Consider the following 144,179-nt stretch of genomic DNA (forward strand, 5'->3'; position numbering starts at 1 on the left):
GTCGGTGAGGAAGGGAAATGCAATGTTAGCATTCATTTCAAGAGGACTAGAATACAAGAACAGGGATGTGAAGCTGAGGCTTTATAAGGCACTGGTGAGGCCTTGCCTTGAGTACTGTGAACAGTTTTGGGCTCATCTTAGAAGAGATGTGCTGGCATTGGAGTGGGTCCAGAGGAGCTTCACAAGATGAGTCCAGGAATGAAAGGGTTATCATACAAGGAAAGTTTGATAGCTCTGTGTCTGTACTCGCTGGAATTCAAAAGGATGAGGGGGGATCTCATTGAAACCTTTCGAATGTTGAAAGGCCCAGACAGAGTAGATGTGGAAAAGATGTTTCTTGTGGTGGTGGAGTCTAGGACAAGAGGACACAGCCTCAGGACAGAGATGTGGAGAAATTTATTAGCCTGAGTGTGGTGAATCTGTGGAATTTGTTACCACAGGCAGCTGAGGAGGGCAGGTCGTTGGGTGTATTTAAGGCAGAGCTTGATAGGTTCTTGATCGGACATCAAAGGTCACAGGAAGAACATACAAACTCTTTATAGACAGAAGTGGGAATTGAACTCTGATCATTGATGCTGAAAAGTGTTATGCCAACCGTTACATTACCACTGTTCCCCCCCTGAGAATAGGAGAACCACTCTCCCAGGAATCATCCCAGTGCACAATTCCCACTGGAAGAGTCTCCACCTTTCAGTAAGAAGACTAAATTTGCACACCAGTTTCGGCCACATTGGCCAACTTTACGGGACATCAGGATGCTCTTCACTGACTACAGCTCAGCATTCAACACTATCATCCCGTCAAATCTTATCCCTAAGCTTCAAGATCCGGACCATGGTACCTCCCTGTGCAACTTACTTAACTACTGCACATTGTGCCACTGGCGTTTCGGGCAGCAATGAAGGCCCTCTGTCTCTGCCTGTCCTTGGCCATCTTTTCTGTTGTGCCCCAGGTGTGGCTTCTTGGTCTAGGCAGTGTTCAGGCTTCCTTCATTATGCCAGTAGCTTCCTCTCAGTTTTCACCACTGTCAGCCATGCAAGGACAGGTAGAGGCTCAGGAATACCATCAAACTCAGATGTAGAAGGGTTCTTCATTGCTGCTTCCACAACAGTTTTGTTTGACCAGTCACGGTTGTTAGCCCTGAGCTGAATCTACAAACCTGGAAGACTCTTACCTTGGCCTCTACCCTTGGATCTGTTTGGCATGGGTGACCCTACCAAGAGCCGAATTCATATTCTTCACAGACCTCCCCCATACAAGAGACTCCATAGAATGAATAATGAATAATGAACATCGAAGCCCCTCTCCCCCAACCCTCTACTCAAGCAGCAGCAAAAGCATCAACCCCCCCCCCCACGACATGCAAGAGAAAGCCCCCAAAAAGACCTCGACCTAGAATCCATCAAAACGACAGTCCATAATCCACACGTCAGACCGGCTCTCCGTCCAGCGAGGGAGAGAGAGGTCACTCCTGCAACAATGAGAGCGGAGATCAGCAACTTATTATTCTGGTGTTATAACCTTCTACATCACTTCTTCATCCCCACCCCCCTCCTTGTCTTGAGGGCCAACAGGCTCTCACTCTTCATCCAAACAGAGCGACAGGGATCGCTCAAGTACAGGAACCTTCTTCCGACAGCAAGAAACATAGAAAACCTACAGCACAGTAGGCCCACAAAGCTGTGCCGAACATGTCCCTACCTTTGAACTACCTAGGGTTACCCATAGCCCTCTATTTTTCTGAGCTCCATGTACCTGTCCAGGAGTCTCTTAAAAGACTCTATCGTCTCCACCTTTACCACTGTTACCGGCAGCCCATTCCATGCACTCACCACTCTCTGCGTAAAAAACTTACCCCTGACATCTCTGTATCTACTTCCAAGAACCTTAAAAAACTGTGCCCTCTTGATAGCAAACGCATTGCCTGCTGTCTCGATGTTTCAGTCTTCCATGACGCTTCAGTCAGCGAGGAACCGGGCCATTCCCTTGAGGACGCACATCTTCCAGTCTGTTCCTGGAGACAGCCAAACGCAAGGCCACACAGCTGGCTCAAAAGCTCACCACTTGTGAAGAACGTTAGTTTGAACTGTAGATCACGGGCTCCGACTGAACCCCAACCACCTTGAAAACACATAGGAGGAGAAGAATAAGCTGTTTCATAGATGATCTGGAAGAAATCGCCTGGGTCTGCAAAAACCTCGGGCACCATCATGCAAGTGTCCAAACCCCACGGCAAAGTTATCATCCTCTTGTGGGCCTTGGTGCAGCTGGAACCTCGATTTTCTCACTGGCAGACCCCAGCTAGTATGGATTGACAACTGAATCTCCTCCACACTTCTTACTTCCAGCACAGGGATGTGTGTATAGCCCCCCTACCCCGCTCTAACTCACTTTATATTTATGATAACGTGGCTAATTTCAGCTCCAATGTCATACTCAACTTTTTTCCTTTAGTGTTAATCGTAAACCCTGGGAATAAGGTGCTGGCTGACAACTCTACATGTGCCTCTTTTCACCTTATGCACTTCTATCAAGTCACCTTTTACCCTCCTTTGCTCCAAAGAGAAAAGGCTCCACAACGGGCAGTCAAAACTGCCCACTGCATCACCGGCACCAGCCTACCTGTCATCAGGGACAGAGATACAGAAAGATGAGTTAGGTAAAGGCCAATAACATCATGAAGGATCCCACCCACCCTGCTCATGTCCCACTCCCATCAGGGAGGAGGCTGCATCGCATCCACCAGACTCAAGAACAAGCAACACACACAACATGCTGGTGGAACGCAGCAGGCCAGGCAGCATCTATAGGGAGAAGCACTGTCGACGTTTCCGGCCGAGACCCTTCGTCAGGACTAACCAAAAGGAAGGATAGTAAGAGATTTGAAAGTAGGAGGGGGAGGGGGGAAATGCGAAATGATAGAAGAAGACCGGAGGGGGTGGGGTGAAGCCAAGAGCTGGAAAGGTGATTGGCAAAAGGGATGCAGAGATGGAGAAGGGAAAGGATCATGGGACGGGAGGCCTAGGGAGAAAGTGGGAGGGGGGCACCAGAGGAAGATGGAGAACAGGCAAAGAGTGATGGGCAGAGAGAGAAAAAAAAGAGCGGGGGAAATAAATAAATCAGGGATGGGGTAAAAAGGGGAGGAGGGGCATTAACGGAAGTTAGAGAAATCAATGTTCACAACAGCTCCACCCACTAACTCCATCAGTATAATAAATAATACTTCATTATTTCCTGTCAGTCACCTTATGTACAGTCTAGAATCACTTTAAGGACATGCAATCATTCTATGTATAGAAGGTGTCTTATGTATTCATATTTACTGTGTTTGTTATTATTATGTTCTTTATCCTATTACTCTTTCATATTGTGCTGCCCCACATCAGGAGTAACAATTATTTTGTTCTCCTTTACACTTGTGTACTCGAAATTACATTAAGCAGTCTTGAATCTGGAAAAGTCCTAGCCTGCTTAACCTTTCAAAGGCGACACAGGGTTCGCGATCTCTTTCCCGTACTCTGTTGGCAGATTCAAAAGCGGTGACCACAAGATGGAAGTGGTAAATCTGGGGTTGAACTAAGCCATAACTCACTCAACATCAGCCGGTTATCGACTGCAGGAGGATGTCCATGAGCCAGTCCTCATTAGGAGACGGGGAGTGGAGAAGGTCAGTAGTTATAAATTCCTTAAAGGATCTGATCTGGAACAAGCACATAGGTCTCATCACAAAGAACACACGACAGTGCTTCTTAGAAGTTTGTGTAGATTGGACATATCATCAAAAAATTTGACAAAGTTCTATAGATACTCAGGGGAGTGTATCCTCATTGATTACATCACAGTCTGGTATGGAAACATCAATGGCCAGGAATGGAAAAGGCTACAGAACATGGTGGACACAGCCCAGTCCATCACAGACAAAGTCCTCCCCACCACTGAGCACATCTACATGAAATGCTGGCACAAGAAAGCAACATCCATCATCAAAGATCCCCATCATCCAGGCCACGAAATCTCACAGCTCCCATCGGGCAGAAGGTACAGACGCCTGAAGTCCCACACCACCAGGTTCAGGAACAGCGACCACCCTTCCTGAACCGACCCTGATCACTCCAGCTTAATGGCACCATGAACCCTTGGCACTGAAATAGGCTTCAGGTTTTAATGTTCCTCGTAAAAGTTGTGCATAATTTATAGAACATAGTACAGACCCCGATGCTGTGCCAAACCTTTAACCAACTCCAAGATCAATCTAACCTTTCCCCTCCCTTTACCATAACTCTCCATTTTTCTTTCATCCATACTCCAGTAAATCATTTTCAATTTATATTTTTCCTGTGAATTCTGCTGCTCTGTGATGCAGCTACAAGTAGGTTTTTCACAGTACCCGGGCTCAGATGTGAGCTCCATGATGATGGGGGGGGGGGGGGAAGAATCGGGGGTCAGGAAGGAGTTTGTTTGGCATGTTGCTGTGCTGGCTGAACGTTATTCTGGTGAACGTTGTGGGCACGCTGTGTTGGTGTCGGAAGTGTGCCCACACTTGCGGGCGGGGGGGAAGAATCGGGGGTCAGGAAGGAGTTTGTTTGACATGTTGCTGTGCTGGCTGAACGTTATTCTGGTGAACGTTGTGGGCACGCTGCGTTGGTGTCGGAAGTGTGCCCACACTTGCGGGCGGGGGGGAAGAATCGGGGGTCAGGAAGGAGTTTGTTTGGCATGTTGCTGTGCTGGCTGAACGTTATTCTGGTGAACGTTGTGGGCACGCTGCGTTGGTGTCGGAAGTGTGCCCACACTTGCGGGCGGGGGGGAAGAATCGGGGGTCAGGAAGGAGTTTGTTTGGCATGTTGCTGTGCTGGCTGAACGTCATTCTGGTGAACGTTGTGGGCACGCTGAGTTGGTGTCGGAAGTGAGCTTGCCACACTTGCGGGCGGGGGGGAAGAATCGGGGGTCAGGAAGGAGTTTGTTTGGCATGTTGCTGTGCTGGCTGAACGTTATTCTGGTGAACGTTGTGGGCACGCTGAGTTGGTGTCGGAAGTGTGCCCACACTTGCGGGCGGGGGGGAAGAATCGGGGGTCAGGAAGGAGTTTCTTTGGCATGTTGCTGTGCTGGCTGAACGTTATTCTGGTGAACGTTGTGGGCACGCTGCGTTGGTGTCGGAAGTGTGCCCACACTTGCGGGCGGGGGGGAAGAATCGGGGGTCAGGAAGGAGTTTGTTTGGCATGTTGCTGTGCTGGCTGAACGTTATTCTGGTGAACGTTGTGGGCACGCTGCGTTGGTGTCGGAAGTGAGCTTGCCACACTTGCGGGCGGGGGGGAAGAATCGGGGGTCAGGAAGGAGTTTGTTTGGCATGTTGCTGTGCTGGCTGAACGTTATTCTGGTGAACGTTGTGGGCACGCTGCGTTGGTGTCGGAAGTGTGACCACACTTGCGGGCGGGGGGGAAGAATCGGGGGTCAGGAAGGAGTTTGTTTGGCATGTTGCTGTGCTGGCTGAACGTTATTCTGGTGAACGTTGTGGGCACGCTGCGTTGGTGTCGGAAGTGTGCCCACACTTGCGGGCGGGGGGGAAGAATCGGGGGTCAGGAAGGAGTTTGTTTGGCATGTTGCTGTGCTGGCTGAACGTTATTCTGGTGAACGTTGTGGGCACGCTGCGTTGGTGTCGGAAGTGTGACCACACTTGCGGGCTGCCCCCAGCACATCCTCGGTCATTGACACAAATGACCCATTTCATTTTACATTCTGATGTTCCAGTGACTAATGAATCAAATCTAATGTAACCTGTGTGAATATGACAACAGTCATCTTTGAGTTTTACTGTATTGTCATGGGAGGAACACATCCATAATGATTTTGGTGTTTAACTGGTTAAATTACGAGAGTAATTTACCCACAGTGAGTCTTATCCATTTTAATATACTCAGTGGCCACTTTATTAGGTACAGCTGTACACCTGCTCATTAATGCAAATTTCTAATCAGCCAATCATGTGGCAGCAACTCAATACATAAAAGCATGCAGACATGGTCAAGAGGTTCAGTTGTTGTTCAGGTAAAACATCAGAATGGGAAAGAAATGTGATCTAAGTAATTTTGGCCATGGTGGCACCAGACGGGGTGGTTTGAGTATCTCAGAAACTGCCAATCCCCTGGGATTTTCACACACAACAGTCTCCAGAGTTTACAGAGAATGGTGTGAGAAACAAAAAAGCATCCAGTGAGCAGCAGTTCTGTGGGTGAAAATGCCTGGTTAATGAGAGAGGTCAGAGGGGAATGGCCAGACTGGTTCAAGCTGACGGGAAGGTGACAGTTACTCAGATAACCACACATTACAATGGTGATGTGAAGAAAAGCATCTCTGAACACTCAACACATTGAATCAGCTACAGCAGCAGAAGACCATGAACATACACTCAGTGGCCACTTAATTAGGAATGGTGGAACATGGCATAGCAACGTCCAGGCCCTTTGGTTGTGCTGACTGACCCTTTAACCCACCCCAAGATCAGTCTAGCCCTTCCCTCCCACATGGCCCTCCATTTTCCTTTCATCCACACGCCTAGGAGTCTCTTAAATGTTCATAATGTATCTGTCTCTGACTGTGTGGCCCACACACCATTATTCTGTGTAAAAAAACCTCCCTCTGACATCCCCCTACACTTCCCTCCAATCACTGTAAAATTATTCCCTCTTTTATTAGCCATTTCCACCCTGGGAAAGTATCTAGCTATCCACTCAATCTACGCCTCTTATCATCTTATACACCTCTATCAAGTCACCTCTCATCTTCCTTCACTCCAAAGAGAATGCCCCTAGCTCTCTCAAGCTATCCTCATAAGGCATGCTCTCTAATCCAGGCAGCATCTTAGCAAGTTCCCTCTGCACCCTCTCTAAAGCATCCACATCCATCCTATAATGAGGCGACCAGCACAGAACACATACTCTAAGATGGCCTAAACAGAGTTTTATAGAGCTGCAACATTACCTGGTGGCTCTCGATTTCAGTCCCCAGACTAACAAACACACCTTACACCTTCTTAACCATCACGTAAACTTGTGCAGAAACTTTGAGGGATCTGTGGACATGGACTCCCAAGAGCCCTCTGCTTCTCCACTCTGCTGTTAACATTGCACCCTACCTTTGGATTTAGTTCCAATGTGCATCAGGAGCTGTTCCAAGATGAGGAGGAATTTCTTCAGCCAGAGGGTGGTGAATCTGTGGAATTCATTGTCACAGGCAGCTGTGGAGGCCGAGTCACTGGATATATTTGAAGCAGAGGTCCTTGACTGGTAAAGGCATCAAAGGTTACAGGGAGAAGGCAGGTGAATGGCATTTCAAGAGTCAGGATTCAAGACTCAAGATTGTTTAATGTCACTTCCTGTACACAGGTGTAAAGGAGAATGAAGTAATTATAACTCCTGATGCAATACAGGACAAAGAAAATGAACAATAAGTTAAAAATAAGAAAAAAACACAGTAAATATGAATACATGATACCTTCTATACACAGATTGATTACATGTCCATAAAATGACGCTAGACACTGGATTGTCTGTACATAAGGCACTCTGACACAAATGATAAGGTAGTGGTTGGCCGGGGGCGGGGGCGTGTTGGGGGTGGGTTGAGGTGCTCAGGGGAAGTAACTGTTTTTGAGTCTGGTGGTCCTGGGTGGGTGCTATGTAGCCTCCTCCCTGATGGGAGTGGGAGGAACGGTCCATGAGCAGGGTGGGTGGGATCCTCCATGGTGTTATTGGTCCTTTTCTTCAACTTTCTGTATTTACTGTATGTCCTTGATGGTGCTGATGGGCAGTTTTGACTATCAGTTGTAGCCTGCACGTCCACTGCGGTGCGGTTTCTGCAGTGATGCAGCTTGTCAGGATGCTGGTAGGTCGTGAGCATGGAGATGCATGCTCCAGCTCTTCTCAGCCTCCTCGGAAAGCAGAGGCACCGGTGAGCTTTCCTGATTGTGTAGGATGTACCCTGGGCTCATGAGAGGTTGAGTGAGATGTGCTCTCCTGGGGGTTTGAAACTGCTCACGGTTTCCACTGCTGTGCTGCCGATGTGAAGAGAGGGTGCCAGTGGTTTCCGTTCTTCTGAAATTGATAACCATCTCGTTTGCCTTGTTGGCATTAAGGAAGAGGTTATTGGTCTGGCTTCGAGCTCTTCCACCTCCACAGGCTCATCGTTGCTGGTGATGAGTCCCACCACTGTCATGTCATTGGTGAACTTGACAATGTGATTACTTGGGTGTTTGGCCGTACAATCCTGTGTGAGCAGAGCGTACAGAAATGGGCTCAGCGCACAGCCCTGGGGGCATCCATGTCGAGGATGATGGAGAGGGAGGAGTGGTCGTGCAACCCGACCGTCTGAGGTTTGTTGGTTGGGAAGTCCAACGCCCAGTTGTCCTGTTGTGGAGTATGAATTTTTTCCAACAAGGCCTGTGGGACAATAGTGTTGACTGCTGAACAGAAATCCTGAAACGGCATTCTGACATAAATGTCCTTGTTTTCTAGGTGTGTCAGGGCCAGGTACATGACACATGCTATGGCATTTGTGGTACAGTGGTTCTGTCGGTAAGTGTATAGGCGAGTGTCCGATGCCGCAGGAATAGAGAGGGTAAAATATCCTTAGAAGAGTAGACTCAATGGGCTGAATGGCCTAATTCTGCTCCTATGTCTTAAGGTCTTCTTAACTCGACAGAGGCGGAACGAAGTTAAGATATTGCTCATCAGTGACTCCTTTGCTTGCATCTTCTGAACCAGCTCTATTTCTATCTTTAATATCTCTATTTTTCCCTTTCAGGGTTTTTTTGAAGACTCTGATCTGGAGCTACACGCTGACTTTGGTTCTTTGCGGGAATGGGACCCGTTTTCAGGGTTTCAGGACTGGCCGTTGTTCGGCACGCCAAGGGTTCGGCCTGAGAGTCCGGCTCGAATTCAGAAGCCTAGGATCTCGGGGCTCTGGAGACTGGCGGATTGAGGGTCGGTGTCACGGCAGGAGATCCGTGTGTTGTCATGGAATTGGAAAATCTACTGCTGTGTGCCTAAAGACCCGGGATCTTTGAGACCTTTGGGAACAGAGCTTGGAGAAAGCGACATAATGGACTTTTAACAACAGCGAGTTGTTTGTTATGCCTCCCTGCTCGCTGGGAAAATGGACACCTTTTTCTCCCTTGTTAGGGGGAGAGAGAGCCTGTGGTATGTCGAATACCGGGTGAAACGCGGTCTTTGGGGTAACTGCAAGTCTGTGTCTTTGCTCACACTCGAGTGTTTGGTGGTGGGTGCCAATGCTTTTTCTTTTGCTGGTGGGGGAGGAGGGATCTTACATGCGGGAGGGAGAGCTGGGGTGACTTTGGGGTTCTCACATTTAACTGTTCTTCATTCTTTGTGGAACTTCTCTGTTTTCGTGGATGTTTGAGAAGAAAAATCATTTTGGGGTGTAAATTGTATACGCTTCTCTGACAGTAAATTGGACCTTTGAACCAATGAACCTTAAGTACTGCACGTGGCTAGGAAAAGTTTGGAGGGTTGTGGGCTAAATGCGGCAAATGGGACTAAGTTTTGGTAGGAATGGTGGTCAGCCTGGAGCAGTTAGGCCACAGTTGGACCTGTTTCGATGCAGTATGACTCTGAAATGGCAGGTTGGATCCAGACCTCTGGTTTTTCTTTACAAAAACCATGGTTTAGATCACACTTAGAATATTGTGTTCGGTTCTGGTCGCCTCATGATGTGGAAGCTTTAGAGAGGGTGTAGAGCACATTTACCAGGATGCTGCCTGGATTAGAGAGCATGCCCTATGTGGATGGATTGAGCAAGCTGGAGTGAAGGAGGATGAGAGGTGACTTGATAGAGGAATACAGGATGTAAAGAGGGATAGATCGAATGCATGTCCAAAGAGTTTTCCCCAGGGCAGAAATGCCTAATACTGGGGGGGGGGAATCATTTTAAGGTGATTGGAGCATACAGGGGGAGACGTCAGAGGTAAGTTTTACACAGAGAGAGGTGAGTGCATGGAACAGCCTGCAAGGGATAGTAGTCGAGGCAGCAACATTAGAGGTGTTTTCACATTCTTAGATGGACGCATGGAAGATAGCAAATGGAGGGCTACGTAGGAGGAAAGGGTTAGTTTGATCTTAGAGTAAGTTAAAAGGTCAGCACAGCATTGTGGGCCAAAGGGCCTGTACTCCATTCTATGCTCACACATTTTCCCCATGGCTTGGCAGATTTACCCCCAATGCTCCCACATCCCATAAAACGGCACTGACAGGTTACCTAGCCACTCACTCTAAATTACCCCAAATGGCAAAAACACAATTAAACCAGAATCAAAAGGCTATTGCCTTGTGAGATCTTGCTGTTCCTGCCATATCTGCTATCCAACAACAATATTTCGCCAGGGTATAAAGGTGTAACTGCACTCGTTTCAGATTATTGTCATTTAGAAACCACAAATGCAATGCAGTTAAAAAATGAGACAACGTTCCCCCAGAATGATATCACAAAAGCATATGACAAAACAGACTACACCAGAAAATCCAAGTAACGTTTGGCAATCCCCAATCCAGAGTCCGGAGAGGCTGCTGAGTATTAATATCACGCTACCATCTAGCGCGTTTCCCGGAAAGGAGCTCCAAATCCACCAGACAAACAAGACCAAAAACTAAAGCTACAAGACCTGCACAAAACCACATAGTTACAATATATAGTTACAACAGTGCAAACAATAGCATAATTGATAAAAAAAAAAACAGACTATGGGTACAGTAAAAATAGTCCAAGATGTTAAAGGACTGCAAGTTCAAAAGAAATCACCACAGTTTCCACAAGTCCCCAGGGTCCAGACAGACTCGCCATCCCACGCTGGCGGCAGAAGGGAATACCCCCGCAATGGACTTCCAAGGTGCTGCCTGACTCAGCGTCGCAGACAATGAAAGCTCCATCGAAACCAGGCCTCGCAGACACAGCACACACCAAAAGCGACCTGAGTCCATCGAACCTCCGAGCCGACGACCATCCCCTCCGGCACAGCTTCTCCGACCACCATCCTCTGCCGAGCGTATTATAAGATGGCCCCGCCAACGCGACCCTGAGGACTGGGGGCCTGTTCTTCCCAGCAGTCCCAGACCTCGCAGCAGCAGTAGCAATGAAGAAGGTCTTCCTGGAATTTCCTGATGTTTCTCCGTGCTTCCACGTCCGTTTTCAATCGATTATGATTGAGCACGTCACCCCACTTCACAAATAACAGATAATCAGCTCCGGAGTGGCCGCTGCAAGCTGCGTCGCACCGCCATCTTGGATCTAGGTTTAACATACAGCCTGGAACTCTCCCTATTTTGATGCAATCTGCCTCTTTTTTAATTTTGATTTTGAGAACTTCCCTTAACCCCCCCCCCACCCTCGTCCACCCCCACCTTACTCTTTAAGGAGTCTTGGTGCATTAAAGTTGTGTAAGCAACTGTAGCATGCAACAGCTGACAGAGAATGTTCCAGAAAATGTCTCACTTTGTGCTCCCCCAACCCCTTTCCATGTACAACTTATCCCTCCATTAATATCGTCCAATGCCCTGTCGATTCCCCAACCCTTTCCATGTACAATTCATCCCCCCATTAATATCGTCCAATGCCCTGTCGATTTCCCCCAACCCCTTTCCATGTACAATTCATCCCCCCATTAATATCATCCAATGCCCTGTCGATTCCCCCAACCCCTTTCCATGTACAATTCATCCCCCCATTAATATCGTCCAATGCCCTGTCGATTTCCCCAACCCCTTTCCATGTACAATTCATCCCCCCCATTAATATCATCCAATGCCCTGTCGATTCCCCAACCCCTTTCCATGTACAATTCATCCCCCCATTAATATCGTCCAATGCCCTGTCGATTTCCCCAACCCCTTTCCATGTACAATTCATCCCCCCCATTAATATCGTCCAATGCCCTGTCGATTTCCCCAACCCCTTTCCATGTACAATTCATCCCCCCCATTAATATCGTCCAATGCCCTGTCGATTTCCCCCAACCCCTTTCCATGTACAATTCATCCCCCCCATTAATATCATCCAATGCCCTGTCGATTCCCCAACCCCTTTCCATGTACAATTCATCCCCCCATTAATATCGTCCAATGCCCTGTCGATTTCCCCCAACCCCTTTCCATGTACAATTCATCCCCCCATTAATATCATCCAATGCCCTGTCGATTCCCCAACCCCTTTCCATGTACAATTCATCCCCCATTAATATCATCCATTGCCCTGTCGATTTCACCCCAACCCTCTCCTCCTCTTCCATTGCTCATTGGGCACCAGTGTGCCTAGTGCAACACTGTTAGAGTTCTGGACAGTTCCGGCATGTTCTTTTAAGGAGTTACTGTACGTCCTCCCTGTGGAATGAATGGGTTTTCCCCACGTGCTCTGGTTTCCTCCCACAGTCCAAAGATGTACCAGCTAGGTTAATTTGTTATTGCAAATTGTCCTGCGATTTGAGTTAATCAGGTTTGTCAGGGTTACTGGGGTTGCGTGGCTCGAAGGGCCAACTCCATGCTGTGTCACTAAATGAAATTATTTTCAACCCTCCACCCCCATCCTATCAGTTTCACCCTACCACCCTCTGCCTGTTGATTTCACCCCTACACCCCCCTAAAAATTTCACTCTACCCCCTCTCCCTGTGAATTTCACCCCATCAAGTTCCTCGGCATCCACATCACCGAGGACCTCACATGGTCTGTACACCAGCTGTGTGGTAAAAAAGGCACCTCAGACAGTTGAGGAAGTTTGGTATGGGTCCCCAAATCCTAAGAACTTTCTATAGGGGCACAATTGAGAGCATCCTGACTGGCTGCATCACTGCCTGGTATGGGAAATGTACTTCCCTCAATCGCAGGACTCTGCAGAGAGTGGTGCAGACAGTCCAGCACACCTGTAGTTGTGAACTTCCCATCATTCAGGACATTTACAAGGACAGGTGTGAAAAAAGGATCATTGGGGACCCGAGTCATCCCAACCACAAACTGTTCCAGCTGCTACCATCCAGGAAGTGGTACTGCAGCATAAAAGCCAGGACCAACAGGCTACGGGACAGCTTCTTTCATCAGGCCATTAGACTGATTAATTCACATTGATTTGAGTGTACTCTATATTACACTGACTGTTCTATTTATTATAAATTATAATTATAAATCACTATGATTGCACATGGCACATTTAGATGGAGACCAAACGCAAAGATTTTTACTCCTCGTATATGTGAAGAATGTAAGAAATAAAGTCAATTAAATTCAATTGATTTCACCCCTACACCCTCCCTCACAATTTCGCTCTACCCCCTCCCTGTGAAATTCACCCATCTCCTATTGATTTCACACCACCCTCCTCTTAGTTTCAATTTGCCCCATCGTTGATTTCACTCCATCACCCCCCTTGTCAATTACACCACCACCACCCCCATCGATTTCATTCTCCCTGTCATTTTTTCATCCACATTCCTATTAATTTCACTCCAACCCCCTCTCCCCCATTTATTTCACCCCCACCCCCCTCTCTCCCTGTTGACTTCACCCCCAACCCCGTCATCCTCCAGTACGACAAGATGCTGAACTGGGCTGAGAAGTGGCAGACGGAGTTCAACCCGGAAAAAGTGTGAAGCAACACTCGTTTGGAAGGTCGAAATTGATGGCAGAATACAGGGTTAATGGCATTGTGGAGGAACACAGGAATCTCGGGATCCTCGACCACAGATTCCTCAAAATTGATGGGCTTCTTGAGGTGTATGATGTGTTGGTCTTCATTAGTCAGGGGAATTGAGTTCAAGAGCCACAAAGTAAAGCTGCAGCTCAATAAAACTCTGGTCAGACCACACTTGGGGTAATGAGTTCAGTCCTGGTCACCTCATCATAGGTAGGGTGTGGATGATTTAGAGAGGGTGCAGAGGAAATTTACCAGGATGCTCCCTGGATTATAGAACAATCCTTATGGGGAAAGATTGGGCAAGCTAGGGTTTTTCTCCTTTGAGAAGAGGAGGGTGAGAGGTGACGAAAGAGGTGTGTGAGATGATAGGGAGCACAGACAGAGTGGACAGCCTGCGCATTTTTCCCAGGGAAGCAACTGCTAATACCAGGGCACATGAGAGTACAGGGAGTATTCAGAGGTAAGTGTACATGCGTGGAATGCCCGGCCAGGGGCAGGGAAGAGACACATACATTAGGGACAGGGCACATGGGTGATAGAACAATGGAGGGAAGGAATACTGAAGTAGGTTAAAACGTCGGCACGATATTGTGTACTGAGCAGTGATATTCTATGTTCTGTGGATAATACCCACATCCTCCCCCACTCTCATCTCCTTCCCATTGATTTCACCCCCTTTGGTTTCAATCTCCTATCGATTTCACCCCATTGATTTTGCCGACAACTTCAACCCTCTGAAGATTTCACCCCTGTTGATTTCAACTTCCTGACAATTTCACTCCCTTTTTCGATTTAGCACCCCCTCTGTTCATTACACTCCATATCGACTTAATCCCTATGTCAATTTCAACCCCTCTATCAATTCACCCGTTGATTTAACCACCTCTGTTGATTTCACTTCCCTGTCGATTTCACCCCGACAATTTCATCTCCCTGTCGATTCCTCCTCTACTGTCGATTTCACCCCATTCCCACACCCCCTCAATTTCACTCCTCTGTTGATTTCAATCCCTCTATCAATTTTACCCTCTGTCAATTTCACCTCTCTGTTGACTTTACCCCTCAGACCTGTTGATTTCAGCCCTCTCTCCATTGATTTCACCTCTGTTGATTTCACCACTCCGCTACTGATTTAAACCCCGATGTCAATTTTACTGCTCTGTTGATTTCACTTGTGCTGTCAATTTCACCCCCCCCACTGTCAACTTCACCTCCCTGATTTCACCCCGTCAATTTCACCACACTGTTGATTTCACCCCTGACAGTTTCACACAGTTGATTCCTCCCCATATCAATGTCACCCCATCGATTTCAACTCCCAGTCAATTTCAACCTCTGTGTTGGCTTAGCATTTCAGTCGATTTAACTCCCTCTGTCAATTTCACCCTCCCCCCATCAATTTTATCCCCTATGACAATTTCATCCTCTTTGTCAATTTCACCCTGACGATTTCACCCCATGTCAGTTTAATCCTCCTAGTCAATGATTTCATGTCTATCAGTTTCACCCCATCAATTTCACCCCCACATCGGTTTAAGCTCCTGATGGTATCACCCCTGCCAATTTACTTGCCTGTCGATTCCTCACTGTATCGATTTTGCCCCCTGTTGATTTCATCTCTCAGTCAATTTCAACCCCTCTAGTTTCACTTCTCTGTTGAATTAGGTCTGTAGATTTCACCCCTCCCATTGATTTAATCCAATATGTTGATTTTAACCCCCTGTCGATTCTACCCCCTTTTTAATTTCACCCCCCTTTGTCGATTTCTTCCTTGTTGATTTCACCCCCATGTTGGGCTAACCCCATGATGATTTCATGCCTCCCTCAATCGATTTCACCCCCTGCAGATTTGAACAAACCCAATCTATTTCAACCCTCAATCCCAATGACTTCACCCACCCTATAAATTTCAATTGTATCAATTTCACCCCACTCCGTTGATTTCATTCCATTGATTTCACCCACTGTCCATTTCACCCCTCCATTGATAACACCGTTGATTTCATGCCCTAATCAATTCAACCCTGTTGATTTCACCTCCCTGTCGATTTTACCAGTTATCTTCACCCCTGTCAATTTCACTGTTCTGATTATTTCAGCCCCGCTATCAATTTCACCCCATGGATTTTACCCTCACAATCAAGTTCACCCCTTCCCCCATCAATTTCAACTCCTCTGCCAATTTCACCTCTCTGACGATTTCAATCCCATGTTGGTTTAACCCCCCCCCCCCCACCCAATGATTTCATTCCTCCCTCGGTCAATTTCATCTGCTTTTGATTCAACTCCTTGTTGATTCAAAGCTGTTGATTTCACCTCTCTGTTGATTTTACCCATTTACATTCACCCATCGATTTCACAACCTCTGTTGATTTCACCCTGTCAATTTCATCAGCCCTGTTGATTTCACCCTCCACTTGTCAATTTCACCAGCCCCCATCGATTTCATTCCCCTCCTCCCCCATTGATTTCACTCCATTGGTTTGACCCTTCCCCCCACTGATTTCATCCTCCTCTATCAATTTCACCCCTTCCCTGACAATTTCACTCCCCATTGATTTAATTCCCCATGTTAATTTTATCCTGTCGATTTCACTCCCCCATCAATTTGCTCACCCCCCACACCCCCATTGGCTTCATCCCTCCCTCTGTTAATTTCATCTGTGTTCAATCAATTTCATAAATTCAATCTACTGTGTTGATTTAATCCGCCATGTCGATTTGAAACCCTCTATCGCTTTCACCTCCCTGTCAAATTCACCACGTGTCACTTACAGTCCCTTGTTGATTCCCCCTTCCCTGATGATTTAACTCTCACTCCATTAATTTCACCTCCTCATCTCAGTGGACTTCAACCCCTCTAGTTTCACTTCAGTCGATTTAACTCCCTCTGTCAATTTCACCCCACCCCGTCAATTTAATTCCCTAAAACAATTTCACCCCGACAATTTAATCCATATGTCAGTTTAACCTCCATCCAATGATTTCATGCCTCCTGCTCTCGATTACACCCCTAATGATTTCACCTCCATGTTGTTTTAACCCCCAATATCATGCGTCCCATCAATATCTCCCCTTTGTTGATTTCACCATCTCATCCTGCAGATTTCAACCCCACTGATTTCAGCCCCATATCAATTTCACCTGCTGTTTTCATGTCCTCTGTCTGTTGCACCCTTTGTTGATTTCTCCCCATCGATTTCAGCTCCATCAATTTCACCTCCTGTCGATTCCTCAACGTATCCATTTCCCCCCCGTTGATTTCATCCTTCAATTTCAACCCCTCTGGTTTCACTTCTCTGTCAAATTAAATCCCTCTGTCAATTTCACCCCTCACATCGATTTAATCCGATATGTTTTCACACCGCATTGATTTCAGCTCTGTTGATTTCATGCCCCTGTCAATTTCAAACCCTCTCAATATCAACACTTCCATTAATTTCACCTGATTTCCACTCCAAATCAATTTAACCCCCCATGATTTCACTCCTCCTTCTATCAATATCACCTCTATTGATTTTACACCATTGATTTCACCCCTTCTCAATTCAACCCCATTGATTTCACCTCCCTGCTGATTTTACCCGGTCTTCACCCCATCGATTTCTTCCACCTTTGATTTCACCTGTTAATTTCACGCTGTCAATTTCATCTCCACTGATTTCACCTGATGATTTAATTCCCTCTCGATTTCAGCTGTCAATTTTAACCCCTCCCATCGATTTTAAACCCTCCGTTGATTTCATCCCTCTGACGATTTCACCTCTGATTTTAATCTGGTTTTACTTCTCTATTGAATTAAGTCCCTCTATCGATTTCACCCCTCACATTGATTTAATCCAATATGTTGATTTCACCCCCGTCGATTTCACCATTCTCGTGTCCCGTCAATTTTACCCCAATTTCATCCCTGTCAATTTCAACCCCTCTCGATGTCAGCACCTGTCGATTTCACCTCTCTGATGATTTCCACCCCATGTCAGTTTAACCCCCCCAATGATTTCACTCCTCCCTCTACCAATATCACCTCCATTGATTACACCCCCTTCTCAATTCAACCCCTCATTTCACCTCTGTTGACTTTACCCATTGCCATCAACCATGTCGATTTCACCCACATTCAATTTCTCCTGCCTGTCAATTTTACCCGTCGATTTCACACCCCTGCTGATTTCACCTCCTTATCGATTTCATGCCCATTGATTTCAGCTCAACCAATTTCACTCTTTTGATGATTTCATCCCCACTGTCGATTTCATCCGTCGATTTTACCCCCTCCCATCGATTTCATCCATCAATTTCACCCTGTCGATTTCACTGTTCTGATGATTTCAACCCTAAAGTCGATTTTACCCCCCAGTCAATTTCACCTCCCAGTGATTCCACTCCTCCCTCTATTGATTTTCTACTGTTCTGTTGATTTCACCCCTTTGACGATTTTAACTCCGTCGGTTTAACACCCCTAAAAATTTCAATCCTTCCTCTATCAATTGTCACCCCCTCTATTAATTTCACCCCACCCCATCCATTTCACCTCACCATTGATTTCACTCTGTCAATTTCACCCCCCCCCCCCCATTGAATTTATCCACTGCTGATTTCATCCCCTTGTTGATTTCACCTCTCTCACAATTTCAATCACATGCTGGGTAACCCCAACCTCCCAAGTGAATTCACTCCTCCCTCTGTCAAATTCACCATGTGTCATTATAAATCCCATGTCGATTTGAACCTGATTTCAACCCAATTATATCACCTCCCTGTCGATTTCACCACCCCTCCGACAATTTCACCTCTTGTCAATTCCTTCCCGTAGCAATCTAAACCCCTGTTGATTTCACTTCTGTTGATTTCCACGCCTCAGCTATCACTTCTCAATCAATTTAATTCCCTGTCGATTTAATGCCTCCCATCGATTTAGTGCCCTATGTAGATTTCACCCCCTCTGATTTCACCCTTGTTGATTTCACTCTGTTATCAATTTCACCTCCCTATTGATTTCACTCCACTGTCGATTTCATTCCTCAACCTTGTCAATTTCACTCCCTGTTGATTTCACATCCTCTCACTATTTCACCCCCCCCCCATCAACTTCACAACACTGTCAATTCCACCCTGCCATTGATTTAATCCCTGATGTCAATTTTACCATTCAGTTGAGTTCACTTTTGGTGTCGATTCCCCCCTCCCCACCAATTTCCCATCCCTGTTGATTTCAATCCCTCTGGTTTTACTTCTCTGTTGATTTAACTCCCCCTTTCGATTTAAACCCTTCCACCAATTTAATCCTGTATGTTGATTTCAACCCCCCTTTTGTCAATTGATTGTAGACCCATTTTGATTTCACCCCCTTTGTCAATTTTTTCCTTGTTGATTTCACCCTCCTGATGATTTCACCCCCATGTTGGGTTAACCCCATGATGATTTCATGCCTCCCTCTATTGATTTCACCAATTTCAACCCTCCATTGATTTCAAACGCCTCCCCATCGATACCACTCACCGCTGATTTCACCTCCCTTGTCGATTTCACCCACCATTGATTTCACCTTGATTTCAGCCCCTTTTGATTTCACTCCCTTGTCAATTCAACCCCATTGACTTCACCTTCCTGTCGATTTCACCCCCCTTGATCTCACCCACCCTGTAAAAATTTTAATCATGTCGATTTCACCCACCATCGATTTCAAGCCATTGATTTTACCCACCATCAAATTCACCTCCCTGTTTTCACCCCGTTCATTTTACCCCAGTCATTTTCACCCCATCAATTTCAACCCTCCTGACGACTTCATCTAATGATTTCAACCCCATGTTGGTCCCCCCCAATAATTTCATTACTTCCACTATCGACTTCACCTATCAATTTCAGTTTTATTGATTTCACCCTTCTGATGATTACAGCCTTGCTGTCAATTTCACCCACTGTCGATTTCACCTCTCAAATGATTTCAACCCCGTGTCAGTTTAACTCCCCAATGACTTCACTCCTCCATCAATTTTCACTCCGTCAATTTCAAGCCCCATCTATTTCACCCCACCATTGATTTCACTGTCAATTTCAGACCCCCTTCGAATTCATCCGCTGTTGACTTTATTCATTATCTTCACCCATCGATTTCACCCCATCAATTTCACAACCTCTGTCGATTCCACTTCCCGATTGATTTCACCGTTCTGATGATTTCAACCCCAAAGCCAATTTACCCTGTCAATTGCAACCCCCAGTGATTTCACTCCTCCCTCTATTGATTTTCTACCCCTCTGTTGATTTAACCCCCTTTGATGATTTTAACTCCATCAATTTAACTCCCCAAGGATTTCAATCTTCCCTCTATCAATTTTCACCCCGTCAATTTTACCCCCACCATTGATTTCACTCTGTCAGTTTTTGTTGATTTCACTTCCCTGTTGTTTTTATCCATTATCTTCACTCATCGATTTCACCCTTGTCTATTTCACCCCCTGTTGATTGCACCAGCCCCCATCGATTTCACCCCATCCATTTGACAACCTGTCAGCTTCATCCCTGTCGATTTCATCTTCCTCGTTCAACTTCACCCTGCCATTTTCACCCCTCCCCCTGTCAATTTCACTCACTATTGATTTAATTCCCCATGTTGATTTCAGCCCGTGTTGATTTCACCCTCTGTCAATTCTAGCCGTCTCTGTGGATGTCACTCCCCTGTCAATTTCAAATCCCCTCTGTCAATTTCATTCCTCTGTTGATTTTACCCTGCTGACGATTTCACCCCATTGATTTCATCCTTCCCTTTGTCAATTTCATCCGTGCTGATTTAATCCACTATGTTGATTTGAACCCTTCTATCGATTTCGATTTCACCCCATTTTTGGTTTAACCCAGCAATGATTTCACACCTCCCTCTGTCAATTTCACCCCCAATTGATTCCATCCCCTTTTTGATTTCACCCCCTTGTCCATTCAACCCCTGGCGATTTTACCCGTTTTCATCCCGTCAATTTCAACCCACGTCGGTATCAACCCCTCCGACAATTTCAACCCCATGTCAATTTCACCCCCTCCATCAATTTCACCCTGCTGTCAATTTCACTTCCCTGTTAATTTTACCCCCGTCAATTTCACCTGTCGATTCAAATCTTTTAATTTCACCTCCCGGTCGATTTCACCTGTTTTCACCCCCTGTCGACTTCGCCTCCCCGTCAAGTTCACCACGTCACTTTCAACTCCTTGTCAAATTCACCCCCCCCCCGGAAGATTTCACCTCCTTATCGATTTCAACCCGCGCTGATTTCACCTCTCAGTCCCTGGTGTCACTTCTCTGCCAGTTTTACCCCTCCCATCGACTTAATCCCCTCTTGTCGATTTCACCCCCCCCCCTTCGCCGTCACCCCTGCTCCTGCCGGTTTCACTCGCCGTGGTGACTTCAATCTCTTTATCCATTCCCCCCACTCCGCCCCACCCCCTGCCCGCCGCCCCGCCCGCCGGCCGCTCTCCCCTCGGCGATACCCGGCTCCCCTCGGCGGAGGGCAGCGTCCCTCGCCATTTCGGTCCGCGGAGCCGGATCACTTCCGGGTTGTGTTCTCAGTGCGGGTGTCGCTTTAAGAATCCGCGGTTCCGCTCTCTCTCTCTCCCTCTCTCCCCCCTCTCTCTCTCTTTTTCCCTTTTTCTCCGATCTCACGGGTTTTTGGTCGCGATCAGGATGGACGCCGGGCCCCTGGGCTCGCTGCTGTCGCCATTTTGGGGGTTCTGAAGAAGTTTTTGTGTGTGTGTGTGTGTTTTATTTTTTTTTTGGGGGGGGAGCGAGGAGGGGGAAGGGAAATCTTATTTTGTTTTTTTCTTTCTCTGTGTGTGTGTGTGCGTGCGTGCGAGGGCCCCGGAGATCCTGGTGCATCGAGTTCCGTTCAGTCTAGGCGTAGGGCAACTTGGACCTTTCTCTCTCTAATCTCCCCCCTCCCTTTCTCTCACCCTCTTTTCTCTCTCTCTAATTTCACTGTCTCAACGCCTCTCGTCCCCCCCCCCCTTCCTTCCTTTATCCCCCGCCTCCCCCCACCACCTCCCCGCAGTTCGAGTTTACCCTCCCTGGTCTTCATTCCGTGCTTTGTGTCTGAATTTTTAAATGAGAGAGAGGGGCGGTTGGGAAAGCAGTTTTTAAAATAAATATATTATTGGATTTTTTTTGGGAGGGTTTAGGATTTTTTTTAACCTTTCGGCCGTCGGAAATGGTGAGAAAATGTCGGGCTCTGCGCTGAAACAAGAGCTCAAATTACTCGAGTCGATCTTCCATCAGAAACACGAGAGATTCCGCATTGTTTCTGGGTCCCTGGACGAAATCAGCTGTCAGTTTGTTACCCAGGAGCAGGTTCTGGTGATCCACTGCAATATCACGGTAAGCAAACTGACGCGAAACTAACTAGCGAGTCAGCCGACGCGCGGCGGCAGCGGCGTGAAACTAACGAGAGGTCTGGCTAATTACCACCCCAGAGCGCAGGGCAGCCCCACGCACGCAGTCGGCAGCAGAACGGCGGCGTTAGGGTAGCCAGTGGTCAGCCCGAGCCACACTGCAACACTGTAGCAGAAACACCACGGTGGCAATATGTGTTCAGTGACACCCTCCCTGCGCCTCCGAATAACAACTCGGGGCACCTCCTCTATTTTATTTCCTTGAGGTTCGTTCTCTTCCTCTCCCTTGTAACCCGACAGGCAAAGCAAGAAGGTTTGCTACAGTCGGGGTCGTGTGTGTGTGTGTTTTTAACAGGGAGGCCAATCTGACCTCCTCTGAATACTGATGTGCAAACCTTCCACAAGTATCTGTAAAGAGAGCTGTTGTGTGTCGAAGCCAGAAGTGACATTAACCGGGGCAAGGCCTAAAAGTTGCAGCTGAAAGAAGCCAAAAAAAAAAAATCATTGGGCGAAGGGAGATTGGTTCCTAGAGAGGCGGAAGGGGGAGGGCTTGTTGTTAATCAGGCCGCAATGGCTGCTGATCTGCCTCCGAAGAGTTTTTTTCGCTTTAACTCTCTTGTAGCACGACAAATCGACGCGAGGCCTAGGGTTAGTTCGGGTCCAGTTCCCATTTGAGGTAAATAGACCCGAACTAGCCTGACGCTTGTGTGTATTAACACAGTCCTAAGCTGTTACTTAAAACATACATTTATTAATAAGTCTGAGATTTCATGCGCCGTGGCTTGGAGTCAAGTCCGTAGTTAGGTATTAGAGCAGATGAGGTGAAACTCGTACAGGCCTGTTGTAGAGTTGGTGTTCCCCCCCCCCCCCCCCCAAGAACCCGCAGCCAAAAGTCAATACATCACAAACAGGCCCTTCGGCCCGACCAGTCCACGCCAGCCACTTGCCTATTTAAGTTAGCCCCAATTGCCAATGTTTGGCCGGTACCCCCTCAAGAGCACACTTGCTCTATAACACTTGCCTCACACATCTCCTCTGAGATTCCACCCCTCCCCCTACACCTTAAATACATGCCTGTGGTATCAGACATCTTGCCCACCAGTGAAAGATACTGGTTGTCTAGCTGCCTCTCATAATTTTGTAAACTTCCATCACTCTCTGCCACTCGAAAGAGAGGTTTAGCGAAGGGTGCAGAGGAGATTTACCAGGATGCTGCCTGGATTACAGAGCATGTCTTGTGAGGAAAGGCTGAGCAAGCTTAGGGCTTTTCTCTTTGGAGTGAAGGAGAGGTCAACTTGATAGAGGTGTGCAAGCTGATCACAGAGGCAGGTTTAATATCACTGGGATATGTTGTTAACAGTGACAGCAGCACAATGCAATAGATGATGAATATAGAAAAAACTGAATTATAGTAAATATGTATATTAAATAGTTAAATTAAGATAAGTGGTTCGAAAACAAATTTTAAAAAAATAGTGAGGTAGTGTTCATGGGTTCAATGTCCATTTAGGAATCAGATAGCAGAGGGGAAGAAGCTGTTCCTGAATCGCTGAGTGTGTGCCTTCAGGCTCCTGTACCTCCTCCCTGATGGTAACAGTGAGAAAAGGGCATGTCCTGGGTGCTGGAGGTCTTTAATAATGGATGCTGCCTTTTTGAGACACCGCTCCCTAACGATGTCTTGGGTACTATGGAGGCTAGTGCCCACGATGGAGCTGACTAATTTTACAACTTTGATCGTGTGCAGTAGCCCCCTGCCCCTGCCCCATGCCAGATGCTTGACGCAGCCAGTCAGAATGCTCTCCATGGTACACCTGTGAAGTGTTCAAGTGTTTTAGGTGCCAAACCAAATCTCCTCAAATCCCTAGTAAAATACAGCCGCCGTCTTGCCTTCTTTATAGCTGAATCAATGTGTTGGGACCAGGTTAGATCCTGAGTGATATTGACACCCAGGAATTTGGAATTCCTCACTCTCTTTGAGGGTTGGTTTGTGTTAGAGTGGAAATGGCTAGTATGAGGAGTCCTAATGAGGATAGTATAGGGGAATGTCAGAGGGAGGGTTTTGTTTTACACAGAATGGAGAGTGTGTGTAAAGCCCTGCTAGGACTGATGGTAGAGGCAGATATGTTTGGGAGATTTAAGAGGCAAATGGATGATAGAAAAGTGTGTAGGAAGGAAGGGTTAAATTAGGTTAAAGGGTTGGCACAACATTGTGGGCCGAACGACCTGTTCTGTGTTCTACTTTGGTATCGTGGCCCTAGAGCCGTACAGCACAGACCAGGCCTTTCAGCCCAACTGGACCTTGCCAACCAAAGGCAGCGCGGTAGTGTAGCGGTGAGCACAACGCTTTGCAGTACAGGCGACCCGGGTTCAATTCCTGCCACTGTCTGTCTTTCCCCGTGACCGCGTGCGTTTCCTCCCACGGTCCAAAGGGGTACCGGTTGGTAAGTTGATTGTTGTAAATTGTCCCGTGATTAGGCTAGCGTTAAACTGGGGGTTGTTGAGCGGCGCGGCTCGAAGGACTGGAAGGGTCTGCTCCGCAATCTATCTCAATCAATAAATGCCTGTCCAAGCCAATCCCATTTGGCCCACAGCCTAAACCTTTCCTATCCACGTACCTCTCTGAGTGTCCTTTAAATGTCGAGATGTACCTGCCTCAACCACTTCCTCTGGCAGCTGGTTCCACAGACTGACCACCTCTGGGTGGTTAAAAGAAGTTACCCCTCGGGTTCCTATTAACCCCCCCCCCCCCACCCTTCAACCTGTGCCCTCTTGTTCTTGAAGCTCCAGCCCTGCGTCGCAGCTCCCAAATAAAGGTCAGCCATTTGGGAATGGAGTTGGAGGTGGTGATCAGGGAGTTGTCCAGCCACGAGTGCCTGAGTCCTCTACCCGACAGAACCCTGGGGGGGGGGGGGGGGGGGGTCAGTCACTGACTATGTTCAAGGCTGAGTCTTTAGGTGTGGAGGTGGGGTGTTTCCGTAGGGAAGTGGTTCTGGGTGAAAGGTGCTGTCGACTGATGGAACGGCAGAACAGGTGCAATGGGCTGAATAGCCTCCTTGCTGGAGTGCTTGGGTGTGCTAGTCTGAATGTGGCCGTGCAGTGGGGCAGACAGGTGGAGCTGGTTGTCAGCTGTGTGCTTTGAGTGCCGATGGCATTAGACGCCGGGTACACTCCTGCCCCACCTTGTCCCCAGCAGCACCCTGCGCCCCCCCAGTACCTGGTCACACATCCAATGTCGCTTTGCTCTTTAACAACACCAGCCTGTGTTTTTTTAAAACAATTCTTGGCCTCCTGGCCCTTGTCCACCTCTGTCTGCTCTCCTCAGAAACTTGCCCCTTCTAAACCCCAAACCCCAGAGCCCTCTTCCTGAATCCAGCCTTTCTTCAGTCGCTCTTAATATCCGCCATGTAGCCTATGTATTATGAAAACACAGCATGTATCGTTGGATATACCCTTCCTCCTGTATCTGTGTTTTGAAAAGTGTTACTAGGAATTGTATGTGTTGTGTGCACTGGTCTTGTGCGTATATTATAAAACATAATATCACACCATGTGAGAAGTTTCTGAATTACTGGATATAACAGCACTGTATGTATTTTGTGACTGTGTAACATGGAATTGCTATATATTGTGTGTAATATATATAGTTACGGGGGAAATATTCTGAGTTTTACACTTCTGTGTCGATAATACAATGTATGTGACAATATTTCATGTACTCCTGCTCTCTCATACAAGTGTATTGCTGGATATACTTACTGGCTGTTGTGCTGTTGGCATTTAGAACGACAGTGCAGGTCCTCCATCTCTGGTGGTGTTCGAGGCTTCCTTCATCGTGTCAGTAGCTTCCTCTCAGTTTTCACTGCTGTCGGTCATACGAGTCCTAGGTGGGACTGGGGAATACCGTCACACTCAGATGTAGAAGGATTCTTCATTGCTGTTTCCGTAACAATTTTGTTTGACCAGTCAGGGTTGTCAGCCCTGAGCTGAACCCCCCGACTTGGTCTGTCCTCTACCCTTTGACCTGTTTGGCATGGTGACCCTAGCAAGAGTCAAAGCACAAAGCCCTGATATAGCTGTCTGGGTCATTGAGCCCCCAAACCCAACGCCACAGTTGGAGAATTATTGCATATACCTTTGCTTTATCAGAATCAGGCTTATTATCGCTGACATTTATTGTTTTGTGGTGGCAGTACAGTCTAATTCGTAAAATATATCATAAATTATAAAAGGAAATATATAAAAATTATATAGTTCAAAAGAGAGCAAAAAAATACTGAGGCTCATTGTCCATTCAGAAATCAGACAGTAGAGGGGAAGCTTAGAACAGAGATGGGAAGGATTTCTTTAGCCAGAGCATGGTGAATCTGTGGAATTCATTGCCAAGTCATTGGGTATATTTAAATTGGAGGTTGATAGGTTCTTGATTAGTCAGGTGCCAAAGGTTACAAGGCGAAGGCTGGAGATGAAGCTGATAATGCAGCCATGATTGAGTGGCTTAACAGACCTGATGGGCCGAATGGCCTAATTCTGCTCCTTTGTCTTGTGTCTAAGCTGTTCTTAAAACATTGAGCATGGGTCGTCAGGCTCCAGGACCCTCTCTGATGGTAGTGTGAGCAGAGAGCATGTCCTTGGTGGTAGGGGTCCTTTCTGAGGCATCGCCTTTTGAAGATGTCGTTGATGGTGGAGAGGCTAGTGGATAACAAGCACTTGTTTAGTCCTGGGTCAAAAGCTTTTTAGTCGCAGAGTGATTCAGTGTGGACCACAGGCCGCTCGACCTAATGCGAGTGATCCAGTGTGGACCACAGGCCGCTCGACCTAATGCGAGTGATCCAGTGTGGACCACAGGCCGCTCGACCTAATGCGAGTGATCCAGTGTGGACCACAGGCCGCTCGACCTAATGCGAGTGATCCAGTGTGGACCACAGGCCGCTCGACCTAATGCGAGTGATCCAGTGTGGACCACAGGCCGCTCGACCTAATGCGAGTGATCCAGTGTGGACCACAGGCCGCTCGACCTAATGCGAGTGATCCAGTGTGGACCACAGGCCGCTCGACCTAATGCGAGTGATCCAGTGTGGACCACAGGCCGCTCGACCTAATGCGAGTGATCCAGTGTGGACCACAGGCCGCTCGACCTAATGCGAGTGATCCAGTGTGGACCACAGGCCGCTCGACCTAATGCGAGTGATCCAGTGTGGACCACAGGCCGCTCGACCTAATGCGAGTGATCCAGTGTGGACCACAGGCCGCTCGACCTAATACTGTCCAAGTTGCCTGCCTGACAGTGACTCTTGTGACCTGAGCTAGTCGCGTTTGTGTGGGTTTGGCTTCTAAATCTTTCCATTTACCTGTCTGACTGTCATCTTAAACATTATAAATGTAGCAGCCTCTATCACGTCTTCTGCCAGCTGATTTCATAAACCCATTACCCTCTGTGTGAAAGCTACCCCTCAGGCTCCTGGTAAATCTCTCCCCTTTCACCGTAAACTGTGCTGCCTCGTTTTGTTTTGGGGTGGGGGATGTCTGACCATTTGTAACCTGTAGGGTTACCCCCTCAGCAACCAACATTCCAGGGAAATCAGCCCAGTTAGGAAGGATGCTGTTGGTTAGAATCTGACTGTGTGGAATTTGTTGCCACAGACGACTGTGGGGGCAGGTCACAGGTCAAAGTGGAGGTTGATAGGTTCTTGATTAGTCAGGGCATCAGAGGGTATTGGGAGAACACAGGAGAATGGGGTTGAGAGGGATAATAAATCAGCCATGATTGGACTTGATAGGCCAAATGGCCTCATCCTGCTCCCGTGTCTTGTGATCTCACTGAAGGAAGATGCAGCTGTAATTCTGGTTGGGGCAAGAGCTGTTACGGGAAAGACACCCTGGCTTCCCCTATCACCTTGCAGCTGGCCCCCCCTCCCCTTCCTCCTCCCAACTTTTTATTCTGGTGTCTTTCCCCCTTCCTTTCCAGTTCCAAAGAAGGGTCTCGGCCCAAAACGTCAACTACTTATTCCCCTCTATAGATGCTGCCTGACCTGCTGAGTTCCTCCAGCATTTTGTGTGTGGCTCTGTATTTCCAGCATCTGCAGAATCTCTTGTGTTTAGGAAAGACTAGTAGTATGTCAGTCACCCGGTCCAGTTGAGATGCATTTGAGGTTACTGGGCTGTTGGAATTGGTTTATTATTGTCACATCTACTGAGATACAGTGAAAAGCTCGTCTTGCAATCTGCTCATACAGATCAGATCGTTACACGTACGTCACACACAAAATGCTGGAGGAACTCGGCAGGTCAGGCATCATCCATTGAGGGGGAGAAACAGTCAATGTTTTGGGCTGACTGGAAAGGAAGGGGGAAGAAGCCAGAATAAGAAGGGGGGGGAGTGAAGAGGAGGTGATGTGTGTGGGGAGGGGTTGGTGAAGTGATTAGTGATAACTGGAAAGGGCAAAGAAGGAGGAATTTGATAGAGGAGAGTGGACCATGGGAGAAGGGGGTACCGGGGTCAGTTGATAAGCAGATGAGAAGAGATGGGAGGGGGGAACTGGAATGGGGACTGGAAGAAGAGGGAAGGGGGAGTGGTAGTGCATTGAGCTAGAAATTGAGAACTGTATGGGAGGGGAGCGGACGATTATATTACTCCTAGAGAAGGTTTAAAGGTCAGCAGAATATCATGGGCTAAAGGGCCCATTCTGTTCCATGTTCTAGAATGAGTAAAACTGTAACGATGCAGGATAAAGTGTCACAGCTACAAGGAAAGTGCAGGATGATAATAAAGTACGTAGATTGTGAGGCTGAGAGGCCATCGTATTGTTCAATGTCCATTCCAGTTTCTGATAACAGTGGGATATAAACTGCCCACGAGCCTGGTGGCTCGTGTTTTTGTATCTTCTGACAATGGGGAGGGGAGGAGTTTGTCCGGGGTGGGAGGGGTCTTTGGGTATGCTGGCTGCTTCACTGAGGGAGCAGGAAGGGTAGATGAAGTCCATCTGTGATTTGCTGCGCTGTGTCCCCAGCCCTGTGCAGCTCCTTGTGATCACTGGCAGAGGGAAATGGCAAAGATTCTGGCCACAGTCAGCTGGACACCTGCAGGTCCTTGAGCGGTGTCTGATGACTGGAAAGTTACAAACTTTTGCATCTTTTGTTCAGACAAAAGTGGTGTCACAGGCTGATAGGTCACAAAGAGCTTCTGCACATTAACCTTCGTAAATCAAGAGTATTGAATACAGGAGCTGGGATGTTATGTTGAGGTTGTATAAAATGTTGGTGAGATCAAACTTGGATTTGGGCTGAAACCCTGAACCAGGACTCAGTGGAGAGAGTCATAGTCGGAGAGTACTGCAGCATAATAACAGGCCCTTCAGCCCATCTAGTCCATGCAGAAGTTTTATTCTACCAGCTCCTATTGGCCTACACCTGGACCTTTGCCCTCCATACCCCTCCCCTCCACAAACTCATTGAGATGTTGAAATTGAACCCACATCCTCCACTTCCGACAGCAGCTTGTTCCACACCCGTACCACCCTCGGAGTGAAGAAGTTCCCTTAAATATTTCACCATTCAATGGTTCTGTTTAACTTCAGAGAATGTATAAAATATACAGACTGAAATCCTTGCTCTCCACAGATATCATCAAAACGGAAGAAAATAAACCCAAAGAATGACAGGAAAAGAGATGCAAGAACCCCTGCCCCCTCCCCCTGCCACACACTGGCAGCATCAATCCTCCCCCTCCCCCCACTTATTCCAGTAGAAAGCATCAACATTCCCACCACCCACCATTCAGCAAAGGCAAAGCCTCCAAAGAGCGACCATGGTCTACAACAGTCCAACATCCCTCAGGCTGTCTCTGTCTCTGTGTATCTCTCTCTCTCTCACAGAGAGACAGATATCACTCCTTCCACAGTGACAGGGGAGATAACAGTCCCTATTTCAAGTTTACAGTCAGTCTGAAGCGTTTTTTTTATTTCTTCAACTCGAGAATCGGCAAATCGGCTCCTCCGACAGCCGCTCTCGTTCTCTTTGATGTTCCAGCTCCCGCTACGCTTCAGTACGCACCATCGGTGAGAACTCGCGTCTGCAGGCCCCGAAATCGGCCGACTTCAGGCCAAACCTGGACATATGGAAACGCGGCCAATGGGTGAGCTCCAAGAGCGGGAACACACTGTTGTGCCGATCCACTGTCACCGTAGATCAAAGACCCCGATAGGACTCCGACCGCCCTGGAAAGGAAGACAGAGTCAATAGAATAGGAGAATTTAACTGCTTCACTGGTAAGCTGGGAGAAGCCGCCTGCTGACACCATCTTTAGCTCCACCTTAAACATAGTTGTAGTCTCACCCAACCTGGGGCAGGGGGTAACTGCGTCACCCTATCCATACCACGCATAATTTTATACATCTCCATGAGATCTCGTCTCATTCTCCTATACTCCTAACCTTTTCAACCTTTCCCTGGTAATGATCCTCAAGTCTTGGCAACATCCTTGTAAATCTTCTCAGTGCTCTTTTGGTCTTATTGGTGTCTTTGCTGTAGTTAGGTGCACATGATTCTCCAGATTTGTCCTCACCAATGGCTACACGTAGCACAAAGTAAGGGAGTCGTACACCAAACCTTCATAAAACGCTAGTGGGCCACAGCTGGAGCACCGAGCCACATTCTGATGTTGGCCGCTGCGGCAGGATGCGAAGGTCTTCGGAGGGGGTGTGGAGCAGATTTCATATCACGATCCCTGGGATGGGGGACTTGGCACGAATAGAGAGGCGCTGGGCTATTTCTTCCTGGGGCAGACGGTCACCAGTAAAGTGATTTTTAAAATCAGTAAAGGTTGACACAGGAGAGAGGGGATGTTCACACTGGTGGAGGAATGGGGAAACCAGTGGGTGAGGAAGGGAAGTGATTGGCAAATGTGACAGGAGCAAAATTCCCAACTCTTACTGCTTACCGTGCGTTACCAGGGAGTGTACTGGAGGAAAATTCAAAAGGGAGCTGGGGTAAGTATTTAAGGGGGGGGGATGGGAATCCAGGTGAGGGGCAGTGAGTAAGTCTAACAGATTGTCCATGCATAGGGCTAGTATAGACAGAATGGGCCAAACAGCCTCATTCCTAATTTGACAATTGAGTGTGCATTATATCAAGCATGGTATGGTTTTGGAGATATCACATTAATGTGCTGTAACAGACCTGTGCCCCTTTTATGAACTGCACCGTACAGATATTAATCATACAGCACAGAAACAGGCCCTTTGGCCCAACTTGTCCATGCTAACCAAGATCCCAATCCAAGCTAGTCCCATTTGCCTCTGAATTTTTCCTATCCGTGTCCCTGTCCATATCGCTCTAAACCTATCCTATCCGTGTACCTGTCCATATCCCTCTAAACCTTTCCTATCCGTGTACCTGTCCGTATCCCTCTAAACCTTTCCTATCTGTCTACCTGTCCATATCCTTCTAAACCTTTCCTATCCACGTCCCTGTCCAAGTGTGTTTTAAATGCTGTTAATGTACCTGCCTCGACCACTTCCTCTGGCAGCTCGTTCCATATACTGACCAGTCTCTGAGTGGGGGGGGAAGGGGGGGAAGGGCTATTCCTAATGAACCTTTCTCCTCTTGCCTTAAGCCTGTGCTCTCTAGCTGTCAATTCCCGAGCCCTGGGAAAGACTCTGCATTCACCTTAACTATGCCTATCATGATTTGAACACCTTTGTAAGGTCTCCTACCCCTCATAGAAAAAACATTCCTCGCCTGTTCACCCTCTCCCCATGACTAAATCCCAATTCGTGTGTCTGTGGGAAGGAACTGGGACAGCACGTGGTCACGGGGAGAACGTACAGTCTCCTTACAGGCAGTGGTGGGAATCGAACCTGGATCACCTGCACTGTGAGGCGTTGTGCTCTATGGTAGTGTCGCCTAACACGTCAACAATGCCTTCCCTCTCAGACGCTGCTCGACCTGCTGAGTTCCTCCAGCAGATCGTTTGTTAATTCAAGTGTGGCCTTGCCATTGTCTTGCACATTGCGATGGCGTCTGATGCAGGCTTCAACACTCGTCTGTTTTATACACAGAAGTGCACGGCACATTGAGCAACATATAAATTGGTTTATTATTGTCACATGTAGATACTTTATTGATCCCTGAGGAAATTACAGTAAAACAGTAGCATTACGACTGCACAGATATAAATTTTAGAAGAGAAGTAGAAAGAAGAAAACCTGATTTGCCACAAACAGTCTAACAGGAGGGGTCACCTTTTCCCCGGCTATAGGCGGCCTCTGGCCTCATTATGGAGCCTGATGGCCCAGGATAAGAATGACCACATATAGTGCTCTTCGGAGCAGCGCAGTTGTCTAAAAATGCTCCTCTGTTCAGCCAAGGTGGCATGCAGAGGGTGAGAAACATTGTCCGGAATTGCCAGGGTTTTCCGTAGGGTCCTTTGTTCTACCGCAGCCTCCAGTGTGTCCAGTTTGACTCCTATAACAGAGCCAGCCTTTCTAATGAGTTTATTGAGCCTGTTGGCATTACCCGTGTTGATGCCATTGCCCTAGCTCACCACCACAAAGAAGAGGTGCAGTGGAAAAAGTTTGTTTTGTATGTTGTCACACAGATCACATCAGCAGAACCATGTGCTGAGGGTGGGTGTTGCAGCAAGAACTGATGTGGAGTGTTGTGTGCTGTTCTGGTCACCTACATACGGGAAAATTATCAATACAATTAAAAGAGTGCAGAGGAAAAATTACAAAGGATGTTGCCAGCACTTGAAGATCTGAGTTGCAGGGAAAGATTTTACTCCCTGAAGCATAGGAGAATGAGGGGAGATTTGATAGAGGTATACAACATTGAGGGGTATAGATTAGATTAATGCAAGCAGGCTTTCTCCAGTGAGGTTAGGAGAGACCAGAACCAGAGGTTGTAGCTTAAGAGTGAAAGGTGAAATATTTGAGGGGAACATATGAGCGTAATGTCTTCACTCAATGCGGAATGAGCTGTCGGAGGAAGTGGTGGATGTGGGTTAGATTGCGATATTTAAAAGAAGTTTTGATAGATAAAGGGATGGAAGGGGTTTGGAGGTCTACGGTCCAGCTGCGGAGGTGAGATGCGAGAATGTCCGGTATGGGTGAGATCTTTGATTATCCTGACTGTTCCACCCAGGCAGCGAGAAGTGTACAGTGAGCGTAGTGTGCTATGTACAATAAAGAGCTGATTGTGTCTGTCACCCATTCTCATGATGGTTGTAATGCTGAGGGTTTACAAGGCCCTGGTGAGGCCTCCCGGAGTACTGTGAGCAGCTGTGGACCACTTTCCTAAGAAAGGATGTGTTGACGTTGGAGAAGGTTCAGAGGAAGTTCACAAGAATGATTTTGGTGAAAGAAAGGGTTAATATATAAGGCGTGTTTGATGTCTCTGGGTCTTTACTCGCTGGAATTTAGAAGAATGGATGTTGGGGGGGGGGGGAATCTCATTGAAACCTATTGAATATTGGAAGGCCCAGATTGAGTGGATGTGGAGTGGATGTTTCCTATGGTGGGTAAGTCTAGGACCAGAGGACATAGCCTCAGAATAGAGGGACTTCCATCTCGAATGGAGATGCGAAGGGATTTCTTTAACCAGAGGGTGGTGAGGCTGTGGAATTCGTTTCCGCAGGTGCTAGTGGAGGCCAAGTCATTGGGAGATTTAAGGCAGAAGTTAATATGTTTTTGATTAGTCAGGGTGTGTAAGGCAGGAGAATGGAATTGAGAGGGAAATGGTGGAGCAGACTTGATGGGCCAACCAGCCTAGTTCTGCTTCTATATCTAATGATTGTACATCAGGTATCACAGTCTCTCTTTTGTTACCAGACATGGAATTCCTGTGATTTATACACTCTCTATAATTTCATATGAGGCTGATCTGTCAAACCGTGTGTGTCTTTTTGAGAAGTCTTGTTTGGTTCGAGGGCAGAAATCAGTAAGAGCTCAGCTCGCTCCCCAGCCATGCCAGTAGCCGCATCACGAGGTGACATTTATTATTTGTTAATCTCCACTGTTGCTGACATGCCGATTTCCTTTTTAAAAAGAATTTGTTGGCCTCAGCAGCTGCCAATCTCAGCTTCCTCCTAAATGGCCTCCCAGGCCTGATTGGGCCAGGACGTGTCTTAGCTCGGGTTCCGATTTTAAACTCGAGAGACTGTAGATACTGTAAACCTTGAGGAATGCATGCAGAACACGAGAGGAACTCATCTGTGGAGAGGAATAAACGGTCAATGTTTTGGGCTGAAAGGGAACAGAATACGAAGGTCGGGGAGCGAGGGAGGAATACAAGCAGGGAGGTGATGGGTAAGACCAGGTGAGGGAGAAGGTAGGTGGGTGGGGGGAGAGATGAAGTGAGAAGCTGGACGGTGATAGGTGAAAGAGGTGAAGAGCGGAAGAAGATGGATAGTTGAGTGTGGACCAGGGTGGCGATGGGCAGGTGAAGAGAGGAGGGAGAATGGGGAATGGATTAAGAGAAGGGTGGGGGTTGTAGAAATTACTGGAAGTCAGTGAAATTGACGTTCACACCATCAGGTTTTAAGAAGCCATCTCTTGTTGGATTATGTTGGTTTTCAGAGCTGGAGTTCACATCCGCTGTGTTGGGAAATGTATTTGTGGATGCTGACGACGGAGGGAAGCTACATCTGCACTGATTCAGATCCACCCCTCTGTGCAGCAAAAGTGCCCCAAGGTTCTCGCGCTTAAAGTAAATTTATTATCAAAGTATCAAAAAAATCATCAAATTATCAAAATGCCACCATATACCATCCTGAGATCCACTTTCCTGAGAACCCTATGGTGTTCTACGTGAATGCCTGCAAGAAAGTGGATCTCAGGAATCAATGAAAAACTATGCACACAGACTGACAAACAACCCACGTACGAAAGTGGGTAGAATCTAATTAGGATTAGATCAGGGGTTCCCAGGCTAGGGACCACAGACCCCTTGCTTAGTGGCATCAAAAGACTGGGAACCCCTGGATTAAGTGGATCTGCTGGCTACCTTTGCCCTGTCCACAGCAGGAGCTCCCAGTGGTCACCCATTTCCTTTTTGACAGGTCTGTCGTGGCCTTCTGTATTGCCTCTCAAGTTAGAGTAGCAACCTCTCATATTCTGTCTGGGCAGTCTCGGACCTGAGAGTGCGGGCCCAGAGCCATCGAATGCTCCTCTTACACTAACTCCCTGGGTGGCAGGGTGGGGATGCATTTCTTCTGAAGGAGGTGTAAGGCATTCCTTCCCTCCACCAGCCTATAGGTCACCCTTGGGCAAGGTGTGACACTTACACGCAAGCACACCAGGTAGACAATCTCTGAAGATTATTGATAAAGGCTTGTAAAGAAGGCAATGGCAAACCATTTCTGTAGAAAATTTGCCAAGAACAATCATGGTCATGGAAAGACCCTGATTGCTCACGTCATACAACACAGCACTTAACAAATGGACATTAACCCTTTCATTCCTGGGATCCCAGAATAATTCTCATAAATCTCCTCTGGACCCTCTCAATGCCTGCACACCCTTTTTAGATATTGGGTGATTTCACTTCAGTCCACAGTAGGAGATTCACTTAGCAGCAGTTTTCAATGCTGGACTTCACCCAATCAATGAACAGGATTCGTTAGCAAGGGCAAATAAAAATAAGGCCGGGGCAAGTGGAGTGGCTATCATGTGAATGGGCCAGTGTTAGAGTGGGCAAGTTTTGACTCGTCGGGCTTGGATCAGATCAGGCCAGTATCTGGCTGTCTTTATTCTCATCTGTTAGAACACAGTTAGTGCAGTGGGAATGACTCGGGCGCAGTTAGTGCAGTGGGAATGACTCGGGCGCAGTTAGTGCGGTGGGAATGACTCGGGCGCAGTTAGTGCGGTGGGAATGACTCGGGCGCAGTTAGTGCGGTGGGAATGACTCGGGCGCAGTTAGTGCGGTGGGAATGACTCGGGCGCAGTTAGTGCGGTGGGAATGACTCGGGCGCAGTTAGTGCGGTGGGAATGACTCGGGCGCAGTTAGTGCGGTGGGAATGACTCGGGCGCAGTTAGTGCGGTGGGAATGACTCGGGCGCAGTTAGTGCGGTGGGAATGACTCGGGCGCAGTTAGTGCGGTGGGAATGACTCGGACGCAGTTAGTGCGGTGGGAATGACTCGGGCGCAGTTAGTGCGGTGGGAATGACTCGGGCGCAGTTAGTGCGGTGGGAATGACTCGGGCGCAGTTAGTGCGGTGGGAATGACTCGGGCGCAGTTAGTGCGGTGGGAATGACTCGGGCGCAGTTAGTGCGGTGGGAATGACTCGGGCGCAGTTAGTGCGGTGGGAATGACTCGGACGCAGTTAGTGCGGTGGGAATGACTCGGACGCAGTTAGTGCGGTGGGAATGACTCGGGCGCAGTTAGTGCGGTGGGAATGACTCGGGCGCAGTTAGTGCGGTGGGAATGACTCGGGCGCAGTTAGTGCGGTGGGAATGACTCGGGCGCAGTTAGTGCGGTGGGAATGACTCGGGCGCAGTTAGTGCGGTGGGAATGACTCGGACGCAGTTAGTGCGGTGGGAATGACTCGGACGCAGTTAGTGCGGTGGGAATGACTCGGACGCAGTTAGTGCAGTGGGAATGACTCGGACGCAGTTAGTGCAGTGGGAATGACTGGGGCGCAGTTAGTGCAGTGGGAATGACTGGGGCGCAGTTAGTGCAGTGGGAATGACTCGGGCGCAGTTAGTGCGGTGGGAATGACTCGGGCGCAGTTAGTGCGGTGGGAATGACTCGGGCGCAGTTAGTGCGGTGGGAATGACTCGGGCGCAGTTAGTGCGGTGGGAATGACTGGGGCGCAGTTAGTGCAGTGGGAATGACTGGGGCGCAGTTAGTGCAGTGGGAATGACTGGGGCGCAGTTAGTGCAGTGGGAATGACTCGGGCGCAGTTAGTGCAGTGGGAATGACTCGGGCGCAGTTAGTGCAGTGGGAATGACTCGGGCGCAGTTAGTGCAGTGGGAATGACTCGGGCACAGTGCAATAAGGATGGCCCTGGGGCGCAGTTGGTGCAGCGAGGGTGCAAGGCTAATAGCATTCATTTTGAGAGGACTAAAATATACAAGCAGGAAATAAAGTCGAGGCTTTATAAGGACCTGGTGAGGCCTCACTTGGAGTATTGTGAGCAATAAGAAAGGATGTGCCCAAGGACGTGCTTCTTGATTGGAGAAGGTTCAAAGGAGGTTTTTGAGATTGAAAGGTTTGTATGAGGAGTGTTGGGGGAGTCTATGACCAGAGGACACAGCCTCAGAATAGGGAGGCATTACTTTAGAACAGATGAAGAATTTCTTTTGCCAGAGGGTGGTAAATCTGTGGAATTCGTTGCCACAAGCAGTTGTGGAGCCCAAGTTTTCAGGTATATTTAAGGCAAAGGTTAATAACTTCTTGATAGGTCAGGGCATGAAGGGCTACAGGAAGAAGGCAGGAGAATGGGGTTGAGAGGGAGATGGATCAGCCATGATGGAATGGTGGAGCAGACTCAATGGGCCAAGTGGCCTAATTCTGCTGATATATCTTACAGTCTTTTGCTTTACAACAGCTCACAATATTTGAAATGTAGTCTGACCAATGCCTTGAAATACATCAGCATTTACATCCTTGCTTTTATATTGTCCTCTCAAATTAAATGCTTAAATTGCATTTCCCTTCATTACTACCAACTCAATATGCAGGTTAACCTTTGGGGAATCCCACACTAGGGCTCCCAAGTCCCTACACTTAGATTTCTGAATTGGCTTGCATTTAGAAAGTACCAAAGTGCATGGCGTACACTTCCCTGTGCTGTCGATAAGTTGAGAAGGCTGCGGATATATTTTGAGAAATATAGGCTGTATATCAGGTTGTGCATTTCATATTTAGAAGCATCAAGTTTAAAAAAAAGTCACAAGATATCCCAGACATTAACTAATCTACTGTGGCCAGGTTGATTTCCTCAACAAAATTTGAGCAGCATTTAAAATTTTTAACCGTAATGGTGGGCTGTCTGTGAGTCTCTGTCCTCTGAGCTTTTCATTAGTGGGAGAGGTCTTGTGTGATGTCCAAAGGGCAGTTTGGATACAAGACCATAAGAGATGGGAGCAGAATCAGACCATTCGGCTCATTAAATCTTCCTCGCCATTCTATCATGGCTAATTTATTATGCCTTTCAGCCCCATTCTCCTGTCTTCTCTCGGTAACCTTTGATGCCCTTGCTAATCAAGAACCTATCAATCTCTGCCTTAAATATACCCAATGATTTGGCCTCCACAACAATCTGTGACATTGAATTCCACAGATTCACCACCCTCCGGCTAAAGAAATTCCTCCCCATCTCTGTTCTAAAGGGACACCTTTCCATTCTGAGGTTCGTGCCCTCTGGTCCTAGACTCCTCCACTATTGAAGACATCTCCACATCCACTATCTAGGCCTTTCAGTATTTGGTAGGTTTCAATGAGATCCCCTAAACTCCAGTGAGTACAGGCCCAGAGCCAACAAACGTTCCACATATGTTTGCTTATCAAAAATCTCTCAAAGTTCAAAGTAAATTGATTATCAAAGTACATATATGTCACCATATACTCTCTTGAGGTTTGTTTTCTTGTGGGCATTCACAGTGGATGCAAAGAAACGCAATGAAAATCTACACACAAAGTGTACAAAAACAATTTTTAAAGAAGTACTAATAATAAATAAACAAGAAATAATGAGAACAGAGGTCTCTTGATCTCTTCCTTAAATATTCAAATACCCTTGAGGGAAGGCATCTATCTCATTGCCTAATATTAACAAGACCATATTACAACCATTCATTCTAGTAACTTTTTTAATGCAGTGACACCCATAGTAGCTGAGGATTTATAAGACATCGGTCACACAGCACTTGGAGTATTGTGAGAAGTTTTGCTCCCCATATCTAAGGAAAGATGTGCTGGCATTGGAGAGGGTCTCTGGATGAGATTCACAAGAATGATTCTGGGAATGAAAGGGTTAATATATGTGGAGTGTTTGATCACTCTGGGCCTATACCCACTGGAGTTTGGAAGACTTGCGGGGGTGGGGGGGTGCTTGAACTCTCATTCGAGCCTATCGAATATTGAAAAGCCTAGATAGAGTGAACATGGAGAGGATATTTCCAATGATGGGGGAGTCTAGGATCCGAATACAATGATCTCCATTTAGAAAAGAGATGGAGAATTTCTTTAGCGGGGGAGTGGTGAATCTATGGAATTCACTGCCCTGGATGGCTATGGAAGCCAAGTCATTGGGTATATTTAAAGCTGAGGTTGAAAGGTTCTTAATTGGTGAGGCTTCAAAGGTTATAGGGAGAAGGCTGGAGAATGGGATTTAGAAGGATAATAAATCAGCCATGATGGACTGTCGGAACAGACTTGATGGGCCGAATAGCCTAATTCTGCTTCTATGACTTTTCGAACGATCGATTTACGACAATTTGCTGATACGAAAGACTTACATTAGTACCTGTTTTTGCTAACCAAAGAGGATTTTCACTTTTACGAAAAAAAGACGGCGGCTTTATATGTGTGTTTACCCTGAGAAAGACTACCATGACCATGAAGCCTTGTGCGGGCAGTTGTTTGCGCATGCGTGTATGTGCTGATTTTTTTTTTCTCCAAATTGATTTTGGCTCGCTGTTTTCCCGAGTTTGATAAGTGAAACTACACCGTACCTACAATATTTCTACTTTATATAGGGTGTAAATTTATCATACCATTCCTGCTTTTACTATATGTTAGTGTTATTTTAGGTTTTATGTGTTATTTGGTAGGTTATTTTTTTGGGTCTGGGAATACTCAAAAAAATTTTCCCATATAAATTAATGGTAAATGCTTCTACGCTTTACGACATTTCGGTTTACAAACTGTTTCATAGGAACGCTCTACCTTTGGATTGCGGGGGAACCTGTAGTTCCAAAAAACTTAATTTTGAATGAAGAGGGGCAGAAGGAGGCTCCAGGGTAGGTACATGGAGTTTCAAAAAAATAGAGAGCTATGGGTAACCCTAGGTAATTTCTAAAGTAAATACATGTTCGGCACGGCATTGTGGGCCGAAGGGCCTGTATTGTGCTGTAGGTTTTCTATGTTTCTATTTCTAAGGGAAGTACCTGAACTTCTCTTAAATTATAGTGGCATGGTAGCTTAGCAGTTAGCATGACAGTAACCCGGATTTAATTTCCTGCATGGGTTTCCTCTGGGTGCTCCAGTTTCTCCCACATTCCAAAGACGTGTGTGATAATGGTCACATGGTGTAATTGGGTGGCACTGACTTGTTGGACCTCGAGGGCCTGAAACTGTGCTGTATCTCAAAAATAAAATAGGAAGGGCGGGGAGGAGAGTGAAATCTATTAAATTAGCTGTCCTTTACTGTTAAACCGCGGGGCCTAGTTCCAGCTTCCCTCATATGAGGGAATATCTCCTCAATGCCCACCCTTCAGTATCTTTGAATTTTAAACCTTGGTCTTTGAACCACCCTACAGCTTCACTCTGAGCCCAGGTGAAGGGTCTAAACTATCCATTTCCCTCCAAGGATGCTGCTTGACCTGCTGAGTTCCTCCAGCAGGGGTGTCTTGTCTCCCTTATCACAGGCACGACCCTCGCAGCCTCGAGGGCAATTTCAAGAGTTGGTGCCTCAACAAGGCAGCATCCATAGTGGGGACCGTCATCATCCAGGACGTGCCCTCTTCTCATATCTACCATCAAGGAAGAGGTACAGGAGATTGAAGACTCTCACCCAACGTTTTAGAAACACTTCTCCTGTGCCGTTGCATTGCTAAATGGTCAATGAACTCTACCAAAATATTGTACTCTTTTTTCACTACTTCTTTATATTGTAATTTTTTAATGAAATGGGTATTTACATATTGCATTTTAAATGTATTTCACAGCATATGTAAGTAATAATGCTGGACAGTTTTTGTTCAAAAGTGTTGCTTACTCAGAATTTTTTTCTTTGTTTATGATAGGTCGCATAAGGCTCAATACAAATATAATTTCAGACTACTTGTATCACGTAGGAATTTGGGGAAACAAGAAAGTAACTTTTATTGAATATAATGCGTTTAATTGCATAACAATGCTACGCTTTGCAATAGTTCAACTGTTAAAAGTGATTTTTTTGACTATTTTCATTTGTACTCAGTGTCTGAGGCTTCTCGCTTCAGTGTCCAACAATAATCATCCAGCATTGATGGATTCCAGTTGCCCTGAAACCGTTTCTCCATGACGGCAATGTCCTGGTGAAACCTTTCACCATGCACGTCACTGACAGTGCCAAGGTTGTCGGGGAAGAAGTCTAAATGGGAATGCAGAAGATGAATTTTTAGTGACATGATGCACGTCATGGTTTTGTATGTTTAAAGCATGTTGTCAACCAGCTGCACGTAGTTTGGTGCTCTGTAGTCACCAAGAAAATTTTCAACAACATCCTTGAATGCCTTCCATGTGATTTTTCTCCGGTCCCACTAGAAGTTCTGTCTGCCGTTGACCTGTTTGATTTGTGGACCAACGAAAGTTACGCCTCGAATTTTTATATCAGTTATTCTGACTTGAGTTATGAGTTGAAAGAACAAATACAGGTGATTTCATAAAAATGTTGCGTGATAGGGAAATATCCTGGTGATTTTCATGGTCAGCAGCCCAAAATCCACAAGATGCACCGAAAAGTCTTCAGAAAGCAAAATCTTTGTTGTTCAGTGTAATAAGCCTAAATCTGATTGGCCCACGAACATTACAATGCTCTTCCTCTTTTGCAGTTATCTATTATTTATAATTGTAGTTTTTTATCTATCGCACCGTAGAGTAGAGTTTGACTTCGGGTGTGGCGTCCTGTCTGTCATCTGCAAGCCGGGGCAGTATGATATGGAGGGCAGCATCTTCTCCCTCTCCACACAGCTGATGAATCCAAAGGAACGGCAGAGACCGATACAGTTTGGCTCCAGCGGGTTCACAGGAGTCGCCAGTCAGTGTTGAACTCAGTGTAGGACTGCTAAGGGGACTCTAGCTCTGGAGTTTTCCTCGGGGGTTTACTCCCGAAGCCTTCCCCATGAGTGGGTGTAGGTGCAAGGCAGCGGAGATTTGAGATCAGTTTTCCTTCCACTAGATTAACCGCCAACCGCGGCTGACGAGCCCCATCTGCCCGAAGTTGCACTGTACGCATCTGATGTCAGAAATAATAAAACTGATTCCGATTTCACAATGGTCTGTGAACGCAGCCTCATTACTCCTCACCTGCCCTATTTATTTCTTTATTGGAATTTACAGTAATTACACTGGACTTTTGCCGCAAAACATTTCCTGACATGTCAGTGATTTAAAGACCTGATCTTGATTTGTCCACGTTACTCTTTTGTGCTGTTTATTTCTTTTAATTGTAACTTCTATACTTTTTTGTTTTGTACTGCACTGCTGCTGCAAAGCAACATATTTCACGACATATGTCAGAGATAATAAGGCTGGTTGTGATTCAGGATCTGCAGCTGAGCTGATCGGTCCCTGGTGTGCCTAGGGCGGGCCAGCGTCTTGTTCCCAGCTTTAATCTCCTGCGGGCTCTCTACAGAGCAGTCATGTTTGTTCAGGGTGGACCTGTTTTTGATGTGAGGTTTGACACTTCCCTCAATTTTCCCCTCCCTGTCTGCTGAGGTAAGAGAGGCTCCTGTGATAGCTACTGTCTCTGAAGCTGCTGTTGCCTCCCTCCCCCCTGCCAACACACGTTCTCCTGTTGTTTTGGAAGGTGGGGGGGGCGGGGAGTGGGAACCCTGGCCAGGGATCTCCCATTGAATTGTAGAATCAGCATATTAGGGAGCTAGGCCGGCTCCAGGCAGGACAACCCCGTTGCTCCCACACCCCAGTGCATTCTCATCCTCATCTAATTATTTTATGCAGGCCCTGATTCTAATACAACCTCTGCCAGATTATAACTACAGCCTTTTTTTTGTTAACTTCTACCTTTGTACCCCACCCTTTTGTGTGTAAAAACATCATGGAGCCCACTACAGCACAAAAACAGGCCACTTGGCCCATCTACTCAATGCTGGCCTCATTCCATCTAGCTGCACATAGGCCATTAATCTCCAAAGCTCTTTCAACCATGTGCATATTTGAGCTTCTTTTAAATTTTATGATTGAACCCACATCTGCTACTTTTGCTGGCATTCACACCACCCTCTGAGTGGAAAAAGTTCCCCCTCGGGTTCCCCTTAAATATTTCACTTTTCACCCATCACCTCTAACCTCTGACCCAACCCAGCAATGGAGGGGAGCCTGTCTATACTCTAAGCAATTTGTATGCCTCTATCAAATCTTGTCTCATTCTCCTACGTGCCAGAGAATAAAGTCCTAACCTGTTCAACCTTTCCCTAGAACCCAGGTGCTCAAATCCTGGCAACATCTTTGTAAATTTTCTCTCAATCTTATTGATATCCTTTCTGTAGGTGGGCAACCATAGATGTGCGCACATTCTAAATTTCGGTTCACGTACCAAGAGCTCTCTTTATGACCCTTTCTACCTGTGGGACCACTTTCAAGGAATTGTGGACCTGTATTCCTGTGTCCCTGTGGTCTTGGATCCCTTTGCTCAACCACACTCTTCGGTGCCCTGCCGTTTGCTGTGTAGGCCCTCCCCTGGTGTTGTCCAGTGTTCTGTGACTGGCAGCCACTTCCGACCGTCAACCCTGTCCAAACTTGCCTTCACTTCATGGAGTAATAGAGCACAGTAAAAGACCCTTCAGCCCAACTTTCCATGCTGACCAAGGCGCCCAAACCAAGCTCATCCCATTTGCCAGTGCTTGGGCCATAATCCTCTGAACCCTACCTGTTCCTGAATGTAACAAGGTAGACTTTGGACCACACTATCTGCCTCTTTATGATCTTGCACATTATGAACTGCACTTTCTCTGCAGCTGTTACACTTTATTCTGCCTAGTTATTGCCTTAGCTTGTTCTACCTCAATGCTCTGTGTAATGTTATGATTTGCGTGAATAGTGTGTGCAAGACAAGCTTTTCACTGTATCTCAGTACATGTGACAATGATATACCAATTCCAGTTCTCTCCCCCCCCCCCCCCCCCCCAACTCTCATGACCTTCCTGATCAGAGGTAGCACGGTGGGGAGTACGTGTGTGTGCGTGAGTGTGTCAGTCAGAATGGCAACTGCTCTGCCTGTGACCACAAGAATCTGCTGAGAGATGATGTGGACCCAGCTCGGTACATCACAGAATCCAGCCTCCTCTCCGTGGACTCTGTCTACACTTCTCACTGTCTCAGTAAAGCAACCCCCACCCTCAAAGACCCCACCCACCCTGGACATTCTCTACTGCCCCCACCCCTTCATCAGACGGACACAAAAGCCTGAAAGCTTGTACCACCAGGATCAAGGACAGCTTCTCTCCCGATGTTATCAGACTATTGAACTGTCCTCCAGTACGATAAGATGGAGTCTTAGCCTCCCAGTCTCCCTCATTATGAGGGATGAGTCTGTGATCTTTGGGGCTGAGTCTACAGAGTGAGCTGTATCTCTCTGGACATCCTCTCTTCTCCCCTCTCCCACCAGGCTCGGGGACAGCTTCTACCCCACTGTTGACTCTTGAACAGTCCTCTTGTACGATAAGATAAACTCACAACCTACCTCGTTATGATCTTGCACCTTGTTGTCTGCCTGCACCGCACTTTTGCTGTAGCTGTTACACTTTATTCTGCATTCTGTTGTTTTCCCCTGTTCTGCCTCGATGCTCTGTGTAATGATCTGATCTGTATGAACAGTGTGCTAGACAAGCTTTTCACTGTATTTCTGTGCATGTGACAATAATAAACCGATTCCAATTTGCTATTATAAGACTATTGAACGATTCTCCTTGTAGGATAAGAGGGCTCTTGATCTCACAATCACAGCTTTTGCATGTTATTCTGCGTTGTAACAGTTTTACCTTCTTCCAGCTCACTGCACTGTGTAATGATTTGATTTGTACAGTTTGCACGATAAGCTTTTCACTAGACCAGTACCAATTCCAATTTTCATCTTCACTGAACAATCCCGTACTCTCCAGGTCTAACCCTGGAACCTTTCCCGCAAATGTTTCTGGAGGCTCTTGCTACGATTTTCCTACGCCTTATTTCAGGTGCTTGAGAGGGCACAGCCTCAGAAGGACGTCCCTTTAGAACAGAGATGAGGAATTTCTTTAGCCAGATGGTAGTGAATCTGTGGAATTCATTGCTACAGATAGCTGTGGAGGCTGGGCCATTGTGTGTATATATAAAGCAGAGGTTGATGGGTTCTTGATTAGTAAGGGCTTCAAAGGTTACATGGAGAACACAGGAGACTGGGGTTGAGAAGGCTAATAAATCATCCAAGATGTAATTGCAGAACTGATTTGATGGGCTGAATGGCCTCCTTCACCTCTGTTTTATGATGTGGGGATGGTGAACGCAGAAGGAATTTGGCTGTCTTGGTACTCAAATCGCTGGAATGAAGTCCAGTTGCTAATTACAAAGGCAAGTGGTATGTTGGTTTTCATAGTAACAAGGCAAGTGGAAGGGGAGGTTGCTCGTTCCAATCTCACAGGCTCTGCCACCACTCGGGTTGTTCTGCTCATCAGGTGGCACACTACAGTAACAGAGCAACTGCTTTACATAGAAACGTAGAAAACCTACAGGCCCTTCGGCCCACAAAGTTGTGCTGAACATGTCCCTACCTTAGAAATTTCTAGGGTTACCCATAACCCTCTATTTTTCCAAGCTCCATGTACCTGTCCAAAAGTCTCTTAAAAGACCCTATCGTATCCGCCTCCATCACCGTTGTCGGCAGCCCATTCCACGCATTCACCAGTCTCTGAGCAAAAAACTTATCCGACATCTCCTCTGTACCTACATCTCCTCTGTACCTACTCCCCAGCACCTTAAACCTGTGTCCTCTTGTGTCAACTATTTCAGCCCTGGGAAAAAGCCTCTGACTATCCACACAATCAATGCCTCTCATCATCTTGTACACCTCTATCAGGTCACCTCTCATCCTCCATCGCTCCAAGGAGAAAAGGCCAAGTTCAGTCAACCTATTCTCATAAGTCATGCTCCCCAATCCAGGCAACATCCTTGTAAATCTATTCAGCACCCTTTCTATGGTTTCCACATCCTTTCTATAGTGAGGCGACCAGAACTGAGCACAGTACTCCAAGTGGGGTCTGACCAGGGTCCTATATAGCTGCAACATTACCTCTCAGCTCCTAAATTCAATTCCATGATTGATGAAGGCTAGTACACCGTATACCTTCTTAACCACAGAGTCAACCTGCGCAGCTGCTTTGAGTGTCCTATGGACTCGGACCCCAAGATCCCTCTGATCCTCCACACTGCTAAGAGTCTTACCATTAACACTATATTCTGCCATCATATTTGACCTACCAAAATGAACCACTTCACACTTATCTGGGTTAAACTCCATCTGCCACTCCTCAGATCAGTTTTGCATCCTATCAATGTCCCGCTGTAACCTCTGACAGCCCTCCACACTATCCACAACACCTCCAACCTTTGTGTCATCAGCAAATTTACTAACCCATCCCTCCACTTCCTCATCCAGGTCAGTTATAAAAATGATGAAGAGTAGGGGTCCCAGAACAGATCCCTGAGGCACACCACTGGTGACTGACCTCCATGCAGAACATGACCCGTGTAGAATATTGCAACACCTCGTGTTCGCTTGTATCCTGTGCCAGCCTCTTATGATAGCACATGCCCTCAAAGCCTGGTAGCATCCTCGTAAACCCCTTCTGCAGTCTCTCCAAAGCCTCAACATCCTTCCTATAGTTTGGTGACCAGAACTGTATTGAATACCTCACTCACGTTCTCTGCATCCAAACAACTGTTCCCTTCTTTATCCTTGAGTGGTCCTACCCCCTCCCCAACTATCCTCCTACTCTCAATGTATATGTAGAATGCCTTGGCATTCACCTTAATCCTGCTTGCCAGGACTACTTAGAGTTAAGTGAGTTGTGTTGGGTATTGCACAGAGCAAGAACTACAGTGGAATTGTCTAATTAAATGTTTGTGTTGAGTCATGTTAGTAATGGTACACAGTGTGGGAGCTGCCAAGACAAAGGACCTACGCACTCGAAAGCCCACACTTAAGAGAGAGCTCCCCGCGTGTGGGAGGCCCGGTCAGTACACGGTATGATCGATCAGCCACAAGCGCACTCGCCACATTCTCGCAATCAATCTGATGTGTGTCCAGGCGATCTGCTGTTACAAGTAGTGGGCGTGCTATGCTGACGCTGGAAGGGTGGCGACACTTGTCTACGCCAGTACAAACCTCCAGTTGTATCGGTTGTTGATGCAGAACGTCACACTTCACTGTGACAAATCTTTGAATATCTCTGTCTTGCTACCACTATAGTGAGAGTGCAGTGCAGTGTTGTGTCCAGTTTTGGTCTCCTTGCTGGACGGATGATGCACTTGCTGTAGAGTGAAGACTGCCCAGATTGATTTCTGGGTTTCGCTTCCTCCTGTACGGGAGAAAATTGGGTAGACGTGAGATTCTGCAGATGGTGAAAATCCAGAGCGACACAAAATGCTGCAAGAACCCAGTCAGAATCAATGGAACGGAATAGTCATCATTTCAGGCAGAGACCCTTGTAGACTATGCCCCTGGTGTCCAGAGTTCAGGAGAATGAGGTGGGACCTCATCCCGAGGTAGAGCATGCTGGCAGGTCTCAGCAATGACAAAGACTTTGGAATCCACATAATGGACCTTGTCAAATGCCTAATTACAAAGTTAGGTTTAAGCAGAGCAGCCGTTATCTGAGTGGGCCAGTGCTGGTGTGGGGAGATGAGGTTTTTGGGAGGAGAGGCTAGGCCATAGGTGGGCTTTTTCTCATTATCCTTATCCCAGTGGGAGTGTGCTCCTTTGGCAGGATGTGGGAAGGCAGGAAGACCTCCACTGTCTTTGATGAGTACATCCAGCTGCAGCTTCTACCAAACCGTGTTAAGGAGTTGGAGCTGAAACTGGATGAACTCCAGATCGTTCGGGAGGATGAGGGGTTGATAGTCAGGGCTTACAGGGAGGTAGTTACACTCACTGTGCAGGACACGAGTAACTGGGTGACCATCGGGAGGGGAAAAGTGGACTGACAGCAGTGGAGAGTACCCCTGTGGGGTGGGGAATGATCTGGCTCCAGAAAGCCTCGCACCTCTGTCACTGAGTCTGGCTCTGTGGCTCAGGAGGGAAGGGAGAATAAGAGGTGAGCGGTAGTGATGAGGGATTCGTTGGTTAGGGGAGCAGAAAGGAAGTTTTTGCGGTTGAGAATGAGATTCCTGAATGGTTTGTTGCCTCCCAGGTGCCAGGGTCTAGGACATCTTGGATCAAATCCTCAGCATTCTTAAGTGGGAGGATGAGCAGCCAGAGGTGGTGGTCCATATTGGTACTGATGACACAGGTAGGGTGGGTGATGAGGTCCTGAAAAGTGAGTTGAGGGAGGTGCTAAATTAAAGGCCAGGACAGGGTTGTGATCTCAGGATGCTACCCATGCCACGTGCCAGTGAGGACAGGAGTAGGAAGATCACAGTTTAACACGTGGCTAAGGAGGTGGTGCAGGAGGGTGGGCTTCAGACTTTTAGATCATTGGGCTCCCTTCAGGCAAGGTGGGGCCTGTACAGAAGGGACGGTTTGTACCTGAACTGGGGGGGGGGGGGGGAACTAATGTCCTAGCGGGAAGGTTTGCTCTTGCTGCACAGAAAGAGGAGGGGTGGTTTAAACTCGAGTTGCAGGGGGATGGGAACAAGAGTGTCAGAGCAGATAGTGGAATGGTTATGGAGAAAGATGTTGTTCAGCCTACATACAAAGTCAGGAATCGAAAGGTCGAGTGTAATGGGACTAGTGTTCAGAGCTGAGTATATTTCAGTGCAAAGGAAAAGCAGATGAGCTCTGGGCATGGATCAGCACGTGGAATTATGATATTGTAGCTTTTAGTGAGACTTGTTTGCAGGAGGGGCAGGACTGGCAGCTCAGTGTTCCAGAGTTCCATTGCTTAGAGTGGGAGGGATTAAAGGGGGAGGACATTACTCGTCAGAGGAAATGTTACAGCAGTGCTCAGCCAGGACAGACGGGAGAGCTCATCCAGTGAGTCTTTAAGAGTAGAACTGGGGAATAGGAAAGGTATGACCATGTTAATACGATTATATTATAGACCACCCAACAGTCTGTGGTATTTAGAAGAGCAAATTTGTAGAGAGATCGCAGACTATTGCAAGAAATGTAAGGTTGTGATAGTAGGTGATTTTAACTTTCCAGGTATTGACTGGGACTCCCATACTATAAAAGGACTGGATGAGAATGAATTTGTCAAACCTATTCAGGAAAGTTCCACAGAAGTTCCAATTAGAGAGAGTGCGATACTAGATCTTCTATTAGGGAATGAGGCGGGGCAGGTGACAGAAGTTTGTGTAAGGATCATAGTGCCATTAGTTTAAAGATAATTATGGAAAAGGATAGGGCTGGGCCTCGGGTTGAGATTCAGAATTGGACAGAGGCCAACTTTTGATGGTATCAGAAAAGATCTGGTAAGTGTGGATTGGAACAGGCTGTTTTCTGGAGAAAGGTGTTCTTGGTAAGTGAAAAGTGGAATTTTGAGGGTTCAGGGTGTCCCTGTTGGTATAAAAGGCGAGGATAACAGGTTTAGGGAACCTTTGAGGCCCTGGTTAACAGGAGGAAATGCATATCAGGTAGAGGCAGATGAACAAATGAGGTGCTTGAGAATAAGAAACCCAAGAGAGCACTTAAAGAAGAAAATCAGGAGGGCTAAATGAAGAAATGAGGTTGCTCTAGCAGACAAGGTGAGGGAGAAGCCCAAGGGCTTCAACAGATGTGTTAAGAGCAAAAGGATAACAAGGAACAAAATTGGTCCTCTGGAAGATCAGAGTGGTGATCCATGTGTGGAGCCTAAAGAGATGGAGGAGATATTGAATGGATCTTTTCTCATGTGACGGACACAGAGTCAATAGATGTAAGGCAACACAGCAGCAAGGTCAGGGATCCTATACAGATCAAGGGTGGAGGTGTTTCCTGTCTTGAGGCAAATGCGGGTGGATAAATTCCCAGGGCCTGACAATGTGTTCCCTTGTATCCTGTAGAAGGCTAGTGCAGACATTGCAAGGGCTCTAGCAGAGATATTTAAAACATACTTGGGCATGGGTGAGGTGCCAAAGGTTTGGAGCACAGCTAATATTCCATTGTTAAAGAAAGGCTCTAAGAATAAGCCAGGAAATTGTAGGTCGGTGAGCCTGTGGGAAAGCTACTGGAAGGCGTTTTAAGGGACCGGATATATAAGTGATTGGGTAGACTGGGACTGATTAATGGCTTTGTGTGTGGTAAGTCATGCCTAACCAGTCTTGGAGAGTTTCTCCAGGAATTAAGGAAAGGCGGTGGGTGTTGTCTATATGGACTTTAGCACGGTCTTGACAAGGTCCTGTATAGGAGGTTGCTCAAGAAGGTTCAGTCGCTCGGCATTCAAGATGAGCTAGTAAATTGGATTAGACTTTGGCTCTGTGGGGGAAGACAGAGAGTGATTGTAGACTAGTGGTCACCAACCTTTTTAAGCCCAAGATCCCCTACCTCGGCCACAGTCAAAGGCGAGATCGACCCCCAGATCGATTAGTTACATGCACGCCCACCGGGGCAGAAGAGACCAGAAGTAAAACCCACAACCCGGAAGTAGAAATAATGTATAAACACCAGGGGTACCCACCTTTTTTTTGCATCGTGGACCGGTTTAGTATTGACAAAATTCTTGCCGACGGGGGGTGTTAAACACGACCGGGATACAGCGATACTCGAAGCAGGTTCCTTATGCCCAGTCTATTCCGCGATGTAGTTTTAGCGGCTCTGGGCACTTAGCTTCTGTCCCACTTGCCTACGTTTTTTCTGCTCAAAAAACTCAGCAGGTTTGTCTTTAAGTGCGGGGTGCTTGGACTCAGGGTACCGAAGCAGTTTTGAGAGCTTAATTGCCTCATTAGACAGCCTCCGCCCCGCCCGCCGCCAGACGCCCTGGCCAGGTGCGGCTGGTCGTGGGTGGGGTGAGAGGACAAGGTCAGGGCCGGAGGTCCCCATGCCGGGGTCACGGCGGTTCCAGTCCGGAGAGAGCGAGCGACCGAGCGAGGAGTGCGACAGGGCGCCCGCCCGCCCCCCTTGTAGGATCTATCGGCCGACAAAAGTTTGTTTCAGTAGATCACAGCGCGGTAGCTGCTCTGATACTTACGGAACCCTGAGCCTGAATTAGGTCGCCTGTGAATACTTTAACACCGGGTTCCCCACGAACATTCGGTGTGCGAAACAGGTTTAGAGGTGGCGCCCATCTGTCCGCGCTCCGGGCCAGTAGCATCGGCGGTTCTCGCCGGCCGCCCCAGGCGAGCCAGTGATCCCTGGCGCGAGGGTATCACCGCGTTTAGGCGACTGATGACCTCGCGTGCGTTCAAGTTCAACAGTGGGCGAGACAGGGAATGAGGAAAGGTGCAGCTGACTCATATCGTTTCCTCACGGCCCGGTGGTTGGGGACCACTGAATTACACTGTGTAAACACAAAGTACACTGCAGATGCTGTGGTCAAATCAACACGTACAAACAAGCTGGATGAACTCAGCCGTCAGCAGGTTTCAACGGCTGCTGCCCGACCTGCTGAGTTCATCCAGCTTGTTGAATTACACTGTGTAGTGTGGGGGAGCTACACACATGCGCACTGGGCAGAAACCCGGAACGGAACTAAAACCCCGCAACCCGGAAACAATCTCTCAACAGTATTTGTGTATTTATTTTGATTTTTTTTTTGATCGACGGGTTGGCGACCACTATCTCTGTCTGCAGGCCTGTGACTAGTGGAGTACCGCAGGGATTGGTGCTGGCTCCATTGCTGTTTGTCATCTACATCAATAACCTGAATGACAATGTGGTAAACTGAATCAGAAAATTTGCTGATGACACCAAGATTGGGGGTGTAGTGGACAGTGGAGAAAGACTATCAATGCTTGCAGTGAGATCTGTTCCAGCTGGAAAAATGGGCTGTCAAATGGCAGATGGAATTTAACGCAGGCAAGTGTGAAGTGTTGCACTTTGGGAGGGCAAACCAGGGTAGGTCTTACACGGTGAACATCAGGGCACAGAACAATAATTCCTTGAAAGTGGTGTCATGGGTATGATACTGTGCAGAAGTCTTGGGCACCTATATACTCGGCCCTCCTTATCCATGAGGGATTGGTTCTGGGATCCCTTGCTGATACCAAAAAAGGCGGATGCTCAAGTCCCTTATTCAACCTGTCTCAGTGCGGTGGACCTTGGGACCCAGTGGAACTCCAGACCTTATTTAACCTCTCCCAGTGAGGTGGACATTAGGGACCCAGTGGTTGAGCTCTGAATCCGCAGTGTTTCTGTTCACAAAAATAATCACGATTGAAAATAAAGTGGAAATAATAAAGCAATTGGAAAGAGGTGAAACGCCATCGGTCATTGGAAAAGCGTTAGGCTACAGTCGGTCAACGATTGGAACAATTTTAACGGATAAAGTGAGAAAGGCTGTGCCCCGATGAAAGCTACAATTATTACTAAGCAACGCAGTGGTTTAATTATTTCGTTTTGGGTTTTTGATCCTCCACATCAACCCGGCATGGTGGAGAGTGCACTCAGGAGCGGTCTGTCTCTGGATCAAACTCAGAAACTTACGTTCCCGAGCCCGGCGCTGAAACATGCGTTCTTAAGTGTTTTATAATCATAGAAAGGTAAAATATATACTATATACTAAAACAAACGTTTGACTAACTGACATTAAATAATACCGGATGTACCTGTTCTGACTTGCGTAGTAAGAAAACTTCTGATTTTTTTCGATCCCAATCCACGATAACCCACGCACATCCTCCCGTATACTTTAAATCATCTCCAGATTACTTATAATACCTAATACAGTGTAAATGCTATGTAAACTAGTTATACTGCATTGTTTAGGGAATAATGACAAGAAAAAATGTCTGTACATGCTCGAACAACAAGTGCTGGAAGAGCACTTCTCGGTTTTCGTAATTCGCGGTTGGTTGAATTCGCGCACGCGGAACTCGCGGATAAGGAGGGCTGACTGTATATAGCTAGGGTGCCTAAGACTTTTGCACAGCACTGCAGTAATTTTGTGTATTGCACCGTTCTGCTGTTACCAAAAAAAATCTAATTTCATTGCTTATGTGAGCAATGATAAACCTTGATTTTGGCATGGGTCTCTATTGTGGCCTGAGAGTGGGAAGGGGACAAGGAGAGGGGAATCATGGTTGGGAAGAGGGGTGGGAGTGGAAAGCACCGGAGACACATACTATAATGATCAATAAACCAACTGTTTGGAATCAAAAATCCTTGCCTGGTGTCTCGGGGCTGGGTGTGTCTGCACCCACACCACCCCCTGCGACCTGTCCCACACCCCTCCCATGGCGCTCCACCTTCTCTCCTGCCAGATTTACAGCCTCGCTCTCTGCTCTGAGCATCGGCACCCTAGCAATATAAACGTGTTAAGACTTTTGCACAATACTGTAGTTAGGATTGTAAAGAAAGCTTTTGGCACATTGGCCTCCATAAATTAGTGTATTTAGTACAAGAGTTGGGATGCTATGTTGAAGTTGTGTAAGATAGCATTGATGCCTAATTTAGAACATAAGATATTGGGACAGAATTAGGCCATTTGGCCCATCTCTGCTTTGCCATTTCATCATGGCTGATCCAGTTTTCCAGTCTTCTCCCCGTAACTCTTCATGCTCTGACCAATCAAAAATCTTATCTCTGCCTTGAATATACATAAAGACTCGGCCACCACATCTCCCTGTGGCAAAGAATTCCACAGATTCACCACTCTCTGGCTAAATTCCTCCATATCTCTGTTCTACAAGGATGTTCTGATATTCTGAGGCTGTGTCCTCTGCTCTTGACTCTCGTACCATAGGAAACATCCTCTCCACATCCACCCTATCAAGGCTTTTCACCATTTAATAGGTTTCAACCCCTCATTCTCTGAATTCTAGTGACTATGGCCTACTTTCAGACCTTTCAGATGTAAAGTAAACTAGCCAATATTATTAAAGAGGATACAAAAAGTTACTTCAGATACATAAAGTGTAAAAGAGGAGCGAGAATGGATATTGGACCACTGGAAAACGATACTGGACAGGTAGTTATGGGGGACAATGAAGTGATAAAGTATTTTGTGTCAGTCTTCACAGTGGAAGACACCAGCATATTGGTATAAGTTCCAGGTTTCAGGGGTCATAACTAGAGAAAAGGTTCTTGGGAAACTGAAATGTCTGATAGTAGATAAATCACCTGGACCAGATGGTGTACACCCTAGATTTCTGAAAGGGGTATCTGAGGGTTTGTCGAGGCATTAGTGGTGATCCTTCAAGAATCACTAGATTCTGGAATGCATTCGGAAGAATGGAAAATTGCAAATGTCATTCTACTCTTCAACAAGAAGTGAGAGAGGCAGAGGAAAGAAACTACAGGCCAGTAAGTCTGACCTGAGTGGTTGGAAAGATGTAGGAGTCCTTTTTAAGGATGAGGTCTCAGGGTACTTGGAGGCACATGATAAAACAGGCTGTAGTCAGCATGGTTTCCTCAAGGGAAAATCTTGTCTGACAAGTCTGTTGGAATTCTTTGGGGAAATAACAAGCAGGATAGACAAAGGAGTATTGGTGGATGTTGTGTACTTGGATTTTCAGAAGGCCTGTGACAAGGTGATACAGATGAGGCTGCTTAACAAGCTACAGGAAATATTCTAATATAGATAAAGCAGTGGCTGATTGGCAGGAGGCAAAGAGTGGGAATAAAGGGAGTCTTTTCCAGCTGGCTGTCAGTGACTAGTGGTGTTCCACAGGGGTCTGTGTTGGGACCGATTCTTTTTACACTCTATGTCAATAATTTACAGACTATATGAAGATAGGTGGAGGGGCAGGTAGTTCTGAGGAAGTAGATAGTCTACAGATTAGACGAACGGGCAAAGAAATGGCAGATGGAATACCATATCGGGAAATGTATGGTCATGCACTTTGGCAGAAGAAAGGAAAGGATTGACTATTTTCTAAAATGGAGAGGAAATTCAAAAAACAGAGGTGAAAAGGGACTTGGGAACTGTGCTACAAGTCCATCTACCTTATTCCATATACTGCGCGCATTCAAATATAACACCTTCAATCCTGTATTCACCCTTTTCGATTTTGTCTGCCTTTTACATTGCAACTCGTCCTGTTGAATATAATTTTGCCCCATCGACAGCCACTCCTCACGTAGCCTGGCTGTAAACCGGCTACCTCATCTTCAGCACTATTATCTGCCTTTCCTACGATATTTCTTGCATTGAAATACTGGCAGCTCAGGACACCAATCGCACCGTGCTCAACTCTGTCTGAGGTCTTATCAACATCTGCATCCACAACCTCTCCACGAGCTGTTCCGGCACTCTGGTTCCCATCTCCCTGCAACTCTAGTTTAAATCCCAACTGTGCGGCATTAACAAACTTTCTCGCCAGAGTATTAGTCCCCCTCTACTTCAAGTGCAAGCCATTTTTTTTCCTACAGGTCCCACCTTCCCTGGAAGAGAGCCCAATGATCCAAAAATCTTATGCTCTCCCTCCTACATCAACTCCTTATACAAGTATTAAACTGTATAATCTTCCTTGTTCCTGGCCTCACTTGCATATGGCATTCGGAGTAATCCTGAGATCTCAACCCTGGAGGTCCAGCCCTTTAACCCAGCACCTAACTCCTAAGCAGAAGCTTGTCACTTGTCTTTCCCATGTCATTGGTACCTAAATGGAGCACGACCTCAAGCTCTTTACCCTTCCACTTTAGAATGCTGAGGACTCGATCTGAGATATCCTGGAGGCAAGGTCGAGTTCAACATTGAAGACAAATTTGGAAGGGAGGTGTATGGAGGGCTATGGTCTGTGCACGTCAATGGGATTGGTCAGATTAATGGTTCAGCACAGACTGGGTTTGTTTCTGTGTCTATAACTCTAACTGTACAACAAGTTAGCTGCCTGGAGCACCTTTGTCCTGGTTGAGGAGTTTAAAACCAGAGGTCTGAATCAGAATTGGATCTCTTTTGACTGACATTCATTGTGAAATATTGTTGTTTTGTGGTAGCAGGTCAGTGCAGGCATCACACTATCAATAAAGAGTGAAAAAGATGAATCGTGAGAACAATTGGGAATCCTGATGGTGGACGGGGTTGGGGGGGGGGGGGTGGAAGTGGTTCCTGAAATGTTGAGAAATAGTTGTTGACAAAGACACCCTGGAGAAATCCACTGGCACTGCTGGGGGGTGGTCAGTGCAGTGTTGTGTATCTGTCCCTGGCACAGGGTGACTGGCACTTCTCGGGGAGGGGGGGGGCAGTGTTGTGTATCTACCCTGACACAGGGTGACTCTGGCAGTGCTGTACTTTGCTAGTCATGTCACAGTGTGTCAGTCTAGCTTACCTCTGGACTCCGGAGTTTGGAGTGGTGGGAATGGGTCCGTCACTCTGTAAAACCAGGGTATGGTACCGGTGGTGACAAGTCTGTCACTGTATAATACTGGGGTACGGTACCGGTGGGGACGGGTCTGTCACTGTATAACACCGGGGTACGGTACCGGTGGGGACGGGTCTGTCACTGTATAACACCAGGGTACGGTACCGGTGGGGATGGGCCTGTCACTGTGTAACACTGGGGTACGGTACCGGTGGGGACGGGTCTGTCACTGTATAACACCGGGGTACGGTACCGGTGGGGACGGGTCTGTCACTGCATAACACCGGGGTACGGTACCGGTGGGGATGAGTCTGTCACTGCATAACACCGGGGTACGGTACCGGTGGGGATGGGCCTGTCACTGCATAACACCGGGGTACAGTACCGGTGGGGATGGGCCTGTCACTGCATAACACCGGGGTACGGTACCGGTGGGGATGGGCCTGTCACTGCATAACACCGGGGTACGGTACCGGTGGGGATGGGTCTGTCACTGCATAACACCGGGGTACGGTACCGGTGGGGATGGGCCTGTCACTGCATAACACCGGGGTACGGTACCGGTGGGGATGGGTCTGTCACTGCATAACACCGGGGTACGGTACCGGTGGGGATGGGTCTGTCACTGCATAACACCAGGGTACGGTACCGGTGGGGATGGGTCTGTCACTGCATAACACCGGGGTACGGTACCGGTGGGGATGGGTCTGTCACTGTACAACACCGGGGACGGTACCGGTGGGGACGGGTCTGTCACTGTATAACACCGGGGTACAGTACCGGTGGGGACGGGTCTGTCACTGTACAACACCGGGGTACAGTACCGGTGGGGACGGGTCTGTCACTGTGTAACACGGGTGCAGTACTGGTGGGAATGGGTATAAAACCAGGGTATGGTACCGGTGGTGACAAGTCTGTCACTGTATAACACTGGGGTACGGTACCAGTGGGGACGGGTCTGTCACTGCATAACACCGGGGTACGGTACCGGTGGGGACGGGACTGTCACTGTATAACACCGGGGTACGGTACCGGTGGGGACGGGTCTGTCACTGTATAATACTGGGGTACGGTACCGGTGGGGACGGGTCTGTCACTGCATAACACCGGGGTACGGTACCGGTGGGGATGGGTCTGTCACTGTACAACACCGGGGACGGGTCTGTCACTGTATAACACCGGGGTACGGTACCGGTGGGGACGGGTCTGTCACTGTATAACATCGGGGTACGGTACCGGTGGGGACGGGTCTGTCACTGTGTAACACCGGGGTACGGTACCGGTGGAGATAGGTGGATTGTGTATATCCATGTTTTGATGCGAACTATTGAAGTTCTGTGCACAGATGTAGTTTTTACGATGTGACCCTGACTGGGTTTATTTGTGTCACTGTCTGCTTGGGTCGATCTCTCCCTGGGAGTGGGTGGAGTTTGTGTTGAAAACCGGTAACAGGAACTGAAACTCTGAATTTGCCTGTGAGTCATTTAGTGAAGTTTTCTGACCATTGGCTGAAAGTGCCACAGCAGCTCGACACTGTGTAGTTAATGGAGTTACATCCGGTCTGTGGTCTCTGCCTCCGTATGGGGGTAGAGTGATGGGTGAAATTACTGTTTCTGATGTTTTGCAGAGGGAAGTTCCTCTACACCATTCCATCACACACTCCCGGGGTCAAACACAGAGTGAAACTCTCTCTACATTGACCCATCATGTACTTCCGGGGTCAAATACAGAGTGAAGATCCCTCTACACTGTCCCATCACACACTCCTGGGGTCAGATATAGAGTGAATCTCCCTCCACACCGTCCCATCACACACTCCCGGGGTCAGACACAGAGTGAATCTCCCTCCACACTGTCCCATCACACACTCCCGGGGTCAGACACAGAGTGAAGCTCCCTCTACACCGTCCCATCACACACTCCCGGGGTCAGACACAGAGTGAATCTCCCTCCACACTGTCCCATCACACACTCCCGGGGTCAGACACAGAGTGAAGCTCCCTCTACACCGTCCCATCACACACTCCCGGGGTCAGACACAGAGTGAATCTCCCTCCACACTGTCCCATCACACACTCCCGGGGTCAGACACAGAGTGAAACTCCCTCTACACCGTCCCATCACACACTCCCGGGGTCAGACACAGAGTGAAGCTCCCTCTACACCGTCCCATCACACACTCCCGGGGTCAGACACAGAGTGAATCTCCCTCCACACTGTCCCATCACACACTCCCGGGGTCAGACACAGAGTGAAACTCCCTCTACACCGTCCCATCACACACTCCCGGGGTCAGATACAGAGTGAAGCTCCCTCTAAATTGTTCCTAGGAACTTCTCCCCAACTCTGGACCTGTGCAGCTACAGTTAACTCGCTTGTTTTCACCCCTTCCCCAAAGAAAATTTTGAAGTTCAAGTTTATTGTCATTCAGCAGTACACAGATACAATTCAATGAAACATCTTTCCTCTGTGGCCAAGGTGCAGAGCGCAGTAAGTTTTGACACAGACAGCACCTATTGTCACAAAATAAAACTACCACAGGTCCCTGAGTGGCTGAGCCTCTCCACCTCTGCTGAGCAAGTAAGCACTGGCTGAAGAACCTCCGGCTTCTCCCTCCTATACACAGTAATCAGCTCTTTATGCTCAATAATGCTGACATTGAGAGAGAGGTTGTTGTAGGACTGGCAGGCCTTGTAACCTCCCTGAGCAACACATGCAAAATGCTGGAGGTTCTCAGGAAGTTGGGCAGCATCTGTGGAGTGAATAAAAAGTCTGTGTTTTGGGCCGGGACCCTTCATCAAGACTGGAAAGAAAGGGGGAAGTGAGCTAGAATAAGAAGTGGGAGCAGAGGAAGGACAAGCTGGCAAGTAAAGGTTGAGGGCAGATGGGTGGAGAAGCTCGCACCTGATGGTACAGGGATGGTAGTTTCTCCCCTTCCCATTCTCTCACTATCCATTCTAACTCCTGTCTTGCACCCTCTCTGCCCATCATCTCTTCTCCCTGTGGTGCCCCTCCTTCCCTTTCTCCAAAGGTTTCAGCCCTTTTCCTCTTCCACCTATTCCCCTTCCACTTACCGCCCACCTTAACCTCTCATCTGGTCTCACCTCCCACCTCCCACCTTATTCTGGCTTCTTCCCTCATCCTTTCCAGCCCTGATGAAGGGTTCCAACCCTAAATGTTGAGTGTTCATTCATTTCTGTAGATGCAACCTGACCTGTTGGAGTTCCTCCAGTATTCTGTGTGTGTTACTCTGGATTTCCAACATCTGCAGACTCTCTTGTGTTTATGATCTCCCTGTCCACATTCAATGACTTGACAGTGCAGGTGATGCCAACTCCCACCCCACTTGGGGCATGTACTCTTTTGTCCCTCTGTTCTGACCCCTCCCCTTGTTTGCCTTCCCCACTGCCACTTACTCTGCTATCTGTTTGACTGACCTTCCCACAGTTTAAGACTTTCTTCCTCCGTTTCAAGCACTCTGACAATTTTGCCGTTCTTGGCTGGTTTCTTGCTTGCGAGCCAATTACTGATGAAACAAAGAATGTAGGGACTTAGTGCAAATGTCAGTACATCAAGCCTTGTGGTCACAGGTACACACCAACCATCACCTGCATCCCATCACGAGGCAGGATTTTGAGAAGCAAAGAGGTTTACAGTGAGGCAGGAGGTGGGAAGAGAAGATCCCAATTTCTTACCCTCTCCCTCCCACCCACCTTCCTTCTCGCCTGGTTTCACCTGCCAGCTTGTGCTCCTCCCCAACCCCCACAACCCTCCCCCCCCCCGGGCATCTGTCCCCACCCCTTCCTTTCCAACCCTGATGATTTGTTTCAGCAGGATGGGGTGTAGGGGCTCGGGAAACAATGGGGCGCAGGATGGTCTGAGGTGAGCGGCCAGGCTCCAGGGCTGATCGTGCTTCTGTATGGTCCTGTTTTCCAGGAGTCCTATCCCTCGGTACCACCCATATGGTTCGTGGAATCAGATGACCCGAACTTGGCAGCAGTGCTAGAGCGACTCGTTGACCTCAAGAAAGGAAACACACTGGTGAGTCTGGGGGAGGAAGGGGAAAGGTGACCTGGAAGAACCAACCCACTCCTTGCCCACTCCTTGGCCAGTCCCCTCCTGGGTTGAGCGCAATTCGTCAGCTGTTCACGCCTTGCTGAGAATACTTGCTACCCGTTACACTGCTGGTATTTAGCGCAGCAATGAAGGCCGTCCCTCACTGGCGGGGTCCTTCATCATGTCAGTAGTTTTCACGGCTGTCAGCCATGCAAGTCACGGGTGGAGACTCAGGGTCGCACTCCGATGCTTCATTGCTGCTTCCATAACAGTTTTGTTTGACCGTTCAGCCCTGAGCTGAGCTCCTGAACCTGGAGCACCGGCAGGCCACTCTTAGTCTGGTCTCTACCCTTTGACCTGCATGGCATATCTGACCCTGCCAAGAGCCAAACCATAAAGCCCCAGTGCCAGCCGACGTAGCTCTCTGAGTCGTGGCAAGCCTCCAAACCACGATGTTGTGGTCCACTTGGAGCTACTGACAATATTCCAGGGGAAATTGCAGAAACTGCTCTGGAAACTTTTCTTAGTCCGTAGGGGAAGTCTGCACCACCATTAAATGATCTAAGCTTGGGTTATTCTTTAAATTTTTTTTTTACAATGTGTTGCATTAATTTTCATTCTCTCCCCCAAAGAGGAGATGGTGAAGGGGCTTCTGCTGAACCGGTGGAAGGGGAGTTCAGGATGTGGACCCCATGATTATTTCATTTTAAAATCTTTTTTATTAATATTGAAGATTAACAAAAAATACATTAAGTCAATATGTCATTATGTACAATAAAGAATTAGCAAATAAGCTAAGCAATGATAAAAATTAAAGTGTTAAGAATTGTTTTTTTGAAAGAAAAAAAAGGGAAAAAAGAACCCCCTACTAACTGGAAAAAACCCATTGGGAGCACAACCCCGGAGCTATACATCATACAAGCTTCCATAAAGAAAAACATCAATCCGCCAACTCAAATCCAGTTAAAGAAAAATCGGAAGGGAACCATATTAATTAAATCAGATGATAGTAGCGGGCGAATGAACCCCACCTTTTTTCAAAATCAAATCGAGGATCAAAAGTTCGACCTCTGATTTTCTCCAAACTAAGACATAGCATCACCTGAAAAAACCCCATGTGGACCCCATGATTTAAAAACCAGCATAAATTTCCAGGTTGGGTGATTTGTACAAACAGCTAGTGGCGTCCCCTGCCCTTTTAGTTAGGAGTCCAGTTTAGTCTGAATCCCTCTAAACCTTTCCTATCATCTACCTGTCCAAATGTACCTACCAGTGCCACTTACTCTGCCAGCTCTTTCCACGTACCACAAGTTCACAGTCTTCTGTTTCTGTAGCCCATCCACTTCAGAGTTGAACGTATTGCGCGACTGGCGACTGTTACTGTCGCCTTCCTGTCGGTTTGAACCATCTGGCCATTCTCCTCTCATTAACAGGGCGTTTTCACCTTCAGAACTGCTGCTCCTGGATGTTTTTTTTCCTGTTTTTCACACCATTCTCTGTAAACTCTGGAGACTTGTGTGTGAGGAAACGTAAATCCCAGGGGATTGGCAGTTTCAGGGATACTCAAACCACCCCATCTGGCACCAACAATCATTCCACGGTCAAAGTCACTTGAATCACATCTCTTCCTCATTCTGATATTTGGTCTGGACAACAACGGAACCTCCTTGACCATGTCTGAATTAGGTTGCTGTCACGATTGGCTGATTACATTAGCCAGCAGGTGTACCTAATAACGTGGCCTCACCCTGCACAAAGAACAGACCATCGAGTCCCTTTCCATCTTCCTATGGCTTCTAGTTTTTGATTCCCTTTCTCTGGGGAAGTGACTGTTCCTTCAGCTTATCGATCATGATTTGTAAACATGTAAGGTCATTCCTCCGTCTCCTCCAATCCATACAATGAAGTCCAAGTTTATCCAACCTCCTCCTCTATAACTCAAGCCCATAAATCCCTGTAAACTACGTCTGCATTCTTTCCAGCATTAATGATGCCTTATAAACAGGGTGATCAGAACTACTCAGCAGCCCAAGTGTGGCCTTGCCAAAGTTTTGTACAAGTTAATATAGAGCGGTAGAGACCTTTTCACCTTCTCCAAGATCAATCCAACCCTAAGTCAGGGTAACTTGAGTACAGACTGATAATGATTCGAAGTATGTCAGAGGAAGAGGCTACATTTCAGATTCAGGAATGACCTTAAAATCCACTCAGCAATGACATCAGCAAGACCCAAGGGATTGACTGTGAGCTTCCGGAAGGGGAAGTCGGGAGAACGCGCACCAGTCCTCATGGAAGGCACAAGCAGCTTCAAGTTCCTGGGTGCGAGGATCTACCCTGGGCCCAACACGTTGATACTTATGAAGAAGACATGCCAGTGGCTCTACTTCATTAGGAGTTGGAAGAGGCTTGGCGCGTCAGCAAAGACTAGCAAATTTCTAGCTGTGTTTTTCTGATGGAGAGCATTCTAACTGGTTGAATCACCGCCTGGTATGGGGGCTCCCTTGTGCAAGATCCAAGGAGGCTGCAGAGGGTTGTAGCCTTTGTAGCCACTTTTGGTCCTGTGTATTGGAGCCTTCGTACCTATTAGTGAAGCAACCCTCCCCGTCGTAGAGGACACCTTCGAAAGGCAGTGCCTCAGAAAGCTGGCGTACATCGCCCGGGACATGCCCTATCATTTCTACCATCAAGGAAGAGGTACATGAACCTGAAGATCACACTCAACATTTCTTTCCCTCTGCGGTCAGATTTCCAAACAGTCCATGAACACTAACTCATTCTTCTCCTTCTGTACATGTTTTTTATGGTAACTTGTAATTTTTATACTCTGAACTGCACCTCTGCTACAGAATCAATAAATTTTGTGATATACGTCAGTGATGATGAACCTGATTCTGGAGCAGCCGTGGTGGTCTGGGTGGTCTCTGGGCACGGCTGTCAGCCACTAATCCTCTGTCCTCTCCGGCAGCTCCTTCAACATTTAAAGCGGATAATATCCGACCTGTGCAAGCTTTACAACCTCCCACAGCACCCGGACGTGGAGATGTTGGATCAGCCGCTGCCCACGGAACAGGTAGCTGGGTTGGGAGAGGCCGGGTGGTGGAGTTTGGCCACTGCAAGTGGGTAGAGGGGCCGATTGGTCTGTACGGGATTTGTGTGGGTGGGTGTGGTCAGTGCTTTAGAACCCAATGACCAACAACCAACCCAAGTGTCCATAGGGCTTGGAGGTCAGTGCCACATGACCGAGGCAACGTCACAGTGCTCCATTGAACTCAGACCCGGTCAAGGTCCGTCCTGCTCAGCCAGGTTTCTAAAAGGAGTGTGATAATTGCCAAGCTGGTGGATGGATACTGACCGGGGCACCCTGCCCCCTCCTTATGGGGTAGAATGGGAGGAGGGAGATGGTGGAGTTTAACATCTGAGTGGTGAGGTAGGGGGGTTGGACCGTGCAGATTGTGAAGTGATGACATGCATGTCCCCTCCTTCCCTTCCTCCCTCCCCTACCCAGCCCTGGCACCGGTGAGCTACCGATCAGGCAGCAGTAGCAAGAAGCTCGACTGTAGGCAAATCATTGTCCCGGGAAGCACCTTATGAGGAACTGAAGAGGAAAGAGAAATTCCTCCCCCTCCTAATAGATTTCAGTAAATCTCACAACCTGCTCTTTCTCCGATGGGTCTTTGCTGCAGATGTTGTGCTGGAATAGGCTAAGGTGGTGGGGGGGGGGGGGGGGGGGGGCATCAGAAATGAAGATGGACTTGCGTCCCCTGAGAGGGGGGCGCGCACACCTGACTGCAGAGTTGTCTGAGGGCTCTCTCCCTTTCCCTTGCAGAGCACACGGGATGATGTAACATCTGAGGAGGAGGACGAGGAGATGGCAGAGGTGAGGTCGCTTTTATTCCCATTGTGGGGGTGGAGGGGTTGGGGGAATGCTGGGAGATGCCTCCACCATGACCTTCTCCCCAAGTGTGTTGTTTCATCAAGCTGTGGAGTGGAAATTTGGAATGGATAGGTGTATTCTTGGACTGCAGTACGGCAAGGAACAGACCCTTCAGCCCACAGAGTTGTGTCAAACTAATGAAATGCATAACTAAACTAATCCCTTCTGCCCACACAGTCCCTCCATTCTCTCACAGTCATGTGCTGTACCAGGAGTCTTTCAAATGGCTCCGCAGTATCTGCCCCCACTTTCTGTTTAAAACGGGGAGAAGAATAAACATCCCCACACTTCTCTTTTGAAGTGCAAGATGTCCATTGTGAACTTGAAGGCTGTTTGATATGTACCATTGAGCAAGTCTGTAACGAGAAAGCAGCGTCCGGCACCCCCACCACCCAGGCCATGCTCTCTTCTCACTGCTAGCATCTAGGAGCCTTGGGCTCCACACCACCAGGTTCAGTTTCTACCCCTGAACCGACCTGATAACTTCACTCACCACTACTCTGAATGATTCTGTGACCTACAGTCTCTGAACTCATTTTTTTTACGTGCACAGTTTGTCGTCTTTTGCATGTTGATTATTTGCCTTTGTTAATGTGTAGTTTTTTTGGTAAATTCTACTGTATTTATTTTTCGGTAAGCACCTGAAAATGAAAATGAATCTCAGTGTGGTATACGGTGACATCACCACTCAACCACAGTGGGTGTGGTGCGTACCATTGACAAAATAAGACCATGAAACACAGGAATAGAATTAAGCTGCTCGTCTGCGCCACCATTCCATCAGGGCTGACTTATTATCCCTCTCGACCACATTTACCTGCCTTCTTCCTGTAATTCTTAATATCCTGACTAACCACAAACCCATCAACCTCCGCTTTAAATATACCCAATGACTCGGCCTCTACAGCCATCTGTGGCAATGAATTCCACAGATTCACCACCTCTGGCTAAAGAAAACGTGCTGTACTGACTCGTGACCTGTACCAACAATGGGTAAGGCACCATAGGCATGGGACATTAGCAGCAGCTGCCCTTCCGAGCTGTGTACCTTCCTCACTGCAGGTTCTCAAACATTTCTAGATCACCCTCACTGAGGCAGCCATTCAAGGTGGCAGCTCATCCCCCTGTGCCTTCTCCAGGGAGGTTAGGAAATGGGCATTAAATACCAGCCTTGCCCATGACGTGCAGATCACAGAGTTAAATCTTAGTCATAATTATAGGACAATACCGCACGGATACAGGCCCAATGAGCCCATGCTGACAACGGTGCCAACCGGCTCAAGTCAAGTTTGTCACTTAACTATATAAATTCATACCTTCAAATGCGATGTTTCTCTGAAGTAGGGTGTAAAACACTGTATTACACAAATAACTTAGAAAAGTAAGAATAAAATCTACAAATGAATTATCAAATATTTATACACATAAATTATCAAAGAAAAGTGCATAAATTAAATATTGTAGGGTACAGAACAAATTAACCAGTGATACTTTGTATGTGATGCGGCCGGGAGTTCAGAAACCTAACGGCCTGAGGGAAGAGACTTTCCCATCCCAGCCGTTCTTGTTTTTATGCATCGGAGTCTCCTGCCTGATGGTAGAAAGAGGATGATGGATGGTCGGATTCTTGATAATACTATGGAGTGAAACATACGCAGAGCTCCTGATGAATGTCCCCGACCGACGGTAGGGAGACACCCTATGATCCTCTCAGCTGTTCTCTCAGTCCTTTGTAGGGACTTCTAGCCCGATGCTCTGCTGCTCCCATACCAGATGGAGATGCAGCTTGTCAGGACGTCCCCAATTCCTGTACTTTACCTATATCCCTCCAGGCCCCAGCCTTCCATGCACTTAATCAAGTGCCTTTTAAATAATATAGTACCTGCCTCGACCACTTGCTCTGGCAGCTTGTTCTGTGTATTCACCACTCTCTGCATAGAAAAATTTTCCCTTCGAGTCCCCTTTAAATCGTACCACTCTCACCCTAAGCCCCCTGCTTTTGGACTTCCCTACCCTGGGGAAAAGACTGTTACCATCCACTTACCCATGCACTTCTGCCCCACATTCTCCCAGGCTCCACCTAGCCTGGCCAACCTCTCCCAGGCTCTCTCTTGTTCAATGTTGAAAGTAAATTTATTGTCAAAGTACGTGTACATCGCCATATATTACCTTGAGATTCAACTTCTACACTTTACAGGAAAATAAAGGAATGCAATAGGATTTGCGCAAATCTCTGAGGCCCTCCGTTGGTTGGGGTCAACCATGGATGTTGCATCCCAGCTGTCCACAAACCGGGGCGGGATGATACGGAGAGCAAGCTGTTGCCCCCGCAGCAGGCTCCACTCTCCACGTGGCTGATGAATCTAAACGAAGGCAGAGGCTGATAAGATTTGGCACTGGTGGCATTGCAGGTGTTTTGAACTCAACGTAGGACTGCCTTAGGGACTTCAGCTCCAGATTTTTCGGCGAGGTTAATTTCCAAAGCCTTCCCCATGAGTGGGTACAGCCACAAGGCAGCGGAGGTTTGAGATCAGAGTTTTCCTTCTCCTAGATGAGCTGCCAACCACGGCTGATGATCCGTATCTGCCTAGAGCGACTGGTTTTAAGGCGCCAGTAATCCGCCTTTGCCCCATCAGTCAGTAGAAACTGTTCCACATGTGAAGGACAACAGCTTGACTTGGTTGTCAGCGGCTATTTGAGACACAGTATTTGAAGCCTTTAATAAATAGTGGGAGCTTATTCCCACTATCAACCCTGGCTGTAACAACCTTCAGGAATTGTCTTTATTTATGTAAAAGAAGACAAATTGTGCAAAGCACACATAATGAGACAATGAGTTGTGGAGTCCTCGAAAGTTGTGGGATCAGTTCAGGGTGGTGAGTGATGTTGCCCACACCAGTTCAGGAGCCTGGTGGTTGTAGGGTAATAGTTATTCTTGAACCTGGCAGTGAAAGCTACCAGAGAATCACGAGTAGGATGGAAGGTGTACTGTCGTGAAACTTGGGGGTTGCCGTTTATACCCAATACCCAATATTTATATAAAAAATAATAAATCCCAGGCTTCTAAATGATTGGGGATGGGGAGTGGTTGCAGAGGAAAGAGTTTGAAGGGTGAGCTAGATAAACTTGCCAGAGGAGGAAAGCTGTAAAATGAAGGGGAAGAAGGGAGGTTTGAAGTTGGTCAGAGAGTCTGGTGTGGGTCGAGCAGAACAGTGCTGGTCAAATCCCCAGAGTTCAGGATTCAAGAACAAGGGGGCATAAGTGAAAGTGAGAGGGACGAGAATTAATAGCAACTTGACGGGCAACCTGTTGATGTATTCAGCGATACAGCATATAGGCCCTCATTCTGCACCACCCTAGCAACCCCGACGATTTAGCCCGAGCCTAATCACGGGATAATTTTCAAAGACCAGTTAATCGTTAGGCTGTGGGAGGAAACCGGAGCACCTGGAGGAAAACCCCACGGGGAGGTCGTACAGAGGACGCTGAACTGAACTCTGACCTCTGGCACCCTGCGCTGAAATAGCGTCGGGTTAGCAGCTGCAGTCCCATGGCGCACCAAAGGGGAAGACTTTTCCACCCAGAGGGTGGTCCAGAGCTGCCAGAGGAAGTGGTTGAGGCAGGTACATCAGCAGTGTTTAAGAGGCCTTTGGGTATATGGTTTGCAATAATTACAATTCATTTAAATCAAACGGTTCAATATAATATCAGAGAATGTGTACAGTCTGAAATTCACTCTTCAGAGAGACATCCACAAAACAAACCCCAAAGACTAAATTAATTTATTGTTTTTATACTGCCCATTACGTGGCTGGTGTTTAGGGCAGAAGGTCCTCCATCTCCGGTGGTATTCGTCGTGTCGGTACCTTCCTCTCGGTTTTCACTCCTGCCGGTTATCCGAGTCCTGAGTGCAGACTCGGATACTGTCGCGCTCGGATCTTTCACTGCTGTTTCCATAACAGTTTTCTTACCTGTCAGGGTTGTCGGCCCTGAGCTGAACCCCCAAACCTGGAGGACCGCTGCCGGTTATTGTTAGTAATTCATTAATCAGTCAGAACCTCTGCTCCAAATTACCATGGCACACAAGGTCATCGCCAGTTTGGATGCCTGCTCTCAAAAAGGTTTGAGCAACACGCACAGAATGCAGGAGATACTCAGCAGGCTAGGCAGCATCCAGGAAAAGAGTACAGTCGACGTTTCGGGCCTTCGATAGCACCTTGGGTATATGGTGTACTCTTCTCCATAGATGCTGCCTGGCCTGCTGAGCACCTCCAGTACTTTGTGTGTGTTGCTTGGATTTCCAGCATCTGCAGATTTCCTCTTGTGCTCTGAAAGGTTTGCTGCCCTTGTCCTACATGCTCGTGCCACTGTCATATCTGTCTCTGCCACCAGGCACCACCGCTCGGTGTTTTTTAAAAACGTACTTGCCCTGCACATCTCCTTTAAACTTGCTCCTCTGTCCTTGGTCAGAGTTGTGTGGTGTTGCTGTGTGTGCTGTTGGTGATCCAGCCCCGTTCAAATGTCAGCACACTAGCGCCGTCTCTTTCTGTGCACTGCAGGACAACGAAGACCTGGACCATTACGAGATGAAGGAAGAAGAGCCGGCTGAGGGCAAGAAATCAGAGGATGAGGGCATCGGAAAGGAAAACCTGGCTATATTGGAGAAAATTAAAAAGAACCAGAGGCAAGATTATCTAAATGTACGTGTCTTATAGGGGACGTTAATTGTTAGAGTTACCACTCACTCATTTTGTTCATTATGGGCAGCAAAGTGTTTTTTTTTAAAAAAAGGCCACAATGATGTACTCAGGACCCACTTCCAGCTCAGTTGGGAGGCGTGGGGGTTTGCTGGTGGGGACTGAGCTGGGCTGATCACTGTTGCTTGTGGTTGTTTCTCCCGTGCAAAGCTTTCTCGTGGTGCTGGTCTCGGCCGGTCTCCAAGCTGTGGGCAGACAGCTGGTCTCCTTGTGGCCCATTTTCCCAGATACCCAACACTGTTAGAAATTTGGGGGAGAGGGAGGGGCACAGTGGGGTCAGCGAGCAATGAAAGGGTAAAACTATGAGGAATGTTTGGCTCTGGGGTTGCACTCACTGGAGTTTAAGAAGGATGAGGAGGGATCTTACTGAAACCTATCAGATATTGAGAGGCCTAGATAAAGTGGACGTGCAGAGGATGTTTCCAATAGTTGGTGAATCTTGGATCAGAGGGCACACAACCTCAGAATAGGGGGCATCCATGTAGGTCGGAGATGAAGAATTTCTTTAGCCAGAGGGTGGTGAATCTGTGGAATTCATTGCCACAGATGGGTGTGGAGCCCAAGGTATTCGGTATATTTAAAGCAGAGGTTAATAGGTTCATGATTAGTCGAGGCATCCAAGGTCATGGCGAGGAGGCAGGAAAATGGAGTAGTGAAGGATAATAAATCAGTCGTGATGAATGGCAGAAGTGACTTGATGGGCTGAATGGCCTGATTCTGCTCCCATGTCAGTTTTGCAGTTCCAAGTACCCACTGCTCTTTTGTTTTTTTAAAAAAAATCTTTCCCCACACATCTCCTATTAAAAGAGCTTTGCCCTCTCAGTTTAAAAGCATGCCCTCTAACGTTAGAGATTTCAACCCTGGGAAAGAGATACTGGCTGACTCAAGATTAACTCACTTTGTTTGCAGATAACTGATAAATGCCTTGTATTTGTCTCCACCACCACCTCTGGCAGCATATTCCTGATACCCACCACTGTGTTTCTTTAAAAAATCTTCCCCCACACCTCTCCTTTAAATTCCACCCCCTCCCCACCTTAAATGCGTGTCTTCCAGTATTAGCCATCTCAATCCCAGGAGAAAGGTGACTCCATGAGACATAGGAACAGAATTCGACCATTTGCCCATCAAGTCTCCTCTATTATTCCATCATGGCCGATTTGTTATCCCTCTCAACCCCGTTCTCCTGGCTCTTAACCCCCCACCACCCAGTAATCTGTGACGCCATTACGAATCACGATGGGGGCATGGAGCAGGATAAGTGCGAGGCAGTGGGCACTGACAAGTGTTCTTGTTCTGTAACTCCAGAGACTATTCAAAAGGAAAACACGGGAGAACATGTTCTTCATTTTAGTTTAGCATGTGATACGGTGCTGCGATAACGTATGCCATTCATGTATGTTTGCATAACCTGTAATGAATTATGCAAACAACAAAGAAACATTTACAGTATTACTCAAATGTTACTGAAACATTAGACACGACAGCAACAAGCTTCAATATAGTGGGCGCATATTCATATCCCAGAATTTCAAGAGCAGCCATGCTGGGAAAATGATCTAAATTCCAGATGCCAGACAGGGACTGATTCCAGGGATAAGGAAGATTGGCTTGAGACTTGCTGGCTCGATGGGCCAAATAGCCTAATTCTGCTCCTATGTCTCTATGCCTGTCCTCAACTTATTAACCTCCATCAAGTCTCCCCTCAGCCCCTGGGAAAACGACCCAAAATTTGTCCAACCTCTCCTTGTAATTGATGGTGTCCGATCAAGGAAGGGTTCAAATGGTTTGTTGGCAAGGACTTGGTGGGCCAAATGGCCTTCAGCATTATGACTAAACGCAAGGTGTTGGGCCTCTGTCAGAGTGGGCTAGATGCACAAGTGTAACTCCTGGGTCCAGGAACTTTGAGATTTGTTGGAGTTTTGAGAATGCAGGGGTGTCAGTCAATGCCAGATGGTGGGGGAGGGTGGGAAACTCTCCATCCCAATTCCCTCCCCCCCCCCCCCCCCCCCAAAATCTATCCTAATTAGCACAGACACTAGGCTATCTAACAAGGACAGCAGAGCATTGTAAATCAATACATGGGAACATAGTACAGTATGGCCCACAATACTGTGTTGACTCTAACCTACTCTAGGATCAATCTAGCCCTTCCCCTTCATCTGAAGCCCCATGTCCTCTAGTTCATCCCCCAGCTCTGGGGAAATGGACTGTGCATTCACCCTATCTGTGCTGTTCCTGAATTCGGTGCAAGATTACTCTGCGTTCTCCTACGCCCCTATGAATAAAATCCCAGCTTGCGGTACCTCTCTCTCTCTAACTCAGACCTTCAAGTCCTGGCAGCCTTTTCAAATCTCCTCAGCACCCTTTCTGCCCTGGTGGTATCCTTCCTAAAGCAGTGTGACGCAGACTGAATGCAGTGCGTGACCTTTCTGGCAGCGGCCAGATCACAAAAATAAAGACAAAATCTCACTGGTCGCTGCGACCCTCTTGTATTCTTATTCTAACCAAGACGGATGTAGAGGCTGGGTTCCTTAAATATTTAGTGGCCTGGCAGTGGTATAGCAGTTAGTGCAACTTGATAAAGGTATACAGGATACAATCAGTGGCCACTTTAGTAGGTACACCTGTTCATTAATGCAAAGATCTAATCAGCATAAAAGCATGCCGACCTGGTCAAAAGGTTCAGTTGTTGTTCAGACCAAACATCAGAATGGGGAAGAACTGTGATCTAAGTGACTTTGACCTTGGAATGATTGGTGTCAAAAGGGGTGGTTAGTGGTTAGACACTGCTAATCTCCTGGGATTTTTAGGCACAACAGTCTCTAGAGTTTACTGAGAATGGTGTGAGAAACAAAACTATCCAGTGAGTGGCAGTTCTGTGAACAAAATCTCCTAATGAATACGTGAGATCAGATGAGAATGGCCAGACTGGTTCAAGCTGACAGGAAAGAAACAGCGACTCAAATAACCTCGAGTTACAACGGTGGTGTGCAGAAGAGCACCTTTGAAGGGACAACACGTTGAATCCTGAAATGAATGAGCTATAGCAAACATGCACTCGGTGGCCACTTCTATCTATCTATCTATCTATCTATCTATCTATCTATCTATCTATCTATCTATCTATCTATCTATCTATCTATCTATCTATCTATCTATCTATCTATCTATCTATCTATCTATCTATCTATCTATCTATCTATCTATCTATCTATCTATCTATCTATCTATCTATCTATCTATCTATCTATCTATCTATCTATCTATCTATCTATCTATCTATCTATCTATCTATCTATCTATCTATCTATCTATCTATCCTCTGCCGATCAAGTGGATAGCCATTTCCATTTTCCTGTATCCCTCTATCCAGGGGTTCCCAGCCTGGGATCCACAAATCACTTGGTTAATGGTAAGGATCTATGACATAAAAAAGGTTGGGAACCCCTGCTTTAATCCTTTCCTATCCATGTACCTGTCCAAACATCTTTTAAAAGTCTTGTTAATAACTTAGTAAAAGTGTAAAAGGTAATAGGAGGCATAGATAGTGGGCAGCCAGAGGTGGAAATGGCAAGTATAAGGGAGCAAAATTGTAAGGTGATAGCGAGACGTTTAGGGAGGATGTCAGAGGTAGGTTTATCTCACAGATGGGATGCCCTGTCGAGGCTGGCGGTAGAAGCAGATAAGCTCATGAGTGGTTAAGAAGCACATGAATGAAGGAAAAATGGAAGGCTTTATAGAAGGGAAGGTTTAGAATAATCTTGGAGTAGGTTAAAAATTTGGCACAGCATCGTGGGCTGAAGGGCCTGTACTGTGCTGTAGTGTTCTGTATAGTTTTGGCAGCACCAGTGACCTGGGTTCAATTCCCACCACTGTCTGTAAGGAGTTGATACGTTCTCCCCTGTGACTCATGTGGGTTTCCTCTGGGTGCTCCGGTTTCCTCCCACTGTCCAAAGACGTGCCAGTTAATTGGTTAATTGGTCACTTGGGTGTAATTGGGCCCATTGGGCCGGAAGGTTACTGTGCTGTATCTCTGAATAAAAATCACTTGGGGGTAGATAAATATTTGGAAGGTCAGGGCATCAAGGGTTATAGCGAACTGACAACAGGAGAGGAGCCGAGGCCAGCGTGGGTCAGCCAGCGATCGTATCGAATGCCAGGGCAGGCTTGAGCGGCTGAGTGGGCCTCCTGCTTCTGTTTCCTCGTGTCTGACCGCTGCAGCTGATGTTGTGTCTGTTGTTTTACAGGGGGCGGTGTCCGGGTCCGTACAGGCCACCGACCGGCTTATGAAAGAGCTCAGGGACATTTACCGATCAGAGAGTTTTAAAGCAGGTAAGGTGACATTCTCTGAGTGGCTGGAACTTGGGGAATCGGCTCTCTGTTCTTGATATTGCTAACAAGTTGTCAGGGCATAGTATCCAGTGTACTAAACCATCCAAAGTCTAGATTGAATTTACTATCAAAGTACGCACTGTGTGTGTCACCAGATACCCCGAGAGTCATTTTCTTGCAGGCACTTACAGGAAAATAAATAACTCATGAAAAACAATGCAAAGACGAATGTGCAAAAGATGACAGTGCAAATAGAAAAAATAAATACTACTGAGAACAGGGTGGGTTGTAAAGAAAGACTGAGTCATGGAGTCTTTGACAGTGACTCTGTTGGTTGTGGAATCGGTTCAGAGTGAAGGGAACTGCACTGGTTCAGGAGCCTGTTGGATGAAGGGTAATGATTATTCCCAGACCTCGTGGTAAGCAGTTTTCCACTCAGGTGGTCAGCATCGTGATCGTGTAGCTGTCATTTTTGTCACGTACAGCACCCACGCCAAGGTGAAGCTGTATCAGAGCTGTCAGAATGCTGGCGCGTTACAGAACAAACTTCCCAAGCGTCGTCATTCCACACCGTGAGCCTCCAGAAGATCCGTATTTTCTGGCCAAGGAAGATCTCAACTGCTCCCTGCTCCTTCGTTATTACCAAGAGGACATGGCCACAATCATCATGATGAAACGTTGGAGATGGACTGGCAATGTGATGAGAAGAGAGGCCATCTCCATCATCAAGACAGCTGTTCCTCAGACCCCTGAAGGGCGGAGGAAACACGAGAGACCAAAGTCAACTTGGCATTGTACTGTAGAGGCAGAAATGAAGACTCTGAACTACACCTGAGGCATAATAGAGGGAAGATGGCTCTGGACAGACAAATGTGGAGGACCCTCAGTGCTGTCCTAAACGCCAGCAGCATAACAGGCATTTGAAGATGATGAAAGTGGTGGTGTGGGACCTACTGCCCAATGGTAGCAGCGAGAAGAGAACATGCCCCGGGTGGTGAGGGGCCTTGATGATGGGTGCTGCTTTTTTTTGTGTGTGTGGCAGCGCTCCTTGTGCGTTTAAAATTCCGGGGACATGTTAGTATTAATGAAGCAAATCTGAAGGAATCCTGAATCTACCTGGTTGTCATGGCAACCTTCTGGTTCGCTCCTTCTTCCACAGAAGGAAACCTCATCCCGTGAGGAGCGCGGCAGGTGAGGCAGTGTCAAAGTTCAAAGTAAATTTATTACCAAAGTCCATAGATACGCGTCTCCATATACAACCCTGAGATTCATTTTCTTGTAGATAATCACAGTAAATACAAGAAACACGATAGACTCAAAGACCACACACAACAGGGGTAGACAAAAACTACTCTACAAATGAAACCAAACTCGGCAAATACCAGAAGACTGAGGGGGTGAGGGAAGAAATAATAATAAATAAGCAACAAATATTGAAAGTGTGAGATGAGGAGTCCTTGAAAGCAAGTCCAGCTCAGTGATGAGGCGAGTGAAGTTATCCCCTTAGGTTCAAGAACCTGTGCTGCCATCTACTACTGTGAGATTCTTTTTCTTGGTGTTTACCTGGCAGAGAATCTGCAGAGAATCTCACCTGGCCCCTCAATACCAGCTCCATAGCAAAGAAAGCCCAGCAGCATCTCTACTTTCTGCGAAGGCTGAGTAAAGTCCATCTCCAACCCCCCCATCCTCATCACATTCTACAGGGGTTGTATTGAGAGCATCCTGAGCAGCTGCATAACTGCCTGGTTCGGAAATTGCACCATCTCGGATCGCAAGACCCTGCAGCGGATAGTGAGGTCAGCTGAGAAGATCATCGGGGTCTCTCTTCCCACCATCACAGACATTTACACTACACGCTGCATCCGCAAAGAAAACAGCATTATGAAGGACCCCACGCACCCCTCATACAAACTCTTCTCCCTCCTGCCGCCTGGGAAAAGGCACCGAAGCATTCGGGCTCACATGGCCAGACTATATAACAGTTTCTTCCCCCAAGCTATCAGACTCCTGAATACCCAGAGCCTGGACTGACACCTTACTGCCCTATTGTCTTGTTTATTATTTATTGTAATGCCTGCAATGTTTTGTGCACTTTATGCAGTCCTGAGTAGGTCTGTAGTCTAGTGGGTTTTTTTTTCTGTGTTGTTTTTTTACGTAGTTCAGTCTAGTTTTTGTTTCAATGTAGCACCATGGTCCTGAAAAAACATTGTCTCATTTTTACTATGTGCTGTACCAGCAGTTATGGTCTGAATGAGAATAAAAGTGACTTGACTTGACACTGACTCGAAAGGGTCTTTTTCTGTTGATCAAAGTGAAAACAAATTTTTACAAATTCTAAATTCATTATAATTGTTAAACCACAAAATCATTGCGTAATTACTCACCCTCTTCAAGTCAGTATTTAGTAGATGTACCTTTGGCAGCAATTACAGCCTTGAGTCTGTGTGGAATGATCAGTGTGCACATCTCAAAACTGCAATTTTCCCTCATTCTCCTTTACAAAACTGCTCAAGCTCTGTCAGATTGCATGGGGATTGTGAGTGAACAGCCCTTTTCAAATCCAGTCACAAACTCTCAATTGGATTGAGGTCTGGACTCTGACTTGGCCACTCCAGGATGTAACTTTGTTGTTTTTAAGCCATTCCTGTGTAGCTTTGGCTGTATGGTTGGGGGTCAATGTCTTGCTGGAAAACAAATCTTCTCTCAAGTCGCAGTTCTCTTGCAGACTGCATCAGGATTTCCTTCAGAATTTCCCTGTATTTTGCTGCATTCATTTTATCCTCCACCTTCACAAGCCTCCAGGGCCTGCTGCAGTGAAGCATCCCCACAGCATGATGCAGCCACCACTGTGCTTCACGGTAGGGATGGTGTGTTTTTTGATGATGTGTGATGTTTGGCTTACATCAAACATGGCATTTAGTCTGATGGCCAAACAGCTCAATTTCTTCCAGCTGACTTTAGAGTCTCCACATGCCTTCTGGTAAGCTCTAGCCAAGGTTTCATTTGATTTCTCATTTGGATTTCTCTTTGCCACTCTCCCATAAAGCTGCGACTGGCGAAGCACCCGGGCAACAGTTGTTGAATGCGCAGTCTCCCATCTCAGCCATTGAAACTTGTAACTCCTCCAGAGTTGTCATAGGTCTCTTGGTGGCCTCCCTCGCTAGTCCCCTTCTTGCATGGTCACTCAGTTTTTGAGGACAGCCTGCTCCAGGCTGATTTACAGCTGTACCATATTCTTTTCATTTCTTGATGATTGACTTAACTGTACTCCAAGGGATATTCAGTGACTTGGAAATTTTCTTGTATGCATCTCCTGACTTATGCTTTTCAATAACCCTTTCCGTTTTGTAGTACATTTCGATGAATTCCAAAAATAAGAATCTATTGAATATTGAAAGGACTAGATAGAGTGGACAAGGAGAGGAGAGGAGTGGGAGAGTCTCGGACCAGAGAGCGCAGCCTCGGAATATATGGATATCCATTTAGAACAGAGACGAGGAGGAATTTCTTTAACCAGAAGGTGATGAATCTGTGGAATTCATTGCCACCGACGGCTGTGGAGGTCAAGTCACTGGATATATATAAAGTGGAGGTTGATAGGTTCTTGATTAGTGATGTTGTCTTGGGTTACAAGGAGAAGGTGGGAGAATGGGGTAGAGAAGGATAATAAATCAGCCATGATTAGCATGTATGTGTGCGTGCGTGTGTATGTGTATGTATTTATACACCCGCAGTCCTGGGACATCCTTACTAATCAAGAACCCATCAACCTCCACTTTAAATATACCCAATGACTCGGCCTCCACAGCCGTCTGTGACAATGAATTCCTCAGATTCAGCACTATATATATAATAAATATATATAGTGACAAATCTGTGGAGTTCATTGCCATATATTTGTTTAGCTGTTTTACCGTGTTGTTAGGCTGAACGTTGAGGCTATAATATGTTGGCAGCAGAATGTGTGTTGACCCTTGCAGGGACCCCCCCCCCCAGCACACACTTACATTATGTTTGGTTGTAATTACAAATGGCATATTTCCCAGTATGTTTCAATAAGCAGGTGATAAGTTAAAACCTGATCAGACAGGCTGGGCTGAATGGCCTAATTCTGCTGCAATGTCTCATGGTCTTCCCAAGCACAACACTCAGGATCCTAGTTGTTTGTTTGTCAGACGTCTTCTCATTTTCTTCCCGCTCAGATACCTGCGCAGGCCGAGCTGGCGGTGGGGTGTGGTGTGAATTACTTGTGAGAGGCTTTAGTGCAGAGTCCTGATCTTTTTATCCTCTTGCCCGTCTAGGAAACTATGCAGTTGAACTTGTCAACGACAGCTTATATGACTGGAACGTAAAAATCCTCAAGTAAGTGACTCTACCTGACCTTAATTTCTTTTTTAAATGTTAAAAAATGTCCCTTGCCTGTTTTCCAAAAGCTGTTCTTGAGATGGTGTTATGTGCTTACGGGCTAAAGCCTGAAAGCATGTCCCACCAGGCTCGAGGACAGCTTCTACCCCACGGTTATCAGATTATTGACCGTCCTCCAGAACATTAAGATAGTCTCTTGACCTCACAATATGCCTGGTCGTGGCCCTTGCACCTTGTTGTCTGCCTGCACGTCACTTTCTCCGTAACTGTGACAATTTATTCTGCGTTCTGTTCGTGTTTTCCCTTGCACTACCTCGATGTACGATTGTGATGATATTATCAGTGTGCAAGGCATGTAAAAACAGTTTGCCTGGAGTACTGGGAGCAGTTTTCAGCCCCTTAACCAAGGAAGGACATGCTGGAATTGAAGGGGGTCCAGAGGAGGTTCATGAGAATGATCCCAGGAATGAAAGGGTTAACATGTCAGGAGTGTTGGATGGCTCTGGGCCTGCACATATTGGAACTTAGAAGAATAATGGGGGATCTCATTAAAACCCAGCAAATGTTGAAAGGCCTATGTAGATTGGACGCAAAGCAGATGTTTCCAATAGTGAGATTGTATAGGGCTTGAGGGCACAGCCTCAGAATTGAAGAACTTCCCTTTAGAACAAAGGTGAGGAGGAATTTCTTTAGCCATAGATTTCATGGATGAATCTATGAAATTCATTGCCACAGATGGCTATGGAGGTCGTCATTGAGTACATTTAAAGAGGAACTGGATAGGTTCTCGATTGATTATTTATTTAATGGTACAGCATGGAATAGGCCCATTTGGCCCTTAGAGCCATGCCCCCCTAACAAAACCCAATTGCGGGACAGTTTACAATGACCAGTTAACCTACCCGGTCGGTACATCTTTGGATTGTGGGATGAAGCCGGAAGACCTGGGGAAAACCCACACATTCCACGCCAGAGACTCCGTACAGAATGGTAAGGGCATCAAAGGTTATGGGGAGAAGGCAGGAGAATGGGGTTGAGAGGATAATAGATCATCCATGATGGAATGGTGCAGCAGACTCGATGGGCTGAATGGCCTATTTCTGCTCTTGTGTCTTATGGTCATACACTGTACCTCTGTACATGTGACAATGACAAGTCAGCTTATCATTGGGTCCCACCCCATCCCTCCTCTGTCCGTACAGCACAGTGGGGAGTGAGTGATTGGATTTATGGAGTCAGGGAGAAAGTGGGGTTGGAGTGAAAAGGTTTGGCCAAGAACAGGAGAATGAGCAGGAATGGGGCACCAAGTACAATGTGATCATTACTGATCCCTCAAGCCTGCCCCATCGTACAATATGATCATAACTGATCTATGCTACCTCCTCTCCTCTGTCAAACAAGAGAAAATATGCAGATGCTGGAAATCCAAGCAACACACACACACACATGCACAAAATTGTAGAGAGACTCAGCTGGCCAGGCAGCATCTGTGAAAAGAGTATTGTCAATGATTCGGGCCGAGACCCCACAGCAGGTGCTGCCTGGCCTGCTGAGTTCCTACAGCACTTTGTGTGTGTGTGTGGCTCTCCTCCTCTGTCCCCGTTTCCCAAAGCTCACAGTAAATCTATTATCCAAGTCACCATGCACTACCCTGACATTCAATTTCCTGCAGGCATTCACAATAGAGCAAAGGAATACAACAGTGAAAAACTACACACAAAGCTGACAAACAACGACAAACTGAAAATACATAGAGTCAATAAATAACCCTTGATCATTCAAATATTCATCTACCTCCACCTAAATACACACCTCATCTGGCCTTGCCTCTCACTCTGAGGTGTAGAATTTGTGTTTTTGTGTTTTATAATACAGTTCAGGGTAGGTAACAAAGGAACGTGGACATGGTCACACTGGGACCATGGTAAATTGTGGTTGGGGAGCCGGGTTGCTGGAACTGAGTAGGGAATGACTCCACTGCACGACTGAACCTTCATTTCTGACTGGGGAAAGCAGATTCCCAATCCCTGAGTCATGGAGGACTAGAATATAAAAGCAAGGATGTGATGCTGAGGCTTTATAAGACAAGAAGTATTGTGAGCAATGTTGGGCCCCTTTCCTAATAGAAGGTTTGCTGGCATTGGAGAGGATTCAGAGGAGGTTAATGTACAAAGAGCCTTTGGCTCTGGGCCTGTACTCACTGGAGTTTGTAAGAATGAGGAAGGGATCTCATTGAAACCTATCTGATACCGAAAGGCCTAGATGGTGTGGATGTGGAGAGGATGTTTCCTATAGTGGTGAAGTCTAGGACCAGAGAACACAACGTCAGAATAGAAGATTGTCCCTGTAGAACAGAGACGAGGGGAATTTCTTTATCCGTAGGGTGGTGAATCTGTGGATTTCATTGCCATGGATGGTTGACTTAAAATGGAGGTTGATAGGGTCTTGATTAGTAAGAATGTCGGGTTACGGCGAGAAGGTAGGTGAATGGGATTGAGAGGGAAAATAAATCAGCCATGGAGGAATGACAGAGCAGACTTGATGGGCTGAATGGCCCAATTCTGCTCCTATATCTTAGGGTCTTGCACTGTATTTCTATATCTGTGAGAATAACAGACCAATTTATCATTGTGTCCCACCCCATCCCTCCTCGAACTGTATCCCGGGCCTGTGCAGCTGAGTGGGGGGTGTTTTAGAGTCTGGGGAGAAAGTGGGGTTCGGGTAAAAAGGTTTGTCCAAGAATAAAAAAACAAAAGTAGGAATAGGGCTCCATGCATCTCTCCTCCTCCACTCCCAATGGTACAATACGATCATAACTGATCTATGCTAACCTCGACTCCCGCTGCTGTTCCACAAAGTTCACAGTAAATTTATTATCATGTCAGCATATACTACCCTGAGATTCAATATTTTACTGGCATTCACGATGGGACAAAGTACAAAGGAATCAGTGAAAAACTACACAGAAAGACTGACAAACAGCCCATGTGCCAAACAAGTCAAACTGCAAATACAAAAAGGACTAATAATAAGCCTTAACTAACCTTGTGTACAGACACTCCTGTGCCGACACTATCAATTGATGTATAGAAGCTGTCTTGTGTATTTTTATTTATTGTGAGCTTTTTTTTTTACTATTGTCTTTTCTTATTGTGCCCTGCATTGGATCAGGAGTAAAAACTATTTTGTTCTCCTTTACACTTGTGTATAGGAAATGACCTTGAACAAGCTTAACAAACAATCTGAAAGCTCAAAGTGAACTTATTATCAAAGTACATATAGGTCACCATATTCATTTTCCTGCAGGCAACTGTGTTGCACAAAAATCTCATCGCAGCTGCCCACGTTAGGGCCGTAGCCCTGTAAACCTCTCCTAACCATGTGCTTTTAAATGTCGGTAATATGCCCAACATCAATCGCTATTTCTGGCAGCTCGTTCAAAATGCACATCACCAAATGCAACATTCGAGAATTTCAAGTTCATTGTCATCTGTGTGTAAATATATAACAATCAAATGAAACGGCATCCCTCTGGACCACGGTGCTTCCACAAAACACACACAGCACATACAACAAAATATTTCAACAACAATAAGTTAATAAAACATAATTCAAAATGCATGTAGTGCACAGCACAGGTAAACAGGAAACAGTTCGCTGTTCTAGTGATGAGACCTCAGTGGGGGCAGGGTATTCATTAGTCTCACAGACTGAGGGATTACCCAGTCCTGATGCTCCTGTACCTCCTTCCTGACGGCAGTGGGTCAAAAAGATTGTGGGATGGGTGGTAGGGATCCTCAACAATCCTCCAAAAACGGTGGGTGCCACAGTACCCTGTGGTTAGTGTGATACTGTTTCAATTACAATGTTCTCTGTAAGGAGTCGGTATGCCCTCCCCATGGAACGCGCAAGTTTTCTCCGGCTGCTCTGGTTTCCTCCCACAGTCCAAAGGTGTACCAGTTAGGTTAATTGGTCATTGTAAATCGTCCCGTGGGCCGGCTGGTGGTGTAGTGGCAGCAGCACTGGACTTCAAGGCCGAGGGTGCTGAGTTCAAACCCAGCCGGGACCCATCCTGGGCAGCAGCAGAAAGGCCTGGCAATCTACTATCGTATCTTGCCATGAGGTCACGAAGAATCGGACTCGACTAAACAACTGAACAACAACAAAATTGTCCCATGGTTAGACTAGGGTTAAATCGGGAGTTGCTGGTCGTCAGGGCTCGAATAAACAATGCTTTAGGCACTTCACATACTGTGCAATGGGGGGAGCCCCACTCCTCTCAGCTGTTTTTTTTTACCGTCCTCTGTAGGGTCTCGTGGCCCAAACCCTGCAGCCTCCGTGCCACACAGTGATGCAGCCAGACAGGACATTCTCGATGGTGCTCCTGTAGGAAGTTGTCAGAATGGGGTCGGGAGACTTGCATACCTTGATCTCCTCAAAGTGTTATATATTGCTATGCCTTGACTGATGGGGTGTTGTGGGTTCAGTTTAGGTCATCCATTATGTGCACACTGAGGAAATTTGTGCTCTCCATCTCTCCACGGCAGAGCCGTTGATGAGCGATGGAGATTAATCAACTTGCACCTTTCTGAGGTCCGCAGTCATCTCTTTTGTCTTGTCCACCTTGAGGCTCAGCTTATTCTCACACCACTTGGCAAACTTGTTGTCCCTGATGCCCCTTTTAAATCTCTTGCCTGTGACCTTAAACCTTTGCCTCCTGTTTTTAGCATCCTGTCCCTGGGGTAAATGCTGTCGTTCAACCTGTTTCTGCCCCCCTCATGATTTTGTACACCTCTAGCAGGTCACCTGTCAATCTCCTGTGTTGCAGAGAATAGAGCCCTGGCCTACACAACCCCTGCTTGTAACTCGAGCTGCCGTCAGCCCATATACTGGTGAACCTTTACTGCATTCTTTCTTCTTCGGTGTAACCTTCCTTATTACAGGGTGACCAAAACTATACACAAAGCTCTCAATAGTGGCCTCACCAACTTCTTGTGTAACTGAGGCACAACTTCACGATTCCTGTACCCAGTGCCCTGACTGAAGCAGGCCAGCCTGTCACGTGCCACCTTCACCACCCTGTCTAGCAGTGATGCTGCTTTCACTGAATTAAATGTGCCCCTTTACTGGGCATGGAGAAGGTGAATCTGACTGAACCCTGGCTAAATGCATTTTTTAAAAAAACGTACCTTTTACATTGGGGACCTGGATGGAAAGAGTTACATGCATTAGTCTTGGGTATATCTATCTATCTAGGGTTCCAAACACTTTTGCACAGTACTGTATCTGTCAACATAGAGCCAAGAAAGAGTTTGCAAATCTGGCACGAGCAAAGGAAGTTGGGAATGGGGAGGATTGGGTGCCCTAGGAGAGGTGTGGGTCAGGTGGCAGAGGAGGAGAGCCGGGGGTGGGAGGTGGAATGTGTGCTGAGACACCAGGCAAGGTCATTTGATTACAGACAATTGGTTTGTTGATCATTACAGAGTGCCTCTCTGGTGCTTCCCGTTCCCTGTCCACTTCCCACTCTCAGCCCACAGTAGAGACCCATATCAGGATCGGGTTTATCATCACTCACGTATATCATGAAATTTGTTTCTTTGCAGCAGCAGTACATAAAATCGTTACAGAACTGTGCAAATATTTTGGACACCCTAGCTCATATATATGAGCCTGAGACTTTGGCACAGTTCTGTAGAGCAGCAGTATGTTGTAGATTCTTAACTTGCTTCCACTGACTCCCAAGCCACCTATTTATTCCTGTGGCTGGGAGGAGACGGTGTACTGTCTATATTACAGCCTCTTGAGTATCTGAAGGATCTGCTCCTTGAGAACTGGCTGCACACCAGCCCTGAACTCAACTGCAATTTAAAGTTTATTGTCATTCAACTCTACACATGTGTACTGCCAAACGAAACACCATTCCTCCGGACCAAGGTGCACAACACATACAATAATACTGCTGCAAATAAGGAGCATTTATGGCACAAGTTGGAAAAAGTAAACAGCACAACACTATTGTAGATACTGTAGAAAGGGTGCAGAGGAGATTTACAAGGATGTTGCCTGGATTGGGGAGCGTGCCTTATGAGAATAGGTTGAGTGAACTTGGCCTTTTCTCCTTGGAGTGACGGAGGATGAGAGGTGACCTGATAGAGGTGTGAAAGATGATGAGAGGCATTGATCGTGTGGATAGTCAGAGGCTTTTTCCCAGGGCTGAAATGGCTGACATGAAGGGGTATGGAAATGGATACCAAGGGGATGTCAGGGTAAGTTCTTCTGTCCACCACTGTCCTGTCAGAGTGGTGGGTGTGTGGAATGCACTGCCGGCGACTGTGGTGGAAGTGGATACAATAGGGTGTTTTAAGAGCCTCTTGGATAGGTACACGGAGCTTAGAAAAATAGAGGACTGTGTAATTCTAGGCAGTTTCTAGAGAAGGTTACATGGTTGACACAACATTGTGAGCTGAAGGGCCTGTAATGTGCTGTTGGTTTCTGTGTATTGGTGCTTTATACATGGTGAGACTGGGTGGTGTCAGGGAGTTCAGCAGTCTCACAGCCTGGGGGAGGAAGCTGGTTCCCATCCTGACAATTCTTGCTCTCATGCTATGGTACCTCCTGCTGGATGGTAGGGGGTCAGAGAGGTTGTGGGGCAGTTTGGAGAGATCACTGAGGGCTGCTGATTTACAGTCGCTCAGTATGGCGGGGGGTGGGGAAAGGGTTCTTGTGGGATCTTCTGATCGGCCTGCTCCTGGGCCCAGCCGCAGTGACCGCTGGGGTCCAGGCAGTGGACGGTCAAGGGTTCTGCCTAAGCCCACTGCCTGCCCATTTTCCAGACTCTGCCTGGGTGTCAGTGGGTACTGTGGGGGATTTCCCAGTGCAGTGGCCCTCTCGGAGCTCAAGTGCATTGTAGATCGTGCTAATTAGAATTTAATTTGAACTGGAGTGAGTTTTATCTGGTCTGGATACAGTATAGTGTTTCGTGATGTTGCAGTTTGAATAAACTTCTGTGTATATTTTTTAAATAAAAGCTGGCAAGTGTGCAGTCACCCCAGCAACACAAAGGCAAATGTAAAGTGGCGACAGGGGAGGAGGGGTGGCGACCTTGCACCCTTTCCCAAGGACCGTATATTCATCCTTTGAGCACAGGCATTGTGTCTGCAGGCAGTGCAGTGAACTATGGTGTCTGCTCCGGATGACTGGCGTTTAAGCGCAGAGGTCGTGACCTGGCTCTGCGCTGACTGACTGGCGTTCAAAGGCTGGGCGGTACCCTTCTCCCCCACCCGCCAGCTCTCGAGCAGAATTAGACCATTCGGCCCTTCTCTGCCATTCAATCAGGATGGTTTTCTTTATGCTGCATCAGATCCAGAGTAACAATCACTTCGTTCTACTTTATGCTCGTGTATTATAATGACAACAAACAATCGAACCCTGAATCTTAAATTTATTTCCCTTCTCAACCCCATTCCCCTGCCTTCTCCCCGTAATCTTTACCTTTACTAACCAAGAAACTTTCAACCCCCCACTTTAAATATACCCAACAACTTGCCTCCACATCTGTCTTGTGGCAATAAATTCCATAGATTTGTCACCCTCTGGCTGAAGAAATTGCTCCTCATCTCTGTTCTAAAAGGACACCACTCTGTTCTGAAGCTGTGTCCTCTGGTCCCAGACTCCCCCACCACAGGAAACCACCTCTGCACACCCACTCTATCAAGGCCTTTCGCTATTTGCTTATGATCCTGAGAGGTCCATCATAGACCATAAGATATAGGAGCAGAATTAGGCCATTTGGCCCATCGTCTGCTCCACCATTTCATCATGGCTCATCCATTTTCCCTTTCAGCCCCAGTCTCCAACCTTCTCTCTATCCCTTCATTCCCTGACCAATCAAGAATCTTATCAATCTCTGTCTTAAATATACGTAAAAACTCAGCCTCCACAGCCGCCTGTGGCAATGAGTTCCACAGATTCACTGCCCTCTGGCTGAAGAAATTGCTCCTCATCGCTGTTCTAAAAGGACACCACTCTGTTCTGAGGCTGCGTCCTCTGGTCATAGAACCCCCAACCTCCTCTACACATCCACTCTATCGAGGGCCTTCACCATTCACAAAATGCTAGTAGAACACAGAAGGCCAGGCAGCATCTGTAGGAAGAACAGTCGATGTTTTGGGTCGAGACGCTCGGGTCACTCCCTCCTCTCCCACTTTCAAATCTCTTACTATCTCTTAAAAAAAAGATAGTCCTAATGAAGGGTTTCGACCCGAAACGTCGACTGTACTTCTCCCTATAGATGCTGCCTGGCCTGCTGCGTCCCACCAGCATTTTGTGTGTGTTGCTGAAATTTCCAGCATCTGCAGATTTCCTCGAGTTTGCACTTTCACCATTTTCTAGGTTTCAATTGGGTCGACCCTCGTGCTTCTGAATTCCAGTGAATACAGGCCCAGAACCATCAAACGCTCTTCATATAACTAGCCACTCAATCCTGGAATCATTTTCGTGAACCTCCTTTGAATCTTCTCCAGCGTCAGCACATCCTTTCTAAGATGAGGAGCCCAATACGGCTGTTGGGCAGGCAGTGGTGTCATTTAAGTAGTGAACGAGATTATCTTAATTTATCACACATACATTGAAGCATTGTGAAATAAGTATTGCGCCAGCGACCAACAAGGATGCACTGGGGGTGAGTGTTGCCACAGTTCTGTTGCCAATGGAGCATGCCCTCAACTTACTAACCATAACCCCTACATCTTTAGACTGTGGGAGGAAACCCACTTTGTCATGGGGAAAATCTACAAACTCCTTACAGAGAGTGGCGATGTTGAACCTGGGTTAAAGTTAAAGTCTGTCCCGAGCCTTATAGGCTCTTCAGGCTGGTGCTTATGACGGTTTCTGTGGCGTGAAGCGACTGAGAGTATGAGACTCCCACCCCCCAGATAGGATGCCAGTCTATCGCAAGGTTAACCCCCAGCATTTTGCCAGTACCCATTTTCAGCTGGGTGGACTGGAGCAGTGTGGGGTTAAGTGCTTTGCTCAAGGACGCAACACGCTGCCTCGGCTGGGGCTCAAACTCACGACCTTCAGATTGCTAGTCCAACGCCTTAACCACTTGGCCCCGAGCCACAGAGTCTGGGTTGCTGACATTGTAATTGTGTTGGGCTCGCTGCCACGCGAATACTCCTTATGAAGATAGACTGAGTGAGTTCGGGCTTTTCTCTTTGGAGAGCAGCAGGATGAGAGGTGACTGGATAGAGTGGACAGCCAGAGACTTTCCCAGGATGGAAATGGCCAATACAAGGAGGCATAGCTTTTAAGTATTGGGAGGAAAGTATGGTGAGGGATGTCAGAGGTAGGTTTTTGGTGGTAGGTGCGTGGAATGTCCAGCAAGAGGCTGGTACGTTAGGGACAAGAGAAGAGCTCTTCTCTAAGACACAGGAGCAGAATGAGGCCATTAAGCCCACTGAGTCTGCTCCATTTGATCATGTCTGATTTATTTTCTCTCTCAACCGCATTCTCCAGCCATCTCCCCATAACCTTGTTAATCAAGAACTTATCAACCTCCACTTTAAATATAACCCAAAGACTCGGCCTCCACATCTGCCTGTGGCAATGAATTCCACAGATTCACCACCCTCTGTCTAAAGGAATCCCGCCCCTCATCTCTGTTCTAGAGGGATGTCCTTCTATTCTGAGGCTGTGCCTTGGAGTTCCACACTCACTATAGGAACCGTCCTCTCCACATCTTAGGGCAGCACGGCAGTGTAGTGGTTAGCACAACGACTTACAGGAATAGCAACCCAGACTCAGTTCCCTGTAAGGAGTTTGTATGTTCTCCCTGTGACCGTGTGGGTTTCTTCCTGGTGCTCCGGTTTCCTCCAAAGACTGGTTGCTAGGTTAATTGGTCATTGTTAATTGTCCCGTGATTGGGCTAGGTCAAAATTGCTGGGCTTAAGGGGCCAGAAAGGCCTATTCTGTTCTGTGTCTGAATTAAAATAAAATAAAATTCTCGGCCTATCAATATTTGATGGGCTGCAATGGAGTGCTATGTGGAATGGAAGTATTAGATTGATCCTGGTGTCTGTTACAGTTTCAGTACAATATTGTGGGCCGAAGGGCCTGCATTGTTCGAAAGGTACGGGGAGAGTATGGGAAAGATGGCCTTGAGCCATGTGGGTATTAAATTCTGAAGCAGGCTTGAAGGGGCAAGGGCTTGTCCGTTGTCCGTGTCTCTGCTTCCCATTCCTTCCCTCCACGCAGCCGCTTTGTTGTGAAGGCACTAGACAAATGCAGGTCTCGGTGACTGATTCTTGCTGTTTCACTTGCAGAGTCGATCAGGACAGTGCTTTGCATAACGACCTCCAAATCCTCAAAGAGAAAGAAGGCGTTGACTTTATTTTGTTAAATTTCTCTTTTAAAGTGAGTACTGTCCAGGGCGAAGTGCCGGGGGGAAGGGGGGGTGGGCAATGTGGGTTGGGGGGAAGCTTCCTGATCAGCCTGCCGGCTGTGGGTCATTTCTCGCCGTTACGTAACTGGGAGCAGTGTCGCTCAGAGGCCAGAATTTCTGGTCTCGTTTTGGCAGTTCAGGAATTTGAGCTTGGTTGCAAGAGGCCCCAACTTCTGAGCACCTGGCAGGAACATTTGCAAGTCCAATCATACAGTTCTGGCCAGCTGAACTGATGACCTAGTCCAAGTCCCAATGTAGAATTTGTATTCAGTTATTCAAAATCTCGAATTAAAAGAAAGTAGCTTGCCTCGGTAATGAATCTACTGCTCATAACAAATACGGATCTGATTCACTGATGTTTGTGGAAGGGAAACTTACCATTCTTACCTCGGAGCCACACACCACTAGACACAGGCCTTTAATCAGAGAGGCATCTGCTACCGCTCCCTGTCTTCTGCTGAAGCTCGTGTTGAACCCATTTTAATAGCTTCCCATCTCGGTCTTTGTCCAAGGCTTTGCTGAAGTCCATGTAGACAACTTCTACTGGCTTTCCCTCACCAACCTTCCTTGTAACCTATTGAAATCTCTAAAATTGGCTAGATGTCAATCATGTTGGCTATCCCTATTCTGGCCATGTCTATTCAAATACTTAGAAGATCTTTCAGTAATTTATAACCATATAACAATTACAGCACGGAAACAGGCCATCTTGACCCTTCTAGTCAGTGCCGAACGCTTACTCTAACCTAGTCCCACCGACCTGCACTCAGCCCATGACTGATGTTGAATTCAATTTACTACCTCATCCCGATTGCCAAGCGATTGAGCTTTGTTGAAATTCGTTTTGGTTATCTGGAGAAGACGTATTTTAGAGCTGTATATGAATACGTGCTTTGATAGTAAATGAACCTTTGAACCAACCTCCCATGTGGGACTTTGTCAAAGACCTTGCTGGAGTCCGTGTAGACAACATCCACTGCATTTCCTTCCTCAAACTTCCTTGTAACCTCCTCAAAATAAAGATTGGTTAGACACAACCTACAACACGTAAAGCCGTGATGACTATCAGACCTCGTCTATCCCAATACTGTCTGCAGCCGTTTAAGCATATCTAACACGAGTCCCTTTTTATTCTTACTGTACTCTCACCAGCACTCCCAGGATGGGCTGTATGTAAAGATACTACATTGGACAATTAATCTATTCTGAAGAAGGGTCTCGGCCAGAAACATCAGCAGTTTATTCATTTCCATAGATTCTGCCCGACCTGCTGAGTTCCTCCAGCATTTTCTGTGCGTTGCTTTGGATTGACAGCATCTGCAGAACTTCTCATGTTTATAATTTATCCCTGCTCATCTTTGGGATGTGGGAGGATGCTGCCATACTCAACATTTGGGAATGGTTTCGTCCTCTCGTATTCCTTTCATGCTTTTCATATTCACTCTGGCCACTTCATTAGGTACACCTCATCAATGCAAATACCCAGGCAGGCCCTCAATGCATAAAAGCATGCAGACGTGGTCAAGAGGTTCACGATAGGTCTGATTTGAGTTAATTAATATGGTTCCCTTCTGATTTTTCTTTAAATAGACGAGTTGGCAGATTGATGTCTTTTTTTGGAAGCTTATATGATGTATAGCTCGGGGGTTGTGCTCCCAATGGGGTTTTTTTCCCCCAGTTAGTAGGGGTTTTTTTTCTTTTTTCTTTAAAACAAAAATATTCTTAACACTTTATTTTTCCTTATTATTATTGATATATTGCTTAGCTTTGTTAATCAGTTATTTGCTAATTCTTCATTGTACATAATGACATATTGACTTAATGTATCTTTTTTTGTGGATCTTTAATAATAATGAATAAAAAAGATTTTAAAATGGAGAAGAAAAGGATAGATGGTAAAAAGCAAAGATTGCGTGCAGTCAGAACGTCGGGAAGGGCAGTATTGGTGCATTTGCAGAGTCAAAAAGGGTAGCAAATACAGTACTCAACGTGTTATATCTCAATGCATGGAATATAAGAAATAGGGTGGAGATATTGTTGCACTATTACAGGTTGTCAGGTATGATGTTGTGGCCATCACTGGATCATGATAGAAGGATGGTTGTAGTTGGGAGCTGAATGTCCGAGGTTATGCAGCGTATCAGAGGGATATGAAGGTAGGCAGAGGGGGTGGTGTGGCTCTGCTGGTAAAGAATGGCATCACATCAGTAGAAAGATGTGACCTAGGATCGGAAGGTATAATCCTTGTGGGGTGAGTTAGGAAACTGCAAAGGGGGAAAGAACCATTTGGAGGCAGAGATCACAACATCATTCAGTTCATTTAGAAATATGATAGGGAGAAAGTATCTGATGTAGCAGTATTTCAGTGGAGTAAGGGAAATTGCAGAGAGGAGTTGGCCAGAGTAAATTGGAAGGAGCTGCTGGCAGGGATGACAACAGCAGCAGTGGCGTGAGTGTCTGGGAAAAATAAGGAAGGAGCAGGATAGCTATATTCCAAAAATGAAGAAATACTGAAATGGCAAAATAGCTGACAAGGGAAGTCAAAGCTAATGTTAAAGCAAAAGAGAGGGCATACACACAACAAAGCAAAAATTAGCAGGAAAATAGAGGATTGGGAAGCTTTGAAAACTTCACAGAGAGCAACTAAAAGAATCATTGGGAGGGAAAAGATGAAATATGAAAGCAAACTAGCAAACAATATCAAAGTGGATGGTAAAAGCTTTTTCAAGTATGTATTTTTTTAAAAAAAGAGAAATGAGGGTAGATGTAGGATTGCTAGAAAATAAGCCCAGAGAAATAATGACAGGGACAAGGCGGATGAACTAAACGAGTATTTTGCATCAGTCTTCAATGTGGAAGACGCTAGCGGTGTGCCAGATGTTGAAGGGTGTGAGAGAAGCAAAGTGAGTGTACTTACTATGAAAACTGAGAAGGTACTCAAAAAGCTGAAAGACCCAAGGGTACATAAGTCACCCGGACCAGATGAACTGCATGCTCGGGTTATGAAAAAGATTGCAGTAGAGATTGTGGAGGCATTAGTAATGATCTTTCAAAAATCATTGGACTCTGGCATGGTGCCAGAGGACTGGAAAATAGCAAATGTCAGATTAAGAGAATGTGCAAGAAAGTGGCAAATGAAATATAATGTTGGAAAATACATGGTCGTGCACTTTGGTAGTAGAGATAAATGTGCGAACTATTTTCTAAACCGGGAGAAAATCCAAAAATCTGAGACGCAAAGGGACTTGGGAGTCCTTGTACAGAACACATTAAAGGTTAACTTGCAGGTAGAGTTGGTGGTGGGGAAGGCAAATGCAATGTTAGCATTCATTTCAAGAGGTCTCGAATACAAGAACAGGGATGTGATGCTGAGGCTTTATAAGGCACTGGTGAGGCCTCACCTGAGTATTGTGAACAGTTTTGGGCTCCTCATCTAAGAAAAGGTGTGCTGGCATTGGAGAGGGTTCAGAAAGGTTCACAAGGGTATTATACGAGGAATGTTTGATGGCTCTAGGTCCGTACTCACTGAAATTTAGAAAGATGAAGGGAGAGATCTTATTGAAACCTTTCGAATGTTGAAAGGCCTAGACAGAGTAGAAGTGGAAAGGATGTTCCCCATGGTGGTGGAGTTTAGGACAAGAGGGCACAGCAAGATAGAGGTTTAAAACAGAGATGCAGTGAAATTTCTTTAGCCAGAGGGTGGTGAATTTGTTACCACATGCAGCTGTGGAGGCTGGGTGGTTGGGTGTATTTAAGTCGGAGCTTGATAGGTTCTTGATTGGAGGTGACATGTTAGGATATTGGGAGAAGTCCAGTGAGTGGAGCTGAGGAGAAGAATAAAGGATCAGCTATAATTGAATGGTGGAGCAGACCCAATGGGCCAAATGGATGGAGAAGAAATATGAGCGAAGTGACCTTGACTGTGGAACGATTGTTGGTGCCAGATGGGGTAGTTTGAGTATCTCAGAAACTATTGATCTCCTGGGGTTTTTGTGCACAAAGCTCTTTAGAGTTTACAGAGAATGGTACAAAAAACATCCAGTGAGCGACAGTTCTGTGGGTGAAAACGCCTTGTTAGTGGGAGATTTCAGAGGAGAATGGCCAGACTGACAGGAAAGTGACAGTAACTCAGATGACCACACATTACAACAGGGGTGTGCAGAACACATGCAGGTCAGACCTCGAAGTGGATGGGCTACAGCAGCAGAAGACCACGAGCGTGCACACAACGACCACTTTATTAGGCACAGGAGATGCATAATAAAGTGGCCACTGAATGCAGTTCATAGATTTTTGTCTTTGCACAGTACTGCTGCCTCGAAGCAACACATTTCAGTCATTTATCAGTGGCGATAAATCGGGTTCTGATTGGTGCTGGAGGTCAGGTTCGAAACGGGGTTGCTGGTTGCACCAGTCTGCTGCCCACCAGCTCCTCCTTGATCCTGAAACTTGGGGCCCACAGAAAAGTAACTAAGTTAAAGATAAAGTAGTTTTATTTGTCACCTGTACATTGAAACATGCAGCGTCAAAACAGCGAGGAGAAGACCATGGGTGTTGCCACTGCAGGCACCAACATAGCGTGTCTGCAAATCTCTGATTCGAACCCGTGTGTCTTTGGGATGTGGGAGAGACTGGGAGCACCCGGAGGAAATGCACACAGTCACAGGGAGAACGTACAAACTCCTTACTGAGAATGGTGGGACTCGAACCCCAGTTAGCGATCACTGGTATTGTGATGTGATTACTGCTAAGCTGCCCTCTGAATTGCCACCTGGTTATCCAAAGTCAGGTTTATTCTCATCTGCACAAGTCTGTGTGTACGTGGGTGCAATTTAAAGCTTTCTTGCAGCAGCATCACAGGCTCAGAGCATCAGATGCACAACGTTCATGAGAAAAACATAAACGTGTCACATAAAGTTTTAAAAGAATGCACTTAAAACACTTTTGTCCAATTGTGCTAAGTGGCAGCGTAACGATTGGTGCGACACTATTTAGAGCTCGAGGCATCAGGGTTCAGTTCCAACGCTGGCTGTAGGAAGTTTGTACATCCTCCCTGTGAACATGCGCGTTTCGGCCGGGTGCTACGGTTTCCTCCCACACTCCAAAGACGTACGGGTTAAGTAAAGTAGTCATTGGGAGTTGTCCTGTGATTAGGCGAGGGTTAAGTCAGTGGGTTGCTGGATGATGTGGCTAGTTGGGCCAGAAGGTGCTGCATTTCTAAATAAAACTTAAAAAACATAATTCTGTCAGTAAAATATGCTCCATAACAGGGGGAAAAGGAAGTGATGACATCACAGGTTTGCTCTCTGAAACCACAAACCACAGAACACAAGCAAACCTGTTGCTGGGGTAGCTGGTGGCTTTATTAATTTTTATACTTTTGTTAAAACCTGATAGACCACCTGTAAGTTTGAACTCCCTCTAAACCCCATACCAGAGAAAAATGGATAGTCTGTCTCGGAGCAGTACAGCACGGGTACAGGCCCTTTGGTCTAACCATTCCATGCTGACCACAGTGCCCACCCAGCATTCAGCCTGCATTCCTCAAAGCCCACTCCACCTACCTACCCAAGTGCTTCTTAAATAATACTATTGTACTTGCCTCGACCACGTCCTCTGGCAGCTCCTTCCATCTACACACCACTCTCTGGGTGAGAAGAGTGACCCCTCAAATCCCTGTTAAATCTCTTCCCTCGCAGCTGGTTTTGGACTCCACTACTCTGGGGAGAAAACTATTATCACCTACCTTATGTCTGCCTTTCATTAACCTTTCTCCTACATTCCGAGGAATAAAGACCCCATCTGTCCAACCTTGCCCCACGACTCAGGCCCTCGAGTCCTGGTGACAGCCTGGCTTTACTTGTCGTGTGTCCATCAAAACCTACAGTGGAAAGTGTGTCAACGACCACACAGTCCGAGCATGTGCTGGGGGCCGTCCGCAAGCGTCAACACGCCATGTCCACCGTTCACTAACGTTTTCATCCTCGGTATGTGGGAGGAGACCAGGGCACCAGGAGGAAACCCTCGTGGTCCGGGTGGCCATTCAACCCACCGAGTGTCCACCATTTGATCATGGCTGACTTATTTTCCCCCTCGTACTCATTCTCCTGCCTTTCTGTGTTACCTTTGACCCCTTTACTAGTCAAGAACCTATCAACCTATATACCCAGTGATTTGGCTTGGAAGGGGCACATACCACTTGCGCCAAAGGGGCTGATTCCATACTGAATGACTCTTGACTCTAAGAATATTATCAAGCCAAGAAACGGATGGTTTTGTGATGTATAAAGGGGAGAGGCAAGATCATTCCTATGAAGCTAGTTGGCAGCTTGGTGAAACAGATCTGGGCAGAAGATGAGGTGTGATCCTTTGAAGAAAACTTCTAGTTGAGTTTCTTACACACACATGTGCTGGAGGAACTCAGCAGGTCAGGTACCAGTGACCCAGATTCAGCTCCTGCCAATGTCTGTAAGCGGTTTTTATGATCTCCCTATGACTGCGTGGGTTTCCTCCAAGCGCTCCGGTTTCCTCCCACAGTCCAAAGACGTGCTGGTTGGTAGGTTAATTGATCATTGTGAATTGTCCTGTGATTAGGCCAGGGTTAAATCGGGGATCACTGGGCGGTGTGGCTCAATGGGCCTGTTCTGCGCTGTATCTCAATCAATAGATTGAACATCTGTGGAGGGGAATAAACGGTTAACTTTTCTGGCCGAGACCCCTCATCAGGACCGGAAAGAAAGGGGAAAGAACCCAGAATGGGGGCGGGGGGGGGAAGAGAGTACAGGCTAGCAAGTGATAGGTGAGACCGGGTGAGGGGCAAGTTGGGTGGGGAGGGGAAATGCACCAGAGGGAGGTAATTGGCAAGTGAGAAGAGAAGGGGTAAAAGGGGAGCCAGACTGGGAAATGGAAGAAGTGAAGGGAGAGGCAAGAAATTACTGGAAATCATAGAAATTGATGTTTATACCTCCATATCATCATCATTCTGCACTGTCATTTGACATCATTATGTGTTATGTCATTTGACATCATCATTCTGCACCGTGTCATTTGACATCATCTTTATGTGCTGTGTCATATGACGTGGACGATTGTGGTCCCGTGACTCTAGGCAAACATTTCTGCAGAAGTGGTTTGCCATTGTCTCCTTCTGAGCATCTCCTTTGCAAGACGGGTGACCCCAATGATTATCAATACTCTTCAGAGATTGTCTGCCTGGCGTCAGTAGTTGCATAACCAGGACTTGTGATATGCACCAGCTGCTCATAACATCACACCATCATGGCTTTAAGTGACCCTGATCGGGGGCTAAGCAGGTGCTACACCTTCCTTGCCCAAGGGTGACCTGCAGGCTCACAGAGGGACAAAACGCCTTACACCTCCTCTGGTAGAAATGTATCTCCACCCCAGCACTCAGTACCTCCATAAGTTAGAGGAATTGATGTTCATGCCATATGCTGAGTTTGTTTACAACTGTAAGCCTCTGAGGGAGTTTGTGTGTTAAAGTAGTAATAATTTATTTATCAAGCACTTTTCATCCAGACAATGTAATTTAAATTGCTTTACAATGGGGGAAAAAAGCGCAAACATGAAAATAAGAAGACAAAGACGTTAGTTAAAAGCAAAGTTAGATAAATAGGCTTTGAGCTGGTGTTTTAAAAAAAAAGTGTCAGCTGAGTCTTTATAGTTTTAGGTATTGAGTTCCACAGTTTGAGAGCAAAGTTCAAAAAAGATTTTGAGAGAGATTGTTTAAATTTAAGAGACTGGCAGATAAAGATCTGAGAGCTCAAGCAGGATTATAAAACAAAAGCGACTCTGTGATGTACTCTGGTCCCAGACCGGTGAGAGCAAATTAACAAGGAGTTTAGCGTATGGCTTGCAGACTGGCTACCAATGAGCTGTAAAGTGGTCACCCAATCTGTGCTCCTCCTCAGCATGGAAGAGCCCACCTTGTGGCCAGCTACTATGATCTGGAAGAAATCGAAGTGAATTGCTACAGGTGTTGGACGGAGGGGAATCTGTATGTGGGGCTGTGGGAAGAACGGGCTGTGGACTCGTGCTTTTCCAACTGGAAAATGGGGTACTGAGTGAATATTAACAGATCTCTTGTTGCCTTCCCAGGATAATTTCCCATTCGACCCACCCTTTGTACGGGTTGTATCTCCAGTGCTCTCGGGAGGGTGAGTAACAGCTAGCTCTGTTTTATTCCTTTAAGCCTTGTACTCTTCCAGAGAAATTATCCCAGCAAGAATTGAACTTTTTTTTAAAAAGCATTAGGACAGAATAATGAAAGATTAGTAGGATGTGTGCTGAACTCCCTGGAAAATGAGATTAGAATAGAAACGAGGTTCTGCAGCTGCTGGAAATCCAGAGTACCACACAAAATGCGCAGGAGCTCAATACGTCAATGGAGAGGAATAAAGAGTCAAAGTTTCGGACCGAGATCCCGATGGTGGTTCTTGGACCAAAACGTTGACTCTTTGTTCTTCTCCGTAGATGCTGCCTGGCCTGCTGAGTTCCTCCAGCTTTTGCTGGGGTAGTTTGATTGCATTTTGGCCACCATGGGCGAGTTGAGCCATAGGACGTACTCCTATAAGCTATGAAGCCAGTGAGGTACTGGAGCCTAAAGGCACAATGCCCATTTCATCTCTTGGGGTGCCAGCAATGATGGCCCCCAATCCTAACACTTGACAGAGACTTTTGGTATGATTCTGGGCAGTGTCTTTACAAGATTGGCCATTATCAATACCCTTCAGAGATTGTCTGCCTGGCGTCAGTGGTCGCATAACCAGGACTTGTGGCACGCACCAGCTGCTCCCTTGACCCAGATCCTTGTCCCGGCGGAGGGGCTAAGCAGGTGCTACACCTTGCCCAAGTGTGACTCGCAGGCTAGTGAAGGGAAGCATTGTCAGCAATCAAACTGGACAAAGAATCAATGAGGTGACTAGATCAGTCCCCACCGAGGGGTTAGGCTTCGCTCTCGTCCCCGCCAAGGGGCTAAACTTGGCTCCGGTGCCCAGAGCTGTACCTTATCAGACTAAATTGGTGGAATAGAGCAAAAACTCCCACCGGATACTGCAGAGGAAGTAAGGATAGAGGTCTACATAGCCTCGCAAAGGGCTGTTTTACACACACCAACATTACAGAAGGAGAGCAATTAGCCCACCAGGCACTACGGTGAAACCCAGCTATCACGATTTCACCAGCGGACAAAGGAAATGCGACGGTTCAGATGTCCCCCAAGGAATGCCACAGGAAAGTCCAACACATTCTGGAAGATCCCCTCTGCAGAGGTCTACAGTGGATCCTGCAGATTCAACTGTGAGGATGATCTCTCCTTTTACTGAAGAAATCTGGACTGACAGCAGTCATGTGCAAGACACTCCCGCCTCAGGTGCTGGTACCACCGAGGCTATATAGGCTCTCTAAGATACACAAGAAGGGCTCTTCCCTCCCGAGGCCCCTCATCAGTGAGATAGATCCACTGACTTGTACCTCGCTAAGCATTTAATGACCATGCTCTCTCTCTTTGTCAGCATCACATCACGAACTTGACTGACTTCAATAACCAACATCCAGCTGAAACTGGAGAACATAATGGTAAGTTCCAACATGGTGTCCCTGTTCACTAAGGACAGCTTGGTCCTCCTGGAGTCAAGTTTTGATAAGGACCTCTTTGAACACATCCTTACATCAACGTACTCCCTCTGTAAGTAGAACTACCATAAATAAGCAGACGGAGTGGCCATGGAACTGCCCTTGTCACTGGCTATTGCTAAACTCTACATGGAGGACTTTGAGGAAAGGGCTCTGAGTTCATCGTCCTTGCACCTGAAATGCTTCTTCAGATACATCGATGACACCTTTGTAGTGTGGCCTCATGGACTTCACCATCTGAACAGCACACATCCAAACATTCAATTTACGATGTGGATGGAGAAGAATCTTTCCTCCTGTTCTGGACTTTATAATATGACAGAAACTGGATGGTAGCCTTGGGCATGGTGTCTACTCACACAGACTTGTAACAGCCACCATCACGCCTCCCAATGTAGAGCGGTTCTTTCTACTTTGATTGTGTAAAAACTACTTTGGACCCGGAGAGTCTCCACAAAGAAATAAGATGATTACGCACCATGTTCCTACAGAATGGCTCAAGGTGAAGGAAATCAATTGGGCCTTTAACAGGGTTGACGGAAAAACCAGGAAACCTAACAACAAAGAGGAACCTAGCGCTACTGTCCGTCTTCCTTATATTTCCACGTTTTCTGGAAGGATGGCCGGGATCCTGAAGAAATATTGGATTAATTCCATCCACAAACCTGTAAGGAAGCTTGAGTCACAGCTTGTGCAGGTCAAAGATGACTTGGGACTCGGGTCGACTGGAGGTTATAGGATTCCCTGTGAATGCAGAGCGGCGTATCTCTGCCAGATGGACGCACGGTGGAAACCGGCATCAAGGAGCACAGGAGGTGTATCTGTTTGGGTTATCAGGAGAAATTGGTGGTAGCAGAACACTGCATTCACAATGGCCGTAGGATTTGACAGTGCCGGGTCAATGGCTTTTGGGACTGAATAGTGATGGAAGCCATTGAAGTCAAACGTGAGAAGAAGAACTTCAACAAAGATGAAGGTCTCGCTCTAAATAAGAACTGGAATTCAATTACAAACAAGGTGGGAGAATGGAAACCTGATTGGATGAAGACTAGCCAATCAGGAGGGAAGGACTACAGGGGTATAAATATCACCAGACTAGACATGCCTAGGCATCATCCCTGATGGAGATGGCAGAGTTTGTCATCGAAACATCAGTTAAAAACAATACCTGTTTTGAACCCCGAGAAGAGCTTATTTATCAAAACTGTAAGTAGCATTATTAATTATACACTCAGTGGACACTTTATTAGATAGACCTTGATACCCAGTTTGATCTTCTGCTGCTGTAGCCCATCCTTTTCAGGGTTCGCTGTGTTGTGCATTCAGAGATGCTCTTCTGCACACCGCTGTCGTATTGCATGGTTATTTGAGTTACTGTCACCTTCCTGTCATCTTGAACCAGTCTGGCCATTCTCTCTCATTAACGAGGCCCTTTTCCCCACAAACCTGCTGCTCACTGGGTGTTTTTCACACCATCCTCTGTGAACTCTGTTGTGCGTGAAAATCCCAGGACATCAGCAGTTTCTGAGATACTCAAACCACCCCATCTGGCACCAACAATCATTTCACGGTTGAAGTCACTTAGATCACATCTCTTCCCCATTCTGATGTTTGGTCTGAGCAGCAACTGAACCTCTTGACCATGTCTGCATGCTTTTATGCATTGAGCTGCTGCCACATGATTGGCTAATTAAACATTAGATTAGATTAGGTAAGTTTATATTTGCAGTAACGAACAGGTGAACAGGTGCCTGGTCCTGTGTGCGCACTCTTTTTACGGGCTGTTCCACTCCTCGGAAACCTCTAGTCCTTCCAGATTTGGAATGACCTTATTCCGTATTTTCATTCCCCCCCACCCACCCCACCTCTGTGCCTATGCTATTATCGTGTTGAACCCATGCTCAAGGCTGACAGAGTGGAGGGTGTTTGAATCACTGTATTTGTATTCCCAGGCAAAAGGAGGTAGAAGTGTAAACTTAACAAGAATTGACCAGCCGAGTTCCCTGAACAACAATGCTCAGTGCAAATATGCCCAAAGATAGTTTTGTTTTTAAAAGTATTTTTTGATGATAAACTGGTTGTTCATCTTGCTGGCTGGGTAACTTTTGTATACACGTCATTGTACGTTAAGATAACTGGCTGAATGCAGAGGCCCCGGGCTTATGACAACGCCTGCAAGGTGTTCTGAGTTGCTGCCTTCTGAGAGATTTTTTTCTTCCCAATATCACAAACTTGCTATTTGATATTTTTTTTCTCTTTGTCTACAGATATGTCCTTGGAGGGGGAGCAATTTGCATGGAACTGCTTACGAAACAGGTGAGGAAGCAGCCTGTGTTATGAGTGAGGTTGTGGTAGAGAGTGTACTCCTTCTTAAAGACATTTTAACATGCAGAATCTGTGTTGTGTATGTCCTCGTTATTCCCGTCACAGCTTGAATCTCTCTTTCTGCCAGTACTCCCGACGTTTATCAAACAGTACAGCTCAGGAACAGACCCTTAATCCTTTGTGCCAAACTAATGAAGCTTGACACCTAATGCCTTCACATGATCCCTATCCTCCATTCCCTGTCCGTTCATCTGCCTATTTTAAGAGCTTTACAAGCACTTCTATCACATTTGCTTCTAACATCACTCCAGGCAGCCTGTTCAAAGCACCTACCACTCGGTTTCAAAACCTTGTCTGGCACAAAACACTGCACAACACAATACAGGCCCTTCGGCCCACTATGGTTAGCCTGTTCTACGATCAATTTAACCCTTTGCTCCGACATAACCCATAGCCTTCCATTTTTCTTTAATCCGGGTGCCTATCCTGAATGTATCAGCCTCTGCAACCATCTTGGCAGTGCATTACCTCTCATTGTGTGTATATTTTTAAAATAACCTGCCTCTGACATCTCCCTTAAACTTTCCTGTGTTCACCTTCAAAAACTCTTAGATAGGTACATGAAGCTTAGAAAAATAGAGGGCTATGCAGTAGGGTAACTCTAGGCAGTTTCTAGAGTAGGTTACATGGTGGGCCGAAGGGCCTGTAATGTGCTTTAGATTTCTGTGTTCTAAAATATGCCCTCTCATACTTGTCATGTCTCCCCTGGGTAAAAGGCACTGGCTGTCCGCTCTATCCGAACCTCTCACAAACTTATCAAGGATCAACTTTATTCACCACATATGTTTACTTGTATTAGGAATTTGCTGTGTTGGCGTGACATGCATTCAGCAATTATAAAGAATTATATAAAGTTAGAGATGAAAGTGCTGATGTGGAATAAAATGTGCATGAATACATAAATACCAGCATATATTTACAATGTAAACAGCATTATTAAGGGTGTTTTGCAGTGTTTATAGTGCAGTGCAGTTACGGGGGGGGGGGGGGGGGGGGGGGTAATAGATAGAGGGGAGTGTGGTTGATCAGATTACCTGCTTGAAGAAGAAACTTTAAAGATGCGTCTCTAATAAGGTACCTTCCATTCTCCTTCACTCTATAGAGAAGAGCTCTACCTCGCTCAACCTTTCCTCGAAAGACATCTTTACACTTTCTTAAAATCTACACTTGACACTTCCCATGTCTCTAATATCCCTCGTGGCTTCTCACGTCTCGCGCGTCTGTTGGCCTCAGGCCTCTTCTGCATCTTTCTCCTCTTTCTTTCTTCAAATATTTGCCCATCTCCACCTTGTATTTATAAATCTGATCATCTCCCATCCTCAGGTCTTTGGTGGGGGGTGGGGATGTAGAGCAGTGATAGAGAATTTCAGAGATCCTGTACCCCGGGAGTTCCCAACCTAGGGTGAACAGACCCCTCGGTTAATGGTAGCAGTCTACGGCATAAAAAGGTACCCTCTACCCTCTGAGAAGATGCTTCTACCCACACCAGTTTTAAATGACCAGTTCAGTTGGTGGATTGATGGGTTTTTTAATGGAAGCTTGTATATGATGTATAGCTCCGGGGTTGTGCTCCCAATGGGTTTTTTTTTTCAGTTAGTAGTGTTTTTTAGTTAGTAAGAGTTCTTTTTTTCCTTTTTCTTTCAAAAAAATATTAACACTTTTTCTTCTTATTATTGATATATTGCTTAGCTTTATTAATCAGTTATTTGCTAATTTAATTCTTCATTGTACATAATGACATATTGACTTAATGTATCTTTTTTGTTAATCTTCAATAATAATTAATAAAAGATTTAAAAATGAAAATAAATGACCAGTTCCTTGTAACTATGCCCTGTTGTCTGTGAGTGTCCTGTGTAGCCTGTGCCCCCATTACAACATTCTGCCCCGACCACATCAGTCACCTTGCTCAGGCCCCGTTCACAGTCACTAACGTGTTCCCTCTTGACCTTTCACCCAGGGCTGGAGCAGCGCCTACTCCATCGAGTCCGTTATTATGCAGATCAGTGCGACGCTGGTGAAAGGGAAAGCGAGGATTCAGTTCGGGGCCAATAAGGTAAGGGAGGTATGGATCAAAGAGTTTGCGAGTCATCTTCCGGCACGCGTCGGTTCCTCTTGCTTCACTGAGGCCATCAAAGTTTGCCTAGATTCATGATGTCACCTTAAACTTGACAAGGTTCTATTGATGTACAGTGGGGAGTATTCTAGCTGGTTACATCACAGCTGAGACAGACACACCGACACCCAAGAACAGAAAATGGTGGATATTGTCCAGTCCTTCACAGGAAAACCCGACCCTACAGTGAGCCTTACCAATGCCACAAGAAAGCAGCATCCGTAATCAATGACCCCCACCATCCAGGCCATACTCTCTTCCTGTCTACTAACAGTACAAGAGCCCCGCACCTCCGGCTTCAGGACCATATATAAATCCTCAACAATCAGGCTCCTGAACTGGCATAGATAACATCGCTCACCTCAACTCTGAACTGACTCCAACACCTGCAGGATCTCTTTGAAGGATTCTACAACTCATGTTCTCAGTATTATTCATTTATTATTTGTGCAGTTTCTCTTTAGTATGTTGGTTGTTTGACAGTCTTTATAATTATTTTTATAACTTCTATTGTATTTTTTTATTTTCCTGTAAATGCCTGCAGGAAAATGAATCTGAAGGTAGTATACACACTCAGTAGCCACTTCATTAGGTACACATGTCCACCTCATTAATGCAAATATCTGATCAGCCAATCATGTGACAGAGACTCAATGTACAAAAACATGCAGACATGGTCAACAGGTTCAGTTGTTGTTCAGATGAAACATCAGATTGGGGAAGAAATGTGATCTAAGTGACTTTGACTGTGGAATGATTGTTGGCGCCAGATGGGGTGGTTTGAGTATCTCAGAAACTGCTGATCTCCTCGGATTTTCGTGCTCAGCAGTTCTTCAGAGTTCACAGAGAATGGTGTGAGAAATACAAACATCCCGTGAGCGGTAGTTCAGAGGGTGAAAATGTCTTGTTATTGAGAGAGGTCAGAGGAGAATGGCCAAACCGGTTCAAGCTGACAGGAAGGCGACAGTAACTCAAATAACAGCAGTGGTGTGCAGAAGAGCATCTCTGAATATAGATGGGCTACAGACCACAGACATATAGTCAATGGCCAGAGTTTAGACAAATTGGAAGAATGGGCAAAAAGTGGCAGATGGAATAGAGCGTTGGGAAATGTGTGATGATGCATTTTGATAAAAGGCACAAAAGTGAAGACTATTGTCTAAATGGGGAGAGAATTCAAACTTTAGAATTGCAGAGAAACTTGGGAGTCCTCGTGCAAGACTCCCAGAAGGTCAGTTTACAGGTTGAGTCAGTGGTAAAATGCAATACTAGCATTTATTTCACGGGGAATAGAATATAAAGACAAGGAGATAGTGCTGAACCTTTATAAGATACTAATCGGGCCGCACGGAGTGTTGTCAACAGTTTTGGGCTCCATATCTCAGAAAGGAGGTGTTGCCATTGGAGAGAGTCCAGAGGAGGTTCATGAGGATGATTCCAGGAATGAAGGGATTAACATATGAGGAGTGCTTGGCAGCTTTGGGCCTGTACTCACTGGAATGCGGTGGCGGGGGATCTCATTGAAACCTACCAAATGTTGAAAGGACTAGATATGGTGGATGTGGAGAGGATGCTTCTATGATGGGGGTATCCAGCGCTAGAAGGCACAGCATCAAAATGGAGGGGTGACCTTTCAAAACGGAGGTAAGGAAGAATTCTTTTAGCTGGAGAGTAGTGAATCTGTGAAATGCTCTGCCACAGACTTTGTGGAGGCCAAGTCCGTGGATATATTTAAGGCGGAAGTTGATAGTTTCCTGATCGGTCAGGGCATCGAAGGATACGGGGAGAAGGCAGGTGTATGTGGTTGAGTGGGATCTGGGATCAGCCATGATGGAATGGCCTAATTCTGCTCCTATGTCTTATGGTCTTGTATCACACACAGCACGTTAAACAAAATATTGCCACAAAGAAGTTAATAAAATGTAATTCAAAGTGCATGTATTGCGCAGCACAGGTAAACAGTATATTAAACAGCTCATTGTCCTGGTGACAAGATCTCAATGATGACATGGTATTCATTAATCTTAAAGCCTGCGGAAGAAGCAGTTTCCCGGTCTGGCAGTCCTAGTCCTAATACTCCTGTGCCTCCTTCCTAACAGTAGTGGGATCGAAGAGATTGTGGGATGGTGGTAGGGATCCTCAATAATACTTCGGGCACTTTGTCTGAAATGTTCCCAGCAAATGTCTCAGACGGGAGCGGGAAAGCTCGATGATCCTCTTGGCAAGTTTACTACTCTCTGTTGGGTCTTACAGTCCAGTGTCTTGTAGCTTGCATACCACATGATGGTGCTCCTGTGAGAAGACCCCCTCAAAGTTCCCTTAAATATTTCATCTTTCACCCTAAACCTGTGACCTCTAGTTCAAGTCACAGCCATCCAATAATCTCTTGTTCTAGTCTCATCCAACCTGAGGAGGAAAACTCTGCAAGCATACACCCTGTCTACCACCCTAATGGTTTATTTTATTTTGTGGGAGTCTGTCCCATTTCCCACGACAGTGGCCGGACTTCACTTACTGGTAAACACTTGGGAATGTGCCGTAGTCATAAAAGGTCTCACGGAAGCGAGATCTTTCCAGCAATCACCCCCCCCCCCCCCCCCCCCAGCCTCAACCGAGCACATCTACAAGGATCATTACCACAAGAAAGCAGCATCCCTTGTGAAGGAGCCCACCGTCTGGGCCGTGGTCTCTCCACACTGCTGCCATCAGGAAGGAGGCACAGGAGCCTTGGGTCCCACACCACCGGGATCGGGAATGGTTATTACCCCTCATCCATCAGGCTCCTAAACCAGCGTACATTAACACTGAACTGATTTCCACGCATTTAAAGTACTGTACTGCTCATGTTCTCAGTGTTGTGTGTGTGTGTGTGTACATTTGCACATTGATTATTTGCCAGTCGTCTTTCATAAGTTCTCCTGTATTTCTTTGTTCTACTGTGAGTTACAGTCAAAAATGACTCTTCGGGGTAGTGAACAGTGAGATATATGTACCTTGCACCTTGAACTTCTAAAGCCTGTGTTCTTCCTTTCAGTCACAGTACAGCCTGACCAGAGCACAACAGTCCTACAAATCGCTGGTCCAGATTCACGAGAAAAATGGTATGAACTGCAGACCGTAAACTTAGGGAGTCGGGCTTTAGTGTGCCTCTGGCGCAGTCCGCGCCTCTGGCAGGGGTACAGGGTTATGACAGCTCAGTGTTCCTGCCTCAGAGTGGGTGTCGATGGGGTATCTGACGGCCTTAAGCATTGATGCGAAACACGGATCATTTTGAGATGATTGGGCTCGATGGCACGGGCTTAATTAAGCCTTTTAATCCAGCCTCTGCTGCTGTGTGTAAGGTGAAAAGTACTGATATGGAATAAAACGTGCATGAATATCAGGGTGTGTTTACAATGTAAACAGCATTATGAAAAGTGGTTTACAGTGTTTACAGTGCAGTGACTGAGGTGGGGGGGGGGGTGTTGAGCAGAGTCCACTGGGGGGGGGGGGCAAAGAATACAGACTGTCTTGGCATTAGAGGATGGTGTATGCGCGTGTGAAGGGAAAACGGGGCTTGTTTTCCTGTTGTTGCATTCCGTGCTGTTCTGCTGAGTATCCCGGGCGTGCTAGGCTGGTACCAGAAGCACGGCGGGCTTGCAGGCAGTCCCCAGCCCACCCAAGCGTCACATTTCGCTGTATGTTTCGATGTACACGTGATAAATAAACTTGAATCAAAGCTTTTGGGGTTCTGCACTGTAGCAGTGGCTGCCGTGGTAGGGTCGCTGTCAACGTTGGAGGTGTAGGTTCAATCCCGGGGTCCGGTGTACGGAATTAGTACGTTGCCCCCATGGAATGTGCGGGTTCACTCCCACTGTCTCCAATCAGTAGGTTAATCGGTCATTGTAAATTGTCTTGTGACTAGGCTGGGGTCCAGTCTGGGTTTGTGGGGTTGCTGGTGGCACAGCTCAAGGGGTTGGAGGGGCTGTATTGCTCGATTAAATACATTCACAGGGGCACTACTGCATTTGCGAATGAGTTGACGTTGGCTCTGGGAGCAGGCGCTGTTTAGTCTGATCTACCATTCTGAGTTCTTTATTCCCACAGGTTGGTATACCCCGCCCAAGGAAGACGGCTAACAGTGACAAACGTCCTGTGCTTCAGGACCAATCACGCTGCATCAGTCGGGAAAAAAACTCCATTTTATCAGTAGCTGCCTCTTCCCCTGTGAGACGAATGGGCTTTGGCCGGAACATTGGATCATATACTTACTATAAAATAAAACCTGTATATACAAGTATACATCTATACACTCACGGACAAATACTGCAAACTTCTTCTCTGTTGCCAGGCCCAATTCCTGGGCTCCTGCTCTCGCAGACTCTTAAATCCACCTCATGTAAACTGGATTTTGAATAGATTCCGATCAATTTTGCATCTAGTTTTTTTTTGTTTCACTTTGGTCCCCCTGTCCCTTCCCACTTCACTCTAACTAGGCATCAATGTGGACGTTTAATTTATTTTTTTCTTCTTCACATGCACCTTTTTTTTTCTCTTTTTGTTTAAAATGTATGCTGGTTTTGTGAAGATGTGTAACTTTCTGAAACAATAATTACAGTTTATTAATGACTGCAGCCTTTTTGTTTCCTGGCCTGTGACTGGCTTGTTCCCTAGTGTGTATGTAATATGTTCTGTGATTGGTGGAAGGGCTGGGGGTGGTCACCATGGGGATTTGCTAATGATTTAGATTTATTTATCACATGTACAGCGAAACATACAGTGAAATGCATCGTTTGTGTTTGGTTTATTTATGTAAGTAGCAATAGAGTGGAGTAGGCTCTTCTGGCCTTCTGAGCCCCAGCAATCCCTGACAACCCCAATTTAACACAATCACGGGACAGCTTACAATGACCAGTTGGCCTGCCTGGTATGCCTTTGGACTGTGGGAGGAAACTGGAGCGCTTGGGGAAAACCCACACATGCCACAGGGAGTGACTCCTTGCAGAGGACGCTGGAATTGAACTCTGAACTCCAACGCCCCGAGCTGTAATGGCATCATACTAACCACTACACTACCGTGGCGCCCCCGGACTCCTAACAGCCAACAACGCCAAGGATGTGCTGGAGCAGCCGGTAAGTGTTGCAGCGGACCTGCTCGGTGGGGTGTGATCACGGGCGATGATGATTGTTCGAAGGATTGCTTCACACTGGCTGGACTGGTCTCTGCTGCAAGACACGACCAAAGGCTGGTAGAAGGTGGATGTATTGCAAACTTTTAGAGAACACATTTGTTAACTAATTTGCCCGTGAACAGGCAAGAACTTACCCATTTAAAAACTTTATGACAGGAAACTCCAGAACTTGAGGTCCTGGTCTCTCTTTGGCAGGAGCGATGCCGAACTGGTGCAGGAACGGTTGGTTCTGAGGGAGTTCGGAGCTGGTGCATCAGAGGAGAGTTTCACAGGAAGATAAGTACATTCAACTTGAGATTGCGTTTGATTGGCAGCTTCTTCAGTGGGGGTGGGTGACTACGGCCATCGCGGACAGATGAACGGGACTGAAAAATGAAGGTAGGTGACCCCACCAGGACTGAGGAAGGAGGATTCCGTAAACTCTGCGGGGAAGGGAGAAAGATCGCCTCTTTGCAGTTGAACAATTTAACAACGATGGTGCCTGGATGTAACGTCAAAGTTGAAATTCTGCCCATGAAGATGAACTTGGAAAACAAGTATCTACTCTCTCCCCCAACCTGACCCCGTGCTTACTGCTTCATTCCCCCTCCCACACCCTCAGTGCTGCTACTCCCCCAACTTTATCTCTCTCCCACAACACCACTCCGCTCCCAATGCTACCCAATCCCTATCCCCTCACTCTCCCCTCCCCCACCTCTTCCCCATCCCACTCCCACATCCCCCTCAGTGCCCCTACTCTCTCCTTTAACCCTATCGCTTTCCCCTCCTCTCTCCAACTCTACCCTGCTACACCCCCACCTTGCCCCTCACTCCCCAGCTCCTTCTTCCCACATCCAGCCCTCCCCTTTCCACACAAAGCTCCTCATTCCTCCCAAATCCTCTACCCCCTTCCCACACCATCCCATTACTCCCCCCGAATCCATACCACTCTTCTCACACTGCCTGCTCACTCCCTGCAACCCCTGTCCCCTCTTTCGAACTGCAAACTTCCCACATCCATCCCCCATAGCTCTACCCCACTTCCTTCTCCCCAAACCCTAACCCCCTTTTCACACACCCCAATCCTAGCTCCTCCCTCAACCCTATCCCATTCCTACACACCCCTTTTCCCCCCAACTCTACCCTCTTACACCCCTCTGACCTCCAACCAGCCTCCTCTTGTTCCACCACCCATTGGTCTCTCCCCTACACCTACCCTCTTCCCCAATTGTACCCTTCTTGCTGTACACCCCTTACTCCTCCCACTCCCCTCTCCTTATCCAACCCCACCCCTCTTCCCACACCCTCAATCCCCCCTCCCCTACACTCACACTAACACCCTTCTTTCCCCAACCTTACCCTTCCCTGGTGTCTTCCTCTTCCCCCCCTCCCCCGGCAACCCCTCCCTCTCCTTCCAGCCCATCTTCTAACCGATACCTTCCTTTGCCATACCTTTGGTCTTAACGCAAGTGATGGTGGAAGTCCAGAGTAAGACACACAAAATGCAGGAGGAACTCGGCAGGAGTTCAACAGCTGAAGTTTCAGTCTGAGACCCTCCATCGGGACTGGTCAAAGTCTGGCAGGTTTGGGTTCCTGAGGGCTTGAAGTCATTCCTCAATCTCAGCGTGTTCCTGTCCTCCTCCCCCTTGTACCATTCAGCTCCTAGTCACTGATAGCGAGCGAGTAAGGAAATTAGGTCTTTTAAAATTCACTTCTGTTAAAACTACCCTGGGCTCCAGTTCTAGTGAAAGATTCCCGAGCTCTCACCATTGAACATCTTCAGTTCTGGCACCGTCCTTCTCTAAAACCTCCAGTGCTCTTGCGTTCTGCTGCGACGTGCTGACAATATATGACTGTGGGGTCGACCACGGATGTTGTGTGCCAGATTAGTACGATATGGAGAGCAAGCTGTTGCCCACGCAGCAGGTTCCAAGCTAATGATTCCAAAGAAAGGGCAGAGACGGATACAGTTTGCACCAGTAACGTCAGAGGCATTGAACTCGGCATAAGACTACCTTAGGGACTCCAGCTCTGGATTTTCACTCAGGCTGTGCTCCCACACCCTTCCCCGTGAGTGGGTATAGCCGCAAGGCAGCGGTGCTTTAAGATTTAGAGTTTTCCTTCCCTTAGACGAGGATTTTGACCTGAAACCATGACTGTTCACTCATTTCGATAGACGCTTCCTGAGCTGTTGGAGTTCCTCCAGTATTCTGTGTGTGTTACTGTGGATTTCCAGCTTCTGCAGACTCTCTTGTGTTTATGATCTCCCTGTCCACATTCAATGACTTGACAGTGCAGGTGATGCCAACTCCCACCCCACTTGGGGCATGCACTCTTTTGTCCCTCTGTTCTGACCCCTCCCCTTGTTTGCCTTCCCCACTGCCACTTACTCTGCTATCTGTTTGACTGACCTTCCCACAGTTTAAGACTTTCTTCCTCCGTTTCAAGCACTCTGACAATTTTGCCGTTCTCAGCCAGTTTCTTGCTTGCGAGCCAATTACTGATGAAACAAAGAACCCAGGGATTCAGTGCAAATGTCAGCACATCGAGCCTTGTGGTCACAGGTACACACCAACCATCACCTGCATCCCATCGCGAGGCAGGATTTTGAGAAGCAAAGAGGTTTACAGTGAGGCAGGAAGTGGGAAGAGAAGATCCCAAATTCTTACCCTCCCACCCCTCCCTTTCTGTCCTGGTGAAGTATCTTGGCCCAAAGCATTGACTGTTTATTCCCCTCTTTAGATGCTGCCTGACCTGCTGATTTTTGTCCAGCTTTTTAAATCTGCTGCTCAGAAGTCTATTTTGTTAATAAGTCAGATGGTTTGAGTATCAATTTCTCAAATTTCTGCCCCCTCCCCACTATTCTCTTATTTTTCCATTCCCCATTCTGGCTACTCTCCCATCTGCCCATCACTGCCCTCCTCCCTTTCTTCCATGGCCCACTCTCCTATTAGATTTCCCCTTCTTCAGCCCTTTATCACTTCCACCTACTGTGTCCCAGTTTTTTTACTTCATCCCACCCACCCACCTTCTCCCCCACCTATCACCCGCCAGCAGGTACTCCTTGCGCTGCTCCTGGCTTCTGCCCTTTTCCTTTCTAGTCCCGATGAAGGGTCTCAGCCTGCAATGATGGCTGTTTATTCATTCCCTTAGATGCTGCCTGGCTTGCTGAGTTGCTCCTGTATTTTGTATGTGTTGGGAAGAGAAGATTACACTGCAAAGAGAAGGAAGTATTGTGGGGCATGCATTTGAGATGAAAGGGGGAAGTTTAAGGGAGATTTATTTAAAGGATAAACACAGAGATTCTGGAAATCCAGAGCAGCTCGCAAAATGCTGGAGGAACTCAGCAGGTCAGGCAGCATCTATGGAAATGAATAAACAGTCAATGTTTCAGGCTGAGACCCTTCTTCAGGACTGGAAAAGCGGGGAGGATGCCAGGATAAAAAGGAGGGAGGACTGTCTAGAAGGCGATAGATGTCGTAGGAAAGTTAAAGAGCTGGAGATGAAGGAAGCTGATAGGAGAGGAGAGTGGGCCCTGGGAGAAAGGGGGGAGGGGTGCTGGGGTGGGGGTGATAGGCGGGTAAGAGGGGAGGGGCAGCGCATTTTTTTTTACTGGAAGGAGAAATTGATGTTCATGCCATCAGGTTGGAGGCTGCTCAGATGGAATATGAGGTGCTGGGGGGGGGGGGGTCAAGTTCTTTTGTTGGCTCAGAGTGGGGGCATGTGGTGTACTGTTTTAAGCCAATCTGATGGTGTGCTTTAAGAGGCTGTTAGACGCATGAATATGGAAGGATATGGATCATGTGCGGCAGAAGAGAATTCATTTAATTCAGCTTTGTATTCAGTGCAGACATTGTGGCCCTGTTTCTGTGCTCTACCGTTCAATAAACCATAACGGATGAAGGAGGGACTTAGTATTGTTCTCAGAACATAGAACAGTACAGGCCCTTCAGCCCACGGTGTTGTGCTGACCCTTTAACCTACTCCCAAGATCAAGCTAATCCCTCTCCCATATAGTCCTCCATTTTCCTTTCATCCATGTTCCTATCTGAAAGTTACTTAAATCTCCCTAGTACATCTACCTCTTCTGTGACCCCTGGCGGCACCCATCACCCCCTGCCAATAATTTCCTGCAATCTCCTTAAAATTAACTCATCTTGTATTAGCCATTTCTACCCTGGGGGAAAGGTGCTGTCTGACCACCTCATCAATGCATTATCACCTCTATCATGTCACATTTCAATCTCCTTTGCTCCAAAGAGAAAAGCCCAAGCTCACTCAACCTCTCCTTGAAAGACAAGTACTCTTATCCAGGCAGAATCTCCTCTGCACCCTCTCTAAAGCTTCCATGTCCTTCCTAGTTCAATTTAATATCGGAGAATGTATACAACATGCAGCCTGAAATTCTTGCTCTTCACAGGCATCCACAAAGTAGAAAGAAAAAAAATCCCAAAGAATGAATGAGAGAAAAATGCCAGAACTCCAAAAGCCCCTCCTCCCACTTGCTCCACCGAAAGCATGGGGGACATAAATTGGGTGAACACCCAGTCTGTTTCTGAGGGTTAGAGAAATCGTGAATGTGGATAGGGTGAGCACACTCGGTCTTGTTTCTCGGGGTTAGTGAAGTCATGAACTCGGGGGGATTGGTTTAAGGTGAGAGGAGAAAGATTTGATGGGAAATTGAAGGGTGACTTCCCCCTTCCCCCACCCGTAACAAAGGGAGTTATCTCCATGGAATGAGCTACCGTGCATGGATTGAAAAGGTCTAGAAGGTATGGACCAAAACGTTGCCAAATGGAACTGAACTGGATGGAGAACCTCAGTCGGTAAGGATTTGGTGCAACAAAGAGTCTGTCCCCAAGCTGAATAAAGTTCAGAGAAAATCTACTATCAAAGTACCATACACCACCTTAAGATTCATTGTCTTGCTGGTATTTAGAGGAAAAAACCATTGAATTTATGGAAAACAATACATAAAAACTGACAAACAAAAGAAAGTGCAAAAGGCAAATAAAACTGAGACGTGAGTTGTAAGGAGTCCGTGAAAGTGAGTCTGCAGGTTGTGGAATCGTTTCCGAGTTGTGAGTGAAGTTACTCACTCTGGTGCAGGAGTTGATGGTTGTACGGTAATAACTATTCCTGAACCTCATGGTGTACATTAAGCTTGTAAAACTTTGATTTTATGAAATTTTTGGTTCCTGTGTATCTTGAGCAATGGACAGTGGGAAGCTAACTACTGTATAAGGAGCAACACACAGAGTACTGGAGAAACTCCGCTGGCCAGGCAGCTTCTATGAAAGTGAAGAAGCAGTCAACGTTTCAGGCTGAGACTTCTTCAGGACCCTGAGTTGAGTCCTGATGAAGGGTCTCAGCCCAAAATATTGACTGTTTATTCATTTCCAGAGATGCTGCCTGACCTGAGCTCCTCCAGCATTTGTGTGTGTGGTGCTCTGCAGAATTCCCTGTGTTTATAGTTAAATATGTGGGCTCTCACTTTCCTGATCAGTCTCCCATCCACCTTGTTAAAGTCCACATTACTAGAAAATAAAGCCAGGCATGAGTGAAGGTGTCTGTCTTCCACTCTCCACAAAGCAGAGGCTTTGACTAAGTGTGGAATTTAAAGTAGGGCAATAAATGTGGATTTTTATTTGTTTAAAATCAAATCATTAATAATGTTAGCCATAAAACCTAGTTAGCTCTATCTATAAAACCCTGGTTAGATCACATTTGAAATATTGTGTTCCATTCGGGTTGCCTCATTATAGGAAGGATGTTGAAGATTTAGAGAGGGTGCAGAGGAGATTTGCCAGGATGCCACCTGGATTAGAGGAAGTGTCTAATCAGGTTATGTAGAGCGGGCTAGGAATTTCCTCTTTGGAGTGAAGGAGGATGAGAGGTGTACAAGATGTGATATTAGATCGAGTGGATAGCTAGAGACTTTTCCCAAGGGTGGAAATGGCCATTACGAGGGGGCATAATTTTAAGGTAATTGGAGGAATGTGAGAATTAAGTTTTTTTTAAAACACGTAGAGGGTGAGTCAAACACCCTGCCTGGGTGGTGGGAGAAGCATTGGGTGCATTTAAGAAACTTTTAGATAGGCAGATGGATGAGAGAAAAATGGAGGGCTATGTGGGAGGGAAGGTTTAGTTTGATTAAAAGGTCAGCACAAGATTGTGGGCTGAAGAGCCTGTACTGTACTATGGTCTAATGCATGCAGATTTAATTAGTGACCGTCTAGGAAAAATGCATTGAAGTTCAATGTAAATTTATTACACAAGTACATCTTGCAGGCATTCAAAGTAGTTACAAAAATGACACAATAAAATCAATGAGAAACTACACAAAGGTGGCCAAAAAAAGCAGCCAATGTGCAAAAGAACTGTAAATACAGAAAGTATTGCTAATAAATAATATTGAGAAGATGTGTTCCTTGCACGAGGGTCCATGGGTTGTGGAATCAGTTCATTGTTGAGGTGAGTGAAGTTTTCCACACTGGTCCAGGTGCCTAGTGGCTAAAGGGTAATAACTGTTCCTGAAGGTAATTAACTGTCCCTTAGACAGTGTGGCCCACGTGTCCCCAACCCTATGAATAGGGTTTAATCTTATAGGATTGACGAGCCTCTCATTTGAAAGGAAGTAAATGCTGTCTTTGTTGATGACAGTCAAATTCCCCCAAAAAATGAAAGAAAACTTTGTGGTAGTGATGTTTTCAAACAAACAATCAGTGTGGGTGAAGCCTCCAAGGCAAAAAAAACTCCCCAGAGCTGAAAGGGCTACCCAGTGGTTGTATGGGAGACCACAGACTGGAAATCCCAATCACTCCGCATTGTCATTTCTGGTTGTAGATGTGTCCCTGCCTTCCTCTACAACCTAGACAACGAGAGCAGAGTTAGCCATTCAGCCCATGGACTGTGCTCTGCCATTCTATCAGGGCTGACTTAAGACCATAAGACATAGGAGCAGAATTAGGCCATTTGGCCCGTTGAGTCTACTCAGCCATTCAATCATGGCTGATTCCTTTTTATTCTATTTCCTCCCTTCAACCCCAGTTCCCGGCCTTCTCCCCGTAACCTTTGATTTGCCATGTCCAATCAAGAACCTATCAATCTCTGCCTTAAATACACCCAACAACCTGGCCTCCACAGCTGCATGTGACAACAAATTCACCACCCTTTGGCTAAAGAAATTTCTCTGTGTCTCTGTTTTGAAAGTGCGCCCCTCTATCTTGAGGCTGTGCCCTCTTGACCTAGACTCTCCCACCATGGGAAACATCCTTTCCACATAGAACCACAGAACATTACAGCACAGAAACAGGCCTTTCAGCCCTTCTTGGCTGTTCCGAACCATTTTTCTGCCTAGTCCCACTGGCCTGCACCTGGACCATATACCTCCATACCCCTCTCATCCATGTACCTGTCCGAGTTTTTCTTTTATGTTAAAAGTGAACCTGCATTTACCACTTCATCTGGCAGCTCATTCCACACTCCCACCACTCTCTGTGGGAAGAAGCCCCCCCCCCTAATGTTCCCTTTAAACTTTTCCCCCTTCACCCTTAACCCATGTCCTCTGGTTTTTTTTCCTCCCCTAACCTCAGTGGAAAAAGCCTGCTTGCATTCACTCTATCTATACCCATCATAGTTTTATACATCTCTATCAAGTCTCCCCTCATTCTCCTATGCTCTAGGGAATAAAGTCCTAACCTATTCAACCTTGCTCTGTAACTCAGTTTCTCAAGTCCCGGCAACATCCTTGTAAACCTGCTCTGCACTCTTTCACTTTTTAATATCCTTCCTGTAATTTGGTGACCAAAACTGCTCACAAAACTCCAAATTCGGTCTCACCAATGTCTTACACAACCTCACCATAACATTCCAACTCTTATACTCAATACTTTGATTTATAAAGGCCAATGTGCTAAAAGCTCTCTTTACGACCCTATCTGCCTGTGTCACCACTTTTAAGTAATTATGTATCTGTACTCCCAGATCCCTCTGTTGTACTGCACTCCTCAGTGTCCTACCATTTACTTGTATGTTCTACCTTGGTTTGTCCTTCCAAAGTGCAATATCTACTCTGTTTAGGCCTTTCAACATTCAAAAGGTTTAAATGATACACCCCCCCCCCCCCCATCCTTCTGAACTACAGCAAGTACAGACCCAGAGCCATCAAACGTTCCTTGTATGATAACCTTTTCATTGCTGGAACAATACTTGTGAACCTCCTGGGCCCTCTCCAATGCCAGCACATCTTTTCTAAGATGAGAAGCCCAAAACTGTTCACAATACTCACCATCACATCCCTGCTCTTGTATTTTAGACCTCTTGAAATGAATGCTAACATGGCATTTGCCTTCCTCACCACCGACTCGACCTGCAAGTTAACCTTTAGTGTTCTGCGCAAGGACTCCCAAGTCCCTCTGCATCTCAGATTCCTGTATTTTCTCCCCGTTTAGAAAATAGTCCGCACATTTATTTCTTCTACCAGACTGCATGACCATGCACTTTCCAACATTGTATTTCATTTGCCATTTTCTTGTCCATTCTCCTAATCTAAGTCCTCTGCACCCTACCTGTTTCCTCAACACTACCTGCCCCTCCACCAATGTTGATTATCCCTCTCAACCCCATTCTCTTGCCATCTCTCCATAACCTTGGTGCTCTTTCCAAACAGAAACCTATCAACCTCTGCTTTAAACATACACAATGACTTGGCCTCCATAACAGTCTGTGGCAATGAATTCCACAGATTCACCACGCTCTGGCTGAAGAAATTCCTCCCCATCTCTGTTCTAAACAGATGTCCTATGCTAAGGCTGTTCCCTCTGGTCTTAGACTCCTTTGCCATAGGAAACATCCTCCGCACATTCTTAATATTCTGTAGGTTTCAATGAGATTTCCCTCTCCACCCCTCATTCTTCTAAACTCTACTTTTGGATCTAGAGTCGTCAAATGCTGCTCCTATGTTAACCCTTTCATTCCCAGGGTCATTTTTGTGAACCTCCTCTGGACCTTCTCTAATGCCATTGCATCTTTTCTTCGATAAGGCACTCAAAAAAAACTGCGTATACTACTACAAGTGTGGTCTGGTCAATGCCTTGTGTGTGTGTGTATATAGAAGTTCAAAGGAGAGGTTAATCTATGCTAATCAGATGCTGAGTCAGAAGCCAATGAATACATAATCACTTCACCCAAGACCATTGGCATTCCCGCCCTTCCCCTTGGTCTATTTCAGGGCTTACACAAGCACGGCTTTGAACTTTGGTTTGGCTATTCATTTTCCCTCCTGCAAGCCACGAGGTAGCCCTGCATCCGGTAAGGTATTACAGTAAGGCTGTGTGAGGGCCGGCTCCCTTTTCTGCCACCGTCATCGGCCATTCCAAATGCGCGGTTCACACCGGGACCCTGCACCACTTGCACTGAGGTCCCGTTTCCACGTCGCTTCACACTAGTGAGCAGCCGGTGATGGGATCTCTTCTCCGGCAGATGACATCTCATAGAGACAACAGGAAGGGTGCCCCACCGCACCACCATTGTGTAGGTGTAGGAAATCCCAAGGAGATTTCCTTTGCACAGCCTCTAGCCTCACCCCATTTTGTAACTCGATACTTATTTTGTACTTCCGCCTTGTGCAACCTGACCACAAATGGCCCCACCCATCTGTTGGTCAGCCAGGGCTCCTGATGAAAGAAATTAAAAAACATCTTGTGTTGAATGATTACAGTGTAACACGTGCAGCTGGTCAGGCAGCATCTATGGAGGGAAATAAACAACCAGCGCTTTGGGTCGAAACCCCTCACCGCAGCTGGAAAGGAGGGAGGAAACCAGGATGTGAAGGTGGGGGTGAGGGAGAAGGTAGCAACCTAGGAAGTGATGGGTGAGGGCGTGGGTGGGTGGGGAGGAGGGGGATGAAGTGAAAAGCTGGCAGGTGATGGGTGAGGGTGACGTGAGAACCTGGCAGGTGATGGATGTAAAAGGTAAAGGGCTGAAGAAACAAGGAATCCGTTAGGAGAGGAGAGTTGGACCATGGAAGAAAAGGAAGGGGTGTGCACCAGAGGGAGGGGAGGGGAGCCATAATGGGGAATGAAAAAGAGAGGAGGAGGGGGGAATTGGAGAAATCAATGTCCATGCCACAGGGTTGCTGGCTACCCAAACAATGCGAGGTGTTGCTCCTCCAACCTGAGAGTGGCCTCACGACAGTAGAGGAAGCCATTGGCAGACAGATGGGAATGGGGGAGTGGAATTAAAAAGGCCACTGGAAAATGCTGCCTGTTGTAGTCGGAGTGAAGATGCTCCACCCCGTTTCCATCCAGTCTCTAACACGGTTCCTTCTTTTACAGAGCACAGCACACGTTGCTAGTTCATACATGATACCGACTTTTAATTTGTATTCATTTTAAAGTAAGTTTATTATCAAAGTACATATGTATATGTCACCAAATATTACTACCCTGAGATTTGTTTCCTTGCAGGCGTTCACAGTAGAAACACAATAGAATCACACAGACAGACGACTAATGTGCCAAAACAAAACTCTCAATAAAATGTAAACACGAGGAAATCTGCAGATGCTGGAAAGGCCTTTCAGTTAGTCCTGACGAAGGGTCTCGGCCCGAAACGTCGACAGCGCTTCTCCCTATAGATGCTGCCTGGCCTGCTGTGTTCCACCAGCATTTTGTGTGTGTTACAATAAAATGTGTATGGATGGTACGGTAGCACTGCGGTTAGAGTAGCACCAGCGACCCGCGTTCCATTCTGCCGCTGTCTAGGGAGTTTGTAAGTTCTCCCCATGACCCCGTGGGTTTTGTCTGACTGCTCCGATTTGGGACGTGGGAGGAAAGACAAACGGATTAGAAGGTCACATGTGCGGACTCGCTGAGCTGCAAGGGTTTGTTAACATGTTGTATCCCTTAAAAATAATAATAAATTATGCAGGAAGCTAAGTTGTACAGTCCTTGAAAATGTGGCCATAGCTTGTTGAATCAGCTCAGAGTTGATGTGAGGAAGTTATCCACACTGGTTCAGGAGCCTGAAGGCTGTAGGGTAATAATTGTTCCTGAACCTGGTGGCGTGGGCTCTGAGGCTCCTGTACCTCCTTCCCGATGGCAGCAGTGAGAAGAGAGCATGGCCTGAATGGTGGGGGTCTTTGCATGTGCTCATGGGGCGGGGGGGGGGGGGGGGGCTGTGTCCACCACTCTTTGATCACCGTCTGCATACAGTGACACAGGCAAGCAGCCGCCACTCATCCAGAGACAGAGTTCCAGTCTCACCGTAACAGGAGGAGAATTTCAATTCAAAGTATTAAGTTTGAATTAGAATAGTCTCTATAACAAAAAAAAAGTGTTGTCTGCATCTGATTCAAAACACTCTATGGGGATAAAACTCCAGCCCCTCTAATGTGATCGTCTCTCAAGAGCCTCCACAACGTAGGACGATAAATGACAGCAGCCCTGAACAGGTTCATTTAGAAAGAATCCACCGCTGTGCTAGAACATAGATCGTTACAGGCCTTCGGCCCATGACATTGTCCTGATCTTTTAATATACTCCAAAATCTATCCAACCCTTCCCTCCCACGTAGCCCTCCATTTTTCTATCAACGATGTGCCTGATGTATCTGCCTCTAATACACACTCCCACCCAACACGCACCCACCACCTTTGTGTTTAAAAAAACAACGTGCTTCTGATATGCCTTGGAGTCATAAAACACTACAGTACAGAAACAGGCCCTTCATCCCATCTAGTCCATGCCAAAGTATTATTCTGCCTAGTCCCACCAATCGACCCCAGACCATAGCCCTCCATACTCCTCCAATCCATGCACTTATCCAATTTTATCTTAAAAGTTGCAATTGAACCCCCATCCACCACTTCCACTGGCAGCTTGTTCCACACTCTCACAACCCTCGGAGTGAAGAGGTTCCCCTTTAACCCATGACCTAGTCTCACCCAACCTCACTGGAGAAGGCCTGCTTGCATTTACCCTATCTATACCCCTCATAATTTTGTCTATCAAATCACCCCTCAAGCTCCTACACTATAGAGAATAAAGTTCTAACCTATTCAGCCTTTCCTTATAACTCTGCTCCTCAACATCCTTGGAAATTTTCTCTGCAAGGCAATTGTATTCTTCAAGATGATTCTTGGGAGATGTTTAAAGATGTTCTTACCAACTTGGATTTCTAAGTTACTGGTGCTTTGAGGCAATTTAAAAAGGATGTGAGAGAGCCCGCATATTTACCAGGACCATGGTATCTTCAGATTAACACAGTAAAGGTTTGTCTACAGTATTGGTGTGATCACTCGAGTTGAGTTTGATGTTCTTCTAAGGGGTTATTCCCTTAATGGAGAATACCTGTCCATGACTTTTTTAATGTGGGGAGGCTGACACACGGACAGCCACCACGTGGTCCTTGATAGATCGGGGTCAGGATCCAGTGGCGTGGAATGCAAGGTGACTGGGGACTGTTTGCTGCTGTGGCCCTCCTGCTTGACTTTACCTCCATGACTGACCCTACCCGGAGTTAAGAACCAGATCACTGTTGGGATCTCAGGAACTCACAAGCCTCACCACCACAACAAGACGATGATCCTCGGAGAAGGTTTATCCAGCAGTGGTTAGTGAGATGCAACCAGAGTTCATTTCTGATGCCCTCTAAGGATTTGTACGTCCTCCCAATGAAAGCATGGGTTTCGTCCAGGTGCTCTGGTTTCCTCCCAACAATTCAGCGACGTACCAGTTAGTAGGTTAATTGGTCACTGTAAGTTGTCCTGTGATGAGATTAAGGTTAATCAGGGATTGCTGGGCATCACTGCTCGGAGGGTTGTAAAATGCACTATTTGTTCATTTATATACCACGTTGTACGATGTGAGTGATCGTGATCTTTCTATGACCACGGTTGAGCTTGGTAAATTTTTCTGCAGAAGTGGTTTACCATTGCCTTCTTCTGGACAGTGTCCTTACAAGACGGGTGACCCCAGCCATCATCAATACTCTTCAGAGATTGTCTGCCTGGTGTCAGTGGCCGCATAACGAGGACTTGTGATTGGCACCGGCTGCTCAAACGACCGTCGTCCACCTGCTCCCGTGGCTTCACGTGACCCTGATCGGGGGGGCTAAGCAGGTGCTACACCTTGCCCAAGGGTGACCTGCAAGCCAGCACCTTGCACCTCCTTTGGTAGAGACATAGCTACATCCCACCCCAATTTTGTGTTGTATCTCCCAATAAAAAATTAGCACCTTTTCAACAAGAGTACTCACTGAAAGAGACTGTTGGTTTAGCTGTTCTCCACATTTCCCATTATATGTACATATACCTGTCTGGACACGCCCCTCTGCTGACTGCTCCTGTGGCTCCTCCCACAGACCCCTGTATAAAGGCGGTTGGAGGCACTGCTCCCCCCTCAGTCTCCGGGATGTTGTGTGGTGGTCTCTTGCAGCTAATAAAAGCCTATTGTTTGCCTCCCGTCTCTGAGAGTTATTGATGGTGCATTAGGAAATAAACAGGTTGTGAGATTTGTTCAAAGGCTTATTTCTGTTACTTGAGAAAGACTGTCTCACCAGACAAATGTTTGTAAATCTGCTTGGGAGAGACACCAGATAAATGACATCAGGAAAACTAACTTGCGTTAATGATTTGTAAGACCATAAGACATAGGAGCAGAATTAGGCCATTCAGCCCATCGAGTCTTTTCCCTCTCAACCCCATTCCCTTGCCTGTAACCTTTGACTCGCTTACTAATCAAGAACCCATCAACCTACACTTTAAATATACCCAATGACTTGGCCTCCACAGCCATCTGTGGCAATGAATTCCACAGAATTCCTCTGGCTAAAGAAATTCCTTATCATCTGTGTGCTAAAAGGATGTCCTATACATGGGCAGTGGCCTCTGGTCCTCGAGTCCTCCACTACAGGAAATATCCTCTCCACATCCATTCTATCTAGTCCTTTCAATATTCAATAGGTTTCAATGAGATCCCCTGTATTCATCTAAACTCCAGTGAGTACAGACCCGGAGCCATCAAACCCACCATACCGTATAACAATTACAGCATGGAAACAGGCCATCTCAGCCCTTCTAGTCTGTGCTGAATGCTTACTCTCACCTAGTCCCACTGGCCGGCACTCAGCCCATAACCCTCCATTCCTTTCCTGTCCATATACCTATCCAATTTTACTTTAAATGACAATATCGAACCTGCCTCTACCACTTCTACTGGAAGCTCATTCCACACAGCTAGCACTCTCTGAGTAAAGAAATTCCCCCTCATGTTACCCTTAAACTTTTGCCCCCTAACTCTCAACTCATGTCCTCTTGTTTGAATCTCCACTCCTCTCAATGGAAAAAACCTATCCACATCGACTCTCTATCCCCCTCATAATTTTAAATACCTCTATCAAGTACCCCCTCAACCTTCTATGCTCCAAAGAATAAAGACCTAACTTGTTCAACCTTTCTCTGCAACTTAGGTGCTGAAACCCAGATAACATTCTAGTAAATCTCCTCTGTACTCTATTTTGTTGACATCTTTCCTGTAATTCGGTGACCAGAACTGTACACAATACTCCAAATTTGGCCTCACCAATGCCTTGTACAATTTTAACATTACATCCCAACTCCTATACTCAATGCTCTGATTTATAAAGGCCAGCATACCAAAAGTTTTCTTCACCGCCCTATCCACATGAGATTCCACCTTCAGGGAACTATGCACCATTATTCCTAGATCACTCTGTTCTACTGCATTCTTCAATGCCCTACCATTTATCTTGTATGTCCTATTTTGATTAGTCCTACCAAAATGTAGCACCTCACACTTATCAGCATTAAACTCCATCTGCTATCTTTCAGCCCACTCTTCTAACTGGCCTAAATCTCTCTGCAAGCTTTGAAAACCTACTTCATTATCCACAACGTCACCTACCTTAGTATTATCTGCATACTTACTAATCCAATCTACCACCCCATACGTTAACCCTTTCATTCCCGGAATCATATGTTTAGCCAGACAAATAATTGTAAATCTGTTCAAAGCGACTCCAGGTTAATTATATCAGGAAAATTATATATTTTCTTAGATAAGGGGCCCCAAACTGCTCACAATTCCCTGGCCCTGACCATCTCATTTTCAAGAAGGCTTTAAAACTTCCTGCTTCTTTCCCAATAAAAGATCCAATTAGTTCCCACCCTCCTCCGTCTGGCAGAGCTGGTCCTCATCCTCAACAATTTCTCCTTTAGCTCCTTCCACTTCCCCCAAACTCAAGAGGTAGTCATGGGCCTGCCTTTTGGGTGGCTATGTAGAACAGTCCACGTTCTAAGCTTTCCCCAGTAATGCTCCCCAACTCTTCCTCCACTGGTGCTTAATGAACCCGTGTTGAGTTCACCATTGTCATCAGCTTTGCCTCCAACTTCCAGCCTGTCCTTAAATTCACTTGGTCCTTCTCTGACACCACTCTCCTCTTTAAGAACATAAGAAATAGGTGCAGGAGTAGGCCATCTGGCCCATTGAGCCTGCCCTGACATTCAATAAGATCATGGCTGATCTGTCCATAAACTCAGCTCCATCTACCTGCCTTTTTCCCATAACCCTTAATTCCCTTACTATATAAAAATCTATCTAACTGTATCTTAACTATATTTAGTGTGGAAGCCTCAACCTCTTCCCTGGGCAGAGAATTCCACAGATTCACCACACTCTAGGAAAAGCAGTTTCTCCTCATCTCTGTCCTAAATCTTCTCCCCTGAATCTTGAGGCAATGCCCCCTAGTTCTAGTCTCACCTACCAATGGAAACAACTTTCCTACTTCTATCTTATCTATCTCTTTCAAAATTTTGTATATTTCTGTAAGATCCCCTCTCATTCTTCTGAACTCCAGAGAGTATAGTCCCTGGCGACTCAATTTCTCCTCATAGGTTAACCCCTTCATCCCTGGAATCAACCCGGTGAAACTCCTCTGCACTGCCTCCAAAGCCAGTATATCCTTCCTCAAGTATGGAGACCAGAAGTGCACACTGTACTCCAGGTGCAGCCTCACCAATACTCTGTATAATTGCAGCATGACCTCCCTGCTCTTGAATTCAATCCCTCTAGCGATGAAGACCAACAATCCTTTTGCCTTCTTAATAACCTGTTGTACCTGCAAGCCAACTTATTGCGATTCATGCACACGCACTCCCAAGTCCCTCTGCACAACAGCATGCTACAACCTTTCATCATTGAAATAATAATCTTTCTCAATCTCTCTGTCTCCATCTCTGGAGACAAACTGTTTACCAACATCGTTTATAAACCTGCCAATTCCCATGGCTATCTTGACTATACCTCTTCTCACTGTCTCCCGTAAAAATACTATTCCCTTTTCTCAGTTCCTTTGTCTCCACTGCATCTGTGGCCAGGATGAGGCTTTCCTTTCCAGGACATCAGTGACATCCTCCTCCTTCAAAGAATAGAGCTTCCCTCCCTCCACGAGTCATGCTGCCCTCACCTGCACCTCCTCCATTTCCCAGACATCCATACTCACCCCATCTTCCCACCACCTTAACAGTGCTAGAGTCCCTCTTACTCTTACCTACCACCCTCTGAGCCATCTTCAACTGGACTCACGAAACACATCTTTACCTCCAGGGATCGCTCCCTCGGTGATTCCCTTGTCCATTCATCCCTCTCCACTAATCTCCCTCCTGGCACTTATCTCTGCAGGTGACAGAAGTGCTACACCTGCCCATTCACCTCTCCCTCACCTCCATTCAGGGCCCCAAACAGTCCTCCAGAAGAGGCAACACTTCACCTGTGGATCTGGTGCGTCCGCCTCTACATTGGTGAGACCCAGTGAGAGCCGGGGGGAGCGCTTTGTTGATCCCCATTCCCATGCCAGCATGTCGGTCCATGGCCTACTGCACGTGCCACGATGAGGCCACTCTCAGGATGGAGGAGCAACACCTCATATTCCGTCCAGGTAGCTTCCAACCCGATGCCAAGAACATCAATTTCTCTCTCTGGTAATTTTTCTTGTCCCCTTTCCCTCTTCTACTATTCCCCACTCTCGCCTCTTCTTCTCATCTGCCTTCACTTGCCCCTGGTCCTCCTCCTTTCATTTCTCCCATGGTCCATTCTTCTCTCCTGTTAGATTCCTTCTCCATCCCTGTGCCTTTCCCACTCTGTCCTCAACTATCACCTTCTTGCTATCCTCCTTCCTCTCCCTCCAACTTCTTATTCTTGGTGTCTTGAAGAAAGGTCTCAGCCCAAAGTGTTGACTGTTTATCCATTTCCACGGGTACTGCTCCTGACCTGCTGAGTCCCTCCAGCATTGTGTGTGTGTGTTCATTTGGATTTCCAGCATCTGTGGGACCTCTTGTGTTTATGATCAGGAATACCAACCTGCATTAGTGATTCGACTTTTCAAAAAAGAAAGAGCAACGCCTTTCCCCACTAAAGAATTCTTGGCAGGAAATTAAGTGCTGCTTCATCGTTTTATTATTGGGAGAGTGGGAATCGCTTTGTGGACAAGTTATGAGCAGCAGATTACAGCCACAGTAACTGCTTGCAGTGATGTTGAATACATAATAAAGATCTCCTCAGGACAACAGCAATAACTCCTCTCTGCAAAGTTGCTTTTAGATTCACAGAAGTGCGCACGGGACTATTTTTAATGTCTCTTCTGAAACAGAGGTGTATAAAATCCTGAATGACCTGGAAAGGGTGAATGCACTCTGTTTCTTGCCCAGGATTGTGGAATCAAGAAAGAGAGGGCAAAGGTTTATAATGAGAGTGAGAAATCTCTTCAATGGTTCAATTTCACATCAGAGAACATAGTGTATGCAGTATACAACCTGAAATTCTTATTCTACGCAGACATCCACGAAACAGAAAAAAAGCACAAATCTAATGACAGAAATGTCAGAACCCCAAACCCCCTGCTCCCCGCACGCAGCATCAACCCTCCCCCTCCCACCACCTGCTCCAGCAAAAGCACTGACATCCACCCCACCATTGCAAGCAACAGCAAAGCCTCCAAGAAGACCTTGATCTACAGTCCATCCCAACTCTTCAGTATCTCAGACAGGCTCTCACTCTCACTAGCACTCCTACAGCAAACGAGAGTGGGAAGCCAGCAGCTCACTGTTTCGATGTCTCAATCTTCCATGTTGACTTCCCGAGTCCCCATTCAATCTCCTCTATGAGAAACATTCTCTCCACATCCACTCTATCTAGACCTTATAATATTCGATAGGTTTCAATGAGATTCCCCCCCCCCCTTCATTCTGCTAAACTCCAGTGTGTACAGGCCCTGAGCTCCCCATAAGTTAACCCTTTCACTCGCAGAATCATTCTTGTGAGCCTTCTCTGGACCCTCTCCAATGCCAGCACATCTTTTCTTAGATAAAGGGCCCAAAACTGCTCACAATACTCCAAATGCACTCTGACCATGCCTTTTATAAAGCCTCAGCATCACATCCTTGCTTTTATATCATAACAATGTGCTAGAAAGCAGCTTGAAGGTCTATTGTATCTAGGCAGTAGAATTAGTGTTGTGGTTTCATCTGGGGATTAGGGGTTGGTTAAAGATTACCTCAATGGCAAACAGACTTGCCAAAGTCTCACAAAAAGTAGTAAGATCTGTCTTCCCCACCAACGAGCACATCTACACGGATTGCTGTTGCAGGTCATCAGGGACCCCACCACCCAGGACATGCTCTCTTCTCGCTGCTGCCATCAGGAAGAAGGTACAGGAGCCTCAGGACTCGCACCACCAGGTTTAGGAACAGATATTACCCCTCAACTATCAGCCTCCTGAACCAGATGGGATAACTTCACTCAATTCACTTGCCCCATCACTGAAATGTTCCCACAACCTGTAGAATCATTTTCAAGGACTCTCCATCTCGTGTTCTCGATATTTATTGCTTATTTATTTATTATTAATAATACTTTCTTTTTGTAATTGCACTGTTGTCAGTAGCATACTGATTGAACTCCCAAGTTGGTGTGGTCTTTGTATTATGGTTATTATTCTATAGACTTATTGAGCATTCCCACAAGAAAATGAATCTCACGGTTGTATATGGTGACATGTACGTACTTTGAGAATAAATTTACTTTGAACTTTGTCGCAGGACAGAAGGTTGAACCAGCGGAGGGTGGGTCCGGAACCTGTTGTCATCCAGAAATTTCACCACTACTGCAGGGACATGGGTAATATTCCCAGAATCCATGTAGAACACGGTGACTTTATTCTCCGTCACATCAACTACCCAGCATCTAAGAGAGTGGTGGCTGTACAGGGTGGAGATACATCTCTGTCAAAGGAGGTGTAGCTAGCCTGTGGGTCACCCTTGGGCAAGGTGTAGCACCTGCTTACCCCACTGATCAGGGACATGTGAAGCCATGGGAGCAGCTGGTGACTGGTGTATATCACAGGTCCTGGTTATGCGACCACTGATGCCAGGCAGACAGTCTCTGAAGGTAATGGCTGGGGTCACCCGTCTTGTAAAGACACCGCACTGCCCTGTTATAGTCTGGTTCGGAGCCCGCATTCCGGTTCTTGATCCGGTCCGTGGACTCCGGACTCCGGGTCTTGTAGCCGTCCCTCCCTTCACCCTTGAGCCCAAGTAGTCACACCTGTGGATCATCGTGGCCTGTTGGGGCTCAAGGAGGCGCACCTGATGCCCATCGGCTGGCGGTGTATATAGGGGGCTCTGGGACGGAGTGGAGTTGGGGGGGTTGCCCTGGTGTGGTCCTCTTGTTAAAGATGAGTTTGAGTTGCCTTGGACCTAGTTCCCCTCCTATCTCTTGCCTCTGTTGAGCAAGGCTGGCTGGACTGCTGTTGCCCGGTGGGGGTCTCTGCCCCTTTCCATCCCTCGCTGCTGAGGGGTTGTGCCCTGCAACCTACCAGGTGCCCTGTGACCTGCCCAGGCCCCTGTGTTCCTGCCTGAGAGGTCCAGACCCTGCCTAGGAGTTATGTGGCCTGCCCAGTGAACTCTGAGATCCTCCTTGCCTGTCTGAACTCTAAGACTCTCTCAGAACCCCAGCATCACCTTGTCCCTCACGCACATGTCTTGTCTCTTGTTTACTTGTTCCTGTCCTGCCCCTAGTACTTCAGTGCCTGTGTCCTGTGCTTGGGTCCAGCCTCCTGTCCCCTTATGACATGCCCAGCAGAAGGCCATGGCAAACCTCTTCTGCAGAAAAATTTGCCAAGAACTATTGTGGTCAGGACCATAATCACGCAAGGTATATGACATGGCACATAATGATGATGATGAGTGGTGGGGGAAAATGAAACAAGTGCAGTGTGATTGAACATTTTGGCCTCACTACTACTCAGATGGCAAATTGTTGAGATGATAATGAAGAGGTTCTGTCGAAAGGTGTACCGGTCACTGCCATCGGGTCACAGAGCACGGAGCCAAATAATTCCACACTCACCATCAAACACCCATTCCCACTAACATTATCCTCTCACCCCACCCCAAATTCTACTACCAAAAGCACTGGGGACCTGACAGCAGCCAATTAACATCCCCTGCAGACTCAGCCAGCTCCATCAGGAACAACACTCCCCACTGTCAAGGGCAACTTTAAGAGTAGTGCCAGTGCTTCAGGAAGGTGGTATTCATCACTAAGGACCTTCACCACCTGGGACAGGCCCTCTTCTCATTACTACCATCAGGGAGGAAGCACGGGAGTCTGAAGACACACACTCAATGTTTTAGGAACATCTCCCACAGTCCACTGTCCTCTCCTATCGGATTCCTTCCTCTTCAATCCTTTACCTCTCACACCAATCACCCCCACTCTCCCACCTTCCACCTATCACCTCCCTGCTTGTACCTCCCCCCCCCCCTCCATCCTAGCTCCTGCCCCACTTCCTTTCAGGGCCTGACGAAAGGTCTCAGTCCAAAACGATGACCGTTTATTCCTCCAGCATTTTGTATGTGGCGCTCGTCATTTCAGGCGGAAATCCTTGAGGGTCTCAGCCCAAAACGTCACCTGTTTAATATCTCCATAGCTGCTGCCTGACCTGCTGAGTTCCTCCTGCATTTTTTGTGTGTTAATTCATAAAACATGTTGTTTTGTGGCCACAAGTAAGTTATAATAAAAGGTAAGAAGCACAGACTAGGGGCGGTGAGGTAGTGTTCATGGGTTTAAGGAACTTTCAGAAATCTGATGGCAGTATTATAGAATGAAATTAGCCTACTAGATTATGATTCTGAAATCCTCCCCATCTCGGCCAAGATCAGGGAGCAGTCTTGGGCGCAGTGGTTGAACCCAGAGCTGCTCCAGTCTGGTTTTGAAACAGGAAACAGTGGTTGTAATGCTCATTCTGGCCAGCTGGTGGCGCGGTGCCTCAGAAATGATCCTTAAAGACCCACACCACCTCAGGCAAGAGAAAATCTGCAGATGCCAGAAATCCAGGCAATGCTCAGCAGGCCGGGCAGCATCTATAGGGAGAAGGGTCTCGGCCCAAAACGTCGACAGCGCTTCTCCCTGTAGATGCTGCCTGGCCTGCTGCGTTCCACCAGCATTTTGTGTGTGTTGTTAGTTGGTGCTTCACACGTGACGAGACCCGGGTGGTGTCAGGGAGTTCAGTATCTCATCGCCTGGGGTGAAGAAGCTGTTTGCCATCCTAATAGTTCTTGCCCTAATGCAATGTTACCTCCTGCCTGATGGTAGGGGGGTCATAGAGATTGTTGGACAGATGGGAGGGATCATTGACCATGCATACGCAAGGCTCCTGATAAATAGTTCTGCTGGGTGGAAGGGAGACCCCAGTTCTCACAATCCGTTGCAGGGACCTGTGCACCGACGCCTTGCAATTCCCGTAGCAGATGGTGATGCAGCTGGTCAGGGCGCTCTCGATGGTGATCCTGTAAAAATCGGTTAAAATAGCAGGGAGGGGAGTGTCCTCATTCACCTCTTCAGGAAGCATTAAGGCCGCACCTTACTTTGGGGCCTACTAAGAGCAAGCCCATGATAGAGTATGCTGCTCTCAACTCCCACGCTAGCTCACAATGGAAGCTGTACACTGGAGATCGGCGTGGTCACATGTACATCAAAACGTAGGCAGTGAAATGCATCGTTTTGCATCGACTACAAACATAGTCCGAGGAACGTTCTGGGGCAGCCCACGAGTGCCACTGTGCTTCCGGCATCAACCTGCAACTTACCAGCCTGTATGTCTTTCAAATGTGGGAGGAATTGTTAAAAGCCTAAAGCCAAGCACAAGGTAGCGTACACTGCCTGGGTCCGGAACATCTCCGATCGAGTCCTCGGCCTTCTTAAGTGGGAGGGTGAACAGCCAGAGGTCGTGGTGCCAATGATATGGGTAGACGAGAGACGAGGTTCTTCAAAGGGAGTTCAGGGAGTTGGATGCCACGTTAAAGGGCAGGACTGCCAGGGTTGTGATCTCAGATTGCTCCCCATGCCACGTGCTAGTGAGACCAGAACTAGAAAGATTATACAGTTTAATACATGGCTAAGGAGTCGGTGTAGGAGGGAGGGCATCATCGGACTCTCTTCCAGGAAAGGTGGGACCTGTATGGAAGAGACAGTTTGCTCCTGAATTAGAGGGAGACTGATATCCGAGCAGGAAGGTTTGTTAATGCTGCACGGTGGGGTTTAAGTTGGACTTGCAGGGGGATGGGAATCAGAGTGCCAAAACAGTGGAGACAGATGTTGGCAAGATCTCAGACAAAGTCAGGGATCAAAACGTTGAGCGTGGTGAGACCCTGTCCTGAGCTGCAAATATTTCAATGCAACAACTATCGAGGGGCAGGACTGGCAGCTCAATGTTCCTGGGTTCCATTGCTTCAGACGTGACAGCGTGGGAGGGATTAAAGGGGGAGAGGGTGGCATTACTAGTCAGGAAAAATGTAATGGCACTGTTCCGTCAGGACAGACTGGAGAACTCAATTAGTTATGGGTGGAGCTGAGCAATAAGAAAGCCATGTCTATGTTAACGGGGCTGTATTATAGACCACCCAGCAGTTCCATGGATTTAGAGAAACACATTTGGAAAGAGATCCCAGGCTGTTGCAAGAAACGCAAGGTTGTTATAGTAGGTAAATTTAGCTTTCCATATATTAACTGGGAATCCCATACTGTAAAAGGATTAGATGGGATAGAGTTTGTTAAGTGGATTTAGGAAAAATTCCTTCATTAGTATGTAGAAGTCTGGGGAAGAGGAGATTAGCTCACAAATAACCATATAACAATTACAGCACAGAAACTGGCCATCTTGGCCCTTCTAGTCCACGCCAAATGCTTATTCTCACCTAGTCCCACCGACCTGCACTCAGCCCATAACCCTCCATTCCTTTCCTGTCCATATACCTATCCAATTTTTTTTTTTATGACAATATCGAACCTGCCTCTACCACTTCTACTGGAAGCTCGTTCCACCAGCTACCACTCTCTGAGTAAAGAAGTTCCCCCTCGTGTTACCCCTAAACTTTTGCCCCTTAACTCTCAACTCATGTCCTCTTGTTTGAATCTCCCCTACTCTCAATGGAAAAAGCCTATCCACGTCAACTCTATCTATCCCCCTCATAATTTTAAATACCTCTATCAAGTCCCCCCTCAACCTTCTATGCTCCAAAGAATAAAGTCCTAACTTGTTCAACCTTTCTCTGCAACTTAGGTGCTGAAACCCAGATAACATTCTAGTAAATCTCCTCTGTACTCTCTCTATTTTGTTGACATCTTTCCTGTAATTCGGTGACCAGAACTGTACACAATACTCCAAATTTGGCCTCACCAATGCCTTGTACAATTTTAACATTACATCCCAACTCCTATACTCAATGCTCTGATTTATGAAGGCCAGCATACCAAAAGCTTTCTTCACCACCCTATCCACATGAGATTCCACCTTCAGGGATCTATGCAGCATTATTCCTAGATCACTCTGCTCTACTGCATTCCTCAATGCCCCACCATTTACCATGTATGTCCTATTTTGATTAGACCTACCAAAATGTAGCACCTCACACTTATCAGCATTAAACTCCATCTGCCATCGTTCAGCCCACTCCTCTAACTGGCCTAAATCTCTCTGCAAGCTTTGAAAACCTACTTCATTATCCACAATGCCACCTATCTTAGTATCATCTGCATACTTACCAATCCAATTTACCACCCCATCATCCAGATCATTAATGTATATGACAAACAACATTGGACCCAGTACAGATCCCTGAGGCTCACCACTAGTCACCGGCCTCCAATCTGACAAACAGTTATCCACCACTACTCTCTGGCATCTCCCATCCAGCCACTGTTGAATCCATTTTACTACTTCAATATTAACACCTAACTCTATTTTCCTAACTAACTTTCCTAACTAACCTTCTATGTGGAACCTTGTCAAAGATCTTATAGACATATAGACAACATCCACTGCTTTACCCTCATTAACTTTCCTAATAAACTCTTCAAAAACTTCAATAAGATTTGTCAAACATGACCTTCCACGCACAAATCCATGTTGACTGTTCCTAATCAGACCCTGTCTATCCAGATAATTATATATACCATCTCTAAGAATACTTTTCATTAATTTACCCACCACTGACATCAAACTTACAGGCCGATAATTGCTTGGTTTACTCTTAGAATCCTTTTTAAACAATGGAACCACATGAGCAATACGCCAATCCTCTGGCACCATCCCCATTTCTAATGACATTTGAAATATTTATGTCAGAGCCCCTGCTATTTCTACACTAACTTCCCTCAAGGTCCTAGGGAATATCCTGTCAGGATCTGGAGACTTATCCACTTTTATATTCCTTAAAAACACCAGTACTAACTCTTCTTTAATCATCATAGTTTCCATAACTTCCCTAATTATTTCCCTTACCTTACACAATTCAATATCCTTCTCCTTAGTGAATACCAAAGAAAAGAAATTGTTCAAAATCTCCCCTATCTCTTTTGGCTCCACACATAGTTGTCCACTCTGATTCTCTAAGGGACCAATTTTATCCCTCACTATCCTTTTGCTATTAATATAACTGTAAAAACCCTTTGGATTTATTTTCACCTTACTTGCCAAAGCAACCTCATATCTTCTTTTAGCTTTTTGAATTTCTTTAAGATTCTTTTTACATTCTTTATATTCCTCGAGCACCTCACTTACTCCATGCTGCCTATATTTATTGTAGATATCTCTCTTTTTCTGAACCAAATTTCCAATGTCCCTTGAAAACCATGGCGCTCTCAAACTTTTAACCTTTCCTTTCAACCTAACAGGAACATAAAGATTCTGTACCCTCAAAATTTCACCTTTAAATGACCTCCATTTCTCTATTACATCCTTCCCATAAAACAAATTGTCCCAATCCACTCCTTCTAAATCCTTTCGCATCTCCTCAAAGTTCACCTTTCTCCAGTCAAAAATCTCAACCCTGGGTCCAGTCCTATCCTTCTCCATAATTATATTGAAACTAATGGCATTGTGATCACTGGACCTGAAGTGCTCCCCAACACATACCTCTGTCACCTGACCTATCTCATTCCCTAACAGGAGATCCAACACTGCCCCTTCTCTAGTTGGTACCTCTATGTATTGCTGCAAAAAACTATCCTGCACACATTTTACAAACTCCAAACCATCCATCCCTTTTACAGAATGGGCTCCCCAGTCTATGTGTGGAAAATTAAAATCTCCCAGAATCACAACCTTGTGCTTACTACAAATGTCCGCTATCTCCCTACAAATTTGCTCCTCCAATTCTCACTCACCATTAAGTGGTCTATAATACACCCCAATAAGTGTTACTACACCTTTCCCATTCCTCAATTCCACCCAAATAGTCTCCCTAGACGAGCCCTCTAAACTATCCTGCCAAAGCACCACTGTAATATTTTCTCTAACAAGCAATGTAATGCCTCCCCCTCTTGCCCCTCCAATTCTAACTCACCTGAAGTAACGAAATCCAGGAATATTTAGTTGCCAATCACACCCCTCCTGCAACCATGTTTCACTAATAGCTACAACATCATATTTCCAGGTATCGATCCATGCTCTAAGCTCATCCACCTTTCTTACAATGCTCCTAGCATTAAAATAAATGCATTTAAGAAATTCTCCACCTCTTACTCTCTGTTTATCCCTAACAGTGCAAACAACTTTACTATCTTCTTTTTCTTCCTTCTCCCCAACATCTTTGGTCTGAGTGCTCCCCTTCTCTATCACCTGCCTATACTCCCTCACACACTGTCTACAAGCTTTCTCTATTTGTGAACTAACCTCCTCTCTCCTAGTCTTCAATTTGATTCCCACCCCCCCAACCATTCTAGTTTAAAGTCTCCCCAGTAACCTTAGCAAATCTCCCCACCAGGATATTGGTCCCCCTAGGATTCAAGTGCAACCTGTCCTTTTTGTACAGGTCACACCTGCCCCAAAAGAGGTCCCAATGATCCAGAAACTTGAATCCCTGCCCCCTGCTCCAATCCCTCAGCCACACATTTATCCTCCACCTCATTCCATGCCTACTCTCACTGTCGTGTGGCACAGGCAGTAATCCCGAGATTACTACCTTTGTGGTCCTTCTTCTCAACTCCCTTCCTAACTCCCTATATTCTCCTTTCAGGACCTCTTCCCTTTTCCTACCTATGTCATTGGTACCTATATATACCACGACCTCTGGCTCCTCACCCTCCCACTTCAGGATATCTTGGACGCGATCAGAAACATCCTGAACCCTGGCACCAGGGAGGAAAACTACCATCCGTGTCTCCTGACTGCATCCACGGAATCGCCTATCTGACCCCCTAACTATAGAGTCCCCTATCACTACTGCCTTCTTCTTCCTTTCCCTACCCTTCTGAGCCACAGGGCCAGACTCTGTTCCAGATGCACGGCCACTGTTGCTTGCCCCAGGTAGGCTGTTCCCACCCCCCCCCCCAACAGTACTCAAACAGGAGTACTTATTGTCAAGGGGTACAGCCCCAGTACTCTCTAGTACCTGACTCTTCCCCTTCCCCCCCCTAACCGTGACCCACTTGTCTGCCTCCCATGGCCCCGGAGTGACCACCTGCCTGTAACTCCTCTCTATCAACTCCTCACTCTCCCTGACCAGACGAAGGTCATCGAGCTGCATCTCCAGTTCCCTAACACGGTCCCTTAGGAGCTGCAGCTCGGCGCACCTGGCGCAGATGTGGACTTCCGGGAGGCTAGGAGACTCCAGGACCTCCCACATCTGACACCGAGAACAGCAAGCTGCCTTCACACTCATACTTCCCCTTTTCCTCAAATAACAGGAAAAACTGAAACCTAAACCTACCTTGCCTCGCCCGTTTCCGCCGAAGCCCGTTGAGCCCAAGCCTTTAAACCTACACTCTGCTCCCAGCTCACTCCGCTGCCCTCTGTATGAGGCTGCGTTCCTTTTAAATCTTCCGCGCTTCACTGCCCGACGTCACACGCCTGCGCAGTCCCGCCTCTCTTAACTCCGGTGCGAAGAAGAAAAAATCAAAATGGCTCCCACCGCTCTCCCGCTCCGATTCTCAGCCTTCCTTCTCCAAATAGAGTAAGCTTGTAGACAGTGCGAGAGGGAGGATAGGCAGGTGATAGAGAAGGGACGCACTTAGACTGAAGGCTTGAGATGTGTCTATTTTAATGCAGGAGTGTTGTGAACAAAGCGGATGAGCTTAGAGCGTGGATCAGTACTTGGAGCTATGATGTTGTGGCCATTACAGAGACTTGGATGACTCAGGGGCAGGAATGGCTACTTAGAGTGCCAGGCTTTAGATGTTTCAGAAAGGACAGGGAGGGAGGCAAAAGAGGTGGGGGCGTGGCACTGCTGATCAGGGATAGTGTCACGGCTACAGAAAAGGAGGAAGTCATGGAGGTATTGTCTACGGAGTCTCTGTGGGTGGAGGTTAGGAACAGGAAGGGGTCAATAACTCTACTGGGTGTTTTTATTAGGCTGCCCAATAGTAACAGGGATATCGAGGAGCAGATAGGGAAACAGATCCCGGAAAGGTGTAATAATAACAGGGTTGTCGTGATGGGAGATTTTAATTTCCCAAATATTGATTGGTATCTCCTTAGAGCAAGGGGTTTAGATGCGGTGGAGTTTATTAGGTGTGTTCAGGAAGGTTTCTTGACACAATATGTAGATAAGCCTACAAGAGCAGAGGCTGTACTTGATCTGGTATTGGGAAATGAACCCAGTCAGGTGTCAGATCTCTCAGTGGGAGAGCATTTTGGAGATAGTGATCATAACTCTATCTCCTTTACAATAACATTGGAGAGCGATAGGAACAGACAAATTAGAAAAGCGCTTAATTAGAGTAACGGGAATTATGAGGCTATCAGGCAGGAAATTGGAGGCTTAAATTGGAAACAGATGTTCTCGGGGGAAAGTACAGAAGAAATGTGGCAAGTGTTCAGGGGATGTTTGTGTGGAGTTCTGCATAGGTACATTCCAATGAGACAGGGAAGTTATGGTAGGGTACAGGAACTGTGGTGTACAAAGGCTGTAATAAATCTAGTCAAGAAGAAGAGATAAGCTTACTAAAGGTTCAGAGAGCTAGGTAATGTTAGAGATCTATAAGATTATAAGGTTACTAGGAAGGAGCTTAAGAAGGAAATTAGGAGAGCCAGAAGGGGCCACGAGAAGGCCTTGGCAGGCAGAATTAAGGAAAACCCCAAGGCATTCTACAAGTATGTGAAGAGCAAGAGGATAAGACGTGAGAGAATAGGACCTATCAAATGTGACAGTGGGAAAGTGTGTATGGAACCGGAGGAAATAGCAGAGATACTTAATGAATACTTTATTTCAGTATTCATTATGGAAAAGGATCTTAGTGATTGTAGTGATGACTTGCAGCAGACTGAAAAGCTTGAACATGTAGATATTATGGAAGAGGATGTGCTGGAGCTTTTGGAAAGTATCAAGTTGGTTAAGTCGCCAGGACCAGATGAAATGTACCCCAGACTACTGTGGGAGGTGAGGGAAGAGGTTGCTGTGTCATAAGGTGGGCGTTGGGAATGGACCCAAAAGCAAGACACAGACACTGAAGTACTAGGGACAGGACTGGATGTGGGGGCAGGATGAGGACATGAAGCTCGGACTTGGACTTGGGAGACTGGAACACAGAGTCTTGGTTTTGACAGACAGGAACGTGGAACACAGAGCCAGGACCCCTCCTTGGCAACAGGACGTAGGTCCAGGGCTCATACACAGAAAGCTGAACACAACAAGACAGTTCCCAACACTAGGTAGCGGCAAACAGCCAGACCTACCTAGCGAAGGCGTGGACATAAAGAGACAGTTCCATGCAACAAAAGACGTTGAAAAGAAGGGGAAAGGTAGCTGGCGAGGCTTCAGCCAAGGGCTACAGAAAGAAGGGGAAGGGAAGGGAACAGTCCAGCCTCAGGGTAACAGCAAAGCCAGCCTGGCTTACCCAACAGAGGCAAGGACAGGATACTGACAAGACAAGCCAGCACCCACACTTGAACCCAGGGCCACTTACATTCCCAGCCACAAGACGAGCATCAGGTGCCTATGATTAAGCCCAACTGAAACAAGGGACAGCCAGAAGACCCAGAGTCCGGAGTCCACGGACTGGTCTGTGACATGTTGAGCTTCAGGCGATGATCTTTGCATCATCAATGGGGACGGGAGAGGTTCCAGAGGATTGGAGTGTTGCGGATGTTGTTCCATTATTCAAGAAAGGGAGTAGAGATAGCCCAGGAAATTATAGACCAGTGAGTCTTATTTCAGTGATTGGTAAGTTGATGGAGAAGATCCTGAGAGGCAGTATTTATGAACATTTGGAGAGGCATAATATGATTAGGAATAGTCAGCATGGCTTTGTAAAGGGCAGGTCGTGCTGTATGAGCCTGATTGAATTTTTTGAGGATGTGACTAAACACATTGATGAAGGAAGAGCAGTAGATGTAGTGTATATGGATTTCAGCAAGGCATTTGATAAGGTACCCCATGGAAGGCTTATTGAGAAAGTAAGGAGGCATGGGATCCAAGGGGATCTTACTCTGTGGATCCAGAACTGGCTTGCCCACAGAAGGCAAAGAATGGTTGTAGATGGGTCATATTCTGCACGGAGGTCGGTGACCAGTGGTGTGCCTCAGGGATCTGTTCTGGGACACCTACTCCGTGATTTTTATTAATGACCTGGATGAGGGAGTGGAGGGATGGGTTAGTAAATTTGCTGATGACACAAAGGTTGGGGGTGTTGTGGATAGTGTGGAGGGCTGTCAGAGGTTACAGCTGGACATTGTTAGGATGCAAAACTGGGCTGAGAAATGGCAGATGGAGTTCAACCCAGACAAGTGTGAAGTGGTTCATTTTGGTAGGTCAAATATGATGGCAGAATATAGTATTAATGGTAAGACTCTTGGCAGTGTGGAGAATCAGAGGGATCTTGGGGTTCAAGTCCATAGGACGCTCAAAGCAGCTGCGCAGGTTGACACTGTGGTTAAGAAGGCATATGGTGTATTGGCCTTCATTAATCATGGGATTGAGTTTAGGAACCGAGAGGTAATGTTGCAGCTGTATAGGACCCTGGTCAGACCCCACTTGGAGTACTGTGCTCAGTTCTGGTCGCCTCACTACAGGAAGGATGTGGAAGCCATAGAAAGGGTGCAGAGGAGATTTACAAGGATGTTGCCTGGATTGGGGAGCGTGCCTTATGAGAATAGGTTGTGTGAACTCGGCCTTTTCTCCTTGGAGTGACGGAGGATGAGAGGTGACTTGATAGAGGTGTATAAGATGATGAGAGGCATTGATCGTGTGGATAGTCAGAGGCTTTTTCCCAGGGCTGAAATGGTTGCCACAAGAGGACGCAGGTTTAAGGTGCTGAGGAATAGGTACAGAGGAGATGTCAGGGGTAAGTTTTTTACTCAGAGTGATGAGTGTGTGGAATGGGCTGCCGACAACAGTGGTGGAGGCGGATACGATAGGGTCTTTTAAGAGGCTTTTGGATAGGTGCATGGAGCTTAGCAAAATAGAGGACTATGAGTAAGCCTAGTAATTTCTAAGGTAGCGACATATTCAGCACAAGTTTGTGGGCCGAAGGGCCTGTACTGTGCTGTAGGTTTTCTACGTTTCTATGTTTCTAATTCCCAACAAGAGAGCGTGGATCTACTATTAGGGAATGAGACAGGGCAGGTGACAGAAGTTTGTGTAGGGGAACACTTTGCATCTAGTGACCACAATGCCATTATTTTCAAAGTAAATATGCAAATAGATGTTGAAACAATGTTGAAAGAGTACAGAGAAATTTTACAAGGGAAGTTTGGATAGGTTATGACTGTATTCTTTAGAACATAGAAAGTTGAGAGGAGGTTTGATAGAAGTATACAAAATTTTGAGGGGTATAGATAGGGTAACTGCAGGCAGACTTTTCCCACTGAGGTTTGGTGGGACTCCAACCAGAAGTCATGGGTTAAGGGTGAAAGGTGAAAAGTTTAAAGGGAACATGAGGGGAAACTTCTTCACTCAGAGGGTGGTGTGAGTGTGGAAAACGAGCTGCCAGCACAAGTGGTGCATGCGAGCTCAATTTCAATGTTTAGAAGTTTGGATAGGCACATGGATGGTAGGGGTATGGAGGGATATGGTCCCGGTGTAGGTCCATGGACATGGGCAGTTCAAATGGTTTCAGCATGGACTAGATGGGTCGAAGGGCCTGTTTCTGCGCTGTACTTCTGTATGACTCTATGCTCCCAGCTCCTATACTAGATCACCGTGGGAGCTGTATGTCAAAGATCCACCTCCCCTCCCAACCCCTCAGCACATGCCCTGTTCCAGTAGAAAGTAGGTGCAGGAGCCCGAAGACACACACTCAATATATTAGGAACAGCTTCTTCCCCTCCATCGTCAGATTTCTGAATGGACAGTGAACCCTTGAACACTGCCTCAGTATTTCCGCTCTCTTTTTGCTCTAGTTATTTACTTTTATATATCTACTGTGGATTCCGGATAATTGGGCCATCAGTTAACCGGAGCAGCTGCTTATTTGGGATGTCACTTAGGGAACAAAGTCACAAAAACAGGCGGAATCCCTTCATTTATTTGGGATACTCTGCTGCTGAACTGGGACAGGAGACAGTTTCCACCTCAGCCGTGTGCACATCTGTGACGTCTATCCTGCTGATCTGTCAGCGAGATAACCTGTGACATGAATGAGGGACAACAGAAAACATCCCAAACACAAAAGCGTGATGGTCAGGCTGTTGGAGAGGCCCTCAGTCAATAGTTTTCCATTGTCATTCGATGAGCTGTGCACGTCAGTGGACCAACCTTAAAAAACAAATCAGAGGAGCTTGCTAAGAAGCAGGGCCGTGAAGATTTTGAAGCAGCTTATTGTTTAAATATGTAAAATAACTTCTTGCAGGAAGACAATGAAGGATGTCCATTACCTGCACTACTTTTCCGATATTCCATTTTCTCCCACAACACTTCAGTCAGTGGCACTGGCATAGAATCGGTTGTCCATAGGGCCACAAAACCTCAGAATCATAGAGGTGCACTCATCTTCGAGGCCACACCCTTCAGATATTGTCGGTCAGTGAGTCCCGGGAGCAGGGATCATCACCGTAATGCACCACAATCTGAGTGCAGCTCAGGTCACCTTGAAAAGGGAAAACAGGAGACATTAAAGGTAGAAATTAAGCTGTTTCTGCAGATGAGTTCAAAGAAGCTGCTCTTTAGTGCCATTGTAGCTACGCTTAGTTTGTGGGATAACGCATTCAAAAAAGGCTCCTAACTGAAGCACGTCTTACATTTTAAAGAACAGTTGAAATTGCTGTTTCAATGGAAACCACGGAGAGGCTACTGGAAGGCAGTCATGAATGAAAATGAGTGTGAACAAAATTGCAGCATCTAGACGGAGGACTGCCCAGCTAAACAAATCATTGTGGTGGGAGCTCACATACCAATGCAGGTAGGGGTAAAACTTGCAGTAAGTGCAACAAAATAGGTCGCAAAGTCGGGCAGACAAACTAAATGGATTGCACAGGGAGGAGAAAAAGATAAAAAATCAAGTTGCAGTTTCAAAAAGAGCACTAGTCTGCATGATGTTGATGAAAAATCTGATAATGGTGAGAGTGACACAGGACTGTGTAGCCTTGAGATTTACATGTGAAAATTAGCAACCAACAAGCAATATGGCTTACACCAGAGGTGAATGGCAAATTAATTAAAATAAATTGGACTCTGTTTCAGTCATTCCAAAGAACAAGTTTGAATAGCATTTCAAAGATACCAAACTAAAGCCTGCAGATATTCATTTAAGTATACCGGAGAAAAGATAACTCCTGTGGGAATGTGATTTGTAACAGTGAAATACAACAACCGACAAGACACATTGGGTTGTGTGTGGTAGAAACAGGAGGACCAACACTGTGGGGACGTGAGACAACTGCAGTTTGATTGGAGATCCTTCCACCATTTGCCTGCAACAGAGCTACCTGAAAGCGACATAAGAAAGGTCCTGGATGATGCCACCACTATTTCCATGCCAAACACCATGAAACATTGCCCAACAGCGGGCAAACGGGTGTTGGTACCAACCTCCGTGCCTCTGGTTGGAAAGCACTTTGCTGCTCAGAGGAAGTGTGAAAGTAACAGAGCAGTGGTCTGACTACAATGGATTTCATAGGCAACATATCTGAGAAAGCTTCCGATATGTTAACATTACTTCCGAAATGTGGCTTGTATTTAAGCTGGGAGAGAGTTCAAGGAGCTTCAGGAAAGTTGCAAACATTCAGCTTTTGTGAATATTGTTACGAATGTGCCACAACTCTGAGGGGCCGAAGGGTACAAAGTAGCCCCCTCCTTTTTGAGAATCGCAAGATCGCTATTAATTCGGGTCTGGGACCCAGGAAATGAGAGAGAATCCTCAAGGTTTTGGAATGTGTCCTGGCCTCAGCAAGACAAAGCCATGGATACCGGCCATTTTCTCTTGGAGACGGAATTGCGTATTGAGTACTGTACTATTCATTGAAGCCCCTCAGGGGGATGACCAGAGTGGGCTGGTTGAGGGATTGCATCATCCCAACCTGATTGACATCTGAGACCCCGTGAGTAAGGATAAAAGAGGGTCTGGGGAACAACCCCTTTAGACGCACCAGGAGAAACGCTAGAAATCCCATGACAGCGTTTAATAGCGACAGCCGGTGGTGGGGCCCGCGTGCGTCCTTTTCCATTCGCCTAGGAATTGGCGGGCCTTACCACGGAAGATGGCTTAGCTAAAGAAGAGACCACCACCAACGAAATTTCGAAGAATCGACATCATAAAAAAGGAAAAGCTGGCAAGTTCTAAAAATCTGTCTCTCTCCAACCAAAGGCTGAAGCCTGAATGAACTGAGTGACTTTTATCTTTCCATCGGACAATACATTATCCCCTAGACAATGATAGAGCTTATTTCTTATTGATTATTATTATACCCGCACTTTTAGATTTAGTATTGACAACGTATCTTATCTGTATGTTTGCATTGATATTATTTTTGTGTATTTTTACCAATAAATACTGTTAATAATAGTACCATCAGACTTCAACGGACCTCTCTATCTTTGCTGATAAGTGACCCAGTTACGGGGTTCATAACAATATAAAGAACCAGAATCTGGTCTACATGCATTAAAGTTATTGCATGAACTTCAAGTGGGAGACAAGAAGCTGCTTGTAAATGTAGGTACAAAGACCAAAACCCAGATGGGTGAATGAAAGGCCAAAAAGAAAGGGGTTAATGGAGATACGAAAACAGAGGATTCGCCAGATGAGGAAACCAAGAGGAGAGATCAGGCTGTAAAGGGAGCAATAGAAGGATTAATAAGAGAATACTCCAGTGAACTAAATGCACCTTCCCAAGATCAAAATGCACAAACTAGAAGATAAAGAATAAGTATACCATTTTGGATACTGTTGTGGGGGGTGACCTCCCAGGGGAATACCATGGAGACTGGGTTACTGGTACTGAGCAGGAGGGAAAGAGGGAGAAGAGGGGAACGGTCGTGTTAGGAGACTCAGTAGTCAGGGGAACAGACAGGAGATTCTGTGGACATGAGCGGGACACCCGAATGGTATGTTGCCTCACAGATGCCAGGGTCAGGGATGTCTCGGATCGAGCCCACAACATTTTGGAGAGGGAGGGAGAGCAGGCTGATGTCTTGGTATATATAGGTACCAATGACATAGGAAGGAAAAATAAAGAGGTCCTGAAAAGAGAATTTAGAGAGTTGGGTAGAAAGCTGAGAAGCAGGACTTTCCGGGTAGTAATTTCTGGATTACTGCCTGTGCCACGTGCTGGTGAGGGTAGAAACAGGATAATTTGGCTGGGAAGCTGGTTCAGGGGGCAGGGCTTCAGGTTCTTGTATCATTGGGATCTCTTCTGGGGCAGGTATGACCTGTTCAAAAGTGGTGGATGTACCTGAAACCAATATTCTCACAGGCAGGTATGTGAGAGCTTTTGGGGAGGGTTTTAACTAATTTGGCAGGGGGGTAGGAACCAGAGTGAAGGGACTTAGGATAGGACGGATGGTAAAAAAGCAAAGATAGTGTGCAGTCAGACTGTCAGGAAGGGCAGGCAGATGATGGTATATAATTGCAGCCAGCAGGGTGCGTTAGGGATTCAGAATCAACAAGGGTAGCAAATACAGCACTCGACGTGTTATATCTCATTGCACAGAGTATAAGAAATAAGGTGGATGATCTTGTTGCAATATTACAGATTGCCAGGTATGATGTTGATCACTGCATCGTGGCTGAACGATGGTTGTAGTTGGGAGCTGAATGTCCAAGGTTATACGTTGTATCGGAGGGATGGGAAGGTAGGCAGAGGGGGTGGCGTGGCTCTGCTGGTAACGAATGGTATCAAATCAGCAGAAAGATGTGACATAGGATCAGACTCCTTGTGGGTTGAGTTAAGAAACTGCAAGGGTAAGAGGAACCTGATGGCAGTTACATACAGGCCTCCCAACAGTGGCTGGGATGTAGACCACAGATTACAACAGGCGTGTCAAAAGGGCAATGTTGTGATAGTCATGAGAGATTACAACACGCAGGTCGATTTCAATAGGTTTCAAAGGTACATTTAATATCAAAGAAACGTATACAATGTACATCCTGAAATTCTTTCTCTTTGCAAACATCCATGAAAACAGAGGAGTGCCGTAAAGAATGATTGACAGTTAAACGTTAGAAACCCAAAGCACCCTCCCGCCCATAAGAAGCAGCAAAGCAATGGCCCCCCCACCAGCACAAAGCATCCGCACCCTCCACCGAGCACTCCAGCGTGCAGCAAAGCATCAATAAAGACGCAGACTTGCTGTACCCCAAAGACCACTCATTCACCCGGTATATCAACATACCACAGGCTCTCTCCCTCTCCCTAATAAGGGAAAAAGATAGATAGATAGATAGATAGATAGATA

General features: G+C 46.7%; 1 protein-coding gene and 1 long non-coding RNA gene across 5 annotated transcripts in view; one reads left to right on the forward strand and one right to left on the reverse strand.

The window, feature by feature from the left end:
* LOC140735772 (uncharacterized) overlaps positions 1-4,353 on the reverse strand; it is a 19,093-nt gene extending 14,740 nt beyond the window's left edge. The window contains exons 1-2 of one of the 3 annotated variants that reach the window (XR_012100809.1): positions 3,593-4,353; positions 1,393-2,121 (exon numbers count right to left, since the gene is read on the reverse strand). This is a non-coding gene — a long non-coding RNA (uncharacterized lncRNA). Of the gene's footprint in view, positions 1-1,392; positions 2,688-3,592 lie in introns of those variants that run through there. The other 2 variants (XR_012100810.1, XR_012100808.1) reach the window with 2 other exon arrangements.
* Positions 4,354-21,250: 16,897 nt separating this feature from the next.
* On the forward strand, positions 21,251-107,233 carry LOC140735773 (ubiquitin-conjugating enzyme E2 Q1). Of its 2 annotated transcripts, none has more exons than XM_073061242.1 (13): positions 21,251-22,052; positions 60,514-60,618; positions 63,599-63,703; positions 64,460-64,510; positions 69,127-69,267; positions 73,575-73,659; positions 77,961-78,021; positions 88,347-88,437; positions 96,584-96,642; positions 100,387-100,435; positions 102,465-102,569; positions 105,655-105,721; positions 106,707-107,233. In XM_073061242.1, exons 1-13 carry the CDS (start codon positions 21,897-21,899, stop codon positions 106,736-106,738), a joined length of 1,107 nt encoding a protein of 368 aa, XP_072917343.1. In that variant the 5' UTR covers positions 21,251-21,896; the 3' UTR covers positions 106,739-107,233. The 2 variants fall into 2 exon arrangements, with proteins under 2 accessions (XP_072917343.1, XP_072917344.1); XM_073061243.1 differs by having other exon boundaries at positions 21,255-22,052; positions 102,465-102,560.
* The last annotated feature ends 36,946 nt before the right edge of the window (positions 107,234-144,179 follow it).

The sequence above is a fragment of the Hemitrygon akajei genome, chromosome 11, assembly GCF_048418815.1.
Source record: "Hemitrygon akajei chromosome 11, sHemAka1.3, whole genome shotgun sequence".
Taxonomy (NCBI): domain Eukaryota; kingdom Metazoa; phylum Chordata; class Chondrichthyes; order Myliobatiformes; family Dasyatidae; genus Hemitrygon; species Hemitrygon akajei.

Coding starts and splice junctions, on each gene's coding strand:
- LOC140735773 (XM_073061242.1), top strand. CDS start 21,897: ATGTCGGGCTCTGCGCTGAAACAAGAGCTCAAATTACTCGAGTCGATC. Junction 60,619..63,598: donor TCAAGAAAGGAAACACACTG/GTGAGTCTGGGG, acceptor CCTCTCCGGCAG/CTCCTTCAACATTTAAAGCG. Junction 96,643..100,386: donor TCTCCAGTGCTCTCGGGAGG/GTGAGTAACAGC, acceptor CTTTGTCTACAG/ATATGTCCTTGGAGGGGGAG.